We start from the raw sequence: 144,179 nt of genomic DNA, 5'->3' as shown, positions 1-144,179 counted from the left end.
ACCACAGAAACTATGTTCTTCATCTGCATCCTTCCGCAGCTTGTGAAAGAGAGATAACTCAGGAGGAAAGTTCGCCTATTTTTACTCTTACTTCCCTCACACACAACAGCTACTGGTCCCAAAAGTCCCTGCTTCCAAAGTGATGAGCTGGCTGGTGTTGATTTGGGGAGTGGTGGGAAAATTGCCAAAGTTCTCAGCTTTTGAACAAATTTCTCACTTCATTGTATAGATAGAGACAGACCTTGGGTTACCTTAAATGCAAAATATCTGGGTTCAGATTCACTGAGTTTGCTATTTAAAATGTGTCTGTTCGGTAAAACTTGATGCTCTTGGAATAAATGTGTCAAAAACTGAGATAATGTAACCAGTGTTGGGGCAGAAATAATAAACCAGTGCCAATGTAAATGTTGTTGTATGTGTCCCTGACTTGAAGACTTCTAAACACATCTCCTCTGGAAAGTGCAAATCTATTCCATTTTTTCTATTTTTAATTTACTGGGGCAAAACCTTTTAACCCATAGAGGAAACCTTGACTGGTTTTTCCCTTGGTCTTCCATCTTGGGATTTTTTTTTTCTTTTTACTATTCCTTCCCTTATATCCTATGCATAAACCATACTGAATGTCTTGCAGTTTGTAAATCCAACAACCTAGTGTTTCTCAATTTTTGGGTTTACATTAGAATAACTTTGTACTCCTCACCTGTGGAGTATCTTAATTAATTGGCTTGAGGTGGAATCTGAGCATTTCAAAAAGTTTACCAAGTGATTCTAACACTTAGCTGGGTTTGAAAATTACTGCACTAAATTTTCTACCACTGAGCCACTGGACATGCTAAAACCGTATTCTTTCCCTTTCTCTTCTGGGTAATTTTTAGCCATTCTTCAAAATTCAGTCCCAAAGGCACTAATTCCAAGAAGTTTCTCCACTGGGTAATGTTGATCCTTTTCCTTTTATTCAATAATTTTTCTATGCTACATCAATATCCTTGAAAGTCTCAGTCTAAATTTCTTTCAAGTGGGGTCAGTGGTGGAAGTTGTTTGCTTGTTTCTGTTCACTATTCCTAGATATGTCTGTGTAGAATATATAAATATATATTAAAGATGGAATGAGATAATAAAAGGATTACTAGAAGGGGATTAATAACTCTATATACTGGTCGTTCTGATATTTACAGATTTTCCCTATAATTGTTCTAATTTTGACTGCAGTTAGCTTTAAAATTTATAGTATACAAAGCTGAACACATGCATACAATCTGCCCTGATAACTTTACTCCAAGTAAAGGCAATGGAAATGATTATTCACCAAAGGCATGCAGTAGCTAGCTCTTTGTAGTACATTTTATACTCTAAAATCATTAAAAAAGTCAATGCCCATCAATAGTAGAAATGATAAACTATTTATGAAAGTCACACATAAAATACTATAAAGCATCAAGAATCCTATAAATACATCCAGAAGGTACATGAAATGGCAGAAATACAAATTAAGCCATAACAAGAGTATTTTATGTTATATATTTATACCTAGAATTTAAACCAAAATAATAATCTCTGCTCTTGGAAGTCAGAGAATAGTTAAAACAGAGGAAGAGGGTAGCGCCCAGAGAGGCCCAGGAAGGTGGTTTCTGGGATACTGATTATGTTCTTGAGCTGGTCATTGGTTACTCACCTGTATCCAGGAGTTAAAAAATGCATCAAACTATATTTTTTTGATGTCTGTGTCTTATTTGAATAAAACAGTTGCTACTTTGCTATAAACCATATGATCTACACTTGTCTATAAAATAACTTCTGTGGTGGGTGTTGGTGTAATGGTCAAGCCACTTCCATTCCATATCAGAATGCCTGAACTTGAGTCCCAATTCCAGTTCCAGCTAATGCACACCCTGGGAGGCAACAGCGATGGCTCTAATAGTTGAGTTCCTGACATCCACTTGTGAGACGTAGATTGTATTTGTAGCTCCCAGCTTCAGTCTTGGTCCAGCCTTGTATCTTTATCTCTCTATTTATCTCTCTGCCTATCAACTAAACAAATACATTTACAGTAACTTCAACCTAAACCTTAAGCACACGTAGTTAATTTTTTGAAAGGACATATCTTCCAGGTAGGTTCCTTGGATGGGGTCATTGGATTAAATGAATAGTGTCTACTGACGTGATGGGCTGAGTCCTAGAGCTGTAGAATGGTTATGAAAAGATGATGAACATGGGGGAAGAATAGAGTTCTTTGCGCCATCCTGATAGATTGTCTATGGGTTTGAAAATATTTCTAAATAAATAAAAATTGCATAAGAAATGCCTATATCTGAGTACCCTGTTTTTGTAGTACTTTCTATTAGGTGTTTTAATAGTGAGCAAAAACAAATTTTCTACTTGCCTTCAAAATATATGATCTGAAAATCATGAAAGATTTTCAGGGTTTACCCAGATCCTCATACTTGTTGAATGGATACACCAGGTTAGGAGAAACCATTTACCACCCTCAAGTCTTTATTCTCATCTATGGAACAATGGGTTGCATTAGAAGGCATTCTCAGTTTTAACTTTGATCTGCCTAATTATTAAGAGTACCTACTTTTAACAGGCATTTCAGCACAGTGGGTTAAAATGCCACTTGGGAGGCCCACTTCCCACATCAGAGCACCAGTTCCAATCTCAGCTACAGTTTGTGATTCAGCTTCCTGCTAATTTATTATAAGAAGAAGCTGATGATTCCTAAAGTACTTGAGTCCGTGCCACCCATATGGGAGACCCACATGAAGTTCCTGGCTCCTGGCTTCAGTCTGGATCAGCCCTGGATGCTGCACACATTGGGTAATGAACTAGAAGATGGACAATCTTTCAAGTAGATGAAAATATAATACATATTTAAAAAAAATGAAATAAAAGAGCATACTTTCTCTCTCAGAGGTGTCTTGGTTTGGGAAGACAGATTACATTGTCTCCCTGCCTCCAAGAATTCTTCCAAATTTAGTTTTCCAGACTTGGACCACTCTGAAGATGTGAGCTGGATTAGCAGGCCAGTGTCAGTGTAGGGCATTTTCACCATTTAGGAATATTTTCAAACCCATAGACAATCTACTAGGACAGCAGTACAAAGAACTTTTATCCTTCCCCCACATTCTCCATCATCTCCCCTACCCTTCCATAACCATCTTAAATCGGACTCAGGCAATCACAACTATAAACACTATCATTCAACCCAGTAACCCCATCTAAGGAACCAAATTTGGAAGAGAGATTCTATATGGATTTACATTTTGTAGATGAATAGGATGCTAATAAGAATAAGGAATTTGTACAAATGTCAAAATCATACTTTTCAGGGAAGGGAATCCATTAATTGCCTTGGTGGTAATGATTACATGTGCTGAGGTTTTTTTCTTCAGGTAAGGGTATGGGGTGGGCAGAAGTAGCATACAATTTAGATATTCCTTTTGTAAATGTCTCTAGATTTTTTCTTTATGATTGAAAGGTGCCTGTTTCTGGATATATAGAACTTTAATGCTTTATTCTTAAAACTTCCTGTATTTAATAATAATAATTATTATTCAGTTAGTATTTATTTACTGTCCTCTACATGCTAAGAACTAAAAGGGACCATGACCGATTATCAAGGCAATTGGAGAGTGAGAATGTTGTCCTCAGTTCTTGTATATCCCATGTTCTCATAGACTCCTCTGGGTCTCTATATTTCCCTATTGTACTCTCATACTCTACCTTTTCTTGCACCTATTTGGCCCAGACTCCAAGGTTAGGCAGTTCAACCATGATCACTTTGAATTCATTAGTGTCCTATACCTTCCTCCATACTAATCACGCAGTTGAATAAATCTTAACACTCACTGTCTTAAGATTACTGTCCGTGTTAAAATAATATGGCTACAATTTCTTATGATTCTACCACAATCCCTAGTTATATTATCTTGGCTATATAGTGATATTTTTCATTATGTTGCAATTCATTGTCTACTTTATATGTTTAAGCCAACAACTCCCAAAGAAACAACCACATACATATATGAGAAAGCCAAGACCTTTGATTCATTAAGTCGATTGAGACCATTGATTTCCTTTTCCAAGTGAAAGTTTGTTATGTTATGATTAATTCCTTTTTGCTTCCCTCATGCATTGGAGGGGAAAAATTATCCTTCCTGAGCTACTTTGACCTCCTATATAATATCTGTACCTTCTTTACTTCTCAACAACTCTTTCTAACTACATCCCTCCAATGCTTTGAAATCTAACTTGAGTCCTCAAAATGACACTAAAGTTGTTTTAAAGTTATCCAAAACTATCTATTTCCAAAGTCAATAACTTTTCAAAATTTACTTTTACCATCACCAAGAGGATTTAATAACTGGCCATCCTATTCTTGAAATTCTGTCTTCTGTTCTATTTTATTCATTGATTGTTCCTTCTTTGCTTTTTTGTTCTAGGCTGAATTCTATATGATTTGCTGCTGCTTTCTGAAAATATACATCCTCAAAGCTTGTGTCCTCTGTTCTCTCCTTGATCAGTATGATCCCTTCCACTGCTCTCTGAGATCCTTGACAGCCTATGGCATGAGCAGGCCATATTTTGGATTGACAGAGAGTACCATACAAGCTTCATGAATTTCCACAATCCCACACTTTGCAAACAGGCAGGAAACGAGGGCAGGAACCACATGATGGCATAACACTTCCACACTGAGTCAGCTAGCCATTACACCAGGAGCCTAAGTTGCAAACCCTACACATGGCACCAGCAGGACTGTAACAGAGCATAGAGACCTGCACTAGTCGCAACAATCTCATATACTGAGTTCAGAGACCTTTTAACAACAAAACACTCCAAATCTCTGATCACTCCAGAAACAGTGTGTAGATCTCACAAAACAGACATTTTAAAAAAGATGGTCAAGTTCACCAGACTGGCTCTTATACAGTATATCATTGCTGCTCTCTGCTGGTCAAAGGCATTATTCTCTCCAGTTATGATGAGCAGAAATGTGGAATGGGTCAAAGAATGAAACACAGCACCTTCAAAATGACCTGCACTGGTGCTGGATAATTAGTTGTTAAAATGACTTCATGGGCTTCAGTACATATTCTTATGTAGGAAAACTTATTTTAATGGGGATCCACTGGATCACTAAGGTGAATCTGTTCAATTATTTCCTATTTTTGTAGACCTCTAGGTAATAGTTAATATAGGCTCTATCATAATTGTCAGCAGGCATTAAATAACTCAACACGTTTTAGTGAAGAACTTTCTATAAGTCATCTTATTTGCATTTTTCCAGAAAAATTGAAAAGCTCAATTGAAAATTATTGCCTTGATAGACTACAAAATCATAAAATATTTTCTCAATCCAAAAACAAGGACAAAATTTAATTATGCACAATTTATTTTTTTTAATGTACTTTCAAAAGTGTGTCTGTGATAGCTTTTGGTTATCCAGAGCATTTTCAAACTACAAGTGCTCTAAAAACAACACAGTGATGACAATCCTGGGCTCAAAAGCCCAACAACGGGTTTTACCCAGGTTGTGTCACTTATTGGCTACATCACCTTGGACCCGATACTAAATATCTTTGAGCTCAACCTCCAGTTTTGTCAAATGAGGAATACAGTGATGACCACTTCACTTGGCTACTATAAATATTAACTGAAAGATCCAATGTTTTACATGCATAAGAGTGCATGTTATGAGGCTGGCATTGTGTTGTAAGAGGTTAAGCTGCTGCCTGTGATGCTGGTATCCAATATGGTCACCCGTTTGAGTCCTGGCTGCTCCACTTCTGATCCAGCTCTCTGCTAATGTGCGTGGAAACACAGTGGAAGGTGGACTAAGTGCTTGGGTCCCTGCACCCACATAGGAGATCTGGAAAAAACACCTGGCTCCTGGCTTCTGCCTGGCCCAGACTTGGCTTTGGGGAGTGAACCAACGGATGGACGATTGATTCTCTCTCTCTCTCTCTCATCCTGCCTTACAAATAAGTAAAATAAATCTTTAAGAAAAAAAGGAAGAGTATATGGTACAAAGTAAATGGTCAGTAAGTCTTAACCATTGCCATGGATACTGTAAGCCAGCCTACCTAGCAGAATTTGTTGTATTTCCAAAATAATACTATCTTACCACAGGTTTTGAATACGCTTTGAAGATAACTGAAAAGTTGTTTTGAGAGCACAGTCTTAGCATTGAGAAAAGCAGTGTAATTTAAAGCAATGTCTTAAATTTTCTGAGCCTTGAAAATATTTCTAGATGCTTGCCTTGCCCTACGGGGCCAACGTATCTGTATCTTTTAATTTTATTTACAACTGTTTAATGGCCTACAGTGTGAAATGTTTTGTTTTCTGACTTTCTGTTCCCCAACTAATGATTTGCCTAAGAACCAATAACCACTGGAGGAAGCTGGTAATCTTTCGGGAGAATTGGCAAAGGGTAATTTTTAGTAGGAATAAAAGAAGAAACAAAGTACACAGAGCAAACCATTCCTTCCTCTTTTCAAATAGTATCACACTGAGATGTGATTTGGCTCTGGCACATTTATTAGTTCAGTAAATAGGAATCAGGTTGTGACTGGGTTTGGCAGCTAGAAATTATAGTTGCTGAATCTTGAAGCAACTGTCCTATTGCTAGAAGTGCATTCTAATCAGAAGGTTCAGGCGTGTGAGGGGTGGGTGGCTGTCTTCTTGGAACTGTACCCATGGAAAGCATAAAATCTGTTATCTTTATATTAATAAAAAATTAAAATATAAGCTTCTAAAATAAATAAAAATAAACAGAAGGTTCCAGATGGTTCCTGTCTTCTCCTCTTTGACTCCCTTACCATACGTCTCTAAGCTTTAGTTAATCAGAATTCTCGTGGGATGCATATTAAGAAGTGCATATCTAAGAAACCTGCTGGGAAGTCATCTTCCAGTCCAAGCCTACTCAGCAAGATCACGACTGTGACTGGAAGATCCCAGCAATATAAACCACCCAAAGAAAGCTAGGCCAGTCAGACCCCTGAGTCCTGACATCAGCTAGAGATGAGGGTTAGTGCAGACCAAATTTGGCAAACATGTCTTCTCTGGTCATTGTACTTCTCCCTGAGAACCTTCCCCATTGGTATCTGTACCCTTACTCCTCCACCAAGACCTCTCCCACCTTTATGCTGATGCTGCTCTACAACCTTGACTGTATTCATGTTCTAAATATTTCATCAAGTTGTGTCCCATGAGAGTATGTGCCTTCTCAAAACTGACCTCTGTGCTCCATTACTTTGATTGCCACTACTGAATCAATGAATCTGTCAGGTGAATGTCCTCTTTATCTGTCTTACCATCTTGGTGAAACATTTCAACAACAGAGATGAGGGTTGAACATGATAAAGGTCAACTCTGATGGTTAGATTTATTTCAGGCTGGAAATGTCTTAGAGACCCTTAAGAAGTCTGATACCTGACTGCACTGGGACACAAAAGGAGTACCCTGCAACCAAGTCACTCTGTCCTTATGGAGAACATAAGATCCTTGCAGCCAAAAGACAGCAGCAGTGGGGAGTTCAGGTGGAAAATATCTGAAGCGCTCAGATCTCTGCACATGACACCTCTCAAGCATAAGCCATTGCGATGAGGGGAGGGACAACAGAGTCTCATTCTTACTTGCTCCAGAGTTTTCTTTCTTTTTCTAATGCAATAATTCACAAATTTGAAGATGCCATATCTTTAAGAAAAAAGAGGTTTCATTTGGTTTTGCATTTTCCTCAAATTACTAAACTATTTAAACTTCTTACAGTCTTCTCAGAAAGTTGTTTTTAGAGCAATTTTTAATTTTCATTGTTAAATTTGTATAAGGTGGACAAATTTCATTTAATTCATATATAAAGATTTAAGAGAATAATGATACTTCCCACCCCATACTCCATCCCACTCGTGCGTTGTAGCATCTGTTTAATGAGTAAAACAATTCCTAACTCAGCACTTACCCCTATAGTTTCACATATGAACTTAATAATGTATAGTTATGATTAGATTGTTAAGAAAGTAATGGAAGATAGCAGAAAAACATGAATAGGAAACTTCCCATAGTGATTGAAAGCTAGTTATTGATATAAATATATTTACTAATAATGTCTAATGAAAATTTATTTTCCTAAAATGAGTACTTTTTCCTTATTCTAACTCTTTTCTAATCTTGAATTGTCAACTCTGAGTCTAATAGAACCTTCTGTTGGCCATGCTTTCCAACATATTCCTTAAATTTCCAAGGATGAAGTCAAAATGCAGATGCCCAGTTGCTATCTCTGTGCTGGAATTGTTTTTGGCACCTGGAATCCTCTTTTCCACTGTCCTCTTACTCCTGCTTCCTATAGATTCAAGTCAAATTATTTAAGGTAATTCCTCAAAATCTCAAGTTCAAGTTCCTTATCTTCCATCCTACTACTAATGTTATTTTTATTGTACTTTAACCTTGCTTTGGATGCTAAAATTTATATTCCTTCATAATTTCAAACATGCATGATTTTTTCCTGCTGTGATCTTCTATCCAGAAAGTATCATTTTGTTCCCCTTGGGAAGCATTCACTTATGCTAAAAACTCAAATTGTGAAACCTTTCCCAATACCTCCTTAGTCAGAATAAGGCACTTCTTTTGCTTTCCCACAATTGTGTCACATCCCTGTGGTGGGAAGAGTAATGGTCTTATCAAGATGTCCAAGTCCTAAGTTCCAAGACCTATGAATGTGTCACTTACTTACAAGGCAAAAGAGATTTTGCACAAGTATTTAAGTTGAGGATGTTGAAATGGTGAGATTATCCTGTATTGTCCAGATATACTCAGTGCTAATACAGGTCATAAGTGAAAGGGAGAGGCAGGGGACTGAGTGGCAGGGTAACGCAGCATGAGGAAACCCTGATGTGCTACTCCTGGTTTTAAAGGTGGGAGATAACTGTGATTTAAGGAGTGAAGGCAGCCAAAAGAAGGTGGAAATTGAAAGAAAGTGGAAATCCAGTTTTCCCAGCACCATTTGTTGAAGAGATTGTCCTTGCTCCAGGGATTGGTTTTATTTAGCTTCTTGGTCAAATATAAGTTGGTTGTAGATGTTTGGATTGGTTTCTGGAGATTCTATTCTATTCCATTGGTCTATCCATCTGTTTTTCTACCAGTACCAGGCTGTTGTGATTATAACTGCCTTGTAGTATGTCTTGAAATCTGGTATTGTGATGCCTCCTGCTTTGTTTTTGTTGTATAAGATTGCTTTAGCTACCTGAGATCTCCTGTGTTTCCATGTGAACTTCAGCATCATTTTTTTTTTTCTACCTGATAAGAGCATCTTTGGTATTTTGATTGGTATCGCATTGAATCAGTAAATTACTTTTGGAAGAATGGACAATTTGATGATATTTATCCTTCCAAAAATTGATGAACATGGAAGATTTTTCCATTTTTTTTGTATCTTCTTTTATTTCTTTCTTCAGTGCTTTATAATTCTCATCATAGAGATCTTTGACATCCTTGGTTAAATTTATTCCAAGGTATTTGATTTTTTTTTGTAGCTAATGTGAATTGTATTGATCTTAGAAGTTCAGTCTCAGCCTTGGCATTGTCTATGTACAGAAAGGCTGTTGATTTTTGTGTACTGATTTTATATCCTGTTACTTTACCTAACTCTTCTACAAGTTTCAAAGGTCTCTTGGTGGAGTCTTTTAGATCCCCTATACATAGAATCACGTCATCTGCTAATAGGGACAGTTTGACTTTCTCCTTCCCAACTTGTATCCCTTTGATTTCTTTTTCTTGCCTAATGGTTCTGGCTAAAACTTCCAGGATTATATTGAATAGCAATGGTGAGAGTTGGCACCCTTGTCTGATACCGGAGCTCAGGGGAATGCTTCCAACTTTTCCCCATTCAATAGGATGCTGGCAAAGATTCCAGGACCCAGTTTTGTGGTACAAAGGGTAAAAACACTGCCTGTGACATCAGCATCCCATATTAGCATTGGTTTGAGTCCTGGATCCTCCATTTCTGACCCAATTCTTTAATGATAGGAAAACAGTGGAAGATGACATGAGTGCTTGGATGCATGCCACCAAAGTGAGAGACATAGAGTTCCAGGCTCCTGGCTTCAGCCTGGCCCAGCTCTGGGCATTGTAGCCATTTGGGGAGTAAACCAGCAAATGGACGATCTCTCTCTCTGTCTCTACACCTCCCTCTCTCTACCTCTGCCTTTAAAATAAATAAATATACATTCTTTATAAAAAGGAAAAGAAAAATTGATGCTCTGCAGAGGCTCCAGAAGAAAGGCTGAGTGCCCTTGCCTTGACTTTAGCCTAGTAAAACTCCTTTTAGACATCTGGCTTCTAGGACTGTTAGATAGTTACACTGTGCTGTTTTCAACCAACAAGTTTGAGATAATTTGAGATAAGTTGGAAGCATTCCCCTGAGCTCCGGTATCAGACAAGGGTGCCAACTCTCACCATTGCTATTCAATATAATCCTGGAAGTTTTAGCCAGAACCATTAGGCAAGAAAAAGAAATCAAAGGGATACAAGTTGGGAAGGAGAAAGTCAAACTGTCCCTATTAGCAGATGACGTGATTCTATGTATAGGGGATCTAAAAGACTCCACCAAGAGACCTTTGAAACTTGTAGAAGAGTTAGGTAAAGTAACAATCATAAGAAAGTGATATAACCACTTAATTTTCAATGTTAATTAGATTTTTTTTACAGTTTACTGATTTAGAGAGAGCAAGAGAGCGAGAGCAAGAGAGTGAGAGAGTGAGAGAGCTAGAGAGAGAGCTAGAGAGAGAGAGAGAAAGTGTTAGATACTCATATTCACTAATTCATTCCTCCAAAAATCTACAAGAGCCAGTACTAGGCCAGGTAAAAGCTGGCAGGTAAGATCCATCTACATGGATGCAGGGATCCAAATACCTGAGCTATCACCATTGCTTCCAAGTGTCTGCATTTGCAAGAGGCTACAATCAGCAGATAGAACTGGGTTTTGAACCCAGACACTCGAGCATGGGATATGGACATCCTAAACAACATATTAACCACAGGCCCAATACCCTTCCTTAACATGGGTTTGCATACTACTTTTGATTGATATTTTCTTCGAATATGTTATCCCATACAACACTAATATTTTTCTTTATTTATGTGCTGTCCCCAGAGTAATAATTAGGTAATTGATAACTGCATCATGAGTTGATACAGGAACATTGCTTGTTCACTTATTTTCTTTCTGCTCTGAAGAGAAGAAAATGAAAAGAAAGGAAAATAAGAATTCATAAAAAAATTAAAATAAGTAATCAACACTTTTGGTTTTATTATATAATCAGAAGTAATTTAGGTAGAATGAGAAGATCAAATTTTTTTTGAGCACCTACTGGATCAAACTCTCAATTAGAAAAATTATGAGTAAGACAAATGGTTCAGAGATCACTGCAATAAGGACCTGTTGTCCAGGTTGCTGAGAGTGTGGTCATCAGACCATCCTGAGTTGCCAGTTTCTTCAAGGACAGCCTCAGCTAAAGATAGACATCTTTCCTATGGCCATGACCTTCCCAGATTGCATCCAAGGACAGAGTGACTTTGCATCTCTTCTCAGCATGAAACAACTTTAAAGCAATGTTCTAGCTTTGATACTTTCCACGGATGAGCTGAAGTTTCCACAGAAAATGCATGAAAGTTCAGTATTGCCTTGCAATCACTCTCTTCCTCTCCTTCCATAGACCAACATCTATATTCCTGGGACATCCCATAATAAATACTCTGCACAGTAAACATCATCTCAGGGGCTGCTGCTCAGGGACTACAACCTATGATGCTATTTTTAGAGTGAAGAATACAGAAGTGTAGAAAGGTTAACTAATTTACTCTCAGTCACAGTTGTTGATTAATCTGTCTACTCCCAGGGACCATGCTCTTTCTCACACTCTGAGCTTTGCACACTGGGCTATGTGTCAAGTCAAAGTCATAGGATGTATTTTCCTGGAGAGTCACTTTTACCCAATTATCTGGACTTTAAAACACCATTTTAGATTTAAAAGGTCATAGTAGAGTGCAGGATTCAATGAGTTTCTAAGATAATGCATGACCTTTCAAAAAATAATCTCTCATGTATAGCAGGCTGCTTCCCCATAGCTATGTGACCCTGGGCATGTTGCGTACTCCTTGTGATTTGGCCTCCCCATCTAAAATGACTCATAAAAACACTCTAGCAGCATATTGAGAAGTGTTCATTTATATAGTTCAGCTGAAGTTCTTAGTGCAGTGTCGGGTACATCTCAAGTGCTCCAAGAAGTGTGTACAATTTTGTAAAAACCTGTGGAAATGTTACATGCCTCTGAGAGTACTTAATTAGCTAATTAATTAATGCATCTGAAGGAATTGTACAATGTCAACATAATGTACCTCCTCTGAGCCTTGATTTTAATTTATAACTTCACACTAACAAGTCTCTCTTGCTCTGTGTAACCCACTCCTCTGAAAGGCAACTTGTCTTTAGCAAGTATTTAATATTCTCTATTAATATAAATAATCAAGTCCAAATTCTGTAGAGTATACCCCAAATGCTCTCCAACATCTGATCTAGACACACCCTTCCAGTCCCTTTTTCTGAATTTGATCCAATAGAGTGGAGTCTAATCTATAGTCTTCCTTCCTTTATGCTCAAATGTATTTGTTCAACTTGGCTTGTAATGTTGGAAAGGCCCTGATCACCCTCTATTGATCATTGTTAAGTTTATCTCACTACCATTTTCTTCCCGAAGCTGTTCCTGTTCTCCAAAACCCACCAACATTGTTGTTTGAAAGAGTCTTTTGTCCGTTGTATTCCATAATAGCATGTCTATTGATTTTGTTGGTCAAGTATGCTTTGGAGGTTCAAATAGAATGTGAGTAGCTCAAGGAGAAGGAACCAGTTTCCTTTCTTATAGATAGGAGTATATGATCACTTTTATAGTAGACACTCAATACATGTGATTCCTATGAATGTTAGTATTTACAACATCAGCACTTTTGGGTCTTGTTTGTTTTAACTGAAAAAAATTCTCAGTCACAAAACAAAAAAAAAATAGGAAGATGGACAAGTTCCATGAAGATGGACCACTTAGAGACTCTCTAGAGTACAAAATGAGATTCCTGCTATTATGTAAGTATTTGACAGCCTACTGTTTGGACTGAATGTTTAAATATGCATTTACCATAGAAGAATCTAGATAGTAAAAATTTAGGGAAAGCATGACTCATATTTTTATTGAAATGCATGCTTTAATTCTGTGAAATATCTCAATGTATAATAAATAATTCAAGAGAATCTACATCAATTCACCAAGAAAGTCTTGTTTTAGGGGGTAAAAGAATGAGATAAAACAGAGTGGTGTGTGGGTTTGTATAGAGTATTTCAAGATAAGAAGAAAACAGAAAGCAAACAAACAAAAACAAAATCAAAACAAAACATACTATAGACAGCCACATGCTGGGAATATTAGAACACGCTTCAACAGGAGGACAACAGCATGTTGGACACTAAAAGAGCTTCTGTTTTATTTTCTCAAAGAGAAGTTTTGTCTGAAATAAGAAGGATATTATAGATAGGCATTTGGCACAGTGGTTAAGATGCTGCTAGGGATCCCACAGCCCATATCAGAGTGCCTGGGTTCAAGTCCTGGCTCAATTCGTCATTCACCTTCTTGCAAATGCACATCCTATTAGGCATTGGTAACATCTCAAGCATTGGGTTCCTGCTACCCATGTAAGAAACTTGGATTCAGTACCTGGTTCATAGTTTAGGGCTGACCCAGCCCTGGCTGTTGAGGACATTGGGGGAGTGAACCAGTGAACGGGAATTCCCTCTCTTTCTCTCTTTTCCCCTCTACCTCTTGATTAAATAAAATTTAAAAAAAAAAAAGAAAAAATAAAGGAACTTAGGCAACATGAGAGCCAGGAAGGGAGTAATGAAAACTTTTGCTTTGGGCTACTTAGTATTGCGCACTGCACAATGGAAGGAATGAATTAGGGCTACAAATTATAGGATTGTTATGTTCCTGACAGATGGCAAACAGCAATATAGGCTCTTGTTTGGGTTCATATACCCTATTTTTGAGAAAACATAAGGAAACTTATCTGAAAATATCTCTAACTACTTAAAAAAATCCATATCCAACTGGTGTTCCTAAGGCTCCTGGATGTTAGCTGATGGTCAAGAGGAACCATCTGAGGTGAGAGTTGCTGGACTCTATTCTCACCTGTCAACCTCCCCTGTTTTCCTTTTCTTCAACATGCTGTCTGAGCAGGGACTGACACACATGGGACATTGGTCTTCTGAGAAATGTGTCATAGCTACTTGGTGATAATAATTCTAATGTTAATAAATAAGGATTAAGAGACACACTATGAATCTTATGCATGACATATACATGGTTATGTGCTGAAACTTGGAGGTCAAAACTGAATGAGAAAGAACCACCTGGCATTTACATGTCATTATAATGCTTAGTTCATGTCTACACAAAATGTACTAGAATGGATCTTGTATATTAAACCACTGAGAAGGGATTTTTTTCATACTGGGTTATAAGAGACAAATATGAAAGACATTGAGATGATCAAATATTAACTTAGGTATCGCTACAATGAGATTTTGCATGCAAAGCTATAACTCAATTTCCATGCAAATACATAGATTATCCACATAGGCCTAACCTACTTATATATACCTTTTAATGCGGAGAACTTCAGCTGGTAGCTGAAGGATCTATAACAAGAGAGGGACTCAAAGTGCCATTGCTGCTTTGAAGATGGAGAAAATGACATCAGAAGGAATATGAGGCCTCCAGGAACCAAGAAAGAAATTGAGACCTCCATCCTACAACCAAGGGATTGAATTCAACAGTGACCTGAATGAACCTAAAGGAACATTCTTCCCTACTGCTTCCAATAAAATCTCAACCCAGCAACACCTTGATTTTTGGTCTTCCTGAAACCTTAAGAATCAAAAACTCAGCAGAATCATGCTGGACTTCTGACCTACAGAACTACAAACTAATAAGTTGGTATTGGTTTAAGCCATTAAACATGGTGATTTTTCACACAGCAATAGAAAAGTAACAACTCAGTGTCTTCAATGGGCATCAAGGCTTTGAGCACAGCCTTTGGGTGTCTTATTCCATTTCCTCGAGCTATTGTACAATTTGTATAATGTAAATAACTGACAACCATAAAAATAATCTTTTGCCCAGACACAGGAATGAATTCTATCAATCAGAAATTCAATCTTCCTCTGATTAATGGAATAAATTGGTATTCTATGTATTTGTAAATTCATGTCACAATCTGCCAATATAAGAGTGGTTCTAAATTCTCCTTTATGCATTTATAATGTCTTACTGGTACCTGTACAAAGGAGTTAAATAAAATCTTTGACGTGATTGTTTTATATCTGTACGAGTACAATACATAAAAGTACAAGTGATGATTTGATCCTCTTTTGAAAAGTCATTTAATGGAGAGACTTTCAGGGATTTCTAAATTATAAAAGGCAGGAATATATTTATTCATCCAATAACTAATGTCAAGAAGAGGGCTGCACACTGTATATAAACTCTGGTCTATTGCTCACATTAAATCTTCAAGCCTGATAAGAGAGTCTCTATTTGAAAGAAGAAAATGAAGACTCAGGCACACTGCAAGATTTATTGAAGAGTACACAGTGTTGAAGCTTAGGAGCTGAAGTTAACATACTAGGATATAAGGTACCACAATTTCCATTCAGCCATATAGTTATCTAGTGTAAAATGAACCTCTTCTTCTCACATACAAATCCAGTATCTCCTCTCTTCATCCTTATTCCATTTTTTATGCCAATGCTTGTCTAATAACTCAGCTTCAATAAACTGGAACAATTTGGTTCTTTCATTTCCCTTTCTCCCTATATCCTGTCGGTTATTAAATGCTATGGATCCAGTATCTGCCATCCTTTCTGTAGCTTCTTTCTCTTCGTTTCTGTTACATCAACCTCATTTCTTCTCACACTAAAAGCATTTGGACCAAATCCAAATTTTGGATTTCTGCCACTTCTACTCTTTGGAGAGCTATTTTTAGGGAATACAAAGTAACAGATCACAAATACAAAATTAAATATCTGTTATGATGAGCAAAGAAATCACAAGAAACTAACAGTCTGAAAGTTCTTATTCCTTTACTTTAATATCATTTAGCACAATTTACCAGAAAGTTTTCCATAGAAATGTCTCCTAACCATAACATGACACTACTCTAAACTCTTTTCAACATTGAGCACTCATAGGAGTTATGCAAATAAGGGTCCTAAAACTCAGGCTTGCTTCCTTAAGGTTATAGCCTTAGAGCATACTATCAATTCTTTCTTCATTCTCAATATAAGAAATAAACGATACAATGAGAGGTCAAGAAAACTACTTAGAGCCTCCAAGAAGTGGGGAAATGTTACAGACCAGGAAATCTCTAAACATTCAGATTTCTGAACTGCGACCCAACTCCTACATAAACACTCAGGGTACCTGCTTTTAAAAAAAATTCCACAGATGAAATGGATGCAACTGACCTGCTGAGACTTCGAAAACCACTGCTCTAGTTCAACTGCCTGAAATGTGACCTGATCTTTTGTCTCCTGGACTAAAACTCTCAGAGGGCAACACAGTCCTCCAACATGGCCTGCGTACCAGGGTGTGTATGGTACTGAGTGCAAAAGCTGTAAAAACACAGGAGACCAGGGCTCTGATTTAAGTCAGAAACAAGCAACGGCTTTTCGCCCTCTGCAGTTACTAAACTTGTCTTGATTCTTCAAAGCCATGAGCCTGATGAAGATCATCACAGCAGAGATAACGGTCTGCTTCTCAGAGGAGATGAGCACATGAATCTCAAATACAAAAGGAATCTCAGGACCAGAGAAGAAAGATGTCCACTAGCTGCAACCAACTAAAGGTTTCACTAAGTTCTTAGCTGGAAGAGAATGCGCATAAGCATCATGGCCATATTATAGGCATGCATCCATGCAATTTATTGTCTATATTTATTGTCTATATTTTTATGCTTAAATTGTTTAATTCAGCACATGCAATTATGTTAAAGTGTAAGTTCTGTTATTTTCACTAATATACTGGCCTTATAAAGCCATCACTGTAAGATTTGTTCCATATTCTTCGACCTCTGTGAAAAAGAAAATTCCCTAGAAAAGGGATGCTGGTAGGAAGAGTCAAGATTCTCCTGGAGAGAATAGGAAACTCAGCTTCCAGCACTATATTTACATTCCTACCACATATGCCTGCCCAGGACAAAAGGCAGGTTAGAGAGCCTGCTGTAAATGCTGTAAAATGATGAGAATAAATCTTCCTGTCACTTGCTATCACAGTCACACGGTCCCTGAATAGCAATCCATAGATAGAGCACTGGGCAAATCCGTTATCAGAGGTTGTGTGCTTATAATGGCAAGTCTCTGGGAAATAAAGGGAAAAAAAGAAAACACTGGTAATGTAAAGGAGATTCTTCATTCTGGAAAGTAATAAAATATTTTAAAACATAGCTTAATAAAAACTATTCTGATGTTCAAAGTAAGTTAGGAAATGATTCAATGTCAAGTACAATGGAAGCTCTAAGTAAACATTCTTTTGTTCATTTGCTCTGTCAAGACTTGTCCTGGTATTTCCATGGTTACTGAGGGGCCCTGCCCTGTTTGCCCTCTGTGAAATATTCTGTATCTTTCCATGCACCTGCTCTCTGTTCTGGAGGCTGGAGCAGAAGCGTTAAAGACACCCATGTCTTTGGGATTCCACTTGGGTTCAACCAAGGAGTGCCTGATATGAGGTGAGAGAGAGGAGATGGGGTACTTATTCTGCCTCTCAGAGCCGAGGTGCAGTTGTGGAAGGTACGCCCCTGGATCCAAGGCAAAGGTCCATTTTTTGGCCCTCTATCTCAATGCCTCCCATCCACCCACCTCGGGTCCCTCTCAGTTTCCAGGTAACATCTTCTCTTCCCTTCAGATCTCAGGGTGACCCAGGTTGTCTTGCTGCTGCTACATGAAAAATTGCACGATTCCTTATGGTTTTCCTACACAATTTGTAAATAGTGCCTTTATGAATCTGCTGTCAAATTACTCAAGTTATATGTTCTGTCTCTTTCTGATCTGGTGTCTGACTGATATATTTACTCAATACTACAAACCACCAGAAAATACATTACTGTTCATGAATTTCCTCAACGTTCTTAATTCATATCACAAAATTTATCTTCCCTCATTACCATTTTTTAAATATGCTTCTTACTAATTTGTTTCAAAAATTCATTTAGGTAAGAAAGTTTATATTTACTTTTTAAAGATTTATTTTATTCAAATGTTACAGTTACAGAGACACAGGGAGAGAGAGGGTAAGAGAGGTGTTTTCCATCCACTGGTTCACTCCCCAGATGGCTGTAACAACCTGCGCTGGGCTGGGCCAAAGCCAAGAGCCAGGAGTTTCATCCAAGTTTCTCATGTGGGTGGCAAGAGCCCATGTACTTGGGCCATCTTCTGCTACTTTTCTCAGGGTATTAGCAGGGAGCTGGATTGGAAGTGGAGCTGCCGGGACACCAACATATGGCACACCAATAATGCCCATTGGGACATTGGCATCAAAGGTAGCAGCTTTCCCCACCATGCCACAAAAGGTGACAAGAAAAATCAAATACAATGTCTGTGAACTCTGGTATTTGAAATAGGTTTGTGCCCCATGCAAATTAGCACTAATATTCCTTTCCAAATGATAGAATATACTAAAATAAGCTTCATGGTACAAAAATCAAGAAATTAGAGCCTAATGACTTCAGTTTTGATAAAATGTTTATATTTGTTATAGCATGCTGTCTGCCTTTAGTTTAAAGGACCATGTGCCTTTTAACATTGCTTACTATACAAAGAACAGCCTATACCAACTGACCATCTTCAGCGCGTAAAACAGTGTGCTTGAGTCAACAATTGCTAAGGTGAGTGATAGAGATGATAACTGGAAATATGGAAGACGGACCCCAGTGAAGCGTTACTTCAATGGCTAAATTAATACCACACTTCCATCCACGCATATCATGCCTATGCATCCATTGATGATTATTGTGTTCTATTCAGTATTGAGGGATGCTTATACCTTGCCACCATAATGATACTTCCATCAAATGTTTTATTAGCATATTTAAACATAAACAGTACACTTCTACTTCCAAGATGCATTCTTCATTGAATTTTCAGTTTTAAAAAACTACTGTTCCTAAAACAGAACTGAATAAAATTCAAAATGCCACATTCCTGAAGGCAAAAAGCTGAAGTAAACAACATCGAGAAGGGCCAAGGAAAGTAACAAATCATAGCAAATAACAGACAATTTATTCCCACTGGGGAAGACAGCACGATTCAATTTACTAAATTATTTTATTTATCTCTGTGTAGCAATATGAATGATCTATCTCTTTTGATGAACACTCAAACTTTGCTGAATGGAAAATTGCACTGCGAACATGTCAGGTTTGGATAGAGTAAAAGAAGATATGAATTAAATTGGCTTCGAGTGTACCACATTAAATGATGAATTGCTAGCTTAGATGTATCTTTTCCAGTAGCTTTATTTGAACCAAAATAGCTTCCTTAAGAGGAATTACATAAGCATGCAAATTCAAAATAGTTATTTCTTGTTTTTTAAATCTGTAATATTCTTGAAATTCTAAATGCAGTAAAGCGCTAAGCAGATATACAAAAAGAAAGTTCTAGTTTGATCAAAAGATGTTGGCTGTGAATTATAAAGAGTTTCTTCATTTTAGACTAAACAATTTAGCAAAAATCTAAATTTCTCTCCTCTCATTCCTTCCTTCCTTCATGCATTTGTGCATTTTTCTATCTATTGAAATACTCTGATGTGCAAAGTTTGTCCTGGGGCAGGGTAGGCACTCAGTCCATTGGCTGCGATGCTGGTTAAGATGCTGCTGGATCCAAAAACTGTCTACAGCTCTTGACACAAGTGTCTAGCCAGTGCTGACCCCGGGAGACAGTAATGATGAATCAACTAATTGGATTTCTGCCACGCCTGTGAGAGACTTGGATTAAGTTTGCAGTTCCTGGCTTCAGTTTGCCTCTGTCCCAGCTATTGCAAATGTTTGGAGAGTGAACCAATAGATGAGAATTTTCTCTGTCTTTCTCTTTTTTTTTCTCTACTTCTCTGAATCTCAAGTAAGAAAAAACTTAAAATTTTTGTCCTAGGATTAGATATTGAAAGCTTGCTTTATTTAAGGAAGACTAAAGTGATCAGAAATTTCATCCAGTAATCTGAGCAACCAATGTTTGAAATTTCTGTAGCCACTGTTCTACAGTTGCATAACTGAGCTCCTAGCTTGAGTCTCCTGGGAAGTAAATTCTCAGTTGAATACTGACAGATGGAAAGGAGTCATCTAGATGAATAGCAGAGGATCATAAATGAAGAATCTGCCAAGAGGAAGCTTGGAATGAGAGGGTCCCAGACCATTCCAAAAATACCAAGGTGTGGGGTTTGCTGGAGGAAAACATGTGACATTTTGATAAAGGACATGATTGACATAAAGTGAAGTCAGGAAGGAGTTTTAGAATCAGGGTTTTAAAAAATTGATTTTATTAGTTCTTGGTCCCAGAACCCCCTTAGAAGGAAACAAATGTAGGTTAGGAATATGTCCAGACTATTAGCCTGGAGGAAGGCTGAGGGCAGGTTGTAGCAGGGACATTAAGAAAATGAAAGATTGACTGCTCTGCATTGGAAATCAACAGGACTTTTTTGAGAGAACACAAGGAAAATGAGGAGGGGAAAAAAATGAAAGCAGAAATCTGATTGGGAGAGGACAAATACATTGAAACAACAGAGTTTTAAGTTACTTGCTTCACTGTATTGAACTTGTCCTTTTATACCCCCCTGATAACATTCAGTGCTCTGTACTACAAAGGCAAGAGATAAATGGATTTGAAGTGTTTTGTTTGGTATTTTAGGAATCAATAGTCCAGGTTCCACATCTGTTAGTGATATCAAGGTAGAGATGAACTGTCAGAATTAATATGTAGAAAAAATGCAATTCAATGGATAGAAGATATAGGAGCCAGAAGTCACTGCAAAACTCACAGAATCCTTGGAGGTGGCATAAGACTTTTCACAGGGATGTGTGCTGGGGTTGGAGACAACCCTCTAGATCCCAGGAACAAATCTTCCACTGGATTGTGAGAATATCTAGAACTTAGAAAATCTTTGCATTGATCTAATGATGAGGGTTTAAAGCAGGGCAGTTCTTGATCGATTTGTGTTATTGACAAACAGTGGATATGATTTGGAGGGAGCAAGACTGAAGCCAGTTAGAAAAGCATCTACGTGAGGTCTCTTGCAAAGTCATCATAGACTGATATTCTGGGAGGGGTCTCCTGACTATGATCCCTATTCAGCTAATCCAAACATGGGTACTTGGACTAGGTACTTACTCATTGCTTACTCATCTTGGAAGAGTGTACAACAAAGTTCAGTGATGGTGTGTATGTGTACTTGTGCACGAGGGAGGGTATAATTATAAAGGAAGCAAGAAACAACATGATCCAACCAGTTATTATTCTAACACAATTTGTAAGCATAGCATTTGGCTAGGCTACTCATTTAATGAGAAAATTGAGGAGAACCTAATCGAATCAAATCACAAACTTATAAGTCCTATATTCTGTAATTCTGCCCTTCTGGAAAAGGAGGCCTAACTTCAGATAATCAGTCTTTTTTTTTTTTTTAATTTTTTTTTGACAGGCAGAGTTAGACAGTGAGAGAGAGAGAGAGAGAGAGAGAGAGAGACAGAGAGAAAGGTCTTCCTTTTTCCGTTGGTTCACCCCCCCCAAGTGGCTGCTACTGGCGTGCTGCGCCGATCTGAAGCCAGGAGCCAGGTGCTTTCTCCTGGTCTCCCATGCAGGTGCAGGGCCCAAGGACGTGGGCCATCCTCCACTGCCCTCCCGGGCCACAGCAGAGAGCTGGCCTGGAAGAGGGGCAACCGGGACAGAATCCGGTGCCCCGACCAGGACTAGAACCTGGAGTGCAGGCGCCGCAGGCGGAGGATTAGCCTAGTGAGCCGCGGCACCGGCCGACTATCAGTCTTAATATGCAGTTAATGAAGAAGCCTGAAATAGAAGCAATCTGTTGATTCAGATGCTGTGAAAAGACATGCTTGGAGCTAGCCATTACTTTTTGTTAATCAACACATAAGTTGATGAATATAAAATTTACATTCCTGTTATAACATTTAAGTTATCTCTTTCTGCCAATTTGCTATCTTGTCATTATGAGATTTTGTTTCTATATAAAAATATACTTGCTAAGAAGGATGCAAAAGCTTCCTGTAATACTAAGGGATACACATTTAGCTGTTTCAAGGATGATGGGCTCTAAATTTAAGACTAGCAATGCTTGTGAAAGGAAATACACAATAGTCCTTTGACAGCACAGTTGTGAAACAAACTTTTGTTCCTTAAAAGCTTATAGTCTGGCTGTCAGTATTGTGGCAGAGAGTAGGTTAATCCTTCACTAGTGGTGTAGGCATCCCATATCGGCTGCTCCACTTCTGGTCCAGCTCTCTATTATGCCCTAAGAAAACAGTAGAAGATAGCCCAAGTGCTTGGGCCCATGCACCTGTATGGGAGACCCGGAAGAAGCTCCTGGCTCCTGGCTTTGGATTGGCCCAGCTCTGGCCATTGGGGCCATTTAGGGAGTGAACCAGCGGATGGAAGACCTATCTCTCTGTGTCTCCCTCTCACTGCTGTAACTCTCTTTCTCAAATATGATCTTTATTTAGGGGATCCAAAGAACTCTACTAAGAGACTACTGGAACTCATAGAAGAGTTTGGCAAAGTAACAGGATATAAAATCAATGTACAAAAATCAACAGCATTTGTATACACAGGCAATACCATGGCTGTGAAAGAACTTCTAAGATCAATCCCATTCACAATAGCTACAAAAACAAATACCTTGGAATGAACTTAACTAAGGACGTCAAAGATGTCTACGATGAGAATTACAAAATCTTAAAGAAAGAAATAGAAGAGGATACCAAAAATGGAAAAATCTTCAATGCTCATGGATTGGAAGAATCAATATCATCAAAATGTCCATTCTCCCAAAAGCAATTTATAGATTCAATGTGATACCAATCAAAATACCAAAGACATTCTTCTCAGATCTGGGAAAAAATATGCTGAAATTCATATGGAGGCACAGGAGACCTTGAATAGCTGAAGCAATCTTGGATGACAAAAACAAAGCCGGAGGCATCACAATACCAGATTTCAGGACATACTACAGGGCAGTTGTTATCAAAAACAGCATGGTACTGGTACAGAAACAGATGGATAGACCAATGGAACAGAACAGAAATGCCAGAAATCAATCCAAACATCCACAGCCAAATTATATTTGATCAAGGATTTAAAACCAATCCCTGGAGCAAGGACAGTCTATTCAACAAATGGTGCTGGGAAAACTGGCTTTCCACATGCAGAAGCATGAAGCAAGACCCCTACCTTACACCTTACACAGAAATCCACTCAACATGGATTAAAGATCTAAATCTATGACCCGACACCATCAAATTATTAGAGAACACTGGAGAAAACATGCAAGATACAGGCACCGGCAAAGACTTCTTGGAAAAAACCCCGGAGGCACAGGCAGGCAAAGCCAAAGTTAACAGGGATTACATCAAATTGAGAAATTTCTGTACTGCAAAAGAGAAACTGTGAGGAAAGTGAAGAGGCAACCGACAGAATGGGAAAAAATATTTGCAAACTATGCAACAGAGAAAGGTTTAATAACCAGAATCTACAAAGAGATCAAGAAATTCCACAACAACAAAACAAACAACCCACTTAAGAGATGGGCCAAGGACCTCAACAGACATTTTTCAAAAGAGGAAATCCAAATGGCCAACAGACACAAGAAAAAATGTTCAGGATCACTAGCAATCAGGGAAATGCAAATCAAAACCAAAATGTGGTTTCACCTCACCCCGGTAAGAATGGCTTGCATACAGAAATCTACCAACAACAGATGCTGGCGAAGATGTGGGGAAAAAGGGACACTAACCCACCATTGGTGGGAATGCAAACTGGTAAAGCCACTATGGAAGTCAGTCTGGAGATTCCTCAGAAATCGAAATTCCTCAGAAACCCAGAAACCCAACCATGCAAACAAATAAAATCTAAAAAAAAAAAAAAAAAAGCTTAAAGTTTGGTATAGGACATTGATTTTAGCCATGAGTCTTAATGCTTGAAATTATTAATCAAGCTCTGAGCAACTCAACTGACTGGGAAAAAAAAGTGTGTGTGTTTATTGAAATCACATCTATAACTAACAACTTTCACAGGCGCCCGCAGTAACACCCGGCCCTTAGTTCCTTGTATGAGTATGCTTGTGCTGCCGAAATAAAACACCACTGGCTGGTGGCTTAAACAACAGAGATATACCTTTAACAGATTCTGGTTTACTAGGAATAGAATCATCAGTTCAAAGGGCAAATGCATCTGTAATTTATTTTATACATTACTGCCAAATCTCCTACCATAGGAGGTATCCAATTTTCTACTTCCATAGTCAACATGTGAAAGTGTTTTTTTCCCTGAAATCTTGCCAACTTAATATATTGTCATATACTGTATAGACAGATGCAAAAAATATATATTTTCTGTGTTTGAATTTTGATTACTATCCCTATGAGTATCATTGAGCACTTTTTCTATATTATTAAAAGATATTCATACTTCTTTCTTAACACTCTCGATACACACACAGAGACACACATACACATGAATATACTTCAAAAAGATTGTACAGGGCTGGCACTGTGGTATATAAGGTAAAGACTCTGGGGCCAGCACCACGGCGTAGTAGGTTAATCCTCCGCCTGTGGTGCCAGCATCCCATATGGATGCCAGTTCTAGTCCCAGCTGGCCCTCTTCCAATCCAGCTCTCTGCTGTGGCCTGGGAGGGCAGTGGAAGATGGCCCAAGTTCTTGGGAGACTGGGAAGAAACACCTAGCTCCTGGCTTCAGATCGGCACAGCTCCGGCTGTTGCAGCCATCTAGGGAGTGAACTAAATGGAATTAAAATGTAAGCTTATTTTAGTGTCAAAATGTTTTCAAATTCATAGATTTTTCTTAATAAACATTTTCCACGAAACTTTTGAAGATCCCTTTTATAACATCTGCCTGTTTCCTATGATTTGCTAATCCTTCTCTTAATTGTTTCATAGCTACATGTATAGTAAAGAGAGTACATCATTGTCTCTGATATGAATTGCATTTCAAGTATCCTTTTTCCCCCAGATATATTAATAAATTTTCATTGTCAAGATCAAACATGACTTCCATGTAGCTAATTCAAATATCTTCTTACCTTCCTTGATATTTTTGACATAATTGATCACTCTAGCATCCTTGAAACATTTTCATCACATGACTTCCTAGCTACCGAACATGCTATCTACATGTTGACAGTTCTAAATCTCCTACCACCTTCTTAAAACTCTCCATTGAATGAAAGATCACATCCAGATGTAGAACTATTATAGGAATCTCAAATGTAAGACGTTCTGCTGAGCTCTTGATTCATCCAGACTTATTTCTATGGTAGCAGTCTTACGTCAATAAAGATCAACACCATTTTTACAGTGTCTAAAGTATAAATGTCAGCATAATTTTTTATCTTTTTGCTTTATTAGCTCACATTTCATCCACTAGCAAAATACATTGATTCTAACTTTAAATTGTGTCTAGACCCTGATACCTCTGATTCACCATCTGCATATTCTACTCTTCTGTCCCAGACACAATTGTCTGCTTCTACAGCTCTAAAAGATCTCCCTGCTACTCTGCTGTGCATTCTATATGGATCAATCAGAGTGATCCTTCTGAAATGTCAGTGAGGTTATGCCTTTCTCCTGTGTAGAACTTTAAAACAACAATCCAAATTTCAATTTTGTGTCCATAAAAGTCTAAAGGAACTACAGATACTAAGATCAACAATACATGATCTTTCACTTAAAGGAGCTCAGAGAACAATGAGGGAATTTGGCATGAAGGCCACATAACTATAGAAATTCAAAATAAAATGAATCCTAAAATATATGCCGAACAGTCATTATTTTTTATGCTTTCCACCCATTTCAGAATCATGCTCAGCCCTTGATCTCAGAATAGATCCTATCTGCACACCCTTGTGTGATCCACTACTGCTGGAATTCTTATTTTATTGATGTTGAAACAGCAACCTAGAGAATTTAAATGAGTCATTATCAGATGTGCAACAGAGATGGTCACCTTTACTCTTTGTTAATAAAAGAGTGATAATTTGATGAGGAATATTAACGCTCCAGCAAAATGTCCCAGATCTGATGTAAATGAATCTGGCCATGAAGTAAAGTTTAATTCCATGAATTGTAAGAAGTAAACATGAGACTTCTGGAGAGCTCTGTAGAGGGAATTGTCTCAGGCATGCCCTTCTTGCCTTTTGCTCCTGCTTGGAATGTAAGCACAATGACTGGAGCACCAACAACTGTATGTGGCCATGAGGTAGAGATGTGAGTATTTTCTGTAAAAGGCAAAGTAAATATTTTAGGCTTTATGAGTCTTTTTTTTTTGTTCCAAACTTTTCTTTTTTGTTTATGTTTTTAAATCCTACTTTAATCATGCAAAGAAAGCTTAGTTTGTAGGCTGTACAAAAGCCGTCTAGACCAGCTATGCCTGTGGTCATGATTTGCTGAGCCTTGAGCCATAATGGTGACAAATAAAGACTGGAAGGTCCTGCCTAGTGATGAAGTGGGCATGCCTGCCTTTTTTGCTGAACCTCCAGACCTCATTTAATAAGAGAGAGATTAATATCCAAATGTTTGAGCTTTGATTAGTTTGTGTTTTCTATTATATGAAGACAAATGAATCCTCAATGATAAATATCCCTTAAGGAAACATTCCTAATGCCTCTGCCAAAGAGCCTTCTAAAGACATTCTTTTGAGGAGGAATACCATGAATGGAAGCATGGAGGTGAGAGCTTTCAAGAGCACATATAGAAGAGAAGATGGACTTTTCTGCTGTGGAGGGTATGGGAAGACACCTTGATGAATATTACTTCATTGATATATCAGTAGTAACAGCTTAATGCAGTCCTAGCATGAGCATTCCGAACTTTATACAATAGCTAATGAAAGTCAAAAAGGGGTTCTTAACAAAAGGACAAAAGAAGGCCGTGTTTAGAAGGAGTGGTTTGTTATAGTGATGTGTTCCGGACTAGAACGAGGGAGCTCAAAGCTGGTAGTCCTGGAGGACTGAACTCTGAATGCTACAAACAAGAACAGAAGGAACATTTGCTTCTGACAGACATGACAGATAGGGACAGAATGAGAAGACTAATGTTTGTGAAATACATGGACAGAAACATTGAAAGGGCATGGAGGAGTCAGACATACTCATTGGTAATAACCTTCTGACCTTATAACTTCCATGAGTTTTTACTATCTTTCTCCCCTACATTTTATTTCCTATGTTGTAAAATTATTTCAACACTATAATAATATTCCCACTCTCAGAAAAGTACCTATAATAGGACATAACTGTATGTGATTTAGCTGCAGTTCCTAATCTTTTAATAGATAAGAACAGAACTCAATTTGTTGTTAAATATTCTTGAATTTATCCAGACTAATTTATTGACTCAATAATAAGAACAACAATAATACTATTAACTCTTAATCTTAAGATTACAGTATTTGTCAGATGCTAAGGGCTCTCTCTAATCCTCAAATTAATACCATAGGTGGATAGAGTAGTCTCACCTTTAATATTGTTACATGGCTGCTGGAAAGAAGCTATCTAGACAGGAACTGCATTTCTCTATATTCTTTGCATTTTGCTGAAGCCCATATGGGTGCCAGTTTGTGCCCTGGCTGCTCCATTTCCAATGCAGCTTCCTGCTAATGGCCTGGGAAAAGCGGTAGAGGATAGCCCAAGAGTTTTGGCCCCTGATATCTGGTGGGCAACATAGAAGAAACTCCTGGCTCCTGGCTTCAGCCTGGCCCAGCATTGGCCATTGCAACCATCTGGATAGAAGTGGATAGAAGATCTCTCCCTCTCTCTTTCTGATTCTGACTTCCAAATGAATAAAAATACCTTAAAGAAAGAAATAGAACAGCTGAAAGAATTAATCAATGGTATATTCACAGTTCTGAAAAGTTAAAGGAAGTGCTTAAGAAGAAAAATTATAACAGATGAGACTATGGATCTGCATATAAGAATATACAAGTAACTATAAGAATGCTAATGCAAATTAAATGCTATCTTTCTTAATATTTAAATCTTAGAATGTAATTCACTATTTAAATATAATATAGGATTAAAAAAATAAATATAATATAGGTTTATAGCATAGGTGGAAATAATACACATGACGGCAATAGCATAAATGCAAGTAGGAGGGACACAGAATCACAGTATGGTAAGACTGTGGGTAGTGGCATAACACCATTGGAAGGTAGACTATGAAAAGCTAACAATGTTTGTTATTAATCTAAAGAACCTAATAAAATGACAAAAATAGTTATAGCTAATAAACCAGCAAAGGAGATGAAGCATATTCACTGAAAATACATTTCATCCAAAAATGACAGAAAAAGATAAAAAATTAAAAAGGAATTGAAGAGATAAACATAAAAAGACAGAAATATGACAGACTTAATCCTAATGATGTCACTCATCAAGTTAGCTGAAAGTATTCTCAATACTCAAATAAAACTTAAGATTCTTAGACTATATGCTAGAAGCAAGACTTGTTATATGTTGCTTACATATTACATAGGCAGAGTCCTCTAAAAGTTCATGCAACACACATATTAAGGAAAAGTGTGCATGGATTTCAAAATACTTTTGCACCAAAAAAACCCTTTTAAGTTTCCATGAACTTTTTCAAGAAGGACAACAAATGCTGTGTGATACTAACGCAAAAAAAAAAAAAAAAAAAAAAAAAAAGAGGCTGGAATAGTTATAAAATGTCAAGGTGAGATTGAGTGTTTGGTCTGCTATTTAAGATGGTGGTTAGGATGCCCATGTCTAATATTAGAGTCAGATTCCCCACTCTGGCTCCTGATTCTAGCTTCCTGCTAATGTGGACCCTGGGAGGCAGCAGAATTCTTTTAAACTGGCAGTATGGAGGGAGAAATTTAATCCACTGAACCCCTATATTAGCAAACCAAACAAAGTTCATAATATTGTTTACTTCCACCTTAGCAACAACCTAAATTTCAAAAATAAAATAGTAAGTAAAAGGCAATGATGGCGATTAGAGGAGAAATCAATAAAATCGAAATGGAAAACAAAATAGAAAATACATGAAAACAAAAGCTTTTTTTCTCAGGAAGTCAATGAAGAAAAAATAAACTTCTATCCAGGTTATCATAAGGAAACAGAAAATAATAGATATAAATTACCAATATCCAGAAATAGAGAAATGACAGAACTGTAAACTCTAGTGATATAAAAGGATGATTAAAGAATATTATGAAAAAAATAAGAAACTACCAAGTGTCACTCAGAAACAAATAGGTAATCTAAATAACTTTTATCTGTTAAATATTGACACTATGAGAAACAACGACTTCATCATCTCTTGTTCCGACTCAAGGAACAGCTTACTATTTTATTCTTTTTAGTATTTTCTTTTTCTACTTAATACCATTGGTTGAGCTATTTAATTAACACACAATTATCCTTAGGTGTTTAAAGTTAACTGAAAATTGATCCTTGTTAAAAATAAGAGTGGGAATAAGAGAGGCAGGAGATGCATAGTTCGGCACATGCTCACTCGGACTTTTCCCTAATGGTAGAGCTAGAAACGTGCCAGGGGATTCCAAATCCCATTAAGGTGGCATGCACCAATGCCATCTTACTAGTTAAAGTCATCAGGTTAAGTTCATAATTGATCATAAAGATAGGATTAAGTGTCAAAGGGATCACATAAATAAGACCAGTGTTCACTAATAATAATTGATAAAATTAAAAATGAGAGAACGACCCAACATGGGAAGTGGGATATACATCAGACTCCTAGAATGGAAAATGCCCTAAACAGCACTCTGGCCTCAGAATCAGCCCTTAAGGCATTCAGATCTGGCTAAAAAGCCCATGAGAGTTTTAAGGCATGGAAAGCCAAGACACTTTGGCAAAAAAATGATCTAAATGAAAGATCTCTATGAGTGAGATCCCAGCGGAAAGAACGGGCCATCAAAGAAGGAGGTACCTTTCTCTGAAGGGAGGAGAGAACTTCCACTTTGACTACGGCCTTGTCTAAGTAAGACTGGAGTTGGTGAACTCAAGAGGCTTCCATAGCCTCAGCAGCTCATGACAATAATAAATAAGAGTGTCAATTGTTAAATCAACAACAGGAGTCACTGTGCATTTATTCCCCATGTGGGATCTTTGTCCTTAATGTGTTGTACTATGCGAATTAACAGTAAAACTAGTCTTCAAACAGTACTTTATACTTTGTGTGTCTGTGTGGGTGCAGTCTGTTGAAATATTTACTTGGTAACTTAGTAAATACTAATTTGATCTTCTGTATATGAAGATAATTAAAAATGAATGTTAATGAAGAGTGGAATGGGAGAGGAAGTAGAAGATGGGATGGTTTGTGGTTGGGAGGGGGAAAAATTGCTATAATCCAAAAGTTATACTTTTGAAATTTTATATTTATTAAATAAAAGTTTTCTTAAAAAATACATTTAACTTATCAAATTTCTCATCAAGAATGCTTTAAGCCAAGATGGTTTCATTGGTAATTCTACCAAACCTCTAAGGAAGAAATCACACAAATATCAAACAGTTTCAGAAAAATAAATAAAAAGGAAAATTTCTAAAAGCATTTTATGAGACCAGTATAGCCCAAATAATTAGTCAGGTGAAAATATTACAAAGAAATAAAACTACAGAGCAATATTTGTGAGGAACATAAATATAAAAGTTTTAAACAGCATGTTTGCAAGTTAAATCCAGCAATGTATAAAGAGTACATTTTTACAAGTGGGATTTATTTAGGAATGTGAGTGGCAAGCACTGAGGTCCAGCCTACATTTGCAGAAAGCTGGAGCGACCGGGATTTGAACCAGCCACTCCAATCTGGGATGCTGGTGTCCCAGTTGTTGGCTTAATCTGCTGCATCACAACGCACACCCCATTTTTGTTCTTGCTTAGAAATTTAACCATGCACCTACTATATGACTCAGCTATCCCATTCCTATGGATATGTAATGTTCATAGTAGCATTATTTGTAGTAGCCTTAAACTGGAACATCTTAACGTCCAAGAACTAAATGGATAAACTGATCATGTCTACCTATACAATGCGATACTATTCAGCATTAGAAATGAACAGGCTTTTGTTACATACATTGCAAAATAATTTTACAGAGGTAAGAAGCCAGAAAAAAGAGCATTCTGTATGATCGTACTGATATAAAATCATTAAAAAGTCAAGTCATGGGACTTGTATTGTGGCATAGCAGGTTAAGCTGTAGCTTGCAACACCATTATCCCCAACAGGAGTGCTGGTTCCAAATCCCAGTTGCTCTACTTCCAAACTAACTTCCTTCTAATGCACCTGGGAAGACAGTAGAAGATACTCTGGGTATCTGGGACCCTATCAACCATGGGAGACACAAGGATGACACTCCTAACTCTTGCCTTCAGTCCAGCCCAGATCTGGCTGTTGCAAGCATCTGGGGAATGAACTAGCTGGTGGAAGTTTTTTTTTCTTTCTCTGTTTCTGTCTCTCTGCCTTTTGTTAAATACATAAATTTTTTAAACATGTAAACTCACATAGAAAACAGACCCATAGTCTCTCGGATCTTCTGACAGTCCCTCAAAAGTTTGTGTGAGAGCTGGAGATAGCTTTGCCAGGCAACAACTAACGTCCTTCCACTCATGAGGGCTAAAAATGCACTTTTAAGAAATTGTGTGAATGTGAGCAATTATATGCTAAATGCTTATTTGCTGAAAATTTATTCAATGTGGACATTCAAAGCATAATTGTCTCTTAAGGATTATTCAGCCATTCTCCTTCAGTGGTCACTTTCACTTAATATATATTTACTAAATTGTAAATATATTATATGGTCATGTGTAATAAACATTTAAATTAGAGTGTAGAATGAAAAAAGGAAGTCTTCTTACCCATTCCTCACTTTAAAAAAGAAAAAAGGCAAAACCAAAAACTTCTCAATTAACAATGAAATTGAGGGTGAAAAAGATGGTGAATTGCCACTTGCAATTCTTTCTGACAATTGTCTTCCTGTATTTAGTGAAGAGGAAATTACTTACTTGAGAGAACTTACATGGTGACTAATGATCCTAGAAAAGAGTGCTGATATTCTGATGAAACTGCCTCAATGTCCTCCAAGTGTTCTGTCACTCTCCATTACCGGACCAGGTGGTGTGCTTTTAAATCACCCTAACCTCCAGGTAGTAAATGATTGTTATTAGTTTTTAATAGAGAATGTTCCTAAAAGGATTCATTCGTTTACTTGCTTGATGAGGAGAGCATTATTGTTATTTTAGGAAGAGAAGACACTGATGGAGAGAGAGAGGGGAAAGAAATACACATGCACACACAGAGAGGGAGACAGAAAGTCTGAGAAACTTTGGTTTATTCCAAATTTTTCCTTTTAATTACTGCTTTTACCCCAATCATGTTCAGTTATGGGATGGTGTTGACTGGGAGATCTTTGTCTTGAGGCAATATGGAGGCTTAGTGGTCTTAGGGAACCAAGTGCTTCTGACTTTAGTAGCCTTCCTTGAAGACTGTTTAGTTCTATCCATAATCTCTACCAACTTGCTCGCTGTGGTGGATTCTCAGCCTCAGCTTTACCAAAAAAGAAAGATGTTCATATCTGGGAAAGACTCTTAGGCACAGACATGTAGGCTCTGTCTTTTCCCAGAGGCTAGGTAGGCTATGGAACTGAACATGTAAACAAGGGAGGGACAGCTTTACAGAAACTGTTCAGATTTTACTCCTACATCCAGAATCATGTTGTCCTAAGGTGACATCTTCATTTCCAAAATTTTAAGAAAAGAACTAAAAAAATCACTTATAGGGTTGGGTGTTGTGGTGCAGCTTCTGCTTGGGATTCCTGCATCCAATACCCAAGTACTGGTTCGGGTCCTGGCTCCTCTTCCAATCCAATTTCCTGAAAATATGCCTGCATGATGGCTCAAGTATCTGAGTTCCTACTACCCACATGGGAGACCTGCATGGAATTCCTGGTTCCTGGTTTCAGACTGGCCCAGCCTTGACTGTTGCAACCATTTGGGGAAATGAACTTGCATATGGAAGAGATCTCTTGTCTCTCTGTCTCTTTTTCTCTGTGACTGTGCCTTTAAAATAAATAAATAAATAAATAAATAAATATTTAAATAATAACTGATGATTCAGTTATTAGGTCTCTGTCTCTCTCTGCCTCTGCCTCTGCCTCTCTGTAATTCTGCCTTTCAAATAAATAAAAAAATAAATCTTTTTTAAAAAAGGAAGGAACAAGTATCTCCACAAATGTCTAAAAATAATTAATAATAATTAAAAGATACAAGGTGGATGAACAGATTGAAAAGCAAGATCCATTGATTTGCTACCTACAAGCAACATACCTCAACAACAAAGGTACACACCAACTGAAAGTGAAAGGATGGAAAAGGGTATTCCATGCTAATGGGAAGCAAAAACAAGCAGGTATAACCATTGTAATATCAGACAAAATAGATTTTAACATAAAAACTGTTAAAAGGGAGAAGAAGAGCATTATGTAATGATTCAGGGATCAATTCAGCAGGGAGATGTGACTGTAATAAATGTATATGTATCCAACTCCATGGCAGCTGGCTATTTAAAACAAATGTTAATAGATCCAAAGGGAGACATTGACTTCAATACAATAGTAATGGGGTACTTCATCACCTTTCTTTCAGCAATGGACAGATCAATTAGGCAGAAAATCAACAAAGAAATAACTGAGCTAACCTACATAATGGACCAAATGGGACTAACTGACAGCTACAGAACATTTCATCTCACAGTCTAAGAAAACATATTCTTTTCATCAGTGTATAGAACTTTCTCTAGTATAGAACATATGCTAGGCCACAAGGAAAGTCTCAGCAAAAAAACTGAAATCATGCCTTGCATCTGCACTGACCATAATGGTATTAATCTGGAAATTAACAGCTCAAGAATCTTGAGAACATAAGAGAACACATGGATATTAAACAACAAGCTCCTGAATTTACAGTGCATCATAGAAAAATCAAAAGTGAAATAAAAAGTTTCTGGAAATAAAAAGAAGATGACAATATATCATAACAAAACATATGGGATACAGCAAAAAAGCAGTGTTAAGAGGGAAGTTCGCAGCAATTGTGGCCTATATAAAATAATTGGAAAGGCACCAAATAAATGAATCTTCAATGCTTCTCAAAGAAATAAAACAACCAAACCAAAAATAAGTAGGAGGAGGGAAATAATCAAAATACAAAATAAATAAACAAAATTGAAATAAATAAACAACTCAAAATATCAGTGAAACGAAGAGCTGGCTTTTTGAAAAAATAAATAAAAATGGTAGAACATTGGCCCAACTAACCAAAAAAGGAGAAGACCCAAATCAATGGAATCAGAGAGGGACAAGGAAATGTTACAACAGATACCACAGAAATAAAAAGAATCATCAGGAATACATCAAAAAGCTATATGCCAAAACAGAAAATTTAGAATAAATGGTTAGATTCCTGGACACATACAGTCCACCAAAATTGAGCTATGAAGGCATAGAAAACCTAAATAGATGAATAATCAAGATGGAAATTGAATCAGTAATGAAGACCCACCCAACAAAAAAAGCCTGGGACTGGATGGCTTCATTGCTCAACTCTACCAGACATTTGAATAAGATCAGTTTTCAATTCTTCTCAAGCTATTCTAAATAAATGAAAGGGTGGGAATCCGCTAAAACTCCTTCTGTGAAGCCAGCATCACCCTAAATTCTATTCCAGAAAAAGAAGCAAGAGAGAGCTTAGACCAATATCCCTGATGAACACAGATGCAAAAATACTCCAAAATATTAGGTATCAAATCCAACAATAGATCAGAAAGATCCTTCACTCAGACCAAGTAAGATTTATTTCTGGTATGCCAGGATGGTTCAACATTCCCAAGTCAATAAATGTGATATATCATCTTAATAAAATGAAGAACAAAAACCATATGATTATTCCAGTTGACATAGAAAAACATATGATAAAATACAACATTCTTTCACGATGAAAGCCTTAAGCAAATCAGGTACAGAAGTAACATTCCTTAAGACAATCAAGGTAATTTATGACAAATCCACAGCCTGCAACTTATTGAATAGGGAAAAGTTGGAATCGTTCCCAGTAAGATCCACAACCAGACAAGGATGCCCACTCTTAGCATTTCTATTCAGTATAATCTTGGAAGTTTTAGCCAGAACCAGTAGGCAACAAAAAGAAATAAAAGGAATAAAAATTGGAAAGGAGGAAGTCAAAATATCCCTATTTGCAGATGATAGGTTTCTATATATAGGGGATTCAAACAACTCCACTAAGAGATTATTGGAACTCATAGAAGAGTTTGAAAATGTAGCAGAATAGAAAATTAACACTCAAAAATCAATACACAGACAATACCATGGCTAAGAAAGAACTTTTTTCCTTAAAAGGAAGATTTATTTATTTGAAACTTTGAAAGACGGAGTTGCAGAGAGGAGGGGGCAGAGGGAGTCTTCCACCTGCTGGTTCACTCCCCAGAAGGCCACAATGGCCAGAACTGAGCTGATCTGATGCCTGAGCCAGGAGCTTCTTCCAAGTCTTACACATGAGTTCAGAGGCCCAAGGACTTGGGCCATCTTCTACTGCTTTCCCAAGGTATAGTAGTGAACAGGAACAGAAGTGGAGCAGCCAGGATTCGAACCAGTGTCCATATGGGATGCCAGCACTGCAGGTGGCGGCTTTACCTGCTATGCCACAGTGCCAGCCCTGAGAAAGAATGTCTATTATCAATCCCATTCAAAATAGCTACAAAGAAATTTAATATATTGGAATAAATTTAACCAAGGATGTCAAAGATCTCTATAATGAAAATTACAAAAAATAAAGAAATAGAAGGCAGTAAAAATAGAAAAATCTTCCATGTTTGTGGATATGAAGACTTAATGTCATTAAATTTGTTTTATCAAAAGTAATTTACAGATTCAATATGATACTAACCAAAACACGAATGACATTCTTCTCAGATCTAGAAAAAAATGAAGCTAAAATTCATATGGAAACACAAGAGATACCAAATAGCTAAAGCAATCTTAAACAACAAAAACAAAGCTCAAGACATCACAACACCAGAGTTCAAGACATATGACAGGGCACTTGGTACTTCAAAAAAATAGGCATGTAAATCAATGGAACAGAATAGAAACTCTAGCAATCAATCTATGCATGTACAACCAATTTATCTTTAATGAAGGAGCTAAAATCAATCTCTGGAGCAAGGAGAGTCTCTTCAACAGATGGTCCTGGGAAAACTTTATCTCCACATGCAGAAGCATGAATTAATACCCCTGTCTTACACCTTACACAAAAATGCACTCAAAATGGATCAAGGACCTAAATCTAACACCCGATACCATCAAATGACTAGAGAACATTGGGGAAACTCTGAAAGTCATCGGCATAGACAAAGATTTCTTGGAAAAAACACCAAAAGCACAATCAATCACAGCCAAAATTTACAAATGGGATTACATCAAGTTGAGAAGCTTTTGCTCTGCAAAAGAAACACTCAGCAAAGTGAAAAGGCAACTGACAAAATGGAAGAAAATATTTGCAAACTATACAACTGATAAAGGATTCATATCCAGAATCTATAAAGAGCTCAAGAAATTCAATAACAACAAAGCAAACAATCCAGTAAAGAAATGGGCAAAGGACTTGAACAGGCATTTTTAAAAAGAGGAAATACAAATGGCCAACAGCAGATGAAAAAAATCCTCAGGATCACTAGTCATCAGTGAAGTGCAATTCAAAACCACAATGAGGTTTCACCTTACCCCAGTTAGAATGGCTTTCATATAGAAATCAACAAACAATAAATGCTGGCAAGGATGTGGGCGAAACAGGTACCCTAAACCACTGTTAGTTGGAATGTAAACTGGTCCAGCTACTGTGGAAGACAGTATGGAGATACCTCAAAAATCTGAAAATAGATCTACCATACAACCCAGCAATCCATGTCCTGGGAATTTAATCAAAGGAAATGTAATAAGCCTATGAAAAAATTATCTGTATCCCCATGTTTATTAGAGGTCAATTCACAACAGCTAAGATATGGAATCAACCCAAATGTCTATCAACAAACGACTGGATAAAAAAATTATGGTATATATACATTATGGAATACTACTCAGTGATAAAAAATTAAATCCTGTGGTTTACAAGAAAGTAGGTACGACTGAAAATAGTTATACTTAGTGAAATAAGACAGACTCAAAGCAATATGTGGTAACTGAGAACCTTAAATGTTATGTATTAGAGCAAAATTGACATTTTGAGATTCAGTGATTGTTTACATCCCTTGTCTCTACTGTTGAGGAAGAGTGTTCTTTTCTTCATACTATTTGTTAAACTCTACTTAGTGTAGAGTTAATCTTATGAGTATAAAGTAAACTAACATAGATCTTTGTAAAAATTAAGATTGGATATAGTAGAGGAGGAGAAAGAAGACTGGGAGTATGGGCTGGAAGGAAGGTAGGGTTGGAAGTATCATTATGTTTCTAAATCTGTGTATGTGAAATACATGTAATTTATATACCTTAAGTAAAACTTCAAAAAAAGAAAAGAAAAGAAAAGAATAGAGAATAAAAGAAAAGTAAAAACAGACACCTGAGGAGCTGGCATCACAGCATAGCAGGTTAAGCTGTAGCCTGCAATGGCAGCATCCCATATGGGCACTGAATAAAGTCCTGGCTGCTACTCTACTTCCAATCCTGCTCTATGCTAATGCAAAAACAGTGAATGATGGCCCAAGTGCTTGGGCTCCTGCCACGTTGTGTGGGTGACCAAAACTTGAGAGTAAAGTACCTTCAAGGCAATATAAAACAATCTTTTATATTGATCTACTATTGAGATTTATTTTTGGAATTTGCCTTGACATTACCCTAGTTGATAGACTCCCATTCATGATGTTCTATATTGAGGTATTTAAAAATCATAGGTTAGCTGGTGCCGTGGCTCACTAGGCTAATCCTTCACCTGTGGCGCCGGCACCCCAGGTTCTAGTCCTGGTCAGGGTGCCAGATTCTGTCATGGTTACTCCTCTTTCAGTCCAGCTCTCTTCTGTGGCCCGGGAGTGCAGTGGAGGATGGCCCAGGTGCTTGGGCCCTGCACCCGCTTGGGAGACCAGGAGAAGCATCTGGCTCCTGGCTTCGGATCAGCGTAGCATGCTGGCCACAACACGCCAGTCGTAGTGGCCACTTGGGGGGTGAACCAATGGAAAAAGGAAGACCTTTCTCTCAGTCTCTCTCTCTCACTGTCTAACTCTGCCTGTCAAAAATAAATTTAAAAAGAAATCATAGGTTAAACATGGTAGATCATTCATGAGCATTGGCAGGATGAAGGAAAGTGTTTTTACATTAATATAACCCTAAGTGTACTATGGAGTAGAAAATATAATTTGCTAGGTTTTCTAACAGAAGTCTTTGAAGAAATCTTGATTTTGTGGACAGCCTTTAATGTAAGCCTAAAGAACTCTCTGGAAAATGTAGATAAACAACATAGAGCAATATTGGAGATCACCAATAAACATAGAAGCATTGTACCTAAATATGGACTCTCCAATATTTTAATTTCTTTTTTTTTTTTTTGACAGGCAGAGTGGACAGTGAGAGAGAGAGACAGAGAGAAAGGTCTTCCTTTGCCGCTGGTTCACCCTCCAATGGCCGCCACGGTAGGCGCGCTGTGGGCGGCGCACCGCGCTGATCCGATGACAGGAGCCAGGTGCTTCTCCTGGTCTCCCATGGGGTGCAGGGCCCAAGTACTTGGGCCATCCTCCACTGCCTTCCCTGGCCACAGCAGAGAGCTGGCCTGGAAGAGGGGCAACCGGGACAGGATCGGTGCCCCGACCGGGACTAGAACCCGGGGTGCCGGCGCCGCAAGGCGGAGGATTAGCCTAGTGAGCCGCGGCGCCGGCCCCAATATTTTAATTTCTAATCATTGATTTCTGGTATTTGAAAGGAGGTAAGAGGAAGGAGAGAAGGGAAGTGCATCAGTTTTAAAGAATAAGGAGCTGCAACATATAGTATTGTAATGAATGTAGCATAGATGTCTAATGAAATAAGAATTAAATTGCATTATGATTACTTGGTATAGATTATAACCACCCATGTTTTAAACAGAATTGCTGACTCAGCATGTGAACAAAACAATTGAAAATTTATTTAAAAGTATATTTATAATATTTCTGCTGACATCTGTGGGTAATGTATCAGTTAAACTACATTGTTTTATATATAAAAGGTAAACTTGTCCATTTATAAACACAGAAATTTGACTCACCATTCTTATTTTTCTTTAATTCCCTGTTTGCTACATCTCCAACTACTATATTTATATGAGTGAATTTAATTTTTAACTTGAAAATTGGTTATGAGACAGAAGCAAGATTTACCTAAATATGTCAATTATTCTGCTTTATTTAATTAATATTCTAAGGTATGGCAATATTTTTCAATTCAATTGCACTGAACAAGTGAGTATCCAACTGGTTCAGGTTTGAATTACAAATAAATATACATGAACACCTCTATTTTTTCTATTGATTCTTTTTGCAAACTTCTAATTATTGTAGGCAGCCCATAAACAAGTCATAGACAAGTCAAGGTCAGTCTTGGCTTGTGGAATTCCTGGGAGGAAAAAAAGTCACCTATTCCCATACTCTAGGAGAATGATCAAACAAGAACACTCCGCTAAAATTAACTATGTTATGATTGTGTTGCAGAAGCCTGATAAGTTGCTTGCCTGTGTTGTTAACTTCTGTGTTGCCTTGAGCTGCAGCTGGTTATGTACAAAATATCACTGAGACGCTGGAATAAATGAGCCTTGATCAGACTTTTGTCTTGGCTCTATTCTCTGCACCCTTGTCCCTCTTTTCATTCCCACTCCCTCCTTCAGGTTCCGTTCGACAGGTGCGGCTGGCCCGCATCAAATTATACTTTTTTTAAAACTTTTATTTGACGAATATAAATGTCCATAGTACAGCTTATGGATTACAATGGCTTCCCCCCTCCCATAACTTCCCTTCCACCTGCAACTGTCCCCTTTCCCGCTCCCTCTCCCCTTCCATTCACATCAAGATTCATTTTCAATACTCTTTATATACAGAAGATCAGTTTAGTATATATTAAGTAAAGATTTCAACAGTTTGCACCCACATAGCAACACAAAGTGAAAAAATACTGTTGGAGTACTGGTTATAGCATTAAATAACAGTGTACAGCACATTAAAGACAGAGATCCTACATGATACTTTTTAAAAAATTAATTAATTTTCTATGCCATTTCCTTTTTAACACCAGGTTTTTTTTTTCATTTTCAATTATCTTTATATACAGAAGAGCGATTCTGTATATACTAAGTAAAGATTTCATCAGTTTGCACCCACACAGAAACACAAGGTGTAAAATACTGTTTCAGTACTAGTTATAGCATTACTTCACATTAGACAACACATTAAGGACAGATCCCACATGAGATTTAAGTACACAGTGACTCCTGTTGTTGACTTAACAATTTGACACTCTTGTTTATGGCGTCAGTAATCTCCCTAGGCTCTAGTCATGAGTTGTCAAGGCTATGGAAGCCTTTAGGGTTCGCTGACTTTGATCTTATTCCGATAGGGTCATAGTCAAAGTGGAAGTTCTCTCCTCCCTTCAGAGAAAGGTACCTCCTTCTTTGATGGCCCCAATCCTTCCACTGGGATCTCACTCACAGAGATCATTCATTTAGGTCTTTTTTTTTTTTTTTCTTTCTTTTCCATGGTGTCTTGGCTTTCCATGCCTACAATACTCTCATGGGCTCTTCAGCCAGATCCAAATGCCTTAAGGGCTGATTCTGAGGCCAGAGTGCTGTTTAGGACATCTGCCATTCTATGAGCCTACTGTGTATCCCGCTTCCCATGTTGGATCTTTCTCTCCCTTTTTGATTCTATCAGTTAGTATTAGCAGACACTAGTCTTGTTTGTGTGATCCCTTTGACTCTTAGACCTATCAGAGTCATCAATTGTGAACTGAAATTGATCACTTGGACTAGTGAGATGGCATTGGTACACGCCACCTTGATGGGATTGTACTGGAATCCCCTGGCACATTTCTAACTCCACCATTTGGGGCAAGTCCGATTGAGCATGTCCCAAATTGTACATCTCCTCCCTCTCTTTTTCCCACTCTTATATTTAACAGGGATCAGTTTTCAGTTAAAATTTAAACACCTGAGAATAATTGTGTGTTAATTACAGAGTTCAACCAATAGTACTAGAACAACAACAACAACAAAATACTAAAAAGGATAAAGTATTACATTGTACATCAACAGTCAGGACCAGAGCTGATCAGGTCATTGTTTCTTATAGTGTCCATTTCACTTCAACATATTTCCCCTTTGGTGCTCAGTTAGTTGTCACCAATCAGGGAAAACAAATGATATTTGTCTCTTTGGGACTGGCTTAATTCACTCAGCATGATGTTTTCCAGATTCCTCCATCTTGTTGCAAATGACCGGGTTTCATTGTTTTTTACTGCTGTATAGTATTCTATGGAGTACATGTCCCATAATTTCTTTATCTAGTCTACTGTTGATGGGCATTTGATACTTTAGCATAGTTAAATCACCAAATTCAACTGCATTTATGTAAAAATGAGTTTCTTCTAAACTGTTAGGGTAAAAGAGAAAACCATATTCATACAGTAGGAGGTTGTCATTAATAATCAAGCTCTTAGATGAACAGTAATTTAGGTATTCTCAATAACAGCAAATTCTGCAAAATGAAATGATATCCCTGTGCTGATAAAGGGTTCTATCTCTTGGTGAGGTGACAGACAACTGAAGCTGTGCTGATCACTGGCAGCTGTGCCCAAGCATGGACCTTTCTGAGAACAGTATTCATGTCATTGAAATTTGTAATATAATAGGCACTATCATATTTCTATATACAAACAAATAGTAGACGTGTTTTTAGAATACTGAGGGAATAATACTTAGTTCAAAGTCTGGCAGAAGAATCCAGAACTAAAATAATCCAAGTGTAAGGGTTAGGAATATGGATTTCATCAGAAATCTTAGATTTTAATCCCAGCCCTCTTCCTTCTAACTTCGTAGCCTTGGGCAAGTCACCAAGTGAGTCTTTATACCCAGAACAAGACTAGAACATACAGCCAGAGCCGCGGCTCAATAGGCTAATCCTCCACCTTGCGGCGCCAGCACACGGGGTTCTAGTCCCGGTCGGGGCACCGATCTTGTCCCGGTTGCCCCTCTTCCAGTCCAGCTCTCTGCTGTGGCCAGGGAAGGCAGTGGAGGATGGCCCAAGTGCTTGGGCCCTGCACCCGCATGGGAGACCAGGGGAAGCACATGGCTCTTGGCTTCGGATCAGCGCGGTGTGCCGGCAGCAGCGCGCCTACCGTGGCGGCCATTGGAGGGTGAACCAACGGCAAAAAGGAAGACCTTTCTGTCTCTCACTGTCCACTCTGCCTGTCAAAGAGTTAAAAAAAAAAAGACTAGAACAAAAGTATAGCATAGGAATAATTGGCTACTGGGAATAGCATATGTGATAATGTGTGTGCATGGTGCCCACCTCAGTACATGCTTAGTTCATGGAAGTAAAAGCACCCAAGACACAGATGACACCAGCTGATATATCTAAAAGGATTTGTATCAGCATACTGGATGATTGGGAAGTTGCAAAGTGAAAACTGATTATTTGATCAGTATAACTTCATCTAGCACAGTAATTTAACTTTCCTAAGAGTCAACACCTAGCATGCAGTCTTTGTGTGTCAGGCTTAATTCTCAATATTTTAATTAAATTGATTAATATTCACATAAACCACATGTAGTAGAAACTATTATACTATTTTGCCCAGGAAGACATAAATGAGATACAGGATTGCTTTTATTGAAAAACAATTGATGAACACATAAGCTATGCTCTTACCACTACTCTACTGCTTTCCCACTGAGATGTAATGTCCTTAGGGAAGGATAATTATCAATGGTTTTCTGGTATCTCCTAAACAATCATCACGCTATCCTAGCTGACTGTTGAATTAGCTTTCAGGGGCCTTCCCAGTTTATTTGAGGATACTCAATGTGCAAAGACTGTAAAACATAATGCCTTTTATAAATCCCCTACTTTGCTCCAAGTCTTGGGTTCAGTGTATTGTTGACTTCACTTAATCTTCAAATTGACTTTGATTCATGGGTGTGTTCACCCTCATGTATGAGTCAATCAACTTGCTCAGTTATCACACAGACCCTGTATAGTATGTTTAAACAGAAATAGAATTCATTAGAGAAATTCATTACAGGTAGCTCTGAGAATTTCTGAGACAGCTGGAGCATCATTCTCAGATGATCCTTGGTCAAGTCCAATGCCCTTTGGGAATCTGACCTGCCATGCTTGCCAGAAAATGAATTCTTAGTAGCACCTGCTTCTTCACATTCATATTTTAGTCTTGTGGCGGTGCATCTGACTGCTGAAGACTCAGGTCAAATGTCTGAGCTCCAGCTACAAGGAAGGCTGGACAGTGAGTTTATGGATTTAAGTTCAGAGAGGCAAGATTTGTCAAGAGGGAATTCTCCAACTACAGGAAAGTGGCAAAAAATACTAGGCAAGAAAAAAGAAAAACAACACAAAAACCTGGTAAATGTCCACTACACCTTCACTTTACAGATGAGGTGGCAGCAGTTCAGAGATTAGGTGACTTGTGTATCGTTCAGGTAGAATGCGGCAGACTGAGCATACAGATGTAGAACCCTGTCTCTGGGGTGTTCCATCACACCAGGCTGCCTCTTCACAGAGGTAAGAACATAAAAGTATGTCTGAGAGATTTCAACAGGCAACAGAAAATGGCAGTGCAAGGGAAGAAGTCTCTCTCCTGGCTATGGTGACCTGCAAAGTCTCTGGAAAGATACTTCATTTGGATAGCTCCTTAGGGTTCTCATTACAAGACTGTAAGAGGGATGAGTGTTTGGCTCAACACTTAAGTTACTGCTTGAGAGGCACACATCCTGTAACACACTGTGTGGCTTCCAGTCCAAACACTTCTTCACATCAGCTTCCTACTAATGTGCACCCTGACAGGCAGCAGATGATAGCTCAAGTTATTGGGACCTTGTCACTCACATGGGAGACCTGGATTGAGTTTTGGGTTCCTGGCTTTGGACTGGCCCAACGCCAGTTGTTGCAGGCATTTGGGGCAGTCAAACAGTTTTGATGAGGGATCTCTGACTCTGCCTCCTCTCCTAGTCCTGCCTCTCAAATAAAACATAAACCTAAAAAAGTCAAACATAAAAAGATGGTAACAAATCAATATCAGAAATCCCATATTTCACATCTTCCATTTCATAGAGGGAAAAAGCGAGGCTCAGAGGAAATAAGGTCACAGTCTTTCAGCATAAAGTGGCTTAACCCAAGCCTATGAGAATAGGTCATTGCTTTCTGCAGAGAGCTGCTCTCCCCAGCTAAAGGCATTCCTCTACTAAGTCAGATCTCAAAGACTGTTGAGTGGATTTTCATTGAATTGACAACCAGAGTGTAAGAGAAAGTCACATACTGCCATCTAAGCAAAGAGGAAATGATTTTTCTGTATGTTTCTCACAAAGTACTCCTTGCCTACCTGTGCCCAAGGAGGTAAATGGCTCTTGCACATGACAGAGATCTTGAGTCTGTACAGCCAACCCCTCTCTTGCCAATGACTCATAAAGAAAGGAAAGGAAGTAAGGATGGCCACCTTCCTCCTGATGAAGCAGTGATTCCTCAAAGGTTCACCTGCCTGTCCCAGAAAAGGTCAAATTGTGTCCTTGTAGCTCGTAATTCCAAGTTAGCTGAATGGCTCTATTGTCCAGTCAATGGGTTCCCTCATTTTTTTTTGTTTGTTTGTTTGTCTACCATTTCACTGCCCATCGTCAATAAAACTTGGGGAAAAATAATATGGAAATATTGACATTTTTTGGGCAGTGCAACTATGTAGATGTGACTTTTCTGGCCTTGACCCTGATAAACTTCTGAAGAAACACCAAGTTTTAGGAAAAAAACAAAAAACAAAAAAATCCTGGCTGGTTACATGATTCTATTGTTGTGTGTGACCTTGGACAAAGGACTTAATCTTTTTGAGAATCAGTCTCCTTGCAAAATCTGAATAATGATACTATTTTAGATAAGTAGAAATAATATGAGTATTTGGCATTTTTAAAGACTTGTTATTGGTAGTAAAATGGTGCTGTCTTATCTGTGGTGCCATCTGTGCCCTGTATGCCATCTTAGGCTCTGGCCCCCTATCACCATCTGGCACAGTAAGCACCCATTTTAAGCCCCATGGCCCAACCACAGGTGTCAGCTCCATCACTACCCTAATGGGATTCGCTGTTCCTACTTCTCTGCTCCCCAGCAAAGCTATAACAGGATCTGTTCCAGCACATGTGGTCTCTCTCTCCTGATTCCTCTCTCTCTTACTCTCTCACCCTCTCTCCTGGCCTGTCGGGCTTCCCCCACCCGACAATAAACCTTTGCTCTAACTCTGGTGTTTGGTGTGTTTTGTGGTGGCCTTACAGTTATAGGTGAGAGATTATTAGTTTTACTGTTTAATTTATTTACTCCTTTGATGAAAGCTTGTCTCATTTGATGAGCTCCCAGATACTTGAAATTCATATAACATTATGTATCAAAATGCATTAGTAATATTAACCCATCATAATTTTTAGCAGCCTCCTTAAAATACGATTTTGTTTTCTCCTTTTGGTTGACAAGGGCACTGAATCGATGCATCCTAAAGTGACTGATGTTCAAGATGGTCTTAATGTCTTTCTTCAGCTCAAATAAAGTCTAGACAGGTTTCTTTCTGGCTACAGGTCCCTGACTTCCCTTTTCTTAGATAATCCACTTTAGAAAACTTGAAATTGTAGATTCTTTATCTGACCTTTGGGATGTCAATCTTCTACAAGACCAAAATGTTTTTCCCCACAGGTTTGGGATTCATCCCTTTGAAATGTAATCATAGAAGGAGATAAGATGTGTATCTCTGTGGGAGAGTAGGAGCCTAATTTAGGTAATTGACAATAAACACAGCTTAATAATCACATGACCAAACACCTTCCTATCCCCTATCATACTTTAGTTCTGTTCTATTCATTCCTCTTAGGGTTTAAAACTCCTTCTATCTTTTGCTCTTCAGAGGAATTGAATTCAATCTTTCTCCTCTGTTTCAATTATTTCAACTCCACTATGATAGCCTTGAATAAAGACTTCTCACTTGTTTAAGTTGCCTATTGCAATTGTTTTTAATTATTGATTTGTGAGGCAGAATCATAGAGAGAGGGAGAGAAAAAGAGAAAGGTCTTCCATCTGCTGGTTTACTCCCCAAATGGCTGCAGTGGCTAGAGCTAGGCCAATCCAAAGACAGGAGCAAGGAACTTTTTCTGGGTGTCCCATGTGGGTATAGGGGCCTAAGCGCTTGGGCCATCTTCCCCTGATTTCCCAGGCCATAAGCAGAGAGCTGGATGGGAAAAGGAGTAGCCTGGACTCCAAGGGCAGAGGCTTATCCTACCAAGCCACAGAGTAGGTCCCCTGGTGCAATTTATTTTATGTTGGCCCAAAGAAGTTACCAATGAGACATTTATATTAGATCATTGGACCATTTGTGTTCTTTTCATATGGGTTTAAGTTCAGATTTAAAGCTAAGATTTTCACTTGAATTCTCATTCTCAGAAGGGCATTATCCTGGAATCATAATCCAACACAAATGGACCTATTTTTCCTTTCTGAAAAGTAGAGAAGTGAAACTGGATTCCTGGATTAGAGTTGGAATTTACAGATCCCTCACAATCCTCCATGCATGAGAGAAGCAAGGCTAAGAGGAGCCTTAGTGGGATCTCCAAGACTGTCAACACTCAATTACCAAAGTGAAATAAATTAGTCCTGTGCAGATCACTCTTTTGAAAAAGGTGACTGGTATTACACTTTCAGTATTTTCAGTAGAAAAATACTGAAATTCATGTATTCTGACATTAAATGGAGTTTTCTAGTTCTAATATTTTGAAGCTCTTCCTCAACTTCAATCCCCTTCCTAAGACCTCAAAATAAATCCAGCACTTTTCTCTTTCTTGAAGTTTCTGTTCAAAGTTTTAGCTATCTCAACTACTCATCTAATACTGCTGCTAATAAATAGGCTTTCACTGAGTAAATAATCCTCAGATTATGTATTTTTATGTAAAATATGATTTGGAAAAAATTTGCAAGTCCCTCACCACAGGGAAGTATAATCATTGGTAGGAATTCCAGATCCCTGGACTAGGATGACTGGTGCAATTGGCTTATTCATTCAAGAGTTATTGAATGCCTATCATATATGGACATTGTGTAGGGATTTCAGCATAAACTTACCAGCCCCACCCCTTAAAAAAAAAAAAAAAAGCAGCAGCCGCTGACCTCCTGCAGAACATGATGTGGTAGTAGAGATCTGCTGTAGTCCAGCATACCTAGAATCCTGCATTTAAAAAGTGTATAGCTACTGATTGAGTTCTCTGGAATTCTATTTCATTAAGAATGCTTTAAGCACAAACTGTGTGTGAGGTATCTTATCAAACCATACACTGTAGGGAGTAGGAGATTATGAGATCCCCAAGGCTAAGGAAGATTATGTTTATCTTTGAATCTCTTCTCTTTAATCCTCTACCTTGAGCACACCTTGTCAGCACAGGTTAAGATATGGCATGATATTGAATATGGCATGATAAGATATTAAATGCACCAGTGAATATTGTAAAACTTTGTGCATTAAGGTGAGAGGACTTCTAAGGAAAACACTTTAACCAAATTGCCAATAACCGTACCCCCATATTTCCAAATTAAATTCAGCATTCAACCGTTAACCTTAGCTTGAGCAAAATCCATCTATTAGAATGCCCCAGGCAAGTTTATCAAAAACATCTTTTCACTATTAAGGCCTCAACCTACTTCAGCTACAAATCTCTGTGGGCTTAGCATAAGACACTATCATTTCCATCTTCAGTACAGCATATTTTAATTATCTATGTAGAAATAAGGTCCTATCTCTTAATAAAACTGGTTAGTCTGGGGGCTGCAAAGGGCATAATGCAGTTTCAAGGCTTAATTTTGATTCTATGTGCAACTGTAAGTTGGAAAATGTGCTTGAAATTCAATGCCAGTTTTTTAAAATCCTATCTCCCAAACTGGTAAAATACATATGGATTGAAATGATGACTTTTTGTTCCTATTTTACTTGCTTACAGCATCATTTTTCCAATTTGAGATGGGCATTTCTTAGGTGATACTTGGTGTCATCTGAAGTCAGTTTCATTACTGCTACTGGAAATTGTGTGAGAGTAATGGCCTTATAGACTTAGGCTTATTTCAAGAATATTAACTATGTGTTTTTAACTATTTAAGCTCTAAGAACTTCATTTCCTCATCTATACTGCTGTTTACCAAGGCTGGTGATAGCAAGCCTAATAACAGGCAGTTCCATATGGTGGGGCTGGCAATGACACTATAATCAAATTATAATGTAAACATTAGTTAATATTTATATTACTTTGCTTACTTTTTCTCTTCCAAATATGTCTCTTCTAAATGTTTACCTGTTCATACTGTCACTTGTGTTTCTAACTTCCAACTTTCATCAGATGAATGTATGAATTGAAAAGGAGTCATTAGAACGGAACCTCCCCTAGTTTTCTGTCTCCCAAGGGCACAATGATATTGTCTGCCCTATTTCCTTCTTCCATATTATATCAGAGGAAGTTCCACTCCACGTTCTTTTCTTGAACTCATTTCCAGCCTGGACTTCCACTGTTCCAGAATTTGCCCTATCATTTTCCTTCTCTCCTTTAATTGAAGCTTCAAAATTTCTGCTCACTGTGATTTATTCATTTCTCTCAGCCTCAAAAGTAGTTGAAGATGGCCAGCGTCGTGGCTTAACAGGCTAATCCTCCGCCTTGCGGTGCCGGCACACCGGGTTCTAGTCCCGGTTGGAGCGCTGGATTCTATCCTGGTTGCCCCTCTTCCAGGCCAGCTCTCTGCTGTGGCCCGGGAAGGCAGTGGAGGATGGCCCAAGTGCTTGGGCCTAGCACCCGCATGGGAGACCAGGAGAAGCACCTGGCTCCTGGCTTCGGATCAGCATGATGTGCTGTCCGCAGTGTGCCGTCTGCAGCGGCCATTGGAGGGTGAACCAACGGCAAAAAGGAAGACCTTTCTCTCTGTCTCTCTCTCTCACTGTCCACTCTGCCTGTCAAAAAAAAAAAAAAAAAAAGTAGTTGAAGCTACTGTCTTAGCCTGTTGTGCTGCTAGAAAAAAATACCATAAATTGGGAGGCTGATGAACAACAGAAATTTATTTCCCATGGTTCTGGAGGCTAAGAAGTCCAAAATCAAGACCATAAGAGATTTGGTGTCTGGTGAGGGTCTCTTCCTGTCTCATAGGTGATGCTCTTTAGCTGTATCCTCAAATGATGGAAGAGGCAAAGGAGTCTGTGGGCCTCCTTTCTAAGGGCATTAATCCCATTCAGATGGCTCTGTGCTATGATGTCATCATCTCTCCAAGGCCCCACCTCCTGATCCCAGTGCCTTGGGGCAATCAGAATCTCAAGGGATTAATTCTGAGGGGACACAAACATGAGTAGCTATACTGAGTCCAGAAAGCCTACTTCACTTAAATCTAGCCTAAGGAAATAGTACAGACATATGTTCCAAGACTTGTTCAAGGAATTGTCATCATAGAAATACAGAAGCAACCACTGGGAAATGCTGAAATGGCTAAGACTATTGGCTAAGTTATTTGTTAAGAAAAATTGCAAATGTTATGGGAAATTATTCAGTCACAGGTAAATATATCAAACCAGTTTGAATCACACATATATGTTTGTGCAAGTGGGTGTAAACACTGAAAAAAATTAAAATATTATTTCCAGGGGCCAGTGCTGTGGCACAGCGAGTTAAAGCCCTGGCCTGAAGCGCTGGCATCCCATATGGCTGCCAGTTCTAGTCTCGGCTGCTCCTCTTCCGATCCAGCTCCCTGCCATGGCCTGGGAAAGCAGTAGAAGATGGCCCAAGTTCTTGGGCCCCTGCACCCATGTGGGAGACCAGGAAGAAGCTCCTGGTTCCTGGCTTTGCATCAGCATAGCTCCGGCCATTGCAGCCATCTGGGGAGTGAACCAGCAGATAGAAGACTTCTCTCTCTGTCTCTACCTCTCTCTGTAACTCTGTCTTTCAAATAAATAAAATAAATCTTTTAAAAATATTATTTCCAGATTGTAAAATTAGGAGTATTATCTTTCTCTTTGAATTTCTCTGAATTTTCCAAATTTCTTATAGCAAACTTACATTGCTTTTATAATAGGTAAAAAAAAAAATGATGTGTTTTAAATGCTTCTTTTACCCTTGATCTCATTTATTTCTTTTATCTTTTCCTTAAAGAATAATCTACAGGCCGGCGCTGCAGCTCAATAGGCTAATCCTCCGCCTGTGGTGCCGGCACACCGGGTTCTAGTCCCAGTCGGGGCGCCGGATTCTGTCCCGGTCGCTCCTTTTCCAGTCCAGCTCTCTGCTGTGGCCCGGGAGGGCAGTGGAGGATGGCCCAAGTCCTTAGGCCCTGCACCCGCATGAGAGACCAGGAGAGGCACCTGGCTCCTGGCTTCGGATCAGCGTGGTGCGCTGGCAGCAGTGGCCATTGGTGGGTGAACCAACGGAAAAGGAAGACCTTTCTCTCTGTCTCTCTCTCTCTCACTGTCCACTCTGCCTGTCAAAAATAAATAAATAAATAAGGAATAATCTACATAAACTACCTCCATTAATTTCCTGATTATTGATCCCCATCATGAGTCATGCACCATATAGAGGATAAAGGAAGTCATTGAAGATACAATGAAGGGGAGGCCGAGGAGATTGGATGGAAACTAAATGTTTGTTCCATTAAGGGCTTGTTATATAGTGCTAAGAAACCAAGTGCTCTTTCTTTTTATTTATTTATTCATTTATTTATTTTTTTATTTTGAGAGTTACAGACAGTGGGAGAGAGACAGAAAGGTCTTCCTTTCATTGGTTCACCCCCTAAATGGCCGCCACAGCTGGAGCTACGCTGATCCAAAGCCAGGAGCCAGGTGCTTCCTCCTGGTCTCCCATGCGAGTGCAGGGGCCCACGCACTTGGGCCATCCTCCACTGTCCTCCCAAGCCATAACAGAGAGAGAGCTGGACTGGAAGAAGAGCAGCCGTGACAAGAATCTGGCGCCCATATGGGATGCTGGCGCCACAGGTGGAGGATTAACCACGTGAGCCACAGCACTGGCCCCCAAGTGCTCTTTCTTTTGCATTTAATTAATCAAGTAATAAATCCACAGACTTCACAAATATACCAATGCTTATGACAACACCATTTTAAATAATCCCCTAAAACCACAGTTTCCAAAACTCTCATAGATCTGAAATTTGCAACATTCTAAAATCTATAAACAAATGCTAAGATGCTCTTAAAGTAAATCCAGATTAATTACATGAATCAGACTTCCAGTTCTGGGTTTATGACTAGAATCCTAATACTAATTTGTCATTTATAATTCTTATAAACAAAAAACAGTTGATTTACAGTAACAGATAAGGGTGTTTCAAAAAGGTAATTTAAAATGAAACAAAAAGCCAAGTTTATTTTGGTGCAAAGTTTCTTTTTTTGAAACTAACACAGCTTTTTTTTTTTTTTAGTTTTTTCTTAATATGCAATTTCCACGGACATTCTTAAGTACCTTCACATATAAAAATATCTGTATGCTCAGAGTTCTACTTTAGAAAAGAGAAAATATATCATTCTCTAAATAATAACTAATATATATTTGCTGGGGTACATTTATGTGAATCAGAAATCATACAAGTAATATAACTTAATCTTTCTGCAATGGATTTCACAGCTTCAGTTTTCAGACACTTCCAAAGATTTTTTTTTTTTACTTTTTTTAAAATTTGGGTTAAACAAGGTTAAAAAAGGACTCATAAATGTTGGCAAATTATAAAACTTCTCTTCTGCACTTGCTGTCACAAACTGCCTCCACGCTGATTACTTCCAGGCAAAAATATAAAAGAATGACCATGTTAGATATTCACAAATAGGTTCTTCCACTGTAAAATCCAAATATATAAGATATGCAATATTGTCCTAATGCTAACATAGTACTGACACTGAAGCCATTATGCAATTACAACCTAATAGCCAAATGACAAAGAGATATTTATAGTAGTATACTGGACGGGAAGAATCTGCTGATGTGTTTTAAATTTATCCTACAGAGGGGCCTGGGCTGTGGCACAGTGGCTAAAGCTGGTACTGCAGGTGGGCACCAGTTTGTCTCATGTTGGCGCCAGTTCGAGTCCCAGCTGCTCCACTTCAAATGCAGCTCTCTGTTATGGCCTGGGAAAGCAGTGGAAGATGGCCCAGGTACTTGGTCTCCTGTACCTGCAGTCTTCCTTCCACTGGTTCACTCACCAAATGGCCACAACAGCCAGAGCTGCACCAATCCAAAGCCACGAGCTTCTTCCAGGTTTCCCACGTGGGTGCAGGGGACCAAGGACTGGGGCCCATCTTCTACTGCTTTCCCAGGCCATAGCAGAGAGCTGGATCAAAAGTGGAACATCTGGGTCTCCAACCAGTGCCTAAATGGGATGCTGGCACTGCAGGCGGTGACTTTACCCACTAAGCCACAGCGCCGGCCCCTGGGAAATTTTTAACCTAAGAGCTAGACCTGAATCAGGAGCATGTGGCAGGTGTGAGCAGAATGCTGTGAAAGTTGAGAGATTTTACATATTTGAAGCAGTATGTGCCCTGCCTCTTCTGACAACTAGTGTTTCTTCAGACCTCACTGCAATCGTTACATAGCATTACTACAGACACCGTAATTCCTTCCTTTGGGCCTTTAACATTCACCGTGGGAACATTATTTATCAAAGAGTTATCAAGTTTTAAAGTCTTGAAACTTAATAAAACAAACATAGAAGAGATTCATGACTAACACTGGTACAATAGTGCCCTTGGGTCAAACATTTGCTTCACTAAATGCCAAACAGTCTCCAGTTTCTGGCAATAAAACATGATTTCATTTGCTTTCAGCACGGTTGGAATGCTGCTACTGTAGCCCTTCATCAGAGGAGTTGTAATTATGGTTAAATCTTCATTGATACTGTAGGTCGTGAGTGGACATTCAGACCAATTAGAAAGAGGGACGTCTGGAAAAGAACAGTTAAGAGAAGGAAGTTTGGTGGCCTTTGAACAAGAGAATCAGTCAAGGATATTTGGGACATTAGATGCAGGTCACCTTTGTAAGTGGTGTAATGTGAAATATTGTCCAAGCTGTGAATAAGGAAGAGGATTTCAGCAGAAGCCATCTGGGTGACGAAAATGATGATAACATTTTCTTATACTAAGCCACCCAATGACACCCCTTCACAATTAAAATAGGTCTCTCCGTAGCAACCGGCAGTGTCTTTGCAGTTCCAGACCATATATTTTCTAACCTCTTGTCTTCTTCAAGACTCTACAGGATCAGAATACTGCCTACTTTTTCAAATTCATCTTTTTGCATTATATTTTATTTAAATTTCTATTTATTCGAGGGTGAGAGCGAGAGAGCGCGCATTCCAAAGGCTAAGCTGAGCTGTCTTTGAGAGGCAGGAACTCGTTCCAGGTTTCGACATGGGCAGCAGGAATACAATCAGTTGAGCTTCTATCACTGTCCCACAGGGTGTGTATTAGTAAGAAGCTGGAGTCGGGGGCCAAAGCCGGGTGTTGAACTCAGGTACTCTTATGTGAGTTATGGGCATCTTAACCCATGCATTGGCAGCTAAGCTCAATGTCTGCTCCACAAATTCTGTTTTTATGCTTTGAAATTTATTTATGGGGGCCAACACTGTGACACAGCAGGTTAAATTGCCACCTGAGATGCAGGCATCCCATATGAGTGCTGGTTCAAGTCCTGGCTGCTACACTTCCAATCCAGCTCCTTGCTAATGCACCTGAAAGAACAACAGAAGATGGCGCTGTCACCATGAGTGATGTGGAGGGAACTCTAGGCTCTTTGCTTTGGCCTGGTTCATCCTGACATCTCAGCCATTTGGGGAGTGAATCAGCATTTCCAAGATTCTGTCTCTGCATCTCTCTTTCTTTTTCTATATATCTGCCTTTCAAATAAATAAATCATTTTAAATTATTTACCTTAAATTGATATATAAAATTATATATATCAGGTATGACATGAAATATATACCTTGTGGGATGATTCAATTTAACTAATTCAAATATGCATTCCCTCATGTACCTCTTTTGTGGTGAGAACATTTTTAATTTACTCTGTCAGATTCAAGAATACCATGCACTGTTATTGATTAGAACCACCACGTTGTACAATACAAAAGGGTACTTCAAGATGCTTATAGATAAATAAAACTAAAGTGTATTTTGGTATAAAAATTTTTAAATCCATGCATTTGTTTGTCATAATACATTTTCATTTTTCAAAATACATTTCTATGAACTTTTTGGAAATCTCTCGAATTTATACTTCTTCTGTCACAGGGATTTTTTATTCTTTGATGGGTATCTTTGCAACTACAACTCCTCCCTCTGGGTCCCTGACAGCCACCATTCTACTCCCTATTCCCTACTTCTCTAAGATCAATGTTTTAATTTCATATATAAGTGCTATATTGTAGTGTTTGTTTTTCTGTCCCTGGATTATTTTACTTAAAAACATAATGTCTTTTAGGTTCATCTATGTTGTTGCACATGACAAAATTGCCTTCCTTTTTAAAGGCTGAATGGTATTTGATTATACACACACACATGCAACCAATTGATGGACAAACACACCATCAGTTGACATCTTGACTAATTTGAATAATTCTGCAATAAGCATGGAAATGCAGATAATTCTTCAACATACTGATTTCATTTCCTTTGGACAGGCACCCAGTAGTGAAATTACTGGACCATATGGTAGTTCTATTTTTAATTTTTTGAGGAACCCCCATTGCATTTTCTTTAGTAGATAATTTATTCTCCCACCGACAGTGCACAAGAATTTCCTTTTATTCACATCCTTGCCAACACTTCCTATTTTTTGTCTTTTTTGTTCTAACAGGGTGTTTGATGATACCCTAGTTTCTGTACATTCTTGTTCACTGATTTCCAGTTTCAGAAACCATCTTTCTGTTCCTTGAACCTTCACAGACATTCTTCTTGCCTTTTCTTTTGCTGTCCTCCTCCTGTGAGGCTCTTCGCCTTTGATCTTTGCAGAATTGATTCTTTCCTATCAATCATTCCTGTCTCTGCCCTGCTACTCTGCTAGGTGTATCTCTGGTCATGCAGGCTAAGGCAGTACCTTTCCCTCAATTCTTTCCTCTCAGATCATCACTTTCTATCAAATTGGATATTTAATGTTCTTTATAGAGCATATTTAATAGTAAATTAAGTTTATTAGTTCCCTGATCTATTATTGTTTGTTTTCCTGTTTATAGAGAGACAGTAGAGAGCAGTGGTTAAACATACATTTTAAAGAATTAGTTCATAGGATTGTTGTGAGAATTAAACGAATAATCAATCAAGCTAAATCATTTAGAATGGTACATAGTAGCACTAAATATATTAGTATTATTACTAGTAATATTAGTCTCCCTTTGGAATAAGAAGAGGAAGAATCATAGCCCTCTAGTTCAATGCTGAATCTCTAGTACTTAGCACGGTAGTAGGTAATACTGAATGCTCAATCAATACTGGTTAAATTAATGTTCTATAGAAGAGATCCAAGAGGGGGATATGAAATTTACAGGGAATAGACCTAAAAAACAATTTTAAGTCAGCGAGGAAAACAAAGTCACTCTTACATAATAGAGGAGGAGAGACTGGGAAGTGTTAGCACAATTAGCTGTAACCTGATATTAACGAGGCCAAGGTGATAAGTATGGCACCTTTGTATGTTCTACTTAAGTGTATTCTTTCTGCCATCATTTACTTTGTACTCCTATTGCTAGAGAGCTGTCATGTGCATGGATGCCTAGAATCAGAGAAACAAACAAGAAAGAAAGAAACATCTGTCAATTATGGGTAAGACAGATCCATCTGAAAGAGTATCCCTAACAAACAGAGGGGCAATGCTTGGCACTGGGGACATCACAGATTTCAGAGCTGGTTCCACATAGGGCCCAAACCACCTAGCACACATGTTCCCATCCCCAATAATATTTCCGATGCTTAACAACTCCCTCCTGAGAATGAAGCTGGAATTTTAGAAATTAGGAATGTTTGGATTTCTCCTTTGCTGAAATATTTTTGGCTGCCACCAGGTGGTACTAGGTAAGCACTTCCAAATAGGAAAATGTACTTTTATTACATACAAAATTGTCAGCAGGTAAAAAAGTTGTTTCCCTTTAGTATAAGTTCAAGAAACATAAATATTATCCAAGACAGAATACACATTGATCTTGGTTTGGACTTTTCAAACAATGTTTGGTTTTCTCTAAAGCTCAAATTGTGCTCAAGTTTGGAAGAAAACTCCATCTTTCTGTGACTGTCTAATTTCAGGGCAGTTTTATCTTTTGCATGAAAGAAATCCTAAGTTGTGATAATGTCAGATCTCTAGGGAAGAACTTTCCATTGGGTAGTTATCTGGCATTTTGCTAAAAGGTTTGGTTTGTTTCTTTCACTCCTTCTCATCCCACCCCTCCCTTCCCTAATCTCCTTCTCCTTTTCTTCCCTGGTTCACAAATACATGTTTATTCATGTAGAAATGAGGATAGAAATATGCCCTGCACCCCATGGGAGACCAGGAGGAAGCACCTGGCTCCTGGCTTGAGATCGGCGCAGCACTCCAGCCGTAGCAGCCATTTGGGGGGTGAACCAACGGAAGGAAGACCTTTCTGTCTCTCTCTCTCACTAACTCTGCCTGTCAAAAAAAAAAAAAAAAGAAAGAAAGAAAGAAAAAAAAGAAAAAGAAAAAGAAAAAGAAAGAAATACACACCTAACCAGATTCTGTAATTGTGAGAGCAAGTCAAACCTAAGTAGTCACTAAACAATAACTAATCAATATCATCATCATTATTTATGCTAGCCTGTAGGGGCACAGTTCTTCTGGTTTATTTTCTTTACTTGAGATAGGCCTCCACCTTTTATACCCATTTCACAAAGGGCACATGGACCCACACTGAGAAGTAGCACCAGAAGGAGGAATTTCCATTGGTTGGTCACGATCTTTCTGGCATTTTTCTGCTTTCCAGTTCTGATCCCTTACCCACCCTGTTACTCACCCCTTATTGAATATATCTTTCAACCTAGGCTTGAAACATAGACATTATCTTTCTCCTCATCAATCTCAAACATAAATGGCCTTTCATTTCCAGATGAATAGCTATCTTCATTGCCTTCCTGCTCACACAGCCAGTTTTTAAAGCACATATCTCAAACTTTCATTTTAATTTTAATATGCATTTATGTTTTCATAATGTATTTCATAATGTTTTCATAATGTATTTCAAAACCATTTCTCAGTTTGAGGAGCTGGAAGTGCAAGATGGAGCCATCAGTAGGCTCTGTGTCTGGTGAGGGCCTGTTCCCTGTTTCCAAGATGGTGCCTTGTTGCTGCTCCTCCATAGGGGATGAATGTGTCCTCACATGGTGGGAGGGACAGAAGGGCAAAAGGGCCTAGATGGTTCCTTTGAGCGATTTTATAAGATCACTAAGTCCATTCACAAAGGATACCTCCTCATAACTAAATCACCTCTCAAAAGCTCTCCAATATCCTTTCTCTTAAAAAAAAAAAAAATACCCCCCCCCTTTCCTTTCTGTCTGGTGTTTTACTGCCAGTTGAAAGAGTTGTGCTGCAAACATTACTATCCTAACATTAACATAAGCTGTCAATGACTATGAATGGATCATGCATGTTTTGAATACCAACTCTGCAGGGAAATGCACCTGCAATACCTACAGATATTTCCAGTAGAGGCTTTTGCTGAGGTCCCAGAATGGCTGCACTGTATCAGAGAGTTTGTAAAGCCCTTCATGCTAAGGAAGAGGGCAGGGAAGCCAAAGTGGAGTGGAGGTGGGGTTTCTTTCCGCCTCTCTCAACCTTTCTCTCTCTTTCTTTTTTGAGGAGAAAAGGCTTAGTTAGCTCACACTTTGGAGTTTCAAGTGCAAGAACATATAACCCATTGATCTGACCCCCAAGGATGGTGGTGCATGGCAGTGGAGGAGCACACAGGGGAAGGAACATGTGTCAACCTATTTTTTTCTTAACAGGCATGGAAACAGCAACCACGCAACGTCATATTTTATAGTAGCGTGAGCTTTTTTACTTTTTCTAGGCTCCATATGTTTGGCTTAAGGCAATGTGGATATTTTCTCATTTCATTTTATTCTAGGCAATATGGCAAGAAGTAATTCATTTATTTTGCTTAACCTCCAAGGGATAGCTCTGCTGAAGTCAATACAAAGCAGAATTAACCATTCACATGCATTGTTAGGTTTGGATAGGGTTTGAGTGCTTTGCTCAAAAGTTCACAGGCTGAAGCATGGTCCCCAGTGTGATGAAGGTACACGATGGCAGAATTTAGGAAGTGGAGTCTGACGGGAACTGGTTAGTTCAGTGGGTGATTCACTTTAAACAGGTCTTAATACGAATCTCTTGGAGAGAGTTAGTTACCCAGAAGGAACAGGCTGTTACAAAATGAGCCCCACCTGCTCTCTGCCTGCCTGTCTTGCCATGGGATCTCTTCCACATGTGATCTTATCATGCTGCCATCTATCAGAAAGACCTCAGCAGAGGCTAAAGAGATGGCACTGCCCAGCCTTGGACATCTGGCCTTCCACACCGAAACTACATAAACCACTTTTCTTCATGAAGTGCCTCAGGTACTTTGTTATAACAACACAAGACAGACTAATCTATGGGCTTGGAGTTCATTTCCAATAGTCCTCAGGACTATAGTGTGACACTTATTTTGGTAATACAACCATTTTTTTTTTTTTTTGACAGGCAGAGTGGACAGTGAGAGAGAGAGAGACAGAGAGAAAGGTCTTCCTTTTGACATTGGTTCACCCTCCAATGGCCGCCACGGCCTGTGCACCGTGCTGATCCGAAGCCAGGAGCCAGGTGCTTCTCCTGGTCTCCCATGCGGGTGTAGGGCCCAAGGACTTGGGCCATCCTCCACTGCCTTCCCGGGCCACAGCAGAGAGTTGGCCTAGAAGAGGGGCAACCGGGAAAGAATCCGGCACCCCGACCAGGACTAGAACCCGGTGTGCAGGCGCCACAGGCGGAGGATTAACCTATTGAGCAGCGGGGCTGGCCTAATAAAACCATTTTATTTATACGTTTAAATTTCTCATTCCAAACCAAGTAAATATGGGATTCAAAGAAAGCTAATCATGAGTGACTGCAAATAGTAGAATTCATATGGGTTTTACAGTGGCTGACATAATAAACATATAATCAGATCACTGATAATCATTAAGGACACTCAAGAGGCTATGGGAAATTGCCGAGGACTACAGCCCCAAAAGGGAGCCCTGATCATTCATCTTCAATGAGATTGCCTCCTGACTGATTGAAATTCATTTTTGTTTATTGTGAATATACACACTCTCCCACTGCTAGAGACAGAAGTCAGGGAGTGCAAAGCTGAATGGGATTTTGATTACTTGAATGAATAGAAGAGAAACACTTCTCACAGGTACATTACCTGTCAATCAGATTACATTACTACTCCATGGTATTAGGACAGTTAGAGCCTCCTTCCATGTTCTGTAGAGTCCTCCTTTCTTTTTTTTTTTTTTAAGATTTTATTTATTTATTTGACAGGAAGAGTTACAGACAGTGAGAGAGAGAGACAGAGAGAAAGGTCTTTCTTCCATTGGTTCACTCCCCAAATGGCTACCAGGGACCGCACTGCACCGATCCGAAACCAGGAGCCAGGTGCTTCCTCCTGGTCTCCCATGCAGGTGCAGGGGCCCAAAGCACCTGGGCCATCCTCCACTGCCCTCCTGGGCAACAGCAGAGAGCTGGACTGGAAGATAAGCAGCCAGGACTAGAACCCGGCGCCCAAATGGGATGCAGGCGCCGCAGGCGGAGGATTAACCAAGTGAACCATGGCACCAGCCCCAAACCCTCCTTTCTTTGGCAAGTTTTTGGCTCTGCCTGCAGATTATACACTCTCAATGTTTATGAGTTCCTGACAATTTGCTGTTCCTATTTTAACTGGCAGGAGCCAAAAGAGTGGTAATTATAAAACAACCATTTCTTTAGGGTGGAATGAGCACTGATTGAGTTCTTCACTAGCCAGATGGCTTGGGGGAAGTCATTTGAGTTTTCTGAGTCTCCTTTTGCCTCTGTCAAATGGGTCTAACAGTATATGACGGGTCTAATGAAGATAATTTGGCATAAGTTCTCAGTTCATCAAATTGATTCAACAATAGACTAAGAAAACCTTTTACAAATTAAGTAGCACATGGCACATTGTGGGCAGTCAGAGAATATGACTGGGTGGAAGAAAGGTTTGCCATATTTAACAATTTTTAGTTGTTTATCTTCATTGTGAGTTTTGATTGATGACCACATTGCCACTAAGAATTCCTGTTATAATTGCCTTTTAGAACCTGTATTATAAAGGGGGACAGTTTAGTGTTGATGGGAAAAAAATGAGAAGGTGAAAAACAAATCTTCAAAGAAGCAACTTCTTGACTAAGCATATCCTGTTGTTACTAATCTAAGCCACTAAATCCATCCTTGCAAGTAAGCACAGGCCGAAGTCCCCAGAAGTATTTGAATCAAAAGACACTGAATCAAACTGGCTTCTCTTCCTTCTCCTCAACTAGAATGAAAACATTCAAGCTGACGATAATAATATGTCCTATTTCTCGTGTTGTTTTGTTTCTAAAACATAACTTTACATTGTGTAGAGAGATTTGCTAAGACATCTAGTTTAATTCTTGGTAAATAAAACGCATGCTGTGAAAAGAATACTTTCAGTTGAATTTTGAAATGAAACTTTAAAAAAGTTTCTTGGCATATGAACTTCCCTCCAAATATGTGTTAGGATTTCTTTCCATCTCTTGTGAGTATCACCCTTTACACACGGAGGCATTGAGCCATTTCCTTTATAACATTAACTATCAAAGTAATGGATTAATTATTAATTATTTAATAATTAAATCATTATTTAAGATCTAACAGTAATTAGAAGGCAGGCCCTCAAATGGAAGGATACGCCAATTCACTTCCTCATCAACAGATCTAGAAAGGAGCTGGATACACAGGAGAACTCTGAAAAAGTTGGGGGAGGCAGAACAAGTTATGATGAGAAACCAGATTCAGAGTTAGAAAGGCCCGGATTTGAACCTGGATAAAATCTGACTTTTGCAAAATTGTTAAGGTCTTCAATAAGTTTGTTCTTTCATAAAGTGAAGAGGATAATTATTTTTATAACTAATGAAAAAGTAAAATAACCATATAAATGAAGTACATCAGATTGTACCTGACACATTCCAAGGAAATAATAGCTATTGTAATTATCATGACTAGTGTAAGTGAATACATGTAGTCTTGATTTTTTTTTAATGTGATGATGATCAGCCCTCAGTCTATGGAGGCCTTTCAAAGGCACTGTCCCAATGTTCCACTCCCTTGACAGCTCCATATACCCTTCTGAAATCTCCATCCAGCTCTTGTTAAATTTTAAACTTCAACATAAAGTAAAACTATAGGTTAACAAAATGTAAGAAGGCTAAGAATCCATGTCTCTGCTTATTTTACACTACTATTTTAAGTTACTATGTATATTAACTATTCTAATTCTACTATTTTAGGTTAGCATTTTGAAGGACAGAATATGTTATTGCTAGCAGCAGTTCCTGATCATTAGTAATATTAAAAAAAAGTTCTTCCCAAATTTTTGCCCAAAAGCTATTCATGTTAAAAGCCACATAATAGCTCCCTATTCATGCTGATGCCTTCAACACAACGCTGTCATCTGATAGGTGTATAGGAAAGCGAAGCCTGCAATCCCACACTCGTGACATGAAAATGCTCCTTCAGAAATTCAATGCAACTGTTCTACTCTCCTCCATTAAAAGATGTTACTATTGGACAGAGGAAAGTTATGTTCATGGAAATTATCCTTCTACTAATTCTTCAGGTGTATCAAATCTTTAATCAAAGACCTAATCTAGTAAAACATCAAACTCAGGTATTTAATTTCCCTTTTAATTTTATTTCCAAATTTTAACCTCAGCTACACCAGTGGTGAATCCAAACAGACTCATCATGAAAATATTGAGTAGGGTTTTGTCATTAGAGTCATCCCTGATAGTTAACTATGGGACACTACTGTACAACAACAAACAAACAAAAATCTAAGAACGAATGCAGGCTTCATGGGGAAATAGAATTTTTAAGAAATACAAGAATAGAGACCCAAGGAATATTTCAAAATCTCCATAGGAGGGTTACTGACTTTGATCATTAGCTGAATACTAAATGTGCTCACTTCCAAACAGCAATTCTCTGAGTATGGGGAAATGACAGGTGAAGGACTTTCGGGTTTTTCTTAGTACATTTAATTGTTCACCTTTTGTTGTTTTTCTGATCACAGGCTCCAGCTCTATCCCTTTGATAAATGAAAAATGAAAAGGCTACCGTCTTTGGTGGTGTTGGGCAGGTGGTTTCAGGGGAGGAGGACATCACCCAGCAAGAACACAGAGAGTACAACAGTTCTTACCCTTCCGAATTAAGAATAATTCCTTCTGGTTTGTTTTTTGGGGTGATTACAGATGAGAGAGCTACTCCTATGTGCTAGACATGGAATCAGTTGCTGGGGTCTCAGGACAGATGAACAAAACCCCAAAACTGAATGAGAAAGGTTAGCAAACTATTGTCAGCCAGCACTCTAAACTCCACAGATTTTAAAGGTAATGCTATGAACAGTGTACTTTATTTGTCATCCTTTTAAAAGGAAGAAAAAAAGACAAAAAAAGAAAGACAGTGTAATGGCCAATAGAGATAAGAATCTATTTACTTATTATTCTACTTCCCAAGCCAATACAAATTAAATGTGTAATTATATTTAGATGGTGCCCCTGCTCTGATATTCTAACCTCATAGCATTTATTTGTGAGCTTCAAAGGTTTCATAAGGAAACCTTGAAAGAAAAAAGTAAATATTTTGAAAAGGAGTTACAATTTGTCAGCAATAATCCTTCCCTGGATACGCAAAGAACGGTAAATCTTGGTAGATCAGAGGATTGTGGCTTTCAAAAATAATAGCATTACCTCGAAATTCAATCTGCTAGCATCATTTTTTCCAAGCAATCCCTCTATACATTCAATTTGTTTGTCATTTATTACAGTATAAAGGAAAATGGCCCAAAAGAGAATTGTTTGCAGTAAGCAGAGATATTCTGAACAAAGGATTTGATAATGTGCACAAATATGAGGGAATGAAAACCAACACATTATCTGGCTAGCCTTCAGAGTCACTTTTGCTTCTGAAAGCTTTGTGTATTTAATACTAAAGGGAGAAGAAATCATGTTTATTGCAACATTAAAATGTGTGATAAGGGTAGATACGCTATTATAAAGACGTGAATTTTGATGCTGTCACATGTGGAGATTGGAAAGATCCATAAATGATCAATTGTGTGCAGTTTAATAACAGAAGGCAGACATTGCTGTTCCTGTCATTTTTATGCTACAAGGAAACTCCATACTGGGCACTGCCATAGGAGTATGTGTGTCAATGGCGGTAAAGTCATCGGAGCTCTTTCTGAGAATGTCAGATGTCCCTCAGTGCTGGAAGACGGAGTCTCCTGTGCACAAACAGAATGCTGTTCAGTAAGGAGCCGAGACCCAGAGTCTACCTCAACCACAGCCGGTGCTCCAATAACAAATCACGGCTGCAGTGACCGCTCTTCGAGGGACACTTGGGAATGAGACAGATTTTTTTTTCCCCGACACCAGTTTAGGCTCTTAAAAGATGGATTAAACCAATTTAAGAGTGGCATGGTTAGTCTCAAATAATATAAATTTACTTAAAAGGAAGGAATATATTCACTTCTGATTTGTCAGCTCCACCATTCTCTCCTCATTGACTACACAGAGAGATGTGTAGCAGACAGCTTATGGCCCAGTACATAGTAGGCACCCAATGAAGGAAGATACCTTCATTTATGCAAGTATTTTGATCATTTTTCTTACTACAATGACATTACCTCCACCACGATTGATCTGTTTTTGTACTTTCAAATAGAAATTTTGCTTCATAACTCTAATATTCAACCATATCACATGGTTTTATATTATACTTAAAGACCTGAATTGATTTTGAGTCCTTTTCTCTAGAATTATAACTTGTTTGAGCCATTTAGAAGCAGATATCCAATTATACTCAGAAAATTTATAGCAGGTCAGAAGAGGAATGTAACTGCAGGGTGTTCCACCACAGATAGTGTCTGACTAAATGATTTTTTTCAAATGGCTCTACTCGCTTTAATTCTAAGATGCCATCAATTTTAGGGCACATCATCAGTTTAGTCTCAACTCTTTGCTCCTCCTAAGGAAAACATAACTTAATATACACATTACTTATAAATTATGTCCTAGTTTTTGAAACCTATTCAGATAATAAGCTAAATTTTTAAATGTTTAGGTCGATAGTAACTTGGGAGCATAAAATAGTAATGTTAATTTAAAATTACAGTATCAAAAGGAAAAAGTACAAAGCCTAATCACTCCCATTTCATTAATGACAGTTTTCATTTTCAATCAATCTCCAGTTTTTACTAGTTATCAGTATGTCAGGCAAGCTACTAATCAGCTTATGACCAATTTTCTCATCCTTTCAAATGTAATTTCTATACAAGAACTTTTCCTAGAGGTTGCTTCCAGTATTATAGTACCTGGTTGATTTGTTATATGCATTGAGAAATCACATGTATTTATTGCTCAATAAAGACAGACAAATGCAAGAAATTAATAATTTAAAAAATCTCTTTTGAACTTGCTTTTGTTTTGTTTTGTAGTTTTGTTAATGTATGGCTGTGAACTGAATTTATTTGACAGATAAATTGTTCTTATATTTTCAAGTAGTGCATACTATATGACAAGGGCTGGCAAAATTTTCCTCTAAAAGCCAGATAACAAACAGGCTTTGCAAGTCATAAGGTTTCTGAGGCAACTTCTCACCTCTCCCACTGCTTCACACATTGTGAAATCCACTTTTTAGAAATGAATGGGTGTAGCTGTGGTCCAATAAATCTTTATTTACCAATACATGTTGGGGCTATAGTCTAGGATATCCTGTGATTGCAGGCAAAATATTAATTCACATATTTCAACTTTTCAAGTAAATAAGGTTAGGCAAGAAGTATTTTTATAAATATTCATCCATTTATTCAAGAAGTTTATTTATGCATTTAGTTAGCAAATTCTTATTGAGGGCTAATGAGGTGTCTGGCACTGTAGTTTCCTATCTTCTTAGTATATAATAGAGACCAAGACAGATAAAATCCTTTTCATGATGGAGCTTATTTTTCTAGGTCAGAGAGCAGAAATAATAATCATATATATGTATATACACACACACACTCCGATAATAATTAGTGTGAGGACACAAACTAAGGGCATCAGAGAGTGCCTGTAAGAGGCACCCAGAACAGTCCAGGTCCCCCACAAGAGTGTCAGGAACTTGAGCAATCACCTGCTGCCTCCAGAGTGTGCATCAGTGGAAAGTTGGAATCAATGTGGGATACATACTTCTTAACTGCTAGGGTAGGGGCCCTTCCCTAATTATACTATTTTTTAAAAGCTCGCTCTATCTATCTATCTATCTATCAATCATCTATCATGTCACAGCTGAATCCAAAAGAAAGTGAAGATTGAAGAGAAACACCTCAAACGCAGGTGTAAAATACAGTTAAAGATTTATTCGAGAGCTGGCATAATGTTTAATAAATACTGTCCTGCTCATGCTTAGACAAATGTTTTATCAGCCACCTGAATCCAAATCAGAGTATGGAAAAATCTTACATTTCCCTCTGCCTGGGTAATTTCCAGGCCTGAAAAAAATCTCTCTCTACTAGTTACTCAGTGCCAATCACACATTGCAAATATTAAATTAATTCTAAAATTATCATAATGCAATAGCAAAGTACTACATGTTTTTAACATCTACGTAGCCAGTCAGTGAGTAAAGCAATTCAAACCCCTGAGATTTCCAGTATTCAAGGACAAAGGGAGGGTAGTTTACACAGGGCAATCAATGGCTATGGCTGGAAAACACAGAAGCACAAAGTAGTCTAAAAGAATCTGAATGTTGGAATTGCACTAAAAACACTTTCACAAATTTTACTTTATCATATGATTTTTGTTTACTTTTCTTTGGAAGAAAAAAATATATCCTCTACTCTTAGGGCTTATGCCCCTAACAGTTCCATGTGCTGGAAGTCCCCAGTGTCAGCCTAGAGAGGTGGTGGTACCTACACACAGAGGGGTCCCAGTGGAAGTGGTAGGGTCACTGGAGTCACTGGATTAATGCAGTCCTTGAGGCACTCAGGTTAGTTCATGCAAGAGTGGGTTGATGTAAAGTGAGGTCACTGCAAATGCCTGGCTTCTTCTAGACCACCTTTCCCCCTTCTGCTTCTCTGCCACGTTGTGATCCAGCCAAGGAGCCTTCAGCAGAGGCACCAAAGATGATGCTGTCTGCTCCAGACTCCACAACAGTGAGATAAGTAAGCTGCTTTTCTTTATAAAGTACTAAACTCAGACAATAATAGCAATGCAACAGATGGGTATGTTACAACTTTATCTGTTCAGTATTCATACGTATGTAATTTCAGCACCAGTGAGAAATTATGTTTTTCTTCTGAACTGATTATACAAAATATAAAACGAAAGATGTTTGTCCATGTCCCCTTTTGACATTTCTGTTGATAACCACTGACTCTGTCAACGTCATACGCCCTATGGCCAGGGTACAAGAGGGAGGTTTATTTAGCCACTGGCCATAACACAGTGTAGATACATAATAAATGTTGGAAGAAGAAATGGATAAAGAATAAATCAATAAGCCAAGGAATGGACCTATATCTCAACTCAGCCGCAAGTAATAATCTCAGATTATTCTAATTGTATCAATGATAATTTAAAAAAAAAAACTTCTGAAGCTTAAATTGTATTGTTTTAATTTGAATTATTCCATAGGTTTATTCACACTTTGTACACATGTTATTGATACAGGGCAATTGGAATGGAAGTGGAGATGTAAACCTTTTCCAAATCTGTCTCATAAGAGCATCACATGCTATGTTATAGTCTTTATCTTCCCACTCTGCGATTGGATTGTCAACACCCAAATTGACATTGGACACCAAGAAACAAATAGAGTAGAACATCAGACTTCTCAGTTTCTGAATGATGATGTGACGTAGCGTGCCCTTCACTGCTGGTCTACGGAAGCAGGGAATTAATAGCTACTCTGTTAAGGCATTGTTAAGTCTGGGTTCATTTATTAAGGCAGACTTTTTTTTTAAATTTAACAAATTTACTATATCTTCACTAAGTTCCCTCCCAGCAAAATGCATTACTTCTATTGTTCTTTTTCTACCCTCTAAATTTCTACATAAATGCTCATCTCAGTTCAAGTGTCACTTCTTTAAAGAAAACAACTCTTATGCTTTCCTTAGGTCATTTCTCCTCCATATTCTCCTTAGAATCATAGGACTGTTCTCTTGGAACTTAACCATGAAACCACTGCCATAGACACTGCCTTTCACAAGGTTACTCATGAGGCAAAGACTTCCATGGCTTCAGGAGTGTGATCATCAACCAGGGAGCTAGGGAAGAAGTACAGATGAGCACATGTGAATCGCCCCTCAGGACACCTAAAGATTACTGAAGGAGAGATTGACAGTGCAATACAGGTGGGGATAAACTAGACCATTAGGGGCTGGCAGGGTAAAGCCCTGACCTGAAGTGCCGGCATCCCTTATGGGTGCAGGTTCTAGTCCCAGCTGCTCCTCTTCCGATCTAGCTCTCTGCTATGGCCTGGAAAAGCAGTAGAAGATGGCCCAAGTCCTTGGCCGTCTGCACCCGTGTGGGAGACCCGGAGGAAGCTCCTGGCTCCTGGCTTTGGATGGGAGCAGCTTTGGCCATTGCAGCCATCTGGGGAGGGAACCAGCGGATGGAAGACCTCTCTCTCTGTCTCTACCTCTCTCTGTAACTTTATCTTTCAAATGAATAAAATAAATCTTAAAAAAATAAAAAACTAGACCATTAGAAAAATGGGTCTAATTTATGGCAAAAGTCTTCTAAAGCTTTGGAAAGTTCATGGTACCAGTGTTTGCTGAACGAAAGACCAATGGGGCCAACAGGCTAATCCGCCTGCGACGCCAGCACACCGGGTTCTAGTCCTGGTTGGGGTGCTGGATTCTGTCCCAGCTGCCCCTCTTCCAGTCCAGCTCTCTGCTATGGCCCAGGAGTGCAGTGGAGGATGGCCCAAGTCCTTGGGCCCTGCACCTGCATGGGAGACCAGGAGAAGCACCTGGCTCCTGGCTTCGGATCAGCGCGGTGCGCTGGCGGCCATTGGAGGGTGAACCAACAGTAAAAGGAAGACCTTTTCTCTCTCTATCTCTCTCTCTCACTGTCCACACTGCCTGTCCAAAAAAAGACCAATTGGGGATAGAATCATCCAGTAAGAGATGGCAAAAAGTATTACAAAGCATCTCATGTCTTTGCCCAAGTAACTCAGTCAGTGCACATGAATTTTAACAACTTACTTCATGCCATTGGATCCTCAAAATGCCCTTAGTGATTGGCAATGTGGTAAGAAACAGAGGCATTGATAGAAATCGGAAGTCATTAATATTCAGGACATCAAAGGAAACAATAACACAATTATTTATATTTTAGTTAGCTTCTTTTGTTTCAGTTCTTGAGAGTGATAGTTTTTCTTCATCTGCAGGACAAGTGCCTTCACTTTGAGGCCAGCTGGAACTGCCAGGTTGCCAAACTTCATTGTAATGTTCTGACTTCTTTCTGGCCAGACTTTCAACTCACCTATTGGCTAAACCTTAAGCTATTTATGAGTGACATGAGTAATCCTTTGACTGGCTGGTTTTTGCTTTATGGGAAATCATCACAAGTCCTTAAAGTAAACATGGTCATTGTTCAGAAATCTGGGCAATCCCATCTCTTGACTTCTCTTAATGCTTCTCATACTTTCTTCTCATGATCTGTCCAGCTTGCTCAATTCTTACAATGAGTATTTTACTCGAGGCATAGATTTCTTAGATTTTTTAAAAATTATATATTTGAAAGTCAGAGTTATATAGAGAGAAAGACACACACACACACACACATATACACAGAGGGAGAGAGAGAGAGAGAGGGAGGGAGGGAGGAGTAGAAAGAGAGAGAGAGAGAGAGAGAGAGAGAGAGAGAGGGAAAGATAATCTTCTTGTTTCACTCCCTAGATGGCTGCAATGGCCAGGGCTAAGCCTGGCCGAAACCACGAGCCATGAAGTTTAATCAGTCTCCCACTTGTGTGCAGGGTCCCAAAATTTTGGGACATTCTCTGCTGCTTTTGCCAGGCCATGAGCAGCCAACTGGATCAGAAGTTAAGCAAATGGGACATGAACTGGTACCCATATGGTATGCTGACATCTCAGGCAGTGGTTTTACCCACTACTCCACAATGCCACCCCCCAGATTTAATTATTAAATTAGTACAAATACAATATTAGAAAATCTCAATCACTGAAGCAAAAGTTATTGCTGGCACATGTACTACTCACGCTTATTATCACTTTGTCATTCCATTATTCTCTCCTCACACAGAAAGCACTGTGCATTTCATTCTAATCGAACATGTTTTCTATTGATATGATTATTTAAAACTTTCTCTCTTAATTAAGGCATTCTGTCTAATCTCAGCTTTAGCATATCTCCTCTTACTATTTTTCCTGTTGCCTTCCCAACAGAAGAGAATTGTACCTTATTTGTTCAGCACGATAAGACTTATCTTCTTTAAGACAAAACAATGCCTTCCCAGCAGAACTAGATATTCATCATTCACTTTATAGCATGTGGATGAAAACCTTAATAAGACTGTATTACTTTAAGATCTCTTCTAAGTTATCTGCACACAGGACTTGCTTCACGGGCATTTAACCTGCACAGTCACATACAAGACTTAAGAATTTTCCCATATTTGGCTTAGTGTTCTACTGTAGTCATCATAAAACTCTAATGATGTTTGAACGGAACTGTATTTTTATTTTGCACCGAAGCTTATTTCTATACAGATACTTATGTAAAGCAAAGATGCAGATTCAAATTTCACACCATGCTCAACTTTTTTAGAGATAATAGGTGTAGTCATGTTTATTGAAATTAATATTAAAGTTGAAAACACCTGGAGCAAATAAATCTTAAGTGTGCAACCTGATAAACTTTTACACACACACACACACACAGACACACTGAATCCATCAAATACTTCAAGATATAGAAAATTTTAATCTCCTATGTCTCCCTCATACTCCTCCTAGTTAGTCTCTGCATCTACCAGGGACAACCATTAATCTGGCAGAGAAAGAGAGAGAGAGAGTAAAAGAGAGAGAAAGAGAGAGAGAGAGAGAGAGAGAGAGAGAGAGAGAGAGAAATCCTCTAGCCACTGGTTCATTCTCCTAATGCCTGCAACAGCTAGGTCTGAACCAGTATGAAGCCAGGAGCCAGGAACTTTGTCCTTGTCTCCCGCTTGGGTGCAGGGGCCCAAGTACTTGGGACATTATGTATTGTCTTCCAAAGTGCATTAGGAGGCAGCTGGATTGGAAGCCAAGCAGCCAGAACTTGAACTGGCAGTCAATATGGGATGCTGACATCATAAGTAGAGGCATAACCTACTATGCCTCAGTGCTAACCCTTAATCTCAACTTTTCAAAAGTCAACAGCAGCTACTTAATCTTGGGTCTTTCTGAATTTATAGATCTGCTTGCTCATTACCTTTGACACCTCCAAAATAATTCCTTTTTAAAATGCCTACTCTGCATGAAATATCCTTAGGCATTCTGTTCACATCAGCATCCTACCCCTTAAATGGGACTCCATAAGGTTGGTAGAGTTTTAGGACTAATTTCAGAGACTTTCTTTGAAGAGGTTAAACAATTTGTGTAAGTGCCCAGGAATAAGAAGTGACAGCATAGGGTGTGGTGTTCAGCTTCCTCTAGCCATGCTCTTTTGATGTATATATATTGCTGCTTCCACTGTAGTCATTCATGCTCCCAGAATTTTAACAGATCCATGAGCATCTGCCTGTAAATCTGGTGATACAAGTAGGTGCCCTTCTTGCTGCTTCACTAAATATTAAACAAAGTCTAAAAGGGCTTTTAGACCCACTCCTCATATTTGCAGACTATTAAAGGAATATCAGACCTCTTGGCCGTGGCCATTCTTCTCTATTCTCACTCTTCATTCATTCCTGCACACTATGGAACCTTATGTGTATGTACACAGATACTCTAAGACAAAAGTCCATGATCAGCCTATAACCATCCAGTCAACCAACCAACCAGCCAACCCTTGGCTACTCCTACTCTTTTCAGGTTAGAGTTGACCAGTTTTTCACAGTCTTTCTCTCAAAAGTTAAACTCAGGGAAGTGGCCCATGCAAGCCCTGAAAACAGGCTTGTGCCACTCGAGTGAAAGATTCTGGCATCTGGGCCAGCATCCTGGCACAGTAGGCTAAGCCATCACCTGCAATGAAGGAAACCAACATGGGCACCAGTTTTTGTCTCCACTGCTTCACTTCCCATCCAGCTCCTGGCTAATGGCCTGGGAAAAGCAGTGGAAGGTGGCCCAGGGGTTTGCCAAGCCCTGGCTTTTGCAGCCATCTGGGGAGTGAACCCTCTGTCTCTCCTTTTCTTTCTCTCTCTGTAACTCTGATTTTCTAAATAAATAAATAAAGTTATTTAAAAGATCATGATATCCTTGGTGTCAGAATGCAGAATAGATGATGCTGGGTGAGCTCTAGGTGAGCAGTTCTCTTTGTCCAAACATGGCATAGGAGGAGGAAGAGACTCAGAGTGAAGTTCTCAAGATGACAGTGCTCATGGATCACCTAAAGGAGTTCATGGACTGTGTGACTGGCAGGAAAGGAGAATTGCAAAAAATGAAATAATCCCAGAAATCAAAGAAATGAACCATAATCATAGTTTTTTGTTTTTTTCTTTTCCTTGGGGTTGCTAATTATTCACCATGAACAAGGCACCTTCAGCTCATGCTACTTTGATTCCAACTGAGAACAGCCAGGTTGTGACTCCTCATTAAGAATGTTGTGATTTCTTTCTGCCTGGGCAGACACACAACTCCAGCTGCTGTAACTGCATGTTACCCCCAAGCTCCTGCCTCCAAAAGGCAGGGGATTGCCCTGTTATCACTCCTGCTGGCTCTCACTCTGCAGGAAGTAGGCACTTCTTCTGCGGGGGGTACAAGCTAGTGATCATGGCCATCCAAGGACCTTATGTTAGGTATTATAGCTATGAGACAGCCTCAATGTATTTCTTCCAATTTCTTACAATTATATATTTTTAAAAAAAATAATTCAAGTGATGTGAAGTAGTAGAAAATGACAGGATGGTCATACTAATGAAATATGACTCCACTTCATTTTGGATAAGCAAAAATATCCAAAGTTGAACCCCTTATGAGGGGCTGGTGTTCTTCTTCCCCTTCACTATCTAGATGTCCCTGGTAGAGAGAAATACATTGCTTTTCAGGTGGAAACTGGCTCTAGGCTCACTCTTAGGTTGCTTTCCATTGTAAGGTGTGGTTGTTCTAATCCTCATATGTGCCGCAGAGCTATTTGGTGAGGGGTAGGGGCAGGATCCCCCTTTCGGGTTTGACTGCCTCTATGCAGTTTGAATATACTATATTTTGCATTTCTTCCACTCTTTGTGTACTTTAGAGTGTTCTCTTTTAATACATAGGCTTAGTTTGTTCTAATGGAAGGGGGAAAAAAAAGAATCAAAACCAAGAATTCTCCCCCAGTTTTGCAGCTTCTGAGCTGTGGGATCATGAGCATTCCTATGCTCCTTTGAGACTTAGTTTCATTCTCTGAAACATAAGGGCTTAATGGCTGTGCTTTCTTCAGCCGCAGACTTATGGATCAAAAAGCTATAGCTGTTTACGAGGTAAAAGGAGATTTGTGAACTCTAACGTGCTTGCAGATGGTGCAGTGGAAATAATTTGGGATTAACAGTCAGGTGGCCCAGCCTTAAATCCAAACTCTGCCAATGATTAGTTTTGGAGTCTGTATACATAAACTGATCACTTTGACTTTCCCTAGAGGTCTAATAATCCATAAAATTGAAATGTCAAGTCTTAAAAAACAATTTAAATTTAATCTTTGAGTCAGGAAATGAAAACTAATCTCTTTAGCTTTCAGAATTTTAAATATGGTAAGGGATACATAAACAGAAGGGGAAGATTGGATACAGGAGACGTTTCACTTAAAATGAGCAGCATTCTCAGAAATAGGAACATCATATGGGATCCCTAAACATCTGATTCATTTGTTCAATAAATATTTACTCAGCATCTGCCAGGGACACAGAATATCTCAGCTGTTGAAATTAGTATGGGGCCCTTTATCTTTGACTCATGGGATTTACGATTCAGTAATGGAGATAAGCTGAAAAACTTGCAGGTAGGACATTTACCGTTTCTACCAAGGTGTAGGCCCTATGGTGCAGTGGGTTAAGCCTCTGCTTGGATTCTTGCATCTCGTATTGAAGTGCCCAGTTCAAGTCCCAGTTCCCTGCTTTTGATCCAGTTTTGTGAAAATGTGCACCCAGGGAAGGCAGCAGGTGATGACCTAAGTACTTGGGTGGGTCTCTGCCACCCACAAGAGAGCAAGTATGGAGTTTTGGGCACCTGGCTTTGGTGTGGCCCAGATCTAGCTATTCGGGGAATTTGAGGAGTGAGCCAGTATATGGAAGATCATTCTGTATCTGTCTGTCTACCCTTCACATAAAAATAAAATAAAATAAATAAATAAATAAATAAAATTACTTCCAAAAGGAACTATTTTCGCACAAGCATATAAGAAAAAAATAAAAGGAATGTGTTTACTCTGTGGCAGACTTAACAGTAGGGTGCCAGGAGTTTCAGTGAGGAACTGATCTATCAAAGATGCAACAGAGAACATTGCTGTGTGGGCTGAGCACTGAACCTAACCTCACTGTTTCATAGTTCTTGGAGTAAATTTCCGTGACTATCCTGTATGTATTAGTGCTTGTCTATTTGATTCTTTTCTGGCCACGTTCTAAGATTAAGCATGAATGTGTGTGTGCTGACAGTATACTGAGTACTTTTACCTGTCTCTTTGAATCCTTTTGCTTGTTTAGAAAACACTAATATAAAAATATCTGTCATGGACCCCAAGAAGACAAGGCACTGTTTGGAGAGTTGTGGTCAAGTTGGTGAGACAAAAACCAATAGTGATTTTACCGGTAAATGCCAGATGTAGGGATTTATGATTCTGTTTAGCTTTCACAAATGTGTAAGGCAGGCATTGTAAGTAAACCCATTTTCCAGATGAGGGGTCTGTGTCTTAGAAAGGCTAGACAACCTCTTCCAGGTGACAGAGCTAGATAGAGGTCTAAGCTTCAGGAGTACAAGAACACTTAACGAATCTAGAGTTTACCATGAGTCCTTACAAGTAATATTTCCCATGTTCAATCATCTTCATTACTATATGAGTAGGTACTTACACTCTCCCCATCTGATAGAGAAGGGAATTAGGGGGCACAGACTCAGAGGTGTGCCAGGAGCACACAGTGCACATGTATATAAATAAGCAGCATTTGAAACCACTTAGTCTGGCTTCTGCCCCTTGCTCACAACCACCTTGTGATCAGCTTCTCAAACCCACCTTGATCTGACATAAAGCCCTGGTAATTAACCACTGCACTAAACAGCCACACAAAACATCTATAACATACTATCCACGCCATCAAGAGAGCTGTTAATTTCACTGCCTGTAATCCAGACTCCGCCTGTTTATGTGCAGCCAGCCTTCCTCCACAAGGCACCAACACACCAGTCTTTCCACCCCTGACCTGCACTCTGCCATTCTTTTCCTGTGGCTTTAATTAAATGTTAACACGCATTTGCCCTTTTCCATTGTGTTAAAGATAACCTTTGCTTCCTGTTGCGTCTAGATAAGCCTCACTCCATGACAGGTACTAAACAGGTTCATCTTGATATAAAGTAAAGAATGGGGGTTCTTTGATCTACTCTGCTGACATATTTTAAAAGGCCAGTTTGAATATTTGTTTTGTGCTTATTTCTTTACGGAATGTCAGGATAATAAATTATTTCTGGATACTGCAGTAGCTGAAATGTTCAAGTCCAAATTAGTCATAGTAAGAGGCTTTGACCCTTTCATGGAGTCAACCAGACTGATGTCTAAGTGGGTTTGCTTTTAAGAGTGGGAAATTCATCGTGGAGTGAGGCACTGCCTGGGAATGAGTTTAATAATTTGCCAATTTGTGGAAATGGGATAGTGAGATGTGAGCATTGATTCATATAGTCTACCCATTGGGAAACGAATGGAATCATTTAAAGCTAGAGGACTGGCCTGAGGGTCAGACCTGCAGCCGAGCTTTTTGTCATGCATGTGTCCTGTGTCTTAAGCAAATCACTTATTTTTCTCTAACCTCAGTTGCTTTATTGCTTCAGTGATTACACGGCTTCAGCCCTGCCTAACTACAGGGTGGCAAGCATTTAACATATATATCTGATTCACTCATCAGAACAAACCGATAAATATTTGCAACTGAATTTTATCAGAGGAAAAACTGATCTTTCCAGAGGTTAAGCGATATGCTTAAGTCACAGCACAGCCTATAAGTGAGGTGGAGCCAGGATTCAAATTATGGGCTGTTCAGATTGGAAACATGTGACCTAGCCGTGGAAGGACCTCTTCTAGTGCCTTCAGCTCTGCATGTACACTGTCCTTTCACAGCTGCTATATTTTGGTATCACTGTTTCTACTAATTATCTCCTACAAACGTCAGCAGTTCAGTTTCGGTAGTTCACTGCAGTGCCGCCTCTGATGGCAGCTGCTTTTCTACCTTCTGGAAATCAGACATCTTCCCATTAGGTTGGTCACTGGTTCTATAAGTTCTTTCATAGAAAGAGTTTTGTAGAAATTTGATGATCCTCTGCATTTCCGCATTATAGTTCTAGGATAAACGTTATGATATTACTTTTACAAGTTATGATTTGTAGAATAAGGATATTTGAAAAGAGAAAATAAAAATTCAACTTAGAAAAGGAAAAATGGCAGAATAAAGGCTACTCTTTGAAACGCTTCTTACAAAAAATACACACAGGCTCTCAGAACAAAACACTTCAAAATGTGAATAATATTTTTATGTAGATTGTGAGATTACAGAATTTCTACTATTTCAAAGATTTGCTTATTAACCTCTCTAATAAATATGAAGTATGCATAGTAGCATACTGCAGCAAGTAGACAACAAACCATAGAACAATTTTGGACTAGCTAATATACAATTTCTAGACAAGGCTAATCCCAGGCAATGGAAAAATACATATATCTTTGAGTGGAGTGAACCAGCAGATGGAAGATCTCTCTCTAGTAATCTCTCTGATTCTGCAAGATATTAGCATACATCAATGCCTCTGGTGTTATGCATTATTTCCTACTTCTCTCCATATTAAACTATCAGTGTGACATTTTCCTAAAGCCGTATGCATGTCCTACTTAAATAACTGTGTAGCAGGATGTCTTCAGAGGAGTCAATTTAATGAGCTAATTACTTCTATTTTTTTTAAAATATATTTGCTATCATTTAAGATCAAGGATTTTTAAACACAAGAATTTTAAACACATAATAATATGGGGCTAGTGTTTTAGCATAGCAGGTTAAGCCACTGTCTAGGACACTAGCATCCCATATTGGCACCAGTTTGTGTCCTGGCTGCTCCACTTCCAATCCAGCTCCCTACTAATGGCCTGGAAAAGCAGTGGAGGATATCCCAAGTGTTTGGGCCCCTGCTACCCACACAGGAGACCTGGATGAATCTCCTGGCTCCTGGCTTCTGCCTGACCCAGCCCAGCAGATAGACGATCTCTCTCTCTAGTAATCTCTCTTTGTTTCTCTGCCCCGCTACCTTATATCTCTAACTTTCAAAATAAATAAATAAATCTTTAAAACAAAACAAAAATGTGCCATACTCAATCCTGATTTTGGAAAAACATTCTTTATGTCTATACCTCCTCTCCTTGTTCCTCTCCCTATCATAGTCTTTCATCCTCTTCCTCATGACTCTCTAACCAGAGGCACAATGCCACAAGACTGCTTGCTCTAAAACACATTAGGTGGATCAAATCAGTCTGAGAATATATGAGAATTTCCCCATTATTTATAGATCTGCACCAAAATGTTGCCCAAACAGCCACTTCACAAACTAGTCCTCTAACTTTTGCATAAAATAACGTTTCCTTAGATTCTTAACATATATCCACTTTCTAAGTCTTTCCTGCCCCATGATCATGCCTTACCTCTCGTCTTACACTTTATTCTTATTTGTTCTGGTCCACAACAGGCATTTGCTTCCTTATGCTTATCTTCTTTCCAGTGAATTCTCTTCGTAAGATTTATGTAGTTAGCAAACATATTGAACTTATTGTTTATAATCATCGTTTATTAACTCAAACCTCTATTACATATTTTATAATAAGATTTATTTTAGTATTCTCTAGTCTTACATCTATTTGTCTATCTATCTATCTATCTATCTATCTATCATCTATCTAACTATCTAAAGGCAACTCAAAAGATTTATAGAAATGTGTTTTAAGAAAAAATATGCATGGGGCCGGTGCCGTGGCTCACTTCATTAATCCTCCGTTTGCATTGCCAGCATCCCATATGGGCTCCGGGTTCTAGTCCTGGCTGCTCCTCTTCCAGTCCAACTCTCTGCTGTGGCCTGGGAGGGCAGTGGAGGATGGCCCAAGTGCTTGAGCCCCTGCACCCGCATGGAAGACCAGGAGGAAGCACCTGGTTCCTGGCTTCGGATCGGCGTAGCACCGGCCATAGCAGCAATTTTGGGAGTGAACCAATGGAAGGAAGACCTTTCTCTCTGTCTCTCACTATCTATAATTCTACCTGCCAAATTAAAAAAAAATATGCATGGATTTTAAAAATAACAAAATAAACATCTTTTTCCTAAAAAACGTACTTACATATCTGAAAGACAAAGAGACAAAGAGAGAGAGCACAGGAACAAGCAGTCCGGTCTTCTAGTTGACTCCTCTAATGTCCACATTGACTGGGGACTCAAAGCCAGGAGCCAGGAACACAATCCAAATCTCTTACACGGGCAAGAGGAACCCAGTTACTTGAGCCATGAACATTGCTTCCCAGTGTCTACATTACCAGGAAGCCAGAGTGAAGACCCACAGCCAAGGACTGAACTCAAGTACTCTGAGATGGGATGTGAGATGCTTAACTGCTAGTCTAAATACCCATACCACACAATAAACATATTTTTACAATTCATTCTTCCACAAAATTTTCGAAGTCCCCTTATATATACTTTGCCTCCCTAACAGGGCTGTTCTCTGTAGAAAGGCAGAGAAGTAATTTTCATACTCGACTGTATCCCTATCAGCATCTTGTACAACATTGGTGACAAAGCAGTTACTTGAAAAATGTTGTCATATTTCATGAAAACAAATTGAATTTAATCCCCCACCATATAAATGAGATTTCATACTTTGTAAATAAATTTGAAGTATAATAATCATTTAATAAAAAACCTATAATAATCAATCATTCTTCTATGTATCTGTTTTTATCTATATATAGTGCATTGTTCAGGCTAAAATTCTTACGTAATTGAAATAAGCTCTCCCTCTGACAACTTTAAATGGTTACTTAAAACTCTCAGGTGCATTCCGTTAGAAGAATGACAAGATGGTGATTTAATGTGGGATGATGTCTAAACAATGGATGACAAAGTAGCTATTAATAAAACAAACGTATATTGTGGTGCCCTCAAAGGCTCATGAATTATTGGAAAGTTATCCTAAGTCAACCAGCTGCCTGGTAAGATTGTTGGCTTATTAAGAATTATGGCCTCTTTCCTTTTACTTCTCTAAATATTTCAAAGCAGTTTTGTACTTAGCCGCTATCACTATTAAATGAACAAATCCACTATGGACATGGGGTTAGGATTTTGGGATCTAGTACTCTAATATATATTTGCTCTTGTTGAGATTTTTTTCTACCATCAAATTATTCCAGAGAAATCATGGACATATTAAAAGTAAGCTCTGAGGGCCAGCACTGGGGCACAGCAAGATAAACCGCCTCCTGAGAAGTAGGCATCCCATCCTGATCCTAGCTAATGTGCTTGGGAAAGCAGCAGAAGAGGACCCAAGTGTTTGGGCCCTTGCATTCACATGGGAGACTTGAATGAAGCCCCTGGCTCCTGTATTTGGCCTGGCCCAGCCTGAGCCATTGCAGCCATTTGGGGAGTGAACCAGTGGATGAAAGATGCTCTCCCTCTCCCTCTCCCTTTCTTCTCCTCCCCCTTCCCCTCTCCCTCCTCTGTCGTCTTTCTCTCTCTTTGTGTAACTGCTTTTATAAATAAATAAATCTTGTTTCTTTCTTTTTTTTTTAATACATTTTGGGGCTAACATTGTTGTATAGCAGGTTATGTTGCTGCATGCAACACTGGCATTCCATATGGGTGCTGGTTCATATCCCAGCTACTCCACTCCCAATCCAGCTCCCTGCTAATGGTCTAGAAAAAGCAGCAGAAGATGGCCAAGTGGTTGGGCCTTTGCAACACATGTGGGAGACCTCAAAGAAGCTCTTGGCTCCTGATTTAGACCTGGCCCAGCCCTGGTTGTTGGGGCCATCTTGAGAGTAAACCAGCAGATGGAAGATCTCTTTTTCTGTTCTCTGTCTCCCCCCCCGCTCCCGTAACTCTTTCAAATAAATAAATAATCTTTAAAATTAAGCTCTGAGTGCCACTGAAAGCTAGAAGTCCATTTGTGTAGATGCAAGCATATAGATACTCAATATGAAATAATTACCAGTTACATTCTGATTACCACAGTCCTCTGAGGTCAAATTACTCTTAAAAAGACATTTGCAGGCCGGCACCGTGGCTCACTAGGCTAATCCTCCACTTGCGGTGCCGGCACCCTGGGTTCCAGTTCTGGTCCGGGCGCTGGATTCTGTCCTGGTTACCCCTTTTTCCAGTCCAGCTCCCTACTGTGGCCCAGGAAGGCAGTGGAGGATGGCCCAAGTACTTGCGCCCTGCACCTGTGTGGGAGACCAGGAGGAAGCACCTGGCTACAGTGCGCTGGCCGTAGCAGCCCTTTGGGGGGTGAACCAACGGAAGGAAGACCTTTCTCTCCCTCTCTCACTAACTTTGCCTGTCCAAAAAAAAAAAAAAAAAAAAGACTTTTGCATAAAATTCCTGGAGGTAGAGTTCAAGTAATAACCTAGGTAGAATAAGCAAAAGAAACCTATTTTGACAATATTATTTCTTATGTGTGGAACTTTGCATTAACAATTGAAAGGTTTTTTTTTTTAGTACTTCTTTCAACTATCCACCAAAAGTACAATGTTCAATCTTTCCACCTTATGTCCATGGAAATGGATCCTATTTTCTCAAATCCTTTCTTAAGATTTCTTTAATGGAGAATTAAATTGAATTTCAAATATTATTTAAAGACCTAAAGAGGTCTCATGAAAGTTATAGGCAGGGATTCTCCAATGAAAAATTCACAGTAATTTAACATTTATCAAGGATAATTATCAAAACTGAAACTGGATGGTGCCTACTTACAGATGTCTAATAGCTATTAAAATGCATTAGATTTTTGTGCTTGAAAATGAGGGTGTTTAAGAAAGATTAAGCAACACTGAAGTTTAGCTCTAGACTTAGAACCAGAAAAATCAGTTTTGAATTCCAGCTATACAATTATTAGTATGGAATCATGGGATGGCCATATGATGTATGTGCTTTCTAACTTCTAAAATGGGGATTATGAGTGTCGTTTCTATTTATTTTACCAACTGGCTGGCTGAATATGAATGTGAAAATATTTCACATCTCTAAAGTGCTCTATAATGTAAGTTATTTTTCTCTTTCTTATTGCTGTACTGAGGGTGCACTTTTATCTTTTATCTAAATGGAATAATTGCTTCCTACAACATCTCAGAAAGCAATACTGCTTAGAGAGAAAACAGTTATTTATACTGGGTACTAACTATATGTTAGGCATTGGTCAGGTCTGACTTGACTTGTTTCTCAAAATAACCCTCTAAGTATAAACCCACCTTATAAATGAGGAAACGGAAGCCTAAAGAGGTTAACTATGTGCCCAATTCAGAGCATAAAGAGTAGGGTGGGGTTGTCCTCAATTTTCTCAAAATGCTATCCTCTTCCCCACCACACTGCATTGGAGATCTTGTGTTCCACTACACAATTTATAACAGCAAACATTCCTTTAGGTAGGAACAACCCCCACGGTAAAGGCTCGGATGCTGCTGTCCACTGGTGATGATGATGCAAGAAGCCAGAAGGAACCTGGAGCACGCCTCTGCCACAAATTCAAGAAGCCTTCCACTTCTTCCCTGTACTCAGTCCTTTCTGTGATTTCTCTGACTTCTTCCCTCCAAACTCTTCTCCAAGAGTAGTCCAGGCTCTCTTACCACCTCAAGAAATGAAAACCTACAAAAGTCCACATTTCTGTCTGCGCCCATGTTGTTTTCTCACCATCAGCCTTTTACTCATACCAAAGCTAAGTCTGGGCAAGCACATGCACAAAGTCTTTCTTATGGCCCAGGGCTAATTTCTAGCAAATGCCCTGTTTGGACTTTGCAGAGAGATTCAGAGTGTATAGCTTGCAACCATTCATTTTAAGTCTCAAGAACACAGACACCCAAATTTCAGTGAGAAGAATGTGTACTGAAATCTATGGAGTGTGGTGTAGCTCCTTTATCTGTGGAATTGTAATAGCACTTAATCCTAGAGGATTATCTAACCACTCGTGATCATAAATTAGCTGAAGTGACAATAGAACATATTATCTTCACTCTGACATATTTTTGAAGGTCTTCAAGGAGACTATTTGATCACTTCAGGGATGAGCTGGAAACAATGGAACATCTTGGAGTAGTTTTAAAGGATCTGATATACAAAGCATGGCTTATACATTATCTTAATACTCTTGGTGTTTTTCTTTATTTTAAATTAATGAACACACTTCAATTAGCAAGTCGTACAGCTTTGCTGTAATGAAAATGTGGGTCTCTTTATTTTTAAGCTCAATAGTCCATGTTATAATCTGCATTTTTTGAGATTTAATGAAAAGACATTCATTGATTCAACTGAATGAATGGTCTTTTCTTAGTAACACTTTCTTCTCCCTTAGCTTTTGAAACTGCACACATGAGTTTTTCAGAAGTCTTTCTGGACTCCTTCCACACAATGACCAAAGGATTCTTCCCTGTATGCACCTGAAACTATACCTGCCAGACATTCTGTAATATTTCATTGTGATTTTCTACATCCTCTGTTGCTTAAAGATGGAGGCCTGTGGCCTGGCACCCTCTGCAGGACATGTGATCGGTCAGGGCAGAAAGATGAAAAAAGGAGGCTTCTCCTTGAGGAATCAGAGTTTAGCAGGAAAAATAAAAATGTAAACTAAGAGTTACCATTCAGGAGTTAAAGTTCGTGGTCAGGGTATTTTGATAGTGCAATGGGTGTAAAGACCAGTGAGAAACAACTTTGCATCGGCAAACACTTTACATGTTGATATGCTTGCTGTGGAATAACTCTGTAGACATTCCTGATACACAATTTTCATTATATATATTAAACATAGTACTAGCAAACATCTAAGTACTGAGTATTTTCATACTGTTTTCTCACTGCATGTTGTCATTTGTTATCACAGGACTTAAAACAAAAATATTTAATTTTCTAGTCACCAACTATTTATGAGGGTGCCTATTGCTTTGATTAATATGAGGCTAAGTAAATCTGTTACCTGTGGAGAGAACAGAAAAGAGGGAACATACTTTGAACTGGACTCTTCCTGCATGATACTCCCTGTTCTAGAGTCTTTTCCTGTGCGAGGTTCTCAAATTCTCATGGTTAAACTAGATGCAAGGTAATATTGTTTCCATTTTTGAGACTAGAAAACTGATGATCAAATACTGTTAATAACTTGCTCAATATTGCACAGCTGAGCAGTGAGAGTCAGAATTCAATATGAGGTCCATTTATCCCAGTTCTTGCTGCTTTCTACACTCACACGTGGTCTAACCTAGAGAAGGGAGGTACTACGTACACACATATCCTTATTCTATGAAGATTGTTCCATACCAGATACAACCAGAGAATAACGACATTCAAGGGGTCATTAAGGGTTGCCAGAGAAGGCTGAAAGGGAGCTGCAAAGATTTCCCAAAGACATTCTGATATGAAGATACAGACAACAGAACAATATGTAAGATCAGTATTTCTGGCAAGCCTCCTACAGAAGCAATGATAATGGTACCACATTGACTAGCTATTGTGAATTGTAATGAGAATAATAATCAATATTATTAATAAACACCAAGCTTCAGGCAGTACATGAAGCTATAGCACCTTATCCACTCCTCACTACAACCTATGAAGTAGGTGCTATTGTATCTTATTCAAGATTTAAGGAAACCAAAGTACTAAACTGAACTCTGTAATTAACACACAATTATTCTTAGGTGTTTAAATTTTAACTGAAAAGTGATCTCTGTTAAATATAAGAATGGGCATAAGAGAGGGAGGAGATGTACAATTTGGGACATTCTCAATCGGACTTGCTCCAAATAGTAGAGTTAGAAACATGCCAGGCGATTCCAATTCAATCCCATCAAGGTGGCATATACCAATGCCACCTTACTAGTCCAAGTGAGCAATTTCAGTTCACAATAGATCATAATGATAGCTCTAAGAGTCAAAGAGATCACATAAACAAGACTAGTGTCTGCTAATACTATCTGATAGAATTAAGAAGGAGAGAACCATCCAACATGGGAAGCAGGATACACAGCAGACTCATAGAATGGCAGATGTCCTAAACAGCACTCTGGCCTCAGAATTGGCCCTTAAGGCATTTGGATCTGGCTGAAGAGCCCTTGAAAGTATTTTAGGCATGGAAAGCCAAGACATTCTTGGGGAAAAAAAAAAAAAAACACCTAAATGAAAGATCTCTGCGAGTGAGATCCCTGTGGAAAAAAATGGGCCATCAAAGAAGGAGGTACCTTTCTCTGAAGGGAGGAGAGAATTTCCACTTTGACTGTGACCTTGTCTAAAGAAGATCAGAGTTGGCGAACTCAAAATGCTTCCATATCCTTGGCAACTCATGACAAGAACCTAGGGTGATTACTGATGCCATAAACAAGAGTGTCAAATTGTTAAGTCAACAACAGGAGTCACTGTGTACTTACATCTCATGTGGGATCTGTCCTTAATATGTTGTACAATGTGAATTAATGATATACCTAGTACTTAAACAGTATTTTACACTTTGTATTTAGGTGTAGGTGCAAACTGCTGAAACCTTTACTTAATTTATACTAAATTGATCTTCTGTATATAAAGATAATTGAAAATGAATCTTGATGTGAATGGAATGGGAGAGGGAGTGGGAGATGAGAGGGTTGCGTGTGGGAGGGAAGTTATGGGGGGGGAAGCCATTGTAATCCATAAACTGTACTTTGGAAATTCATATTTATTAAATACAAGTTAAAAAAAGTAAGTAAATTGAAGACCTGTTGCTCAAAGTCCAAATTTCTAGCTCTGTGTGGTTTGAGCTGCTGTTAATATCTGCAGTGTTTAGCCCTGTCTCAGACTCTAAAGTACTCAATAATTATTATAAAGGCTGCTACCATTTAGCAGTCACATTATTGTCAAAGGCACAAAATGAGACTCCTGAAAATGACTTCAGTGTGAGTGAACACAGCGCCGTTATGAGAAGAGTCAGCTTTAGGAAGCGGTTGGAGGCAAGCATGCTAAGAAAGATTGGGGCACAAAATACAGATTCTTCAAGGTCACCACCATACCCCCAGAACTGAGAATAAAGCTGGACATGTAGAAGGCATCCAGTGTGTATTTTACTGTATGAATGAATGAGTACGTACAAATTAAGTTCTTTTTTTTTATATATCTCTAATGGGCCATTGATACATCTAAGGAAATCTATAACTATCTGCTTAGAAAAGACACATATACTGCTATTTCTCATATAGTTATAGGAGATTCACAGACACATTGAATACCATAAACCAGTTTCTATGAAATTAGGATAAAAATACATGGGGTCACCCAAATCCTCCCATTAGGAAGGATGAATGTTCTATTATATAACAAATTTTTCAAATTTCTCAGTAAAAATAGTGTAATAGATATACAAGAAAGTAAGTGAAGCATACAAATCAAGAATTTAAATTCCAGAGATGGTTACTGCATAAGTTGACAATGTATATAGGTTTTCTAGAAGTATTTTAGTGGTAGAATTAATTAATTGAAAATATGTGGTTGGTTTAAGACTACAAAGGCAGATACTGCCCTCATGAACAAAACATAATATCTAGCAAGTCAGCAGCCTATGTGTAAACAAGCACTGTGGCCCTATTTCTGAATGGTCCATTGATAGATCCTGCTGTTGTTGTATCTAATACACAGGTGAACCCTGTGTAAAAAAGCTTAAGAAGAAAGAGACTAGGGAGTTTACTGAGCTCATAGGAGGTATAGCTTCATCTACACACATACATACACACACACATTAGTTCATTAATTATCAGGAGGCATCATTGTCCTAGATTTCTTTCCACTGTAACATAACCCAAAAGCAAAGACAGAGGACACATAGTCCTGACATCTCATTAATAGTTAAAGGCTTAGCAAAGTCTTGCAATTATGAATTCCCAAATTCACTTACTTCAGTTTGCAGCTGGTTAAGAGAAGGAGTGGAAACAAATTATAAGGGGAAGGGAACTGGAAAGAGAGAGGACATGCTACAATATGGAAAATACAGCAAGAAGGTTTCAAGAGGGGAGATTCTTGGTGGTGTTGACAGTCAAATGATCTGATTTTTTAAGTATAAAACAAATAGAAAAACTATTAATTTCAAAATTAGAGACAATACTGGTAACTTGCATGAAAATTTTAGTTGAATGCTAGTGGAGTAGAAATTTTTGGTATAAGAGATAACTAATAAGAAAGCAAATGTTTATTTTGTGCACAATAACATTCCAAGATTTGTTGCTAAAACAGAATGTGGAGGACATATTTTCTGAATGTAAACAAAGTTGGAGTTGGAGGCTCCATCAGCAGCATAGTAAATATCTTGGAAAATGAAGAGGGGGCCGGCACTGTGGCTTAGTGGGTTAACGCCCTGGCCTGAGACGCCGGCATCCCATAAGGGAACCGGTTTGAGACCTGGATGCTCCAATTCTGATCCAGCTCTCTGCTATGGCCTGGGAAATCAGTAGAGGATGGCACAAGTCCTTGGGCCCAAGCCCACGTGGGAGACCCAGAAGAAGCTCCTGGCTTCGGATTGGGGCATCTCCAGCTGTTGCGGCCAATTGGGGAGTGAACCAGTGGATAGAAGACCTCATTCTCTCTCTGCCTCTCCTCTCTCTGTGTAATTCTGACTTTCAAATAAATTAATAATTTTTTTAAAAAAATAAAATGCATGAAGAGGCTAAAAAATATTTTAATTACTTAGTGAGTTGCTTGTTCATTCATTCTTGACTCATTTTCTTTGTCATATACTTTATTCTCTCTCTCTCTCTCTCTTTTTTTTTTTTTTTGAAAACAGTATCAATTCTTTCTCTTCGTAAGTATTCATCTGCCACTTTCTCTATGCAGTTGACAGATGACACAAACCATCACCTGCCCCGGGGATAGGCTAAAGTTGGATCAAAGCATTGATACAAAGCTCCTGTGATAGTGGCAGATTCGTGGTCAATGAGTCAATTCAGCACAAAGAGAATAAGATTCAGGAATTTTGTTAGATACTTAGGGAGAAGATGTTCTCCTTTTCATAGTTTATAGGAGGATTTAGAGTCCTGAACTAAGCCCTTTTCCTACTAACTGAAGTTCAGCCTACAATTTCCAGGAGTTCTTAGTCTGAAAAGCATATCATTGAAAAATGGAGACACTAAGAATTAGATGACATAATTTAAATTGCAACTGAAACTTTATTTTCAGAGAGTTTTTAAAACTTTAGAAATACAAGTAATCCTTTCATATATGTAAGCTAATATAGTCCCACCATTATTTAAACCAGTTTGATTTGAATTTTCTTAAAATTATCATTAAGAGAGAAAAATCTTTAGTAGCTAATCAAAGAGACCAAGGTAGAGGTAGATGTTTATAAAGGCAAAGAATGAACTAGAAGTAAAGGGCCTTTTGAGGTTTTCCAATTAGCTATGGATCAGACTTTTAACTTATTCATTGTTCATTTCTCTGTGCTCTTAAATCCTGTTCCTTAGCACTCTCATAGTCATCAGCGTTACCCTGCTCTGGATTAGAGCTCATTGCTGAAATGTTTCTTTTGCCCAGTCCGTAAATGAAAAGTCCTTGAGTTTTTCTGATGGTAGAGGCTATTTCTTCCCCATACTTGCAACCTCATGGGCCATAGCATGGTGCCTGTCACATAGTAGATAATCATGGCATGGCACTGTTTGAGCAGGGAGGGACGTAGGGACAGCATCATCTTGGCAGATTTACTGTGGCAACAGTGGATTGAAGGATCTGATAAAGAGGGTTGGAAAGGGAGCTAATTAGGCATGCATTTCAGGATTCCTGGGGAGAATGGATAAGGGCTCACACAAATAAATTAACAAAATGTTAAGATCTAAATCCAGGCAGCCACATGAATAAAACGGACATGACCACACAGAGAAATGTTCATACAGTATTTCTTTTTTTCTGTCCTCTTTTATTCATATGAAGCTCTTAAAACCGTTGCCAATGGTAACATTCAGTGTAAAGCTGACCGGCATTTGGACACATCTATCAGATCAAACATTGATGAAAGGGCCCTGTTGCTTTCTTTTTCTCTACTGAGTCAATTGTTCTAAATATAGACTGGACGGGTTTCCTAGGCTAAACTGGAGGGGCTAGAATTGGATTGCAGTATTGACAATATTCTTTTCATGTGCCAAATGAAAGCAAACTTGAAAATAAAAATAAAGCTAGTGTAATCTAAAAGAGGTAACTATTTAAGACATCTCAAACTACTACATTTTAGCATGTTAGCCTCACACTTTCTGCCATGGGGAACATGCAGTTGAGGGTAAAGAGGAATGATCAATCTATGGAAGCAGTGGTCTTAAAGAACCGTTACTGCATTGGTATGAGGGATATTACCTTCCAGTGTCCATTTTCACAGGCGATTGAGAGAATTTTCTACAGATTCAACTTCTAGAGGCAACATAGGCCTTACCCTTTCATAAAATAAGCTGGCTTTCATCTTTCTTTGTTGTAATATTCCATCATTTTAGAAACTGATGAAGAACAGGAATAAGAATAATTTCACTCATGATTTAATCTCCCAGTTTAACTACAGTCAATACCCCTTTTCAATGATTTCCTTTAAACTATTATTTATATAAACATAACTATGCAAATTTTTTCATTCTTTAGGTCCCTGCCTAAGAATTTGTAATTTTGTCCCTTCCCTGTCCCTGCTATCTTTTACCAACTTTTACTTTGTATAACTTAATGCGATTTATCAGTGATTTATATTTTTAATGTCAGTACTTCACATGAGAGAAGGATCATGGTTGTATTCTTCAGTACTAATATCCAACACAAGGCAAAAACTTGGTGATAGAATACATGGAAGATAGATTAAATATTTTTTCAGGCACTGTGTGCAGTGGTTCAAAGCACCAGATCCTGCAGATGGACTTCTGGGCTTGAATCTGCAGGGAAGAAAGAATACTAGCTTCCCAGCTTCCCAAAGACGCTGACATCCTTGTCCCTCAACCCACAGAATTAAAAAAAGAATTTGGCAGAAATTACTGAATTAAGTATCTTAAGTCAAAGAAATCATCTTGAAGTAGCTGGTGGGTCAAATGAATCATAAGAAGGACACAAGTGGATCAGTATCAGAAAGATGATGTAATAATGGAGCAGGGAGAGAAAGCGAGAGTGAGAGAAAGAGAGAGACAGAGACAGAGAGAGAGCGAGTGAGAGTCAGAGAGAGAGAGAGAGAGATGTTTATTCTGCTGACTATGAACATGGAGGAAAAAGCCAGGAGCAAAGAAAAGTAGCAGGTTCTAAAGTCTAAAATAAACTGGGGAAAGATTATACACTAGAGCCTTCATAAGATCCCAGACCTGAGTGGACCTTAGGTATAAAGCTTAAGATACAACTTGGGATGCCCACATCCAATACTTGAGTGCCTGAATTAAAGTTCTGGCTCTGCTCCCAATTCCAACTCCCTGATAATGTGCACCCAGGAAGGGAGCAGATGATGGCTCAAGTACTTTGGTCTCTACCACCCCTGTGGGAAATCCAGATAGAGTTCCAGGCTCTTAGTTTAGATGTAGCTCAACCCTGTTGTTGTGGGCATTTGGGTAGTGAAACAGCAGTAGGAGATCTGTATGCATGTCTCCACCTTTCTCTCTCTGACTATCAAATAAATCATCGTTTAAAACAAAAAACTAGTCCTTCCAATGCATTTTATATATATGACTACCAGAACTGAAAGAGAATACATTTGTGTTGTTTTCAGTCACTATTTGGGATCATTTTCCCCCAGTAGCTGTATGAAACTAATATGAATTTCATATGAATGGTATCAGGCAAGTTAACCACCCTTTTTGTGCCTCAGTTTCCTAATGTGTAAAATGGAGTACAAAGCATGATCTATCACACAGTATTGGTTAGAATTCATAAATACATGCAAGCATGTTGACCTGTGCTTGGTATGTCCTATTGGCATCATTAAAATTATAAAATGCTTAATTTGCCAAACACTGGAATGACCATCAATGACTCCTTTCTAATTCCTAAATTTCCAAATATAATCAATATATCAATGGTATATTTCTTGCTCAGTTTACCAAAACAGGGTATGGGGTGTGTGTGTGTGTCTGTCTTTGTATAACAGTTTTAACTTTGATTATGTTGTTTGATTAATTTCATCTGCTGGGAAGAGGCAGCCCTCAGTGATCTTTGCTCTCTAATCTACCTTTGACTGACTCCTTGTCCACGTTTGAGGACATAGCTTACCCTTTCAAAACTCCCAAGGTTACCTCCTTATTAGCCAGGGGATCTCGTCTAGATAACTTGACATTTCCTCCATTACAGATTTTTTTAAAGATTTATTTATTTATTTGAAAGTCAGAATTACAGAGAGGGAAAACCATATGCAGAGAGAGAGAGAGAGAGAGAGAGAGAGAGAGAGAGATCTTCCATCTGCTGGTCCACTCCCTAAATAGCTGCAACAGCGAGGGTTGGGCCAAGCCAAAGCTAGGGGCCAGAAGTTTCTTCCAGGTCTCCCATGTGGGTGCAAGGGCCCAAGTACTTGGGCCATCTTCCGATGCTTTCCCAGGCACATTAGCAGGAAGCTGGATGGGAAGTGGAGCAGCCGGGACACAAACCAGCATTCATATGGGATACCAGCACTGCATACAACGGGTTTACCTGCTACACCATTGCGTTGGACTCTCCATTAGGGGTTAATATAAAGACAACTGCTTGAAATGGCATACATATGCATTAATTCAACCACTCTCTAACTCCCTCCCTCTCTCCTCCTCCTCCCTTCCTTTCTTATCAGTTTGAGCTGCCATCACAAAATATAACAAACTGAGTGATAATCAACAGAAATATAGGGCTGATATATAGTACAGTAGTTAAGAAACTGCCTCCATCCCATTTCAGAGTGCCTGGATTTGAATCCCAGCCCACTTCTGATCCAGCTTCCTGATAATGCACACCCCAGGAGACAACAAGTGATGGCTCAAGTAGTTGCACCTCTGTCACTCATATGAGGGACCCAGATGGAGTTCTAGCTCCTGGCTTCAGCATGGCCCAGTCATGGCTATCGTGGGCATTTGGGGAGTGAACCAGCAAATGGAAGATCTCACTCTTCTCTCTTTTCTCCTCTCACCCCCTCCCCCGCCCCGCCACTTCTTCCTTCCCTCCAGCCCTTCCACTCTTCCTCCTTTCTATCCCCTGCACTTTTCAAATAAATGAAAACAAATTAATAAACTTAAAACCCACACATCTATTCCTCACAGGTATAGTTATAGTCTCTACTGAGGAGTACAATGTCAGCCTGCAGGTTCAGTCCATGTCTGGTGAGATTCTTGTAGATAGCCACCTCTTGTGGTGTGAAAGGGAAGGACTTCATGTACCTTCCTCTTTTTATAAGGGTACTAATTCCATCATGAATGTCCTTCTCTCATGACCTAGCCTAAAATTCCCATATTTTTTTCCCAAAGAAGATGGTACTTCCAAATGCCATCATATTTGGAGCTAAAGTTTCAACAAGTGCATTTGGAATGGAAACAAACATTCAACCCATGGTAGTCCCTGGCTGCATTTGCTACCTTCAGAGGCTCTGATACCCTGACCCTGTAACCACTTTTGGTGTCTAGGTTCTCATATTAGAGTCCGCATTTTCACTTGTATTGTAGTAATGGTCCTTAGTGCAGTCTATTGAAACGATGACAAAGAAGAGCTTTTCAACATAATTAGTGTTAACTTAGGTGGTTAGAGATTATATGGTAATTTGAATTCTAGCTCTACTTTACTTTATCTACAGGGAGAAAGATGATATAGCTCAGCTTCTCTGATGGAGGCCCCAAAATTTTCAAGTCAGTATAATTTTTAATAGTACCCCTTTTTAGTCTCAAACATATCTTACTCTGCACAATAAATTATACAATCGCTCTATCCTCGATGTTGGATGAGTCCTTAGTATATCTGAGTGCTATTCCTCTTCTGTGAAAATCAATGGCAACACCTTCATCATAGGATGCTGGACAGGGTAAGTAACATGAGTCATAGATGCTCACATTGGGTTAGGTTCTGTTCTTTTAATTAATCACTGAGATTCCTAAAACCAAGAAATGAAATGTAGCCATGCTGCAGACCACTTGTTTGATTTGGAAGGGTGCATCTAAAAGGGTTTAGCTGGAGACATGACACAGGTTTAGTCAACTTGTAATGTCTTAATGCCAAGAAGGACCATGGCAGTCATAGAATCTCAAAGAAAGAAAAGACCTTATTTGTGATCAAATCTACTCTCTCTGCTCATGCATAAAACTTCAACAATAACTTAATAATAAACATTAATGGTTAATATTTATATGAAGGTTGTCATGCCCAGGACAGTATCCTGAGCATCTTATATGAAAATACCTTAAAAGATCTTCTTAAGAACTCTCCAAGGTAGGCAGAAGGATCACCTCATTGTGAAAGTGAATCTATAGTTACATGAGATTTAGAAGTTCATAAAATCAGAATTAAGTCTCTTGCCCACGAACAAATTCTTGATGGCCACACAGGGTTTTGGTGATATTATTAAAACCTAAAATTTATGGGGCCAGTGTTGTGGTATAGAAGATTTCAGTCACCACCTATGATGCTGGCATCGCATATGTGAACTGATTTAAGTCCCTACTGAATTGCTTCCTATCTAGTTCCCTGCTAATGCACCTTGGAAGGCAGCAAAAGATGTCCCAAAATACCTGGGCCCCTGCCGCCCATGTGGGAAACACAGAGGAAGCTCCTAACTCCTGGCTTCATCCCTGACCAGCCCTTATTTTTACAGCCAACTGGGGAGTGGACGAGTGAATAGAAAGTCTCCCTTTCTCTCTGTCTCTCCCTCTCTCTGTAATTCTGTCTTTTAAATAAAATAAATCATAAAAACCCTAAAATATATACTAGGAGTCTAGCACACCCTTAAAACTTACAAATTATGTACAGAAGTTTCTTCATTATAAACATTCTTTATTTTATTTATTTATTTATTTTCGGCTCTTACTGGGCCAATGTTTGCTTTGATTTGGTAGCAGTGAATTTTTTTTTTTTTTTTTTTTTTTTTTTTTTTTTTTTTTTTACAGGCAGAGTGGACAGTGAAAGAGAGAGAGACAGAGAGAAAGGTCTTCCTTTTGACGTTGGTTCACCCTCCAATGGCCGCCACGGCCGGTGTGCTGCAGCCGGTGCACCGCGCTGATCCGATGGCAGGAGCCAGGTGCTTCTCCTGGTCTCCCATGGGGTGCAGGGCCCAAGCACTTGGGCCATCCTCCACTGCACTCCCGGGCCACAGCAGAGAGCTGGCCTGGAAGAGGGGCAACCGGGACAGAATCTGGCGCCCCGACCGGGACTAGAACCCGGTGTGCAGGCGCCGCAAGGTGGAGGATTAGCCTAGTGAGCCGCAGCGCCAGCCGGTAGCAGTGAATTTTAACTTGTGGTTTCACTACTCCATGCCTTCAATACCTTTTCTGTAAAATGGAATCTTTGCTAGATCATCAGTAACATCCTTTCAAGTTTGACCAGACTCTGATTCTCTGAGCAATGTCCTACATTCTTTACAAATTGTCAGTTTGGCAATTTGCTAGAAAAAGCTCCAGGCATTCAGAAGAAGGCAATTTTATGTTTCACAGATGGAAACTAATTGAAATTCTTTAGGTAGATCAAGTGTGACCACAAATCATCACGTAGGCCAGCAGCAGCAGACCCTTAGCCCAGAATGTTTTCAGTCTGTCAACGGCATTGAGCATGTGGTAGTGAAATTGATAATCACCTGTCTTTCTTAGAGAAACTCATTCAGGATTTTGTTGGGTCAAGAATAGCAGCTTGTTTGTTTTGGAAGGGATCACACTCAGGAAACCAAAAGTGCTTTCCAATCTTATGCAATGTTAATATTCAAGCAGCCAGTGTGACTTACTGTTACTTTACAGACATCTGGTGGCCTTTTCCAATCCATTGCGCTCCCTGGCACCATTTCTGAGAATCAAGCTGCAGTTTCCTCTCTGAGTCTACTTTGCACACTGACACGTAGCTATAATGCACTTACTGTGTATGGTTTAGTCATCTCGTAGCCAAGCATTTTCTCAAATAAAGCAGTACAGTAAATGCACCAGACTGAATGACAGACCCTTAAATGCATGCCTCTCTGGAACCTCAGAATGTGACCATATCTGAAACAGAGTAATTAAAGATTAAATGGTTAAGATGAGCTCATGTTCGATGATGATGGGCCCCAATCAAATGACAGGTGTCCTTATAAAGAGATGGGCACTTGGAGACAGTCAAACACAGAGAGAGGAGAGTCACAAGAAGACTGAGCCAGGCTGAGTGGGGAAGCTGCAAGCCAAGAAAGGCAAAGGGTTCCTGGGAATCCCAAGAAGCTGGGAAACAGTGGAAGGGTTCTTGCCAAAAGGCTTCATAGGGCACATAACCCTGCTGACACTTGCATTTCAGATTATTAGTCTAGAACTGTGCGAAAATAAAAGGCAACCAAGTTTGTGATAACTTGCTACAGCAGTCCTAGGAAACTAACACAACAGCTTAAATAAATCAAGCATACACACTCACTTTCTTAATTTGGCATAATCATTTTAGAAATGTCATCTCTCTTATTGTCCTAAATGATTTAATTTCCACTGAGTACTCTGCTAAATTTTACAAACTGGAGACATGACAAGATTCTCTTAAAGGACAATGGATTTATTCCTGCTCTATCAGTGTACTAAAATTAGTTAAACAGATCTCATTAAAGTTGAAATAAACTTGCGTTTCATAACACTTATCAGTGTAGCTTTCTAACACAAGTAGTTCCAGATTTAGTAAATAATTATGAATTCTTAACCAAGAAGCTAGTTCCCAAACATACAGCTCAATTAACCAAGAAATGATATTTACATAGGGAAAATATTTATGTTTTTAAATATGTAAATAAAGTTTGTGGATAATGGAATTAAGAGATAAATACATTTTGGTGCAAAATATTTTTGCAACTCATGCACATGATCATAGTATGCATTTTGCATGAGATTTATGAAGTCTCTCATAGTGTAAGCATATTACTAAATTATACTCTTTGATAAAACTGAAAGTTCTAGTTTTCTGTCTCATACTCTGCCTCAACATTGAGTTGGCTCTTGGGTGAAACATAGATTACATCTCTTCTTTCTAGTATTGAGCTTTGTTTAGGGGGATCACTCTGTGACATTACAGGAAGATCTGAACTGATTACACATCTCTTTAGATGTCCATTCTTGAGAAGACTACTGTAGCATTAATTTCAATTGGCAAGAATGGGGACCCCCTTAGCAGCAGACAAGAAGAGGACGGCGTGACACTGGAAGACACAATAGCATCAATAGGTGTGGAAGCTCAGGTGTATGTAGTGCTAATATTCAAACCTTTTGGCACAGATGTCTGACTTTCCCAAATCACAGCCAATGTCAAGACACAGATAAACACATGCACTCAATCAGAGGAGGAAAGGAAGCTGGCTGATAGACAAGGGCACAATAAATGATATGAGCAGGTTAATGATGCTTTCTCCAATGAGATGGAATTGTCTGTGCTTTACCCCAGTGTTTGTATTTGACAGGGGGCCTTGAATCACTAGTGCTGATAAATTACTGGGTACAGTCAATGCTTCTGCGCTCAGACCTTGTCATCTGCTGGAGATAATGTTTTTGTTCTTCTCCATGGGAGGCACAGGTACATATTCTCTAATTAAGGCTTTGACTTTAATAGTGTAAAGTTCCAGTGTCACTTTGAATAAGATACTATACAAAATGGTAATGTAATCAACTTATTTAATTTTAAAATGGACATATATAATGTCTTAGTAAAGATATTATAATATACTTACAAAATGATTCTTTACCAATGGCTATATTGTCAATGACCTTAACAGTGGCTGCATAAAGAAGGAAGAACTTGATAAAAGGAATTGGATAATAATTATGATGCCAACTGGCTACTAAAACTATGTCTAATATAGGTAAAACACATACAAATATAAGAATTGTTTTATTATTATCCAATAGCATTTTATATATTATAAATAAATATAACATTCATCAAAGTGCTGTTGAAAATATATTATGTGCTGGACACTGTCATAGATCTTGGGTTTAATTTTTGTTGATGGAATGAACAATTTTAAAAAATGAATTTTTATGTAATTTATTTATTTGAAATGCAGAGCATCAGAGAGAGGGGGAAGGACATAGAGAGAGCTATCTTCCCTCAACTGGTTCACTCCACAAATGGCTGTATCAACCAGGCTGGGCCAGGAGGAAGCCAAGATGCAGGGACTCCATGCTGGTCGCCCCACATGGGAGACCCAACTACTTGGGACATATTCTGCTGCCTTTCCAGAAACATGAGAATGAAGCTGTATTGGAAGCAAAGCAGAAAGAACTCAAACTTGCACTCTAACACGGGACATTGGCATCACAAGTATCAGCTTATCCTGCTGAGGCACAACAACAAACCCAAATAATTTCAATTTTTCATTGATATATACACTGAAAATCATTTCAAAGTGTAGCATATGCAAAGCATCCTGTTAAGAGTTATTATATGATTTTAAGGAAATTGTACAGCCAAGGACAACATGGTTAAGAAGACAACTGGCTAAAATGCTATATGACACACATGTGTATAATACATGAGCTTCAGTGATAGAGGAACAGAGAGAGAATGATATTGAGCATTGCAGCATGTGGGGCTGAGTAAAAAGGGAAAAGAAAGAGGAGAGATTTCCCCAAGGAGTAAATCCTTAACCTGGAATTTGAAGGGTGATCAGAAACCTGATTAAAGACTATCACAGACAAAAGGCATTCTAGTGAGGGGAAAATTCTAGTGAAAGAAAGAGAGCCACCAGGAAACAAGAAATCTAAATAGTCTGATATAGCTGATAATAAGGAATAAATCAAAATGACATGTCAGGTAAAATAGAGGTATAGGCAAGGATCTAATGAAATAGAGACTGAAAAATATTCATGAAATTTGGGGGTTAGCAAGTCCCTGGAAACATGAGAAAAAATTATTTACCTGGGAAGGCAAGTTTAAGCTCATGTTACTTGAGCTTAGATGGAATCCAATAAAAATGTCTTAATTATTGAATATATATATATATATATTATTGGATAGATAGTGCTTTAGTGTAAATACAAGGGAGAGAATGTTAGGTTCCAGAAAAAGAAGGCATGTATGTGTGTTTACCAAGTCCAACTCGGGGAAGTGGTAGAGGCTCAAGATTCAGAAGAGAAAGAGGTTACTACTGAAAAAGCAGAGCCCAGGACAGGTTGGTTAAGAAAAACAAAAAGGAATCAAAAGTGTTCAGAGAAGGATGAGCCTTGAAGCAGAAGGAACACATTCCTTCTTGGATTTCTTTTTCTTTCTTTCCTTTTTTCTTTTCTTTTTTTTTTTTTTTTTTTTTTTTTTTTTTTTTTTTTTTTGACAGGCAGAGTGGAAAGTGAGAGAGAGACAGAGAGAAAGGTCTTCCTTTGCTGTTGGTTCACCCTCCAATGGCCGCCACGGCCTGCGCACCACGCCGACCCGAAGCCAAGAGCCAGGTGCTTCTCCTGGTCTCCCATGGGGTGCAGGGCCCAAGCACTTGGGCCATCCTCCACTGCCTTCCCATGCCACAGCAGAGAGCTGGCCTGGAAGAGGGGCAACTGGGACAGAATGTACACTGACAAGAGATAGGATTTGTGGATCTCTGTAAGTAACGTTACAGTCCCCAGAACATAGGAAGAACTTTGTAGATGTTTCTTGATAAAGAAATCCAAGAGGCCGGCGCCGCAGCTCAATAGGCTAATCCTCCGGCGCCGGCCTCTTGGATTTCTTCATTAAGAAACATCTACAAAGTTCTTCCTATGTTCTGGGGATGTAATGTTACTTACAGAGATCCACAAACCCTATCTCTTGTCAGTGCACATTGATCTTAGAACACTGACCTTCAAGCCTTTTATTTATTTATTTATTTTTTAATTTTTAGATTTTTTAAAATTTTTTTGACAGGCAGAGTGGACAGTGAGAGAGAGACAGAGAGAAAGGTCTTCCTTTTGCCGTTGGTTCACCCTCCAATGGCTGCCACGGTAGTGCGCTGCGGCCGGCGCACCGCGCTGATCCGAAGCTAGGAGCCAGGTGCTTCTCCTGGTCTCCCATGGGGTGCAGGGCCCAAGCACTTGGGCCATCCTCCACTGCCCTCCCTGGCCACAGCAGAGAGCTGGCCTGGAAGAGGGGCAACCGGGACAGGATCAGTGCCCCAACCGGGACTAGAACCCGGTGTGCAGGCGCCGCAAGGTGGAGGATTAGCCTAGTGAGCCGCGGCACCGGCCTCAAGCCTTTTAAAAATTATGACCTAGAGTAAGAAATAGATCTTATGTCAGGACCCAAAAGTCTCTCAGACACATAGTCACACCATAAGAATGTTTCACAGAACTTACCCGAGTACATACTATAACTACTAAGTATCATGCAGTGTGATCCCTTGTATGCTATTTCATTTTATTCAGAATGGTGGTGAACGCCTTTAATATTTATTTCACTGCTACTATTCTCAATTTTTCCTGTTCCATGGACAACTTTAGCAGTCTGGTGAAGCCACTGGATGAAAGACTTCTCAGAAGAAGTGAAGTATATAAAAAAATGCTAAAGTATTTAATTTTACAGTATATTGGTTATGAAGTCACAGGTGCTACCAATCATACTTTGGTAAGTTGTCCAAACTTATAATTATATAAAATGATAAAATTTATGTTTAGGTTAAAGAAAATAATCTGGTATGGTCTCTGCACCTAGGTTTATGGACTCACGTAAATGCTCTAATACATCTACCCAAGGATAACGCCCTGGTGCTACTGGGAGTTTGAGAATTGGTCCTGCTTCTTTCTCTGCCTCATTTCTTCTGCTCTGAGCCTTCACACGCCTTGCTCTAGTCATATCAGCCATTTTGTCTTTTCAAACACATAGAGCATGCTTCTGTTTTGGGGCTTTATGCATTTGTCAGACCTACCACTGTCTACAATGTTCTCCTAAGCTGTTCTTGCTTCTGTGTCACATTCAGGCCCGTCAACATACTTCTACCTTAATGTCCTCCTCAGAGACGCCATCCTAACAGGCGTGGAATACGTCCCATCCCACCATTCTCTATTCCTCAACTCTGCTTTTATTTCTCTTTACAACACTTGTTTACCTATCACTGTTTACCTATCACTGTATCCCAGATCCATCTGCTTACGTGTGGTTGACTTTCCAGCTCGAACATAAGTTCTATGGGGCAGGGATTTCTTGGGTTTAACATCACAGTGATTGGCAAACAGCAAATGTTCTGTGAATATTTACTGAAAAGCATGATTTCAACAGGTCATGATAAGGGCATATCAAATGTTCTCAGGGCTAGAGAGAAGGGATGGCTTCTCAGAGGATCTACAGTCTGAGTACAGACTTGATACCATTGGAAACCAGAGGAAAGCAGAAGATTAAACATTCCCATTGGAAAGACACTTAGGTTTCAGTATAGATAAGGCCTAAAGTCATTCTGAATGAAAATAAATGGCATTTTCAGGTGTAACTTAATGTTTTCATTTGGCATCTTCTCTTTACTCTCTAAACTCTCCACTAAAGATTTTCTAAGAAGCAACCCAAACTTGGCAAATATAAATTACACAGATGGTAATGTGAGCGTCAGAGAACATTTGGAGGTGGGATTTGCATTGGATTTGTACCTGACATAACCATATTACTTTTATAATGCAAATTTGATTTATTTTTCCTTTAAAACATATAAAGCCATTCAAATCAATCAAGATGGAAATGTAACATTTAAGTCTTAACCTCCGATCATTGATTCTGCTACTTTTTCTCCTTTTTTCAAATGGTTTTGAGTTATTACATTAACCAGACTTGAGATAGGCATGGTTGATACTGACTTAAAGGGTATTTCAAGATGAAATGTCAACGAATCTTATCTGAAAAGACCAGACCCAGTTACTTTTGGTACTAAACTTCAAAAAATTGACACAATTTTAATTAGCTTCCAATGAAAAAATATTTATTAAATAGTCACTTCTGTTTTCCCTTTAAGACATGAATTCAATAGTGAAAAATTCTTCTCTAAATGAAGCCCTTTCATCCTTTAAGAGTATGTTATAAAATCATGAAGATGAACACATGCTGAGAAAACATCAGAGGCCATATAACAAAATAATCAGCAAATAATTCTGCATATAAATATACAAATTTTTCAAAGGGTCAGAGAATGATAACAACCCTCTCATTCTTTTACCCTACACATTTTATTTTAAGCCCAAAATAAACTGGTTGCTGTGCTAGAAGCTAGAGACAGAAAAGAAAAGTTAGAGGAGGTACCTGTCTCAACTGATTATCTTTTAACATGGGAGATAGATAATGAGTAAGCACATAAATAAATAAGTTCAGATACTCACAAGTGCTCTACAGACAATATCTGAACACAGATAATAATATAATAATGGGATTTTGGTTCACATAGTTTCTCAAAGTCCCTTAAAGACAACTAATTTAATTCCTGATCCTATCAAGCCCTTGCACTTCAAACGTAGCTACCTGTAGAAGCCATGAGACATCCTGCATTCTTCCACAAATTCACACCATCTGCACAAGACATCAGCTCTCACACAGCAAACATTACTTTTTCAAATCAGCAAGTTTTTACTTCCAATAAAATTTGTCACCAGCAGAATCTCCCAGATAAATTCATCCCCGTTAGTCTGCTGATCTCCCTAGTCCCTAGTTTAAAATCCTGTTACTTTCAAGAAACTGAATGTAAATTAAAGCCTAATAGTAAGACTTCCTGGCTTGCACATAACAGTGGTCTAGAAGGTGAGGGCAGGTTGAACTGTAGAACAGAGATAGTTGAACAGGAACAACTGAGGAATCAAAGGCAAGAGACAATGAATGAAAAATCACTTCCTGATCAAACAGCTACCTCCAAATGCCTTCCCCACCATTCTTTACAGTGCAAGAAACGATTCCTGCTAGGAAGCCATCCCTTGGAACAATTCTGAAATCCTTTTTCCTTAAAAATATATAATTATATTAATGTGGAGGGGTTTTCTTTAAAATCTATACTTAGCAAGAAAAAATAGATGTAATGAAATGGTTATCTGTAAGCAGTATGCCCTTAAAGATACATATATATGTATATATATGAAATAAATGAAATTTGCTCACCTTATATAAATAAAAAATTAAAATAAAAAAGATAAAAAGGATGCTTACCTCCTGGTTACCTACAGTACTGAAAATTCAAAATAAAAACCTAGCTAGGCTAAAATAAGCAGGAATGGGGGAGATAAATTAATATGTATTTTTAAATTATTAGCTTATATATGTGGAATCCTACAGAACTGTTAAAAATGATGTAGCAAATAGTTGCTGCCATGAAAGTCTATTGATGGGTTGAAGTAGATATCTCAAAGAAGGGGTGAAAAGCAGTTTCTATATAGTATGATATGGATCGGATGTGGTACAAATGTGTCTCCCAGGAGCTCATGTGCAGGAGGCTTGGTCTCCAGAAGGTAGATGTTGGGAGGTGCTATGGGTTTTGAAGAGGTGGGTCCTGGTAGGAGGTCTTTAGGTCTTGGGGGCAGCTGCCCTCAGAAGGGGTCAAGGCAGCTTTTCGAGAGTGAGTTATTGGGAAACCCTGGGCTGATGCAGGAACTGTTCTCTTGCTTCCTGTTTGGCAATGTGATCTCTTCTTTCCACAAGTGCCCCATCATGGCCATCTGCCATGAGGTGACATAGCCAAGGGCAGGCTTTGCCAGAGCTCATGCCATGCTGTTTGGACTTTCAGCCTTCAGATCCGTGAATTATATAAACATCTTTTCTTCATAAGTAGCCTGCCTCAGGTATTTGTATAGTAATGAAAAACATTGTGTAGAGCAAGCCAAATTATGTGTATGTTCACAGAAAAATTACTGAGCAGATCCATAACCAAAAGTTAATTGCTTAAAATTGGGCAATTTAAAGAAATAATAACTTTCCCTTAAGGTTTTTCTAAAAATTAAAAAAGATTTTCCTAAGGTCAACATGAGTTATCTTTATAATTAGTAAATGATATTATTTTTAGAAATTTCAGCTTTTGAGTAGTGAATTTTTTTTAATGAAACTCTCCAATATTGAATGCTGGTATCCCAAGTGGATGCTCCAAACACCCACCCCATTATAGCTTCTTTTCTAGAATAGATTCATAAATAGATCAAAGAGTTATTTTTACTGTTTAAAGACAGGATTAATAAAACAAATTTATATTTTGGTGGAACTATCTTTAGCTACTCATTAAAGGAACATTGGATATAAAGGCTGCACACAGCCCTGCTAAAAATATAGATTAGTTTCCATATAACTTGGCTTATTCAGATTGCATCTCAGAGTGGTTGGAACTTGGTCTCAGTGTAGAGGGAGTCATAGATGCCATCTAGTCCACTTTAATCTATTGCTTCAGCCTACTTGTAAGAGCCTCATATGGAGTAACTCCAGGACTAGAAACTACAGCAGGAATTCCTGATTGCCTTGACTGCTTCTGCAGTTAGGAAAAGAGTTGCAGACCGGTGCCTCCTCACACAGGCCACCAAAATGTTAGGAGAAGAGGTAAAGAATAGAGAGAAGGCAGCCTACAAATTTACAGCCAGACAGAATTTATTCAGAGAAAATAAATGCGTAGAGGTGGGTGACAAACTGCCCGCGTGCACACTGATGGAATAAGTGCCCAACTGCCCGCGTGCACATTGATAGAACACATGGCAGAAGGCCCAGACCCCCAGGGGCTGGGCCTTTTTATATCTTAGGAGGGCTGGGGATGGGGGTGGGGTAAGGGGCAATGGGCAGAGGTGAATTCCTGGAACTGGTCTTTCAAGTGTTCCAGCAACTGGTCTTTCAGGTGGCCTAGGTGGGTGAAGTATGAAGGCAATAGGGTGTGAGACCCAAATGAGATTCAAGGGCAAGGACTAAATTCCAGTGTTTTATCTGTCTTTTGGACAATGAGTGAGAATGGCTGAGGCTTAGGTCTCTGTTCCATCACAACACACAAGCAAAAACAAATTCGCACTTCCTCTGGGCCCTGTAGTAACTGGTTTTATGAAGATGCTTATGTCTTTTGTTGTCTAAGCATAGTATTGCTAACTATTATTAAACCAAAATAAAAACAAAACCCCAAGCTAAAAGCATGCTAGAGGCTTTTTTGGTTGGGGAAATTTAGGGGTCAGTTTTCTGGAGAAAATCACATGTGCCAACCCCTACAAATGGAGATTTCAGAGCAGGATTCAGACTTCATGGAGGCAGTAGAGCTTTGCAAGTTGAAACAACACAGGTGAACTACTAGTGAAGCAACCACCTGCTGAAATGGCTTTACATAGTGGGAAGAAATTTTACACTGACCTATTAAGTTAGCTTCATATTTTAAAAAAAAGTTCATTTTCAATGCTCTCTCATTTTCTTAACCATGAATAACTAACAAAAGCTGGCAACAACACAGTTCTCCTTCATACCACTTTTCTATCAAGATCAGGCTACAGATGACTAAAGGCCAAAGTCACCCTTAAAATAGCTCCCTTATAAATCATTCAATAATCAGAACACTTTCTTTTTGTATTTTGAATAGACAAATGTTTACTAGCCATACTGCTGTATCACAATGACAAATAGTCTGCATTTACACTAGTCGTAAGAAACACTTTTGGAAGAATACATTTGTAATTGGCTATGGGTCTATGCTATTTATAATGTTGAATATAAACATGCTAATCCCACGGAGAGGAAAATGTCTTTCCAGTTGAATTCTCTATCAAGCTGAGACATGGAATGTTAATTCTGCACCAATGTTGATGAATGCTGATTCTAAAAATATTCCTTTTAATGCATCATGAAATACTTAAGTTTGAGCTTAGTCGAAATTATTGAAAATGTTTCAACTTTTAGAACAAATGCTTTATTAAAATGCACATTTAAATGAGATGCATCTCTGAGACCTTATACTTTAAGCTGCTAAGTCCTCAATAACAATAATTAAAGCTTACATCTCATCACTAATGAAGTGACAAATTGAATATTATTTATTCAATATTCAAATTCAAGCTCATTTTAGAAAAAAAATCACTGAATGAGATTTAATCAAAATTTAAAGTCAATTGATAATTTTCCCAGCTCTATTACATGAAGGCTAAATTAGAGATTAAAAAAAATAGAGAAACCAATCCCTTCCTAAGCTATAAGAGTAACTAATACTTGGAGCACAGGTGTTAGTGTGATAAAGATGAGGTCTCATTTCTCAGCTTCATGACATACAATCTATTTGACCTATCACTACATTCTTTAGCTCAGTTTTATTTTTTCTTAAAGTTTTCCAGAGATGCCTCCCTTACTATATTGCTGTGAGGTTAAAATGAAGAAATGAATGCTAATCCCTTGCTTTTCTCTGGGAAATGGGACACTAACCTTTTTCTAAACAATCGCTCTTTAAGCCTTTGCTTCTTGCCCTGATATATCAGATTCCTAGAAGAATTATGTTTGATCATTTATTTCTATTTATTTTTGAGCAAGCAGATAGGCATAGGCATCCTACACACAAATGTGATCTCCGTGAATGGAGTAACCCTTATTTTGTTAGCTCTGGTTTATTATTTTTACTGAACTTTGTATCTTTCATATTTTTACTATCACTGTCATGTTGAGATGTTTAATAAACACATCAGTAAAAAATCAGGAACAATCATTTAGGAGGTGGTATCTTTCAGATCAGTTCCAACTTGTCTCAGAGGGACCACATTTTCAGAGTATGGGCAACATCAGTGAAATATCAGTTACAATTTTCTTGTGAACAACATATTATAATTCTATTTCAGAGGCACTGCCTTACTGTTTTTGCCCCCAAACAACTATATTAGAATTTGCTTCCCAATCACACGAAGACTTAAACAAAATAGTAGTGAAAGTTTACCGCAAATCTATCACTAATGACTAAAGTTATGGTGAATATGTCTACAGCATATTTAACAATATCACATGGCTAGGATGCCATTAGCAAGTAAAATAGTTTCTTTACTGATATTTTGCACTATTACACAAAAGTCAGCCAGGGAAACACAAGAATAGTCTTTAGAGATTTTGCAACCAACCTGAGAAGTTTGTTTAATGAAAGGTAAGTGTTGGGGCCAACGCTGTGGCATGGTGGGTAAAGCCACCACCTGCAGTGCTGGCATCCCATGTGGGCGCTGGTTTCAGTCCCAGCTGCTCCACTTCTGATCCAGGTCTCTGCTATAGCCTGGGAAAGCAGTAGAAGATGGCCCAAGTCCTTGGGCCCTTGCATCCGTATGAGAGACCTGGAGGAAGCTCCTGGCTCCTAGCTTTGGATCTACACAGCTCTGGGAGTTGCAGCCAATTGGGAGTGAACCAGAGGATGGAAGCCCCCCCCCCCCCACCTCTCCTTCTCTCTGTGTGTAACTCTGACTTCCAAATAAATATATCATTAAAAAAAAAGTAAATGTCCCTGTCCATTACAGCAATTTCATAGATAAATGTAAGCATCATATAAATAAAGTAGAATTTATTCTAGTTTATGGAGCTGAACCTCTGTAGGACACCATAGCTTATCAGCTTATTATGTTGCACATAGAGCTGGCCCAGAAACCTGATTCTCCCAGCCTATAGATGGGTCATGGTTTTTTGATTTATTTATTTACAAAGTTATTTATTTGAAAGGCAGAGTTACAGAAGAGGGGTGGAGAGAGAGAGAAACTTACACCTGCTGGTTAACTCCCCCAAATGTTTGCAACAGCCGGGACTGGGCCAGGCTGAAGCCAGGAGCCAGTAGCTTCATCCAGGTCTCACACATGGGTGCAGCGGCCCAACGAGTTGGGCCATGTTCCCCTGCATTCCCAGTCACATTAGGAGGGAGCTGGATTGGAAGTGGAGTAGCTGGGACTCCAATCAGTGCCCACATGAGATGGTGACATCACAGGTAGCTGCTTAACTCACTGTGCTGACCTGCATGGTCACATTTAAAGACATTGTCTATAATCCAGGGGTGTGAAGGCCCACAGATCTTAGCTCTGGGAGTCCTTTCTGTGCACACACCTGAAAGAGATGTGTAGCCTTGGGTTGCTGGAAGCTCTCTGCTTTCAAGCAGCCTAGCTCTGCTTTTCTCCTAAAAGTCCCAGAAGACAGGCTGCCTTGCAGTCACGGTAGCTGCTACAAGTGCCTCAGTCCAGAGTGGAAGAAACCAACACATCGCTCGGACTGCTCCTGGCCTAAGCTGATTTTGCAAATCAATGCTTAGTTTCAGAGCACTTCTCATCTTAAGCATTACTGTAAAATCCTGAAGAGTGCTGAAACAGTCTGACGATGGGATGCATAATCACGGGAGGTCAATTATCTGTTTAGAAAACACAGTTGCCCTGAGTTGTTTTCCACTGCTGCTATTTTTGCTTCTGTCCTTTCTTTCAAGCAGGTAGCTTGATGCACCTACTCCTTATCAGGCACGGTGCTCACCTTAGGGAGGTTGGAAGGAATAAACATATTGCAATGCCTTTATTTTTATGAAATCAGGATGCAAGGATGATAGAGACATTTCTGCAGATCTATGGTTTTATAGATATACTTTAAGATAAAATATTGAAAGAGATAATAAAGAAACATTAGGTCTTTAGGGATAATATAATGTAAAGTTGAAATGAATCTTGTAGCAAGCACTAGTAATTAAAATTCTGTTCATAAGTGAAACATAGACCCTCAGCCATTACTATTGAAATGCAATTATTAAAATGTAATAACTAATTTTGCATTTCCTTTTGTCTTTCACCTATGTTTCTCTGTGTTGTTTATTAATGACTCTTACACATATCCCAAGAGATAAGGATTATATTACCAATATTCTTGTTGTAGAGACTTCAGTAGCTTATCCCAAATCAGCATAGCTGAGCTCAAACAGGAATGAAATCTACAAGGGATTCATCAGATCAAAGAATTTTAAAGTTGGAAAAGACTTTGCAGAGTACTTAATCCAACCTTTCCATTATACCAGGTAAGACCAGTAGGGTAAATGGTTTGCTTGAAGGTCATACAGCCAATCACTAACAGGACCATTTTCTAAACCACCCCAAATTCTGCTACCTTTCTCATTCCTACAGTTAGTCATTGCATACAAGTTATTGCCTAACAGGTTAGGGCCATGTACTATGCAAGGTATTCTGATTTTGTGAATCAAAAATGTGATTCTTTCATGAAGAATTCTCCTCTATCTAGAGGAGGATTCGATAACAGTTTAAATGTTGGAATGGGAGCCAGAGTTGTGGTGTAGCAGGTTAAGCTGCTGCTTGCAATGCCCAGTGTCAGCATTCTATATTCGATCACTGGTGGAGTCTGGGCTGCTTGGCTTCTGGTCCAGCTCCCTGCTCAAACTCCTGGGAAAGCAGCCGTCGATGGCTCAAGTACTTGGGCCTCTGCCACCCATGTGAAAGACCTGGATGGAGTTCCTGGCTTTGGAATGGCTTTGGAATGCCCCAGGCCCAGACATTTGGGCTACCTGGGGAGCGAACCAGCAGATGGAATATCTCCTTCAGTGTCACTCCTTCTGCCTTTCAAGTAAATAATAACTCTTTAAAAATAATGTTGGAGGGGCTGGCGCTGTGGCAGAGTGGGTAAAGCCGCTGTCTACAGTGCCAGCATCCTATATGGCTGCTGGTTTGAGTCCTGGATACTCCACTTTTGATCCAGCTCTCTGCTATGACCTGGGAAAGCAGTAAAAGATGACCCGAGTTCTTGGGCCCCTGTGCCTGTGTGGGAGACCTGGAAGAAGCTCCTGGTTCTTGGCTTAGCATTGGCGCAGCTCCAGCCACTGTGGCAATGTGGGCAGTGAACCAGCGGATGGAAGACCTCTCTCTCTCTCTCTCTCTCTCTCCCTCTCTCTCCCTCTCTCTCTCTCTCTCTCTCTGTAATTCTGCTTTTCAAATAAATAAATAAATCTTTAAAAAATAATGTTGGAATGGAATAGCAGAAAACCACAGTAGCTGAAAGAGGGAAGTAGATTTTTGGTATTGTAATTTAGAAATAAGTCTCAATATCAATGGAGAGAAACAATGTGGTCAAGGCACATTTTACAAGATGATATACATGCATTTTTTAAAAATGTTTATTTCCATCTACTTGAAAGGCAGAGCAAGGGGAGAGACAGAGATATAGGTAGATAGAGATAGAGGTATAGGTAGAGGGAGAGGGAGAAGGAGAGGGAGAGAGAGAGAGATGAAGTGGGAGGAGGATGGGGAGAGGGAGGGAGAGGAGAAAAGGGAGAAGGAGAGGAGGAAAGGAAGAGGGATAGGAGGAGAGCAGAGGGAGAGGGAGGGAAAGAATTTTACATCTAATTGTTCCCTCCTCAAATGCCCACAAAAGTGAGCACTGGGCCAGGGTGATGCAAGGAGCCTGAAACTCCATCCGACTCTTCCATATTGGCAGCAGGAGTTTGAGCACTTCAGTCATCATCTGCTGCCTCCCGGGATTCATTAGTAGGAAGGCAGATCAGAAGCAGAGTGACTGATACTCCAGCTGGCATGAAGTGGTGGCTTAAACCCCTGTACTACAATGCCCACATCAGATACATATAGATTTTGATGTATACCAAACACTCAAATGCTTCCAGGAGCTGGACAATTCATACAAAGGAGTGAGTCTTGCCTAGTACACATGCTTTTACTGTTGTATAGACCTGTGATGCCAACTTAACTGGTCAACTAATGAAACATTTCACAAGTATCACATATTTTCTCTATAAAACAGAAAACATTTTAAGTGTTGACTAGATTTTCTGATATGTTGTACATTAGGCAAACTCAGCTGAAGGAAAGAAGCTGAAATTGTGAATCCTTGAGGGCAATTGACAACATTATCCAGAGTATTTCTCCATTATGGTCAGATACACAGAAGATAGATAGAGATAGAGATAGAGATAGAGATAGAGATAGAGATAGAGAAAGAGAAAGAGAGAGAGAGAGAAAGAAACAAAGAAAAAAAATATATATAAACAAAGGGGCTTAGAAAGCAGAAATATGATAGGAGAAATAGCCTTTTTTTTTTTTTTTTTTAGTTTTTTTTGCCAGGCAGAGTTAGACAGTGTGAGAGAGAGATAGAAAGAGTTATAGACAGAGAGAGACAGAGAGAAAGGTCTTTCTTCCATTGGTTCACTCCCCTAATGGCCACCACAGCCAGCACTGCACTGATCCAAAGCCAGGAGCCAGGTGCTTTTCCTGGTCTCCCATGGGGATGAAGGGACCCAAGCACTTGGGTCATCCTCTACTGCCCTCCCATGCCACAGCAGAGAGCTGGACTGGAAGAAGATCAACTGGGACTAGTACTCGGTGCCCCAATGGGGACTAGAACCCAGGGTGCTGGCGCCGCATGTGGAGGATTAGCCTAGTGAGCCACGGCACCGGCCGAGAAATAGTCTTTAAGTCTAAATAAAGATACAGTAGCTCAAATTACAGCCCCTTTCATTATGCATTAGTGACGGGTTTGAGAAGGGTAAAGCCAACGGTATAGATGTCAGTATCAAGCCACTTTCCTTTTAAATTCAGAGCCACACTAAGTTTCAAACATTTGCTCCATATACTGCTAATGTTGTGAACATTTGCAAGTAATAAGCATTTTAAGTCTCATTTTCCTTGGCCATATGGGACTGGTAGAATGATTAAATGAAATAATGCATATCAAATCCCAAGAAGCATGTCTAGTACAAACAAGCTATCCATAAATATTACTTCTTCCCATACCTTTAAAGATCTTTAACCTATTCTCCACTCATAGGTAGAAAATTTTCACGGCATGGAGACTAGAGACAATCTCTTAGGGATAACTAGTTACAATGGCCCTGGGCGAGCATAAGTCCAGTTAATGAGGAGGACAATGATGGCCAGCGCTGATTGAACTTCTTATATCTTAGACACTGTGTCCAGTACTTATATGTCCAATAAAAATTAACCCCCTGAGCAACATGACAATATTCTATTTCATACTTCTTAAATGCTATCATTTTAGCCATTTTGCATAAAATGAAGTTGAATTGTAGAGAGATTAAGTGATTTACCCAAGGTTAACTTGTCTAATAAGTTGTGAAACTTGAACATGGACTTGTTTTTATGCTAAAGGCTAAACTGAGGCAGTCCTAGAGAACAGTAACTGGCCTCTTAGTCAGGTTAACAACAGTTACCCTGGAATTCTTCAACTTGTGTCTTCACTCTTTGTGTATGTGTGTGTATGTGTGTGTGTGTCTTCACTCTTGATATTGAAAAACGATATAATCTAGGATTTCTCCTTAAGTAATAGTTACTTCTCTCTTTACCTAAATATCCTCCCAAACACTGTATTCTTCCCTTGGGTTAAATAAATTAATATGGGTGTATTATCTGAAGGTGTTTATTTAGAATATGCATAAATATTCCTATTTAAATTGTTTCACTCTTCAAATCTGCATGATGCTCCAAAAATGTAGCAATGTTTTGGTCAGAAAAACTGAATGTATCAGGAACACAGATTTTGTTAAGCATTATGTACTATTTTCCTCTGAAAGCATTTTTCTCTTGAAATATTCAGTAATCTCAGAGCCAGCTGTTTAATTATTCTATATAAACATAATGGCTTTCTGATAACCTTGAGCACTGTCTTGTGACAAAGCTTACTTTTGTGTATTTTTTTTAATAAGGAAAGGTTCAGAATGGTGATGTTTTGATATCCCTCAGGCCTTTGAGAAGAGATCTTATCTAAGCAATACATTTTCTAAAAGTGCAAGGGAGCAGTAAACTGTTTGAAAAAGCTGAAGTACCCCATTTTGTCTTGCAATTTTTTCTTAAATTTTTTTCAAGACCACAGGTGAACATAAACACATACAGACAACCACTCTCTTACTTAAATTCCAGGACTATTCAATAAGTAAAAAATAAATAAGTAAATAAGGAGAAAAATCACCAATAATAATAAAAACAAAACCCAAATATTAATTTGCACATTCTATATAGCATGAAACTTCTCCCCTACTGTTACAGCACAATTCATTTCTTAGTCAGCTCTGAAAACCCATTTGCATAAATGATGATGAATATTTCACTGTAGTGGATACTTAATCCTTCCAATAGGTGCCAGTCACTAAAAAAAATCACCTGTCTTATGAAGCAGAAGCTACTATTTTGCCTCTGGTTTTCCAGGTGGAACACAAAGGATACAAAATTTAATGCTGAGTTCTTTACTGCATCAAATGTGATAATTATATAAAAAAGATTTGATCTTAATGACTTTTGGAAATAAGCTTTTTTCAATAGATTATGGAATAGAAACACAGCTTTATGTTCTTTGCTGGCAAACCTATGGGGCAGAGGCTATATCTATGATGCAAAACTTATTCTTTGACTTTAAAAACAATTTGATGGTCAGCAACCACACTAGAAAATTCCAATCTAGTAGATACTGAAGGCTAGGGCTCAAGAGGCTGTGTTGTTTAAAATCTCCTATGGAAAAAGTAGCAACAGATATCTTGTATATGTTAAAATATATGAATGTCCTTGTTTATATAATATGTATTGATTATAAACATGTATTATATGCATACACACTTATACTATGAATATAAATTTTAAAATATATAGATATAAAATATAGCTATATGTTCTTCCAAAATATTTCTACAAATACATCCTCTATTTTAATATACAAAAGTACATATATAAAGTGCATACATTACTCTCCTTAAAAATTTCTAAAGATTTTTATGTACTTATTTGAGAAACAGAGATAGAGAGACACAGAGAGACAGACTGGTTGACTGCCAGAGTGCTCCCATCCACTGGTTCACTTCCAAATGCCTGCAACAGCCAGGGCTAGACCATTGTTGAAGCCAGGAACTCAATCCATGTTCTCTACATGGATGGCAGGAACCCAGACATTTGAGCCATAACCTCTGTTTGCTAGGATATACACCAACAAGAAGCTGGAATCAGGAGCTGGAACCAGATATTGAACCCAGGAAATGATATGGTATATGCTCATCTTAAAAAACCTCTTACTTGCTTGGTCAAACATTCACCTTTTTTTTTTTTTTTTTTGGATACAACTTAAATATCCAGCCTTCGGGGATTTGCTTAAATGACTTAGGAATACATTGGAATACCATGTAATTAATAGAAATGAAAGATTTATTTAGAGGATGTATATTAAATAAAAGCTATTCATACATTATTAGAATGTGATATAAGATAGAAAATTTTAGGAAAAATACATGAGAGGAAGGTTTTACTTTTTCTCTTACATGTGGTAAGAAATAAATCATTGCACACCACTACCTAAGAATCACATCTTATGAAAATATGATGGAATACTGACAACGTTAACACAACTGTGCAATTTCTAACAAAAATAATAATAGAATCAATGTGGAAAAAATTTCCCCATGCTGTAGATAAATAAGCATATCATTATGACCCCAACAGATAAGTCAGCTCACTGGGAGCAGGCAGTCAGCCTACTGGTTAAGACTTCCATTTCCGACCTAAGAATGCCCACAATGGGAAGCCTGGGTTTGATTCTCAACTCTAGCCGCTGGCTCCTGCTTCCTGCTTCCTGGACCCTGGGAAGCAGTAGGTGATGGCTTAAGTGATTGGATCCTTGCCACTCATGTGGAAGTCTGAACTGAGTTCTGGCAGTTTTAGGCATTTGGCGCATAAACCAGCAGATGGGAGCTCTCTGTCTACTTCTGTTTATGTCTCTGTTTCTTTATTTTTTTTTAAAGGTTAATGAAAACTCAATTTAGGCAGTTGACAGTGCTAAATTGAGGACATCCATCTTACAGTGTTGGTATAACCTATTTCATTCTTTTTTTTTTTTTTTAGAAACTATTATATGCTAACGTTATGATGAAAGGGCAGAGAGGTGAGAGGGCCAACTGTCAGGACTCCCTGGAATCCAGGAACTTGGATTCTACCCCCAAAAGACTGAGAGATAAGCACTGAGCACACACTTAACCTCTATTCATTTCAGCTTTCTTACCATCCATATGAAAATAACCCTTGCCATCCACCAACAAAATGGTTGAAAGGGACTCTGAGAAAGTTTATGGGAAGTACTTTGAACTTCTCAGAAGCAAGCTTTTAAGAAGTACAAAGCCTCATTTCAAAAGACATGCTCATACCTTTCTCAGACATCAATGAGTTGTTCCTGGATAGGATAATGTATAGGTTTGACACTGAGTGTTCCTTTTCATTAAAATAATTGCCATGGCAATTTTTTTTCTTTTTCACCTGGACATTATTCATATGCAGCCTTGACATATGCTCACATCCCTCTCAGATCACTGCGAGGGGTCTCTGAAGCTCATTTTTGGCTCATTCAGCCAACAGGTATGAAATGTGTTACCCCCTACCTCTCTCTTTAAGCAATGCTAGAAAGCAATCTTCTAGAGAGAGAAAAGTAGAATATGTTTCAGTAGGTTATTTATGACCTCATGTGCTAGGGGCACCTTTGATGAGGAGAAGCTAATTCACTCACTGATTGTGAGCTCCAACCTCTTCTGGAACCATAGCTCTTTTTCTAGCTATCCAGCTTGCATTAGTGAGTACAACACTGTAAGGAGTCCTGTACGGGGATGTTCCATTAGTCCTAGAAAAGGAATTTGTCTGCTACAATTACACAGTGATTCAATTCGTTTCTGCAAACCAATGCTTTCAACAGAGATTCCATATTAAAATCACCTGAGTGTAACCTACATGGGTTAATTTGGGATCATGTTTGCTGTTGCAGCTATGTTCATAACATGCGTGCTCATAACAGTGATATTGCCAATATTCAAAGGATGATACCTATCCACAGGTGAACGAATAAAGCAACTGTAACAGGTACAAACAATGGAATATTATTGAGACATAAAAATGAATGCTTGAAGTATTGAACATGCTACAACATGAATAAACCTCAAAAACATGCCCAGTGAGAGAAACCAGACACACAAAGTCAAGATTGCATGATTTCATTCATAGGAAATATCCAGAATAGGCAAACACATAGAGAATGTAGACTGGTGGTTGCTAGGGCCAGGGGAGAAGAAGAAAATGGAGAGTACCTGCTTGACAGGTATAGTGTTTTCTTTTGAGATGATGGAACCGTCTCAGCACAGCATAGAAGCAGTGGCTACAAAACAGCATGCATGTATAGTTGTGCATTTGAGGGGTCTTCAAATTTCACGGAAATGTTTATTATGAAAACACTGTATATGGATTTCAGAAGTTTTTATCAATGGATGGAAGATCTCTCTGACTCTTCTCTGTAACTCTGCATTTTGAATAAATAAATAAATACGTCTATCTTTTAAAAAAGGATTATCACTACACATATCAGAGATATTAAAAGGATGTTATACTATGACCAACTCAATGTACATAAACTAGATAACTTCGCCAAAATAAAAGTTGAAAGCCACAGATTAGATGTAGAAAGAGATGACCCAGAAGAGCCCTATAGTGCTTTAAGGAATGTATTTTTAGATTAAATTCTTGCAATAAAACAAAACACTCCAGCCTACGTTACTTTACTCTCAAATCCTACCAAACATTAAGGAAGAAATAACACTAGGTTTTATATATATATGTGTACACACACACACACACACATATATATATATCAAAAAGAGTAAATTTTCCAACTAATTTTGTGGCTATTACTACTCTAATACCAAATCAGACAAAAGTTTTCACAAAACTAAGCATCATTCCTAACAAATATAGATAGAAAACTTAAAAAAAAAAAAGGCAAAGACCTCAAATCAAATTTAGCAGTATGTAAAAAGAATAAATCACAACCAACTGGACATTATCTCAGACATGAAAGTCTGATTTAATGCCCTGAATACAAGCTCTATGAACAATCATATTAAAACACTAAAGGAAAACCACAGGATCAGTTAATACAGAAAATGTATTGGACAAAACTCATTAATCCCCAGATTAGACCCTATTTTAGGTCACAAAACAAGGATCAACAAATTTTTAAAAACTGAAATCATATTTTCTCAAACCACAATGACATAAAATTAGTAGTCAACCGAGAAACAGTGGAAATTAGAAACATGTATGGAAATTGAACCACACACTGATGCCAAGTCAGTGGATCCCTTTTATCACTCTTATCAACAATGACAGAGAGTGATATCCAGAGCAATCAAGTGAGAGATAAGGGCATTCAGTTTGGAAAGGCAGAAGCCAAATTTTCACTGTTTGTAGTTGACATGATCCTCTATACAGAAAAACTAAAACCTCCATTAAAAAGAACAAAAAGAAGTAAATGAAAACCTGTTAGTATTGGCATGATTTCAGTGAAAACGCAGGATACAAGATTAGCTTGCAAAAATCAGTAGCATTTTAATACCCTAGTACTAACAAATCATACAGAAAAGAAATCAAGAAAGTAGTCCCATTAAAGTAACAGCAGCAAAAACTGAAAAAATATCTCAGAATAAATTAAAACAAGGAGGTAGGAGACCACTAAAAAGTGGAAAGTCAACCCATGGTCATGGATTTGAAGAACTAATATTTTTAAATGTCCATACTACTCAAAATTTGTCTACATATTCAATGAAATCCCTGTCAAAATACCAATGACATTCTCCACAAAAATAGAATGGGAGAAAATATTTTCAAGCTGTTCAGCTGGTGAGATAAAAGAACTCAACCCTGCCCCCTGCTCAAATATCCAATTTAAAAAGTGAGCAAATGATTTGAGCAGACATGTCTCAAAAGAAAATGCACAAAAGGTCAACGAGTATATGAAATCATCAGGGAAAGGGAAATTAAAACCACAGTGAAATCTTATCACACCCCAGTTAGAATGGCTATTAACAATTACAAAAAAATGACACAGATGCTGGTAAGGATGTAGAGAAAGGAGAACACTCATACACTATTGATGGGAAATCAAGTCAGTGCAGCCCTGTGGAAATCAGTATGGAGTTTCCTCAGAAACCTAGAGCTGGAACAGCCATGGGATCCAACAATCCCACTGAGGCCTTGTATGTCCAAAGGAAAGGCAGCCAGGATGTCTAAGAGATGCCTGCACTCCTGTGTTTGTTGTAGCGCTATTCACAACAGCCAGGGTGTGGAGTTGACCTAAGTGCTCCATTGGTGAATGAAAAGAGCACAGTTACCTACACACAGTGGAATACTACTCAGCCGTAAAAAAGGATGCAGTCTTGTCCTTTGCAGCAACACAAATGAGCCAGGAGGACATTGTGTTAAGTGAAGCAAGTTAGCACAGAAAGAAAACTATTGCATGTTCTGACTTAGGTGTGAAAGCTTAGAAAATTGATCTCAGAAGTAGAGTAGAATAGTGACTACCAGAGGCTGGGAAGGGGAGGAGGGGACAGAAAGAGGAGCGTGGTCAGTGAGTGCAAAGGTGCAGCAACTTGTGATGATCTGCAGCATAGGGAGGTCACTGATGGAACAGTGCATTGTGTGTCTCAAAATAAAGGAATCGGGCATATTCCCAACACAGGTGATCAATGTTTGAGATGATGGATATGATAATTAACCTGGTCATCACATGCTGTATATATGCACTGAAATACACCACTGGACCCTGCAAGGGTGTATGATCATATGTGTCAATTATGAACAAATACACATATGTTATTGTCTTTAAGCACTGCTTTAGTTGCATCCTACATATTTTTGGTATGTTGTGATTTCATTTTAAAATATTTTTTAATTTCCCTTGAGACTTTCCCTCTTTGACCCATGAATTATTTAAGTCTCGAGGGTTCAGTGAGGTGGCGCAGTGGCTTAAACCACCACTTTGGATGCCCACATCCCATATCAGGATGCTGGTTCAGATTCCTGTGGTCTGCTTCCAATCCAGAATCCTGCAAATGAATCCTGGGAGCAGTCAGATGCCTGCTCAAGTGCTCGGGTCCCTGCAACACATGTGGGAGACCTGGATGGAGTTCCTGGCTGATCATAGGAGTAAACTAGCATGTGGAAAATCTCTCTCCCTTTCAAATAGATGAAAAATAAATATTTCTAAAAATCAAAAAAAAGAAGTTTTTACAATAAAATGATACTATATCTTAGGGGCTGACGCTGTGGCTCAGTGGGTTAAAGCTGCACCTTGCAGTCAGTACTGGCATCTCATATTGGAACTGGGTTGTGTCCCAGTAGCTCCACTTCCGATCCAGCTCCCTGCTAATGTGCCTGGGAAAAGCAGTGAAGGATGGCCCACGTGCTTGGGTACCTGCACCCATGTGGAAGACCCAGAGGAAGCTACTGACCCAGCCCTGGCTATTCTGGTGGTTTGGGGAGTGAACCGGCAGATGGACCATCTCTCTCTCTCCTCTAAGTCTGCCTTTCAAATAAATAAATAAATCTTTAAAAAAAAAAAAACCCTACATTTCAATTCCATTTGTTCATGAACTTTTTGAGGTGTCCTCATGAATACAGACCTACTTTTCAGGTATGTACTAAGCCTTCTGTACTGAGAATCTTGCTTAGAGGGTCAAACATGGTTGTTGAACCAGTATCATTGCAACTGTACAGTGCTGGCCACATTCTATGCAACTCTGTCAAACACCAGTCCACTGCTCAGAGCCCTGCCCAGTGTGATGCATGAATCTCTCATGAGCATATCAATCAGAGTGTCTGCTGGTTACAAGGGTATATTCCCAGGCCCCTCTGCAGCTTTCCAGGCTCATAATCACATGAGGGACATAGGGCAGGTTATGCCTTTAAAATCACTTCTTCAAATGCTTCTTAGGCATTAAGTATTTTTGTTTTCATTGACAAGTAAAATTTCATTAAGTTTAAAAAATCTCCAAACCCACTTTGGAGTCTTCCTATCTTTCTTGAGCTCACCTCCTAAGTTCTTAGAACATATCACCTCCTTCTACCTTTACAAATGATGACAATTCTCATTCACAAGAGAGGAAATTAAGAGCCAAAAAGAAGGAAATGAGTCTCCTGAGATTATATGTTTAGAAAAAAGTCAAACACGTAGCCACACGGAGGTTTTCCTGCAAGATCCTTAAGCAGTTTATTTCTTGTCATTTGTCCCATGTCTTCCAAAGATCATTTCCCAGTTTCTCATATCTCATTACGTTGGTTTTCTGGGATGCTCCCTGGAATCCTCAAGCTCACCAGGTAATCACCTTCACCCATTAACAATTGAGCTGGATTCAATGACAAATGAACCATTATTTCAGTGGTTTTTCTTAAATTTTACTGGCACGTTAAACTCAAGGGTAAATTGATGCCTCACCTTGGTCCCATCATATGCTAGTGAAAACAACTCAGTCCTTAATGAGTCCCTCCAGGACCTCCCTGCCTACTGTGTTGTTCCCTTGCACCTGCCTCTGTCCATCTTTTTCCAACTGTACAGGGAGACAAAACCCTGCCCTGACTCACCCTTCTCTCTGCATGAAGACCCTCACTCCCAAGTGAATGCCTGATCTAGGACTATCTTGTCCTGCACTAGCAAGGACCTTACCTTTGTTCAAACATGTTTACATTCCACCCTACCTTGTGAAGTAATAACATCTGAATTTGCAAGAGTTTTGAAGCTCTACTATACCCATCCTCTACTTTCTCATTACTACTTTATTCCTTAAATCCCATGTCCTCTGAGTGCTGCTCCCTTTAAAGTTATCAAAATCCATCTTCAGGCCAAATCCATTTGTCAGTGTTCAGCTCCTCCTCAACATCTGGCTCATCTGACATTTAATCTTCTTAAACTCTCGCCTCTCTTGGCCTCTGGGATACTCGACCTTTGTTTTGTCCCCCGCCCCCAGCTCTGTTTTTGGCCTCTCCTTCAGAAAGTTCTTAAACTTTTTGACCCTTAGAATCTTTACCTCTAGAATAATAATAAAAAAAAATACTCATTGAGGATGCAGTCACAGAAGCTCAACCAAGCAAAATACCTACTTTGTATACTTAATTCTAGAAGAGGCATGTACTGCATATTCAATGTATGCACAGCACTGGGTGAAACACTAAGGTGCAAAGATGATGAAGGACTGGTCAGTAACATTAAAGTACTACAAGCTTGGATGGGCATTTGGAACAGCTGATGAGAAGCTGCCTGCGATGCCTACATCCCATATCAGAGCTCCTGGGTTTGGGTCTTGGCTTAACTCCCAATTGCAGCTTCCTGCAATTGTACATCCTGGGAGGCAGCAGACAATGATTCAAATACTTGGATCTCTGCCACCCAAGAGGCAGACCCAAATTGAGTTCCCATCTGTGGGTTTTGGCCTACTGCAGACTGGGCTGTTACAGGCATCTGGGGAAAGAATCAGTAGGTAGGTACTGTCTTTTTCCATTTGTTTCTCTTCCTCTGACTCTCTGCCTTTCAAGCAAATAAAATCAATTCTTCAATAAAAATTTCAAAGATGAGAAAATTTCTATGCAAAAAAAGGAACTGCAAACTGATTTGCAGAGACATGTTGACAATCATGGCACCTTTGCCATTCATTTATTAATCCAATCAATTTAAGTGAGCATCCATGATATATGATACGTCAGGCACTTGTATGGCCACCGGAGACATAACAATGAATGCGTCTGACTAGGTCGCTACCCTCATGCAGTTTACCTTTCAGTAACAGTCACACATATAACCAGAAAATATTTGAGAGCATTAATTCTAAGAAGAAAAAGTAATAAAATAGAGTTGTGACAGTGATTGCACTAGAAATGCATAGAGGATAACCGACTACCTCTCCGTGGTAGGGTCATGTGATCTTAGAGCTAAATAATGACAAGGAGAAACAGATACTCAGAAAGAACACTATAGAAGGAGGACAGCACATGTGCAAAGCACAGCATGTCAAAAGGGCAGAGCAAGGCCACAGGAGCTTTCAGAATGTGCAGAGGTAGAATTCACATAGGTCATATGCTATGCTAATTAACAAGTATGGGTTTAATACTGAACACAAAGGAAGGCTACTGGCAGGTTTCAGGTAGGAGAATATGGCAATAGGATCAGTTCTACAAAGATTACCTGAAAGCTGTGTGGATAGACTGTGCCTGGGGGACAGTAGAAACAAGAAGACTAGTTATGAGTCCACCTCAGAAGTCAGGCAAGAGATGGCAGCTGAGATTGGGGTGATACCAGTGGAGATGTTGTTCTGTGCTTCTATTTTGCTTATAGAATATGCAATCTAACAAATATTTATTTACTTACTGTTTTCTATTTTATAAACCAGAACTTAAATTATTTGAGCACCAGGATTTTGTTTCGATCATTGCTCTACTCTGATCTCCAGAATCTAGAACAATGCCTGAAGTATGGAGGTGCCAGGTGAATCATCAGTTGTTGACTTCTGCGTTGTTGTTTTGAACTTTTAGGTTAGGAATGAGTTATCAATGGAGGCAGGAAACACTCCAAGAACAGGTTTGTGGGTGGACTATAAGAGTTCCATTATGGGCATGTGAGAGTTGAGATTTCTCTTAGATAACAGACACTTTTACTCCTGTGACTGGAGCACGGGCAGATTTGTTTCCTATTTGCTCAAGTTTGGTCTTCCCATTTGATCTCCACATGTGCATTAAGGGCTGGTACCCACTGGTCTACAACACTGGTAGAGTCATGAGAAAAAGCTAAACAGTAAATGGGTGATCTGGGGCAACTATTCAAATTAAAAACCATTCCAATATTTTTTTCTTGCCTCTCATTAAGTTTTTCTTTATCTTCTTTCATAGTTCCTTTAATTAGATTGTCCATAGACTCAAATGTGTTTCGATTGCTTTAAATGATGTAACAATGATAATAACAGAATTTGACAAAAATAATTTTAGCCTTTGTCTTAATTCATTTTCTGTTAGCACAACAGAATAGCCAAGACTGACTAATTTATAAAATAAAGGATTTTATTTAGCTCATGGTCCTGGAGTCTAGGGATTCACAATGTGGTGGCCACAGATGATAAAGCTCTTGTGCTGTTTCATAACATGGCAGAAAGATCAAAGAACAAGTGGATGCATGTGGCAGAAATAAAACAGTCTCAGTACACAATTCACTCTCATGGTGACTAATCCAGTCCCTGGAGAGCAAGAACTCAGGTCTTCCCTTGAGAATTAACCCAGATCCATCTGAAAAGCAGTAATTTCTTTTAAAATATTTATTACGTGGGGCTGGCATTGTGGGTTAAGCCTCTGCCTGTGACTCTGGCATCCCATATGGGTGCTGGGGAGACCTGGCTATTCCACTTCTGGTCCAGCTCTCTACTAATGTGCCTGGAAGAGCAGCAGAAGATGGTCCAAGTGCTTGATCTCCTGCACCCATTTGAGAGACCTGGAAGAAGCTCCCGGCTCCTAGCTTTGTCCCTGGCTGTTGCAGTCATTTGGGGAGTGAACCAGAGAATGGATGATAATTTCCTTCCTTCCTTCCTTCCTTCCTTCCTTCCTTCCTTCCTTCCTTCCTTCCTTCATTCCTTTCCTTCCTTCCTTTCCTTCCTCTCTTTCTTTCTTTCCTCTCTTTCTTTCTTTCCTCTCTTTCTTTCTTTCTTTCTTTCTTTCTTTTTTTTTGACAGGCAGAGTTAGACAGTGAGAGAGAGAGAGAGACAGAGAGAAAGGTCTTCCTTCCGTTGGTTCCCAAATGGCTGATATGGCTGGCATGCTGCACCGATCTGAAGCCAGGAGCCAGGTGTCTCCTCCTGGTCTCCCATGTGGGCGCCAGGCCCAAGCAATTGGGCCATCCTTCACTGCCCTCCTGGGCCACAGCAGAGAGCTGGACTGGAAGAGGAGCAACTGGGACAGAAGCTGGTACCCCAACCGGGTCTAAAACCCGGGGTGCCGGTGCTGCAGGCAGAGGATTAGCCAAGTGAGCCATGGCGCTGGCCGATAATTTTCTTTCTCTCTCTCTCATAAAAAAATTTACTACATATTTGAAAGGCAGATACACAGAGAGAGGAAGAGACAGAGACAGAGAGATTATCCATCTGTTGTCTCACTTCCCTAATACCCACAGAAGCCAGGTCTTGGCCAGGTAAAAGCTGAGTCAGGAACTCAATCCAGATCTCTCATATGGGTAGAAGAAACCCAATTATTTGAGGCATCACCTTTATCTGCCAGGGTATACATTAATAAGAAACTGGAATCAGGAGCCAGGGCCAGGTACAAATTTCAAGAATTCCCATATTTGATGAGGGCATCTTAACTGCTAGGCTAAATTTCTGCCTCACATTAATCCTTCTTTATGACCCAGTCATCTCAAGTTCCCACCTCTCAACAGCAAACAATGGCACTCAAACTTCAACATGAGCATAAAAGGGGAGAAACCATGTTCAAACCACAGCAGCCTTTCAAAAACACTTTCTGCTTCGTTGTCATTTAACATTGGCTTTGAACAGCTCTGATGTAAAGGATGCGAGTTGTACTCACATATCACATAGAAACATCTTTACGCAGAGTGCCATTTGGTGATTTTTTGATGATTGCTTGGTAACTTTGGGCAGATCTGAGATCAGAATTTGTGCTCATAAGTCCAGGAGGAATAAACATCATCCTCAATTTTCCTCATGTCATTCTGATATTATCTGGATATAATGGATGCTAAATAAATATTCATTAACTGAATGATTAACTAATTAAACAGAATCTGCAAGATCCAAGAAAATGCAGCGTCATCTTCACGTATGTATGTGGAAACCAGGATAGCACACGACCCTGTTCTTGGCATAGTTCTCAGAAAGGTATGAATTTGGGGTTGGGGGCATAATAACTCAGAGTTATTCACAATCAGTTTTTAATCCTTTCAAGGCAATAATTAATATAGTGTTCTGTAATGCTTGGTGTCTTTTACTCTTCTCACACTCAATTAATTGTGCATTTGAAAGTCTTTCCATCTTCCTGAATCCTGACCTCTGTTTTGAGTTACCTGAACAATGCAAATAACAGTCACACTGAGATTGCTTCTTGCCAATACTATCTGTCTCTATTTTAAAACTTAAAACACTTCCCTACCAGGACTGGAATGCTTTTAGCCTATCATTCCATGAAAATAATGAAGCATATCTACATTTGCATAAAACCATAGAATTTTCAATGTGCTTTCAAAATACATTGTCTTATTTATGTCAGCTTAGAAAGCTGTAGACACATTTTTAAAGCACATAGAAATTTAAAACCTAGCAAAAGCATTAAAATATGAATGATATTGATAATGATGATACATAATAATGATAAAAAAAACCTCTTCATCAGTGCCCAGTATGTTCCAGACACTAGGCTATTTAACATGGTGGTAACATTGAACCATTCTACCAAGGAGGTTCTACTGCTATCCTTATTTTACAGATGGTCCAACTACAGCTGGGAGAGAAACCTGTTGAAGTGAAATGGACACTATAGAAACAATGACCCTATCAGCTCTTGTCCTGACTCTAGATGTACAATGTTATACTTTATCCTTTTTAGTATTTGTTGTTGTTGTTGTTGTTGTTCTAGTACTAGTGGTTGAACTCTGTAATTAACACACAATTATTCTTAGGTGTTTAAATTTTAACTGAAAAGTGATCCCTGTTAAATATAAGAGTGGAAAAAGAGAGGGAGGAGATGTACAATTTGGGACATGCTCAATCGAACTTGCCCCAAATGGTGGAGTTAGAAATGTGCCAGGGGATTCCAATACAATCCCATCAAGGTGGCATGTACCAATGCCATCTCACTAGTCCAAGTGATCAATTTCAGTTCACAATTGATGGCTCTGATAGGTCTAAGAGTCAAAGGGATCACACAAACAAGACTAGTGTCTGCTAATACTAACTGATGGAATCAAAAAGGGAGAGAAAGATCCAACATGGGAAGTGGGATACACAGCAGACTCATAGAATGGCAGATGTCCTAAATAGCACTCTGGCCTCAGAATCAGCCCTTAAGGCATTCGGATCTGGCTGAAGAGCCCATGAGAGTATAGCAGGCATGGAAAGCCAAGATACCATGGAAAAGAAAAAAAAAAAAAAAAAAGAAGATCTAAATGAAAGATCTCTGTGAGTGAGATCCCAGTGGAAAGAATGGGGCCATCAAAGAAGGAGATACCTTTCTCTGAAGGGAGGAGATAACTTGCACTTTGACAATGACCCTATCGGAATAAGATCAAAGTCAGCGAACTCTAAAGGCTTCCATAGCCCTGGCAACTCATGACTAGAGTCTAGGTAGATTACTGACGCCATGAACAGGAGTGTCAAATTGTTCAGTCAGCAACAGGAGTCACTGTGTACCTACATCCCATGTGGGATCTGTCCTTAATGTGTTGTCTAATGTGCAGTGATGCTATAACTAGTACTGAAACAGTATTTTTACACTTTGTGCTTCTGCGTGGGTACAAACTGATGAGATCTTTACTAATTATATACTGAATTGATCTTCTGTATATAAAGATAATTGGAAATGAAAAAAAACTGGTGTTAAATTGGAAATGGCACAGAAAATTAATTTTTTTAAAAAATATTATGTAGGATCTCTGTCTTTAATGTGCTGTACACTCTTATTTAATGCTATAACTAGTACTCCAACAGTATTTTTTTTTCACTTTGTGTTGCTATATGGGGGCAAACTGTTGAAATCGTTACCTAATATATACTAAACTGATCTTTTGTATATAAAGAGAATTGAAAATGAATCTTGATGTGATTGGAAGGGGAGAGGGAGCGGGAAAGGGGAGGGTTGTGGGTGGGAGGGAAGTTTTGGGAGGGGGGAAGCCATTGCAACCCATAAGCTGTACTTTGGAAATTTATATTCATTAAATAAAAGTTTAATAATAAAAAAAAAGAAGAAAAAAAAAGTCACCATCCAGATCATGCTCATAGTTCATAAATAAGCTGGGATTTGAACTCAGGCCTGTCAAACTCCCAAACTTGTGACCTTTACCGCTTTTCCCTTCCTGCATTAGTTAAACAATTACTACCACATTCCTGAATTACTGTCATCAGAATTAGTGACTCAGGCAATAAGAAGACTGACTTAGTTCATACAGTTAAAATCAATGGATCCCTGCCTGGTTTAAACACTATTCAAGGACATGCACCAGTTCTTCCCTTATGGTTGCTGCAATCTCAGATTTACACATCATTTAACCCTACTTCTAATCTCTCACCTCTTTACCACCACCACCCCCATCTCACTTATTGTCTGTTATTTCAGAAAACACATGTTTAGTAATTATTACCCAGAAGGTCTATTTAGGCATAATGTGTCCAGCAATGAAGAAAAGCAGTCCCTTCTTTATTGTGCCTTACAGTTAGGTGGGAAAATACATATGCACATGAAAAGAGTATTTGGTCTCCTTATATTTTAGCTTCTGCTTTTACAACCTGTCAAGACTTTACCCTAAATGGTAGTCAGCTGCCAAGTTTCCTTCTGAAAAGACAACAGCCAAAACCCAAAAATCAATCACAACAAAAGAACTCCTGCTTCTGTTTTTATCAAAGGTAACAAAAATTGATAAATATGCATTTAATAAAATGCTTGAAGATGGACAGACCTGTGTGTGTTTGGCTGGGGTTGGGGGGAAATTGCAGAAGGAAGCATGAGTGTAATATTCAGACACATAAGAGATATATGGAACAGAATTTTTTGACTGTTATTCATCAAGCCTTCATATATCAGGGTGCTTTAAAGTTCGTGGAAAGTGGAATTAAATTATAAGCTTAGTTTGTTATAAATATTTTTGAAATCCATGCATACAAGTAGTCCTAGCAAAGTTCAAGATCACTAGCAATCAGGGAAATGCAAATCAAAACCACAATGAAGTTTCACCTCACCCCAGTTAGAATTCTATCTGTTGGCCATTTGCCTGGAGGCACAGGCAGTCAAAGCCAAAATTAACTATTGGGATTGCATCAAACTGAGAAGTTTCTGTACTGCAAATGAAACAGTCAGGAGAGTGAAGAGGCAACCGACAGAATGGGAAAAAATATTTGCAAACTACGCAACAGATAAAGGGTTGATAACCAGAATCTACAAAGAAATCAAGAAACTCCACAACATCAAAACAAACAACCCACTTAAGAGATGGGCCAAGGATCTCAATAAACATTTTTCAAAAGAGGAAATCCAAATGGCCATAAGACACAGGAAAAAATGTTCAAGATCACTAGCAATCAGGGAAATGCAAATCAAAACCACAGTGAGGTTTCACCTCAGCCCGGTGAGAATGGCTCACATTCAGAAATCTACCAACAATAGATGCTGGAGAGGATGTGGGGAAAAGGGACACTAACTCACTGTTGGTGGGAATGCAAACTGGTTAAGCCACTATGGAAGTCAGTCTGGAGATTCCTCAGAAACCTGAATATAACCCTACCATACAACCCAGCCATCCCACTCCTTGGAATTTACCCAAAGGAAATTAAATGGGCAAACAAAAAAGCTGTCTGCACATTAATGCTTATTGCAGCTCAATTCACAATAGCTAAGACCTGGAATCAACCCAAATGCCCATCAACAGTAGACCGGATAAAGCAATTATGGGACATGTACTCTATAGAATACTATACAACAGTCAAAAACAATGAAATCCGGTCATTTGCAACAAGATGGAGGAATCTGGAAAACATTATGCTGAGCAAATTAAGCCAGTCCCAAAGAGACAAATATCATATGTTCTCCCTGATTGGCAACAACTGAGCACCGAAGGGGAAACCTGTTAAGTGAAATGGACACTATAAGCAACAATGAACTGATCAGCTCCTGTCCTGACTTTAGATGTACAATGTAATACTTTATCCATTTTAGTATTTTTTTGTTTTGTTTTGTTCTAGTACTATTGGTTTAACTCTGTAATTAACACACAATTATTCTTAGGTGTTTAAATTTTAACTGAAAAGTGATCCCTGTTAAATATAAGAGTGGAAAAAGAGAGGGAGGAGATGTACAATTTGGGACATGCTCAATCGGACTTGCCCCAAATGGTGGAGTTAGAAATGTGCCAGGGGATTCCAACACAATCCCATGTACCAATGCCATCTCACTAGTCCAAGTGAGCAATTTCAGTTCACAATTGATGGCTCTGATAGGTCTAAGAGTCAAAGGGATCACATAAACAAGACTAGTGTCTGCTAATACTAACTGATAGAATCAAAAAGGGAGAGAACGATCCATCATGGGAAGGGGGATACACAGCAGACTCATAGAATGGCAGATGTCCTAAATAGCACTCTGGCCTCAGAATCAGCCTTAAGGCATTTGGATGTGCCTGAAGAGCCCATGAGAATATTTTAGGCGTGGAAAGTCAAGACACTCTGGGAAAAAAAAAAAAAAAAGAAGATCTAAATGAAAGATCTCTGCGAGTGAGATCCCAGTGGGAAAAAAATGGGCCATCAAAGAAGGAGGTACCTTTCTCTGAAGGGAGGAGAGAACTTCCACTTTGACTATGACCCTGTCGGAATACATTCAAAGTTGGTAAACTCAAAAGGCTTCCATAGCCTTGGCAACTCATGACTAGAGCCTAGGGAGATTACTGACGCCATAAACAAGAGTGTCAAATTGTTAAATCAACAACAGGAGTCACTGTGTACTTACTTCTCATGTGGGATCTGTCCTTAATGTGTTGTCCAATGTGAAGTAATGCTATAACTAGTACTGAAACAGTATTTTACACCTTGTGTTTCTGTGTGGGTGCAAATTGATGCAATCTTTACTTAATATATACTAAATCGATCTTCTGTATATAAAGAGAATGGAAAATGAATCTTGATGTGAATGGAATGGGAGAGGGAACAGGAGATGGGAGGGGTGCGAGTGGGAAGGAAATTATGGGGGAGGGAAGCCATTGTAATCCATAAACTGTACTTTGCAAATTTATATTTACTAAATAAAAAATAAATAAATAAAATTCAAAAAAAAAAAGCACCTACCCCTTACTATGCTTTTGTAGATTGTCTATTGGAACCGTTCTGGGGTTTAATGTGTCTTCTGTTATGTACAAAAGCCCATATCCTAACACTAAGAAATCAAGATCATATTTTTATTTTTTGGACAATCTAGTGAGACAAGGCCAGAGGACCACATGTAGCTGTTGATTGTGGAATGCTCTATATTAAAATACAGTTGTCATTGAAATCTTTACTCAGTATATATTAACTTGATCATCTACATATAAAGATAATTAAAAGTGAATCTTAATGAAGAATGGAATCTGAGAGGGAGTAGGAGATGGGATGGTTTGTGAGTGGGAGGGTGGTTAAGGGGAGAAAAATCACCATAATCCAAAAACTGTACTTTCAAAATTTATATTTATTAAATAAAAGTTTTAAAAAATACAGTTGTTATGTGTTTAATGTTAATATTTTTGGTTATTTTTTATTTTTAAAGATTTATTTAATTATTTAAAGGCAGAATGACAGAGAAACAGAGGAAGGCCAAGAGAGAAAGGGATCTTCCTTCCATTGTTTCACTCCGCAAATGGCCATAACAGCCTGGCTGGGCCAGCCCAAAGCCAGGATCCTGGAACTCCACCCTGGTTTTCCACATGGGTGGCAGAAGTCCACATACTTGGGTTATCATCTGCTGCTTTTCCAGGAACAGGGACAGGGAGATGGACTGAAGTAGAGCAGCTGAAACTGGAACAGATGCTCCGATCAAGAATGCTGGAGTCACAAGCAGCAGCTTAGCACAGCGCTGCTGGAGAGCTGCCAGCCTGGAGAGTTTGTATTTTTAAATGACATGCACAAGATGCAGTTTGTGAGAAAAGGCAAAACAATGGAAGAGGGACTTTAAGTGAACCTCAGAATCTTCTAACTGCCAATCCCTTCTGATGCTCATGGTAAACAGGACTTATCCATAAAAGTACAAAATCTTGCTGAATGGGGAAATAGTTTTGGAATCCTTCTCAACATAGTACTTCAAGTACTCACTGACAACATATGAGTGGGCTCATGAAACTGAATCGATTTCTCACTCAAATTATGACTCACATTCTTTCAGGTAGAGAAGACAAATCTGGTGTTTAGAATGTTGCTGTCATTTAACTGTGATGCAGGTAAGCAGCCTAGTTGCTACTACAACTAAGGTTACTCACTGTTTCTGTTCCTTGGCCTAACTGCTTTGAAGAGGGAGGTGGCTTTTGATTGAGTTTTCAGCTGTTCTTTCCTATCAACAGGTTTCCGTTGGCAGAGCTCCTTCTGATCCCTGTGATGATTCTAGAGTTTAAGTTAACTGCCAACTTTGCAATTCACTCTCCAATATTGTCTGTTCCTATTTTTGCGGGGACTATTTTTTTTTCCATTTCCATATAGAAGCTGATTATAAAATAAAACACTGAAGAAAAGAGCTATGTAAAATGTTTCAATGAAAACACTGAAGGGGTTTGTGACTTTGAATATATGCATATCTTTAAACAGTGAAACAAATGAGATTGCATGAAAAAAAAAGAATTTGAGGGGTTTGTACTTTTGTATAGAACGTTAAGTGGCTGCTAGGGATGCCCACATCACATATCTGATTACTGGTTTGCTACTCTGCTTATGTTTCTTATTCCTAGGAATATGCCTGGGAAGAGTGGATGATGACTTAAGTACTTGAATTCCTGCTACCCATGTGGGAGACAAAGAGAGATTTCCTGGCTCCTAGATTCAGTCTGTTGTGACTGTTGTGACCATTTGGAAAATGAATCAATAGAAAGAAACATTTCCTTCCTTCCTTCCTCCCTCCCTCCCTCTCTCCCTCCCTCCCTCTCTCCCTCCCTCCCTCCTTTCCTCCCTGACTTCTTTTCTTTTTTCTTTCTTTTTCTCTTCTCTCTGTCTGTATCTGTCTCTGTTACTCTGCCTTTTGAATCAAATCAATCAATAATTTGTATAAAAGGAGAAACTGAAACATGATCCATTGAAAAAAGTAAGATTTTTCTGAAAGGATTTTTCCCCAGACAATTAATACAGATATTCCTGCACATCAAGTAGAATATTACAATGGTTCCATTAGTACAATTTAAGAGCCAGATTATAGTAGAAATCATACACAATCCCTTTTATTGCAACCACTGTCTTTTCCACTGAACTGATTACAAAAGCTCCTCAACTTATGAGGGGGTTATATACTGTTAAATCCATCTTAAGCTGAAAGTATCATAAGCCAAAAATTCTAATACATTAGAAGCAGGAGGCAAAAATAGGTCTTTTGGAGACAAAATAGGATACAAAACAGAAAACAACATTCAATGCTGGTACAGTATTGGTTATTTTCTCTCCTGGACTCACTGGGATTGGGAACTTCCACTCACTGCTGCTTCCCATATCACTAGTCCAGGAAATAATAAAAATTCAACATTTGAAGTATTATTTCTATGGAGGCATATCATATTTGTGTTATTGTAACATCAAAAAAATCATATGTCGGAGCTTTGTAAGTCATGGACAACTTATACACACCTTTGCCATAAACATCTACAAGAATCCTAGATTCAGCACAACATTGGTGGGTAGTCTTTAGAATTCTCCCAGTCTGACTTATCTTAATTCTTTCTAATCTCAGTAATCTTTTCTTCTCAGTTATTATACTCAGAAACCCAACATTATGTTAAATAACTTTCATTCTCTTCCCCCCCATACCTTCAGCTCATCATTACATCCCACTGGCTCTACTTACACAATATATGTTAATTCACCCACCCCTTCCCATCTTCACTATTTTGCAAACTAGTTAATTCAGTTTTCACTTCTTCTTGAACTACAACAGTAAATTACAGAATGGGAGCCCTGCTTCTGTTCCATTCCCCCTGCTCCAAGTGTATTCTTCATCAGATTAGACTGATTTTCCCACAATCTGAATCAGATAATGTCTCTCCAGGGCTTATAACTCTCCAGTGGAAATTTATCATATTCAGAATAAACATAAATTCCTTTATATGCCTTGCATATTTCTGGATGACACATATTTCCCCAGTCTTAACAACGTTCTTCCTTTTGCTCATTATTTACCCAGCATATAGAAACTTAAAATTGCTTAAATAGACTATACTCTTGTCTATAGACAATTAGTTCTTTTTTCTGGAAAACTCTGTGTTCATCACAAAGATGCATCATTCTGATATCCCAGGTCCTGGTTTTATGTCATCTCATCGTACACCATCCCCAATCCCCATGGTGAAAGCTTTCAGGACGTTGCCTATATCACCTTCAGCTGCTCTTTATTCTTTGTGAACATCATAAACTCCTAGCATGCTTTCACTCTCACCTGCCAACATCCAAGTATCTGTTGAAGGACGAAGTCCAGGTTCCAAAATGCCTTGGACTATACATGGGAGTATGCGTGAATTTCTGTCCTACTCCACTCTAGAGTTCAAGCCTAAACAAAGACCACTAGATGAGAACATAAACGCTCCAACTCCCTCACATCACAATGGATTCAATTCTGAGTCTGAGCTTCAGTTCCACCATAACTTCCTTGTAGGATTAAGCAAAAATTACCCTCTGGGATCTTGGCTTAATATTGCATTCCTGACTGTCTTCCTTTCCTAGATGGCTCTAGTCTCTAGTTCTGCACCACCTTATCTTTTGGGCATCTTCCAATAAACTACATTGACATAAAATCCCATCTCAAGATATGCCTCTGAGAAAACAAGCAAAGAGACAAGCCTAACTTCTACCCATTATTTTCTATCAGTGCATTCCATTCATTTTATTACAAGCATTTGCTAAAAATTGCAATCACATATTGATGTACTTGGTCACTTGCTGATTTTCTATAATTTCCCATTAGATGGTGAAAAAATTGAGGTCATTCTCCTTTTATAACTAACACACCCCTAGTCCCTAATGCAGAATTTGGTCTATAGTACTAACCTAATTAAGATCTACTGCACGAATGATTGCATAAATAGCAAACTCTTTCCTGGTGCCCCTGGTCATTCACGTTGAATTACCTGTCCCTTCTCTGGTTTCTATGGCATTCATCAAGTAGGTTTTGATTAGGTTTCAGGTTTTCATGGAGCTCTGAATACAAAGATAGGATGTCTTATTCATGAAGACATGAATATTTTGTCTACATTATAATTCTAGTTGTATTATTTTTTTTAGTTGTATTCTAGTTGTATTCTAGTTGTATTATCCTTTGTGAGTTGTCTATATGCCACATGGGACTAAGGTAGAGATAAAACATTTTATTCAATCTTTGTGAACAGTTTTGGGAGGAAAATTCACTGCCAATGTTTTTCAGAGGAGGAAACTGAGATTCAGCTTCTCAAGAATGTTTCCAAGTTCATATAACTGGTAAGTGGCAAAGGCTCTGTCTGATCCCAATTCTGACTGTATGAACTCTCATTGTGACACCTCTGTCCTGCAAAGGAACTTCAGAAATTTTATGGAAAGTGCATATTACCTTTGCATTTGATTTTTAATGCATTCTTTGATGCTCCTTTAAATGTGAAGCTTAAATCATCCTCTTAGTGAATAAATGGAAAAAAATGAGCTACTGGACTTTCAAAGTAAAAGAGAAAGTTCTAGAAAGCTATAACTTATTAGAGTAATTCCTAAGTTCTAGCTGGTCATGACATTCAACATGGCACCACTTCTTGCTGCTCTTTGTAGAGTTCATGCAGCACAGTCTTGCCTGCCTCCTGAGTTACAGCCCACTTTGTACCAAGCACCAAGGATGCCAAAGATAAGGGACCTGTTTTGATTTTCTAATGCCCCAAGAGCAGCAGTGAAGTCTCTGTGATTATGGAGGAGGAATGTATGGGAGAAGGGACTTTAAGAAGAGTTGTTGTTGCCCATTATTTCACAAAATATATTCTGGGCTTGTGTGGCCAAAGAAGTCATGAAAAACCAAGTGAATTATGTAGGGATAATACTTAATTATTAGTTTACTTAACTACTTATACTTATCTAAATATCTACACATGCTAAATACTCACTTTATATAAGACAGACAAACTAGGGGCAGGCTTAGTGGCACAGTTGGTTAAGCCAAGGCCTGGGATGCTAACATTCCACACTGGAGGGCTGGGCAAGACCTGTTTGCTCTGATTCTGATCCAGACCCCTGGTATCACACCTTGGAAGTGCTACTGCACCTGTGAAAGAAGATGATGGCCAAAGTATTTGGGCCTCTACTATCCAAGTGGGGATACTCTGATGGAATTCCTGACTTCTGGCTTCAGCCTGGTCCAGCCCCAGCCACTGTGGCCACTGGGAATTAAACCAGCAGACAGAAAATTTCTCTCTCTCTGTCCCTACCTCTCTTTCTCTGTCACTCTGCCTTTCAAATAATAATAAAAAATGTTTTCTTAAAATAAAAAACAAGCCAAAATAAGAATCAGAAAGGGTTCTTATGACACTAGGTTGAGAATATAGACAGTTACCTCAATGGTTCCGAACCTAACAGAGAAGCTGAGAGGTCAGGCACAGGGAATTCAAATTCCCTGTGGAATTTGAATACTGGTTCTGTTTCTTACTTACTATCTGCCTTATTTCAATGCTCTGTGCCAGATGAGCATAAAAACACAACTCCCATCTCACAGGGCTGTCTTGATGATAACATGAGTCACTATTTGTAAACTGCGTGGAATAGTCCCTGACACATAACTGTGCTATAAAAGTGTTCAATAAATAAAGCAGAGAGATTAGAGCTAGAATACAACAGACACAACATATTACAGGAATACAGAAAAGGAAAACTTCACTCAGACTGACATGAGGGCACAAGGACCAGAAAAGGATTACAGGGATATAACATTCATGGGGAATCTTAAAACATGGTTTGAAACTCACCAATGAATGATGTGAAGGGAAGAAAAGGAGAAGAGCAGGCAGAGGAGCAGCACAAGAGAACAGGGAAACAGAAACTCTTTATAGTCCCAAGTGTGTGCATTGAGGAGTGTGAGGAGACAGGGGTGAGCTACCAGGCTACTGGTTAGTGAAAGACAGGCCATCAAGGGCCTCTGGGTTACAAGAGAATCTTGACTTTATATTTTAGTATTTTTTTGTCATATTTTCAATGAACTAATTTTAAGAACAATTTTCTAAAAAGAAGAGTTTTGTAAGCAGATTTGCAAGCTACATCACTTTGACCACAATGCAGAAGATGACTATTTTGAATGGGCTATGCTGCAGGATCCAGCCGGAAGCAAAAGCTGTAAATAATTAAAGGGAGGGAAATTTCTGTGAAACATTGGCAACAGACAAGCCAGTTTTGCTGACAATGGTTAAATTTAAAGGAAATTATTTTTAATGAAAGTATTGAACTCAAAGATAAAGTGGTGTAATAGCTCCTTTTTTTAATGGCATCATTTTATTGGAAAATACTTTGTCTAGGTGGAATATGGGGTGGCACTTGGATCATCGTTTTGGGCGTTGGTTCTAGGTTATTCCAGAAAAGTAACCTCTGAGTGATTTCTTCGGTTGTAATCTGTGTCAGCAGTGTCCAAAAGAGCCACAGTTGCCTAGTCTTCAGCAGTTTGTGGAAGTAGTAGTATGATTTTAAAGTGGACGTGAGCTTCCAGGGATGTGCATCTTTAGTCCTCAGGTAGCTGGATCAATCACAGGATTTTGGATAGATACAGTCATGTTTCTGTGTCTGTCCCCTTGTCCCACTAGGCAAGCTGGAGTGATTCTGGGGATGGCTGCATCAACAGCTATGGTTCTTCTTTCTTTCTTTCTTTCTTTTCTTTTCTTTTCTTTTCTTTTCTTTCTTTTCTTTCTTTTCTTTCTTTTCTTTCTTTTCTTTCTTTTCTTTCTTTCTTTCTTTCTTGACAGGAAGAGTTAGACAGTGAGAGAGAGAGAGAGAGGTTTTCCTTCCGTTGGTTCACCCCCCCCAAATGGCTGCTATAGCCAGTGCGCTGCACCTATCTGAAGCCAGGAGCCAGGTGCTTCCTCTTGGTCTCCCATGTGGATGGAGGGCCCAAGCACTTGGGCCCTCCTCCACTGCCTTCCCGGGCCACAGCAGAGAGCTGGACTGGAAGAGAAGCAACTGAGACAGAATCTGGTGCCCCAACGGGGACTAGAACCTGGGGTACCAGCGCCACAGGTGGAGGATTAGTCTAGTGAGCCATGGCACTGGCCACAGCTATGGTTCTAAGAATGATGACATGCATAGGCTCTTCCTAGGTCCTATTGTGTGAGATTAATGCTCAAGCTTAGAGCACCAAAAGTCCAATTCTCAGCACTTGGAGATGTTAAGGGGCTCTTTTCCCAGTCCCAAAGGGTCAATGCAAATTATTCTGAGGATTGTGCAGCTTTAGGGTGGTTCCAGAGCAATAAAATGCAGATAAGATTTTACCTAGGAACTTCAGGGTATGTTCTGCTGACTCTGAAGAATATACTACCACAGGGGAAGTGCCAGTTATTCCACAGATTGTGATTTGGCAATCACCAGCCTGAAGCAGAGTAGATCCCACAAGTGAGTGTGAATTACTCTAGGGGTATAGCACCAGCAGCAACAAACGCAAAGTTGCAGGATTCAAAGGGGGATATCTAAACTGGGATATGCCCTCAGTTTTTTCAGGGCATGTAAGGGTGATGCTAGGGCTTGTGTTCTGGGCCCCATGTCCTGTGTAAGAGTTCAGGAAGGGGCCTCCTTATGTCTGGTTCTCTGGGACATACAAGGACTGCTGCTGGTGACTAGCATGAGGGGATCTTCTCTACATTGCACAGAGTAAGCGAATGTTCCAGGGTTTATGCCCAGAACTCCTGAGGCTGCAGGATTCATAGGGGCACTGCTGTCTGCCATGGAAAAGTGCCTTTGCTATTTTTTTGATTTTTTTATCTTTTTTTTTGCTGCTGGGGGGTGGTTCTGGTAGTGAAAGAACTTCTTGCTTCCTCCTAAAATAGGTGGAGTTTGGCAGATTCTCAGCAGCTTGGGTCTGACCTTTTGTGGTAAAAGGAGGCAATGTGGGTTCCATCTTTGGAGCGAAGTGATGGAATCAAAATAGGAAATGGCTTTCATGATCAGAAGTCAGTGCTACCAAATAAAAAGCCAATAGTCACCCATTTGATGTGTGGAAAGGCAGTTAAATACCTGCTGTTTGGTTCTGACCTTTGAACATATGGAATAATACATCAAATTTTTTGTGAGCTGGGACTGAACAAACAAGTATATCATGAAAGGAATTATGTAAAGTGTCTATAAATAAGTAGGGAATTAATTTAATAAGACTAATGATATAATTTCTTGAGCACTTGTTGTTTTCCACTGTGTAGTCTACATTGGTTATCTCATTTAATCCCTACAGAAATCCAGTGAGATAGGTATCATTACCACAATTTCACAGATTAGAAATAGAGGCATAAGGAGACTTAAGTACAAATTTAAAGTCAAATGGGCATCAAATTGTAGAGCAGAGAACCCAAATCTTTCTACATGTGACAGAGTCCATATTAATTCAATTATATTATTAGCTCTCATCATGCATCTATTTGAACTCAATCTTTTCAAAGAATGCTGTGGATAGTAAACTGTTTTTCTTATTCTGGTTTATTTTTGCACAAATTGCCCTTCAGTTTTTATATAATGATGCTTTCATTGAGGTCTAGTATTTGACTTAACTAACAAACTCTTAAAATCAGAGTGCCAATCAAACTACGGCAGGCATGAGCATAATGGTTAAGACTTTTCTTGAGATAACTTCCTCTCCTAACAGAGTGTCTAGGCTCAAGCCCTGGCTCCTGTTAACATACACCCTGGCAGGTAGCAGGTGATGGTTCAAGTATTCAGGTCCCTACCATCCATACAGAAGACCTAGCTAGAGTTCCTGGTTCCTGGCTTAGAGGCCTAGCTCATGCCAAGCTTTTGCCAGCATTTGGGAAGTAAACCAACAGATAGAAGAGATTGTTTCCAGGCCTTGTCTCATGTTGAGGAACAGTGTTTTTCACAGAGGGAAGAGAGAGGAGGACTACCCTCTGGTTCAATCTCCCAATGTCCACATAGCTGGAGCTGGACCAGGCAGAAGCCAGGAGCTAGAAACTCCACTCAGGTCTATTGCGTGAGTGGCAGAAAACCAAGTAGTCGGGTCATCATCTGCTGTCTTCTCAGAATGATTATTAGGAAGATGAATTGGAAGCAGAGGAACGAGTCCTCGAACCAGCACTCCAATATGCGATGCAACTGTCCCAAGCAGAGGCTTACCTTGCTATACCACAACACTCAGCCCTGATAAGATGCTGAGCAAGATACATAGTCTCCTATGCTTCAATAACTTTTCAGAAAAATAGAGGAAATCACTATTGTAATGAAGACCAGTTGTGAGATGACCAGCTCTGTTATTAGCATTGTAAATAGGACAAGGATAAAAACAATGGATATTGGATCAAACTTATATTTTTCCCCAAATATGAGTGGCTAAACAATTTTGTATTACTGAATGTGTCTACCTAGGAGAATATTCATAGTGGCACTCTCCTACTGCTTCATGTGTATTTTTAATTGAGTTTGTTTTTCATTGAAGAGTGCATTAAGCTGTCTTTTAATTCCCTCGTGAGGATAATGTCATGGTGTTATATGTTGATTAGTTTCAACCTTGAATGGAAAAGGCAGATTTAATAAAATCTCTTCTGGAGATATTCTTATGCCATATACCCTGTGCACAACATGACAATCACACAGCTAAATGTTCCTACATTTTAAAAGTCACTTTTAATGAACTGAGTGTTTTGTGTATCAATCTTCCCACATTTACATTTTATGGAATTTCAACTTCAGAGTTTTCTTAAAGTGAATAAATATTCAAGTCTCAGAGTGTGTTTTGAAATAACTATTTGCATAATAATGTTTTTAGATGAAAATTCAGTCTCTGGCTGCACATAAACAGGCTTTACTAATCTTTTAATGGAACTAACCAAAACACAGAGGCCCTTAACATCACACACTGTGCTCTCAATGTTTATGAACATTTGTACAGAGATGCCATTTTCTACTCTATCGTGTTACTTTAACATTAATAGTTCTATATTTTCTTTCATTAATTTACTATTGATGTTCTATAAAAATAGTTTGGAAGGCAGGCAGCAGTGACAGAGTTATAAATTAATGAGCCTGGTCTGTCTTGAGGGAGGCAGGAGAAGGCAGGCAATCAGACATACAAGGAGACAAGGCTACTCTGTGATTTGAGTCAATCAAGAGGTAAAGGAACAATTATTTTATATATGGTCCTTGAACATGGATTATTTAAACTAAGGACAAATTATGTAGGTAATGTTTTACACATGGTGTGGGAAGGCATATAATGCAGTAGCCCTTGCCCTCAAAATGTTCACAGTCTGGTTGAGGAGTTTAAAAGGGAAACAAGCAAGGAAAGATCAGTGTTCATGGAGTTATGAAAGAGATTGTTTGGGTAGCCATGAAGGAAACTCCAGTCACTAATTCCAATCTGGTGGATGAGAGTCAGAGAGTACTTTCTAGGCAAAAGTCATGGCTATAGCAGAGATACAAAAAAATGAACAGGGTAGACCGAGGTAAAAGTGGGGCTATACCAATGTCCACCTGCAAACACCTGGAGTACAGGTGGATCTTAGAGAACAGAAGCACTTTGGTATAACTGAAAACTAGAGCAGATACAATGGTGGGTCAGGTGTTTAAGCCACAACAATTAGCAATGCATTTTATGTTAAAGAGCCTGGCTGTAGTTTTATTATAGAGATGAAAAAAAAAATCACAATTTGGCTATAGTGAGGAAGAAGGACTGGGAACCTAAAAAGAAAGTAGAGAAATATTTTGTGACATTTCTATGATGACTCAAATTAAATATGTTTTTCTAACAATCACAAGGACAGAGACGATATAATGAGTCAAACAATAACTAGAATGTCTAACAGATACATAGTGCTTGATGACTGACTGGACATCACAAATAAGGGTGATGGAGAAGATGCATGCCTGGAAAGATCTAAGTTTTTCATTGCCTCTTTCATTCCCATCCTCTTAGAGTGTTCTGGGTGAATATCACCATGACTCACATAAGCTAATCAGGAATTTTCAAGAAGGAAAGAAGAAATACATGACTCAAAAGTTGAGAAAGAGTATGAGAGGGAGAGGGAGAGCGAGAGAGGGAGAGAGAAGGGAAGAGAGAGAGAGCGAGAGCGAGCATGCCTTCATGGAAGGAAATAGGACTGTGAGTTTCAGAGTTCAAATTGGGTAGAATCTACATTTCCCTGAAAAAGAGGAAAGGGTGACATTATTCAGTTTAGAATGGAGAGAAAGATATTAAACCAGCCTGAAATTTCAGTGCTTCCAAGAGCATGGTTTGAGTTCCAGTGCTTTGATGTCCGTCAGATTCTAATACGGCAATTTAATATATGAGGATGCTTTGTTCAAAAGCAGATTGCACATATGACGGTGAACTCAGAAGAGTCTATCTTACAGTGCCATCATAGTACTACCCCTCTGTGAGGCACACTTTTGACCCCATGAGTTTGCATCTACTAGTGACTTCATAGTTCTCTTTGTCCAAGTACACTCTATGATGTTCACAAAACAATGAGATCACTGAAGGACACATTTCTCAGAATATTCTCTCATTGTTAAGCAACCCACAATTGCATATGAAATCCTGTGCATATGGGAAATACTCCTCTGAAATCATTAAAATCAAAAGTTATTTATTTGTCTTTTCTACAGCAGTATAGGACAGTTATGAGCAGACACTTTCTAAAATGGAATGCAGAGAATCAGAACAGGAAGAATTACTTCTTATTTCTAAACATTGAGCTTGGAGTCTGGACTAAGCAAAGACTGTCAGTAGTCAGTGAAAAGAACTGTCTCATGCTTTACGACAGAATTTCCAGTGTGGCGGTATTACTCACATAACTTATGTTCATCTGCTTTATTAACACGTGTTATTTATGATTCTCAGGGTGCCAGTGCCTATAAATAGTTCTTAGAAATAGTATTACAAACATTGTAGAAAAGTTAGATGCAGCCAAAAATGAGAGGCTTCCCAGGGGAATGGTGCCATGTGATGATGGGGAGGTCTGAAGGCAAGAGTGACCTTAGACTCCTTATCATTGTCAGATGCTTTTGAGCAGTGTGTCCAGAATCTTGTGATCAATGGAAGAAATAAAATTCTTCCATAAACAAACTAGCAGGATGCTAAAAGGCTCACCATGAAAGGAAGTAGAACAGAAAGTATTGGTAAAAACAAGAAGGAAAAAGAATTATCAAGTGTTTGGTAATTTACTCAGAATGGAAAAATAAATCATTTGCAATCTAAAAAAGGTTTCAGGGTAGGGTGAAGCAGAGAGGTAGGGCTATTAGAAATACCAACAAAGGGGTTTTATGCCCTTTCTCCATTAGCACCTCATGCATTTTGCTTACTTTACTATATTTTTAAAGAAACATCATAACCTATGAAACACAGAATACAAAGGATATTTTCTTCCTAGTCAACTAGCAATATTATTTGCTGTGAATTCATTACTAGGAATACCTCTTATACAGTGACCAGGCATATGGACTCAAAGCTAAACTGCTCTGAATTCCATTCCCAGCTAGACAGTTTTTGGACATTTTGCTTGATTTCTCTGCCTTTGTTTAATCATCTAAAATTCAGGATAATAGTAGTACTCACTCCATCGAGTTGTTAGGAAGAGTAAATAAAAGATTATATTTAAAGATCTAAAAAGGCTGGTGTCACGCTCACTAGGCTAATCCTCCACCTGCAGTGCCGGCACCCAGTTGGGGCACCGGATTCTGTCCCAGATGCTTCTCTTCCAGTCCAGCTCTCTGCTATGGCCCATGAAGGCAGTGGAGGATGGCCCAAATGCTTGAGTCCTGTACCTGCTTCGGAGACCAGGAGGAAGCACCTGGTTCCTGGCTTCAGATCAGCGCAGTGCGCTGGCCATAGTGGCCATTTGGGGGGTGAACCAACGGAAGGAAGACCTTTCTCTCTGTCTCTCTCTCTCTCACTGTCTAACTCTGCCTGTGAAAAAAAAAAAAAAAAGAGTCCCTAACATATGTATCATAAATGTCATTTAAAGTTGGTTATTATTATTATTCAGATGAAGAATCCACACTAACTTATGATAATTGCTATATTTTTAACAGTGGATCTACTTGGCAATCTATTAGATATGATTATTATCCCCATTTCACAGGTAAGGAAATTGAGCAGCAAAACTTGGCTTATGTTATCCACCGTCCTCTGCCATATCTTGAGCAGGAATTGTGAATTCTGCTATCTAGGCACTGCACATAGCCTGCTCCATCATACACAGCAATTAACAAAATGAACAGGCTTTACAAAAAATGGCTAAACCAATGAAAGAGGCATTAAAACAGGCTACACTTATTTAATTCAGTTCAACAAGTCACACCTTCATAAACTGTGACAGCATCCTCATTGTATTTCATTTTAATGCCATTATTTTACTTGGTGAATGGTACATATAAATATTTTATACAGACTCATCTCTTTGTGCCTTTAGGATGATGAAAGGTATGTATGTTAATGGAATTCTAAGGTCTTCTGGTTTTTCTCTTAGGAGTCAATTGTCAATTATGTACACACAGTTATTGTAAGACTAAGCAAAGCCTCTTTGCATTATCCCCTTAACAGCATCACCTTTGTTTAGATGACGCATTTTAGTAGTTATAGACTTATTCACAACATGACAGATTACAGTGTCTCATTGCATTGTGTCATTGCCAAGGGCAGCACAGGCAGATTCCTAAGGTACTGCTTTGTCGACAACATAGTTGCCACTGTTTATTGTTGCTTTTAATTATTACTGATAGTACATCAAAAGTTGAAAACAGTAACTGAATAAACATTTTCCTTATGAATTTGATCTCTTCTAAAAAGCCCATAATCTCCCTGACTCCACCGATATTAGCATCTGCTCCACTATACCCCCCAAATCTCTGTTTTATTAGTTCATTGATAGATCTACTTCATCTAGATGAATGTCTTTCTAATTATGGGTTGCTCTAATGCAGAGAATGTTGGGAGGAGAGAAAAAAAATATAAAGGAAAGACTGCTGCTGAATTATCTCCCTTAGAAAGTTGCTTTTTTTTCTATTTTTTTTAAAGAGTTATTTAATTTACTCGAAAGGCAGAGTTATAGAGTGAGCTACATAAAGATCTTCCAAAGGCTGGTTCAGTCTCCCAAATGGCTGCAATAGCCAGGGCTGGGCAAGGCTGAAGCCAGGAACCAAGAGCTTCCTCCAGGTCTCCCACATGAGTGTAGAGGCCCAAGGACTTGGGTCATCTTCTGCTGTTTGCCCAGGTGAGTAAGTGGGGAGCTGGATTGGATACAGAGCAGCTAGGACTTGAATTGGCACCCATATGGGATGCTGACATTGCAAGCGGCAATTAAACCCATTATACCACAATGCCAGTACCACGTCTGCTTTCTTCACTGTTACTTTATGTCACTAGAAGATATTTCCATTCCATTAGGCATTCAAACCAGGAATCCTAAGGTTTTCTTTTGATAGTGACAGTGATAAATGATGACTTGTGGAGAATGGGTAGAGAATCTTGACTCTCCCAATAATTCCCATCACTGCACTCTTGCATATATAAAATTGACATTTCCCTGATTTTATATAGAATAATATTCCAAGCAATGAAAGGCAATATAACTATCATTACTCTCCAAATTGTAGAGTGCCTGTGCTTTACCTACACTGAAGTACGAAGCTGCTGCAGAAGTTCCAATTTTTCTCACACTGCCCCCAAACTCCATAGAGGATTGATCATTTGTTTCTGTATTCTGCAGTTTTATTTTGTATACACTTACATCAATGCATGTTTCTTACCATATGTATGTTTATATGCATATGCAGATTGTGTGTTTTTATGTGTGTGCACTATACTGAAGCTCTCCAAGGTCAAGTTCTTACTCATATTTGGATCCCAAGTACATAGTACATTTATTGGTATGTGGCAGGGCAGAAAGTGCTCAGTAATTGTTGCAGAATGGAACAGATAATGGATTAATGTAGGAAAAAAAACTAAGTTTTTCATTGAAGTTATCACAAGACCCGCAAAAAATTACTTAACTTCTCACTGCTTGAGTTTGCTATTTCGTTAAAAATAAAAACAAAAGCTCATAATAATACCTATTCTGTGATGCAGATGCTTTTGTGAACATCAAACTGAGACATATGTGACCTTTTACATGTTGTGAAACTCCACGCCAGTATCAAGATTAACATATTGTGGATTCAGTGAAGGGAGAACCAGGATGAAAAACTTTCCCTTGAAATTTCTCAAAATGTGTAATTTTTGAAATAATGTCTCAGGTAACAATCAAAAATTTAGGAAAGAGCTTTACAAAGAGAAGAATCTATTTTTCTCCTTTGGGGTATGACATTTAACAAATTTATTTAGAACCTTTTAAAACCAACAGAGCTAAGAGGAAATTGAGAACACTTGTGCTAATCATGTCTCGCTTCAATGTAGAAGGTCATATATGTATATGGTTACTACAATGGAAAATTCAATTACTAGAGGCTCCTAATAGGCTTCACTTAAAAAAGCATGAAACTGTAATGCCTTCAATTCCAATAACAATAATTATATTTCTCCAAATACTTGTGAATGAGTTGGTAAACACATCTTTTCTCTCCAAGCACAATTTCCTAACATCAAGAGAGAACTCAAGAGTCTAAAGTCTATATTCAAACACTTCAGCAAGGGTTTTGAATTTGTGGATACCACCAAGTTTATGTAGCTGTTTCTGTACTTGCAT

This window comes from Lepus europaeus, chromosome 16, assembly GCF_033115175.1.
Source record: "Lepus europaeus isolate LE1 chromosome 16, mLepTim1.pri, whole genome shotgun sequence".
Classification (NCBI taxonomy): domain Eukaryota; kingdom Metazoa; phylum Chordata; class Mammalia; order Lagomorpha; family Leporidae; genus Lepus; species Lepus europaeus.
The sequence above is the reverse complement of the archived record's forward strand: the minus strand, read 5'-3'. Positions refer to the sequence as shown.